Here is a 144,179-nt window from a genome sequence, read left to right as displayed (position 1 = left end):
CGTGTGGTTTGTTTTATTTTTAAAGATGGGAGGGGTATATGTGTGGCTGAAAAGCCAACTCCAAACGTGAAGTTCTTTCCTAACATCTATACATGAAGCTCGCATTTCCGTGCGTTTTCATGGCTGGCATTTTGAAGACCATCATGCTTGCGATTCTTTACAGAAGACCCGAGGTTGGCTTAAAGAGTTGGCTTGAAAAGCATAGCTTGTTTCCTTGTTTCAACAGAACAAAATAGCTCATCTAGTTTGCAATCTGCCGCCATCCAGAACTGGGTAGCATTGTGGTAAGTGGTACTTTAGTTCCTAGCTTTAGAGCCCCTGTAGGTTTTCTCTTTGGTTGCCCTGTTTTATCAGACCTTTCTTAAGTATAAGCCATGTTCCTACTCCCCTTTGTCTGGGTTTCTCCAGCCTGTGCTTACAGGTAAAGCTATATTATTAAGAATCAGCTGGTTCCTCTGGCTTTTGCTCTTCCTGTTCACATAGGATCTTAGGTTCCTCAGGTGAGGTATCCCTCAAGTATTAGGTGTTCCCAACGGGTATCTCATATGTGCTTATAAACCAGCCAGGCTCAGCTGGGCAGCACTGCATCAACAGACAATTATGTGTCTGCCACCATGAGACTCAGAAGCCCTTGAGATGGCATGGCCAACGTGGTGAAGAATGAGTGATGGTTTTAAAATATGGTTCCAATAAAGAAGATGTGGTACATATATACAATGGAATATTACTCAGTCATAAAAAGGAACGAAATTGGGTCATTTGTAGAGACATGGATGGACCTAGAGACTGTCATACAGAGTGAAGTAAGTCAGAAAGAGAAAAACAAATATCGCATATTAACGCATATATGTGGAATCTGAAAAATTGGTATAGATGATCTTATTTACAAAGCAGAAATAGAGACACAGAGGTAGAGAACAAATGTATGGATACCAAGGGGGAAAGGGGAGGGTGGGATGAATTGGGAGATTGGGATTGACATATATACGCTATTGATACTATGTATAAAATAGATAACTAATGAGAGCATACTGTATAGCACAGGGAACTCTTCTCAATGCTCTGTGGTGACCTAAATGAGAAGGAAATCCAAAAATGAGGGGATATATGCGTACGTATAGCTGGTTCACTTTGCTGTACAGTAGAAACTAACACAATATTGTAAAGCAGCTATACTCCAATTAAAAAAATAACATAACATAAAATAAAATAAAATATGGCTCCAAATTCTGTGATATTCCTTCAATCAAGGTCATTTCTGTGTCCCTTCCCTTAGAATCTGGGTGGGCCAACCGTCCTTTGACCAGGAGAGTATGGCAGACACGATACTACGTGGCTTCCGAGGTCAGGTCTTAAAAGCCATCACTGCCACCTGGCTCTCCTGGAACATTTCCTCTCCAGGTGGTCTCTCTTGGGACACTGTCTCTCAGAACCCAGCTGTGAGAAGAACAAGCCTCACGGAGAAGCCACGTGTAGGTGCTTGATCAGTAGTCCTGGCTAAGTCCACAGACTTGGAGTCATCCCAGCCCAACATGTGAGTGAAAAGCCTCCAGATAATCCCAATGCCCAACAGTTTGGATGCCCCCATCCCTGCCACTCTTCCCAGCTGAGGCCCCAGACATTATGGACCACAGACAAGCCTTTCCCACTGCCAACCTGTCCAATCTCCAGACCTTCCGAATCGTGGGATATGATAAAATGGTGATGTTTATCTCAGTTTGGGATGGTTCCCCAGCAGCAGATAACTGCAGTAGAATGCTTTACTTTCCTTTTGGATTTTGTGCCCTGCTGTGTCAGAGTGGTCCTGAGGAGGGCTATTTGTCCTCTGAGCTCACTCAGGCTCAGAATCACCCCTTACATCTTAGAGCTCATCTATAGGAAGGCTGAGAAGGCTCTCCACCTACAGAGGCCCCTTGGGCCTGTCCCACATATTGCTCAGACGTCTTTCTCCTAACGTTCTGGAGCACCTCTGTGTCAACAGGTCTCCAGTGGGCACAGTCCATCAGTTTTCCAAAGGAACCCAGACAAAAGTTAATCCTCAATCTATGGATAACCATAATGCCATTTGCAGCAACATGGATGGACCTAGAGACTGTCATACTGAGTAAAGTAAGTCAGACAGAGAAAGACAAATATCATATGATATCGCTTATATGTGGAATCCATTAAAAAAAATGATACAAATGAACTTATTTACAAAACCGAAACAGACTCACAGACTTAGAAAATGAACTTATGGTTACCAGGGGGGAAGGGGAGGGGGGAGGGATAGTTAGGGAGTTTGGGATTGACATGTACACACTCCTATATTTAAAATGGATAACCAACAAGGACCTACTGTACAGCACAGGGAACTCTGCTCAGTATTCTGTAACAACCTATTGGGACTAGAATTTGAAAAAGAATAGATACATGTATATGTATAACTGAATCACTTTGTCGTACACCTGAAACTAACACAACATTGTTAATCAACCGTACTCCAATATAAAATAAAAAGTTAAAAAAAAATTTTTAAATGGCTGATGTTTATGAGTTGGGGTGACATGTGTGGAGACATGGACAGAGAGTGAAACAGGATGCTTTTAAATATTTGAGTGTCTGAGATGTTACTGACACAGTAAGTGAGCAGAGACCTTAAGAAAGTGAGCGAAGAAGCCCTGTGGATTTCCAAGGGATGGCTTCCGGGCAGAGGAAAGGCAGTGACAGCAGCCCTGAGGCAGCAGCAGCTGGGGTGTGCAAGTGATGAGGTCAGAGAGGAGAGCAGTGATGAGGTCAGAGAGGAGAGCAGGGGCCAGACCATGGGGGGGCCTGGTGGGACTGAGATTTTATTGGCAGTGGGAGGAGATTTTATTTGGAGGGATTCAGCTGAAGAAGGACAGGCTCTGGCTCACCAACGTAGAAGATTCATCCTGGCTGCCTTGTGGAGAATAGATTGTAAACTGGGAGTCCAAGTGGGAGGCTATCACTTGGCAATATTGTCACCTACTATAACTGGAGAAGCAGAGCGTATCCTAATGAACTTTTAGTTCTACAGGAAAAGGGTGGAAAACAATATTTTCTGAAAACATGCTTCATGAAGAACTATGGATGAAGATGTTGGTCCATAAACTTTTGGGGAATCAGATAGAAAGACATCTACTAAATTTCTGAGAAAATCAAAAAAGAAACCACAGTATGGTAGAGCCTTGGTCAGCCCAGATGTTACCGAACCAAACTCCAAGCTAGGAGTCTGGGTCTTTTAAGCACTAGCTGCCTGGACTCCTTGCTTGGTGCCCTGCAATAAATGCAGCATTTTTCTTAACCACAACCCCGTGTCAGCAGATTGGCTTTACTGCCCTCAGGCAAGTGGACCCAAGTTTGGTTCAGTAACAGTTTGAGTTGAGTTCCTATCATTTATACCCAAAGGGTCCTGATTGATCTCCTAAACTACGTTGGGATCACATTTACAACAGTCCATTCATGATACTATAGTTTCACCTCCCTTTTGAACTTTTATATGCTTTTGTACACCATTATTCAGAGGATTCAAAATATCTTGTCAAGTCATCTGCAGTGATTTGTGTCTTAATTTCATATTTTCAATACGTTTAAATTATCATGCATTTCAGCGTCAACACCTTCATGTTAACTCAAGAATCTCTGTGTTCTCTGGTTTTATCTTTGTTGCAAATGTTTTCACATTTTATGAATTTGCTATGTAAACTAACGTTACACAAAATTTATTCCCAGTTTTTAGTGAACTATTACTCTTTTGATAGAAACAACAAAATGACTGAAATGTTCCCATTTCATACATCATAAAGCAATATTGTATCATGAATTAGTAATCGGCATTCCCAATATTATAGATACTTGTCTGCAAGAAATTGCAGATGCTTGTAAATTTCTTTCCGTTACTCCCACCCTCCTGAGTTCTGACCAGGAACAGAATTCTGTAGCGGTTTTTTGCCTTATTGCTATTTCAAAGCAGGCCTTTGTGGTTACGTACAATTTTCTACAAGAGTCACACCCAGCGTGGTCCAATGGGCTGTGTCAGCCACGTGTAAGGAGTGTGACATTAGTGGAAGTTTAACGTGGTTTTCTACCTTGAATAGTCACTGGCTGTCATTCATGCTCTGAGGACATTTTTAGGCTTCAAATAAGATCCATCAGAATATTCCTACCTGGGCAAGGGCTGGTGCCACTGCCATGATTACCTGCTGGCTGACTGGCCCCATAGAGCTCATGGCATTTTTCAGTACACGCCAGCCCAAGTGCCTCTACTTGGAAATTCTAAACACACTGGAAATACATTAGGAATAATAAGTAGAGCTAAGAAAAGAGATGCAGGAAATTAAAGCGGTAAAGGTGTTAACTCCATCCTTAGGTAAGACATCCCAGCTCTCCAGGGCTGAGCTGGTTTCCCTGCTCCCTCTGGCTCACATCTGCATGGGGTAGCTCATGGCACGAACATGTTCTCACATCAAAATGGGTTGAAAATGAGATTTTTTTGGAATGGATGTGCCTTCTGAGAGCAGTTTTCCCAAGCAGTAATTCTTAGTATGTAAGGGATACGATCGTTAGAAAGTCCCTAATGCCCGACTGGTTGGGATTCTCTCTGATTCAAGTTGTCAGTCATCAGCTGTATGTGGTGATGAATGGAGAAAACGATTATTTTTATCCACATCTTCCATAGTAGTTAAATACGTCCCACTTCATTTTTTACTCTGAGGATGAAACATTATGATTTATTCCTTTTGCTCTGTTGCTTCAGATTTGTTAAAGACATTCTGTTATTTGATGAAGTTATATCTGAGGGGAGGCAAATACCTTATTTCTTACCAGATTTGATGTTATTTGTACCAGCTGTTGGCAAGAATGTTTTCGCAAACAACAGGGTTTGGTGAGAATGTAACCATGTGATACCATGTACCATGCGGTACCTATACAAGCACTAACGGGTAATAGCTGATTATAAACTTATTTTTTTCAAATGCACTAATGACATTTCAGACCTACATTTTAGACTTTGTACTTTTTTATTAACAGAGGTAGGTTTGAAAAAAAAAAAAGATTGCTGGTCCCCAGTCCCTGTGTGAGCTGGCGTTGCCAAGGGCGTCACAGTCAGACAGCCACAAGGAGGAGCCCAAGCATCAAACTGAAAATTAACACACGCTATGAAGTGTGGCTCCTGCTGCTTTTGGCAACCTATTAAGAAAATATCGATTCTTTAATGGAGGTGAGGTGATTTGTGGGCCTTTTGCCCAAATTAATATCACTCTGGGGGTGTTTATATTGATTTGCTTGTATGTATCCAAATATTTGAATACCTATGATAACCTAGGCATCATCTATTCTTCACCCAGGATGCAGAGGGATCTTTAAAAAATGCAAAGGAGATCATGTCACCCCCCTGGCTTAAAGCCTTCCAATGGCTGCTCTTCACTTTGGGAATTAACTATGTGGTCTTTACCTTGGCCTCAAGGCCCTGCTTTGTCCGGTTCCTATGTCCTTTTCTGGATCCATCTCACACCTCTCTCCCCACAGGCCTGATGCTGTAGCCACATTCGCCGGCCGACAGGTCCTAGAATGGCTCCTTTTCCGCCTTAGGGAATTCCGGTTTCCTCTGTTATTCCCCATCTTGGCATGCATGCCTCCTTCTCATCCTTGGAACTGGGCTTCAGGGTCACCTAGAGCCTTGTTTCCTGACACTTACAGAGAGTAGGTTGGCCTGCCCGCCCTCCTCCCATTCGGTGTCTGTTCATTCCTTCTTAGCATTTATCACAAGCTGTAATTCTCGTGGTCATTGGTGTGTTCCCCATTTATTACCTGGCTTCTATTTTCGAATATATATTAGGGCAGGAATGTTGTCTATTTTAACACTGCAGTATCCACAGTGCCTAGAACAATTCTTGGCACACTGTAAGTGTGCAATAAATATTGTTTGAATGAATGAGGTTTTATGATTGGAACTTACAGAACGTGACTGGGCCAATGTGTCCCTAAAATAACAGCTGTGGATACGTTTTTAAAAAATTAGTCTTTTATCTCAATGACCTAGATTCATGGTTTCAAAGCCCACTCACTGGTTCCCCAACTGTACACATGCTGTTCCTACGGACCCCCAAGAAGGGGTAGCAAATGCCACACAGTGAAATCTAAAGCCCCCCACCCCCAGAATAAATCACTAGCAGCATTGCTGGACAAACAAAATTAAAATTAAGCAAAACATACAGACATCTTCCACTGCCATCAGTATTATTTGAACTGTGATGACACAAGCTTGTTTCTGACCAACAGCATCTTCGGCCCCGTTAATGGTACTTCCCTCTGGTGGTGTCACCAGCATCACGGTTCAGAGGTAGTGATAGAAATGGCTTTCATTGACCACATCTGTCAAATGCAGGAGGATATTTGGCTTGTTTGGAGCTGTTGTCCTTCCTTTGAGAAGGCCCTGGTGCCTTCCCTCCTCAAGGAGCCCGCCTTAGTGTCGGGGCAAGCAGGCTCCTTTAAGACAGATCTCGCGTTCGTGTGAATGCTCCCAGAAAATTCCTGGCTCTGCTAAAACTGTATCCTAAAACTCACTAAGCTTGAGTTTCTGCCAGGTGTATTATTTCACTAGGTATAATACATTTCACCTTATACTTGGGTTTTAAAAATAGCTTGTGATTCTTCTAGTAATGACCAGTCATTACTCAACCTCGCTCATTTTCTCCATCTTCCCAAGAAACTTTTTCTAGGTAGTACATTTATTTACCAAGAAAAGAAACACTTCCTTTCTGGAAATGTACTCAGGGAAGATTTCCCAAAGAAATATATTTGATCCTTTCACAGGAAGAAAGTTGACACATTATCTGTTAGAATGACCATTCCAAAAACCATGCTTACATATTTTAAAATTTGCAGAATAGCAAAAGAAGTTAATGCTGGCATATATTTTGTTTATTACTCTCTGGGGTCACTTTGTCAGGATATGGCATTAAAAATGCTCTTGTATTTCTTAGAGAGTTGGGAAAAATAACTGCAATTGAAATAGAGTCGTGATTCCTTCTCACAGGTCACCACTTAATAGGGAGCAGAGATACCCAAGCCTGCATGACTTGTTTGCAAGGAGAGAGGGGTCTTTCACTCAGGTGTCTTAATCTGTAATGTTGTGATACACAGGATTATGTTGATAAGATGTATACTGTTTCTGGGTGACCTGTGATGGTGACATAATGGGTGTCGTGACTTTAGCTGTTGGTGTCACTTTTAGTTCTAAGCATATATAGTACTATGTTCCAAGGTATCTGTGGTAGATTGATTACAAAAATGTCTTAATTCTCCAGGCATCCCTGAGCACGTATCCTTTGTAATGGAGCTTTGCAACAACTGCCATCAGGAGGTGGAGTCTACTTCCCCCTCTTTGAATCTGGGCTCATCTTATCAGCAGAAAGTAGCTAAAATGACAGTATGTCAGTTCTCACCCTAGACCTCCAGGCTACTTGTATATTTCTGCTCATGCTGGTATCCCTTTTCCTTCCACATGAACAAGCCTGGGAGAGCCTGCTGGAAAGTGACAGATCATTTGCAGCAGAGCTGAGTCATCCCAGCTGAGGACATCCTAGCCCAGCCAGCTCCTGGCTAACCTACCAAACCAATTGCAGCCAATGAGCAAGTCTGGCTAAGATCAGCCACACCTGGGCCAGACCAAAGAACTCTCTGGTCAACCTGTAGAATCATGAGCAATAATAAATCGTTACTGTTTAAAGTCACTTAATTTTTAAAAATTTTGATAACTTGGACATATTACATTTTTTAAATTTAAGTTGTCCAGCATGTTACTTGGATACATTTATATAGTCATATGATTGCCTTTGAAGCAATAGTTATCACATTACATCTTTATAGTACAACATAATTGTCTATATTCATTAGACTGTGCATTAGATCTCTATGGCTTATTTGCATGTTGTTACAAGTTTGTACCATGAAACACCATTGTCCCTCTTATTCCCCCACCCCACATTCCCTGGTAACCACCATTTTACTCTTTTTTTTTTTTCAGGTTTAACTTTTTTTTTTAATTTTTTTTTTATTTATTCATTTTGGGGTGTGTTGGGTCTTCGTTTCTGTGCGAGGGCTTTCTCTAGTTGTGGCAAGCGGGGGCCACTCTTCATCGCGGTGCGCGGGCCTCTCACTGTCGTGGCCTCTTGTTGCAGAGCACAGGCTCCAGACGCGCAGGCTCAGTAGTTGTGGCTCACGGGCCCATTTGCTCCGTGGCATGTGGGATCTTCCCAGACCAGGGCTCGAACCCGTGTCCCCTGCATTGGCAGGCAGATTCTCAACCACTGCGCCACCAGGGAAGCCCCCAGGTTTAACTTTTTAAAGTTCCACATATAAGTGATATCATAAGTATTTGTCTTCCTCTGTCTGACTTATATCTTGCTTAGTGTAATGTGCTCAAGGTCTATTCATGTTGTTACAAATGGCAGGATATCCTCCTTTCTCATGGCTGAATAATATTCCATTGTGTATATATATCACATTTTTTTATCCATTCATCCATTGATGGGGATTTGAGTTGTTTCCATATCTTGGCTATTGTGAATAATGCTGCAATAAACATGGGTGTGTACATATCTCATCAAAATCCTGTTTTCATTTCCTTTGGGTATATACCCAGAAGTAGAATTGCTGGGTCGCATGGTAGATCTATCTTTAATTTTTTGAGAGCACTCCATGTTGTTTTCCATAGTGGTTGGACTAATTTTTATTCCCCCCAACAATGTATAAGGGCTCCCTTTTCACCACACCCTCACCAGCACCTGTTGTCTCTTGTCTTTTTGATGACAAACATTCTGACAGGTGTGAGGTGATAGCTCATTGTGGTTTTGATTTGCATCTCCCTGATGATTAGTGATGTTAAGCATTTTTTCATGTGCCTGTTGGCCATTTTCATATCCTTTTTAGAGAAATGTCTATGTAATTCTTATGCCTATTTTTATTTTTATTTATTTATTTTTAACATCTTTATTGGAGTATAATTGCTTTACAATGGTGTGTTAGTTTCTGCTTTATAACAGAGTGAATCAGCTATACATACACATATATCCCCATGTCTTCCCTCTTGTGTCTCCCTCCGTCCCACCATCCCTATCCCACCCCTCTAGGTGGTCACAAAGCACGGAGCTGATCTCCCTGTGCTATGTGGCTGCTTCTCACTAGCTATCTATTTTACATTTGGTAGTGTATATATGTCCATGCCACTCTCTCACTTTGTCCCAGCTTACACTTCCCCTTCCCCATGTCCTCAAGTCCATTCTCTAGTAGGTCTGCATCTTTATTCCCGTCCTGCCCCTAGGTTCTTCATGACCTTTTTTTTTAGATTCCATTTATATGTGTTAGCATACGGTATTTGTTTTTCTCTTTCTGACTTACTTCACTCTGTATGACAAACTATAGGTCCATCCACCTCAATACAAATAACTCAATTTTGTTTCTTTTTATGGCTGAGTAATATTCCGTTGTATATATGTGCCACATCTTCTTTATCCATTCATCTGTCAATGGACATTTAGGTGGCTTCCATGTCCTGGCTATTGTAAATAGTGCTGCAATGAACATTGGGGTACATGACTCTCTTAGAATTACGGTTTTCTCAGGGTATATGCCCAGTAGTGGGATTCCTGGGTCGTATGGTAGTTCTATTTTTAGTTTTTTAAGGAACCTCCATACTGTTCTCCATAGTGGCTGTATCAATTTACATTCCCACCAACAGTGTATGAGGGTTCCCTTTTCTCCACACCCTCTCCAGCATTTATTGTTTCTAGATTTTTTGATGCTGGCCATTCTGACTGGTGTGAGATGATATCTCATTGTAGTTTTGATTTGTATTTCTCTAATGATTAATGATGTTGAGCATCCTTTCATGTGTTTGTTGACAATCTGTATATGTTCTTTGGAGAAATGTCTATTTAGGTCTTCTGCCCATTTTTGGATTGGGTTGTTTGTTTTTTTGATATTGAGCTTCATGAGTTGCTTGTAAATTTTAGAGATTAATACTTTGTCAGTTGCCACTTGCAAATATTTTCTCCCATTCTGAGGGTTGTCTTTTCATCTTGCTTATGGTTTCCTTTGCTGTGCAAAAGCTTTTAAGTTTCATTAGGTCCCATTTGTTTATTTTTGCTTTTATTTCCATTTCTCTAGGAGGTGAGTCAAAAAGGATCTTGCTGTGATTTATGTCATAGAGTGTTCTTCCTATGTTTTCCTCGAAGAGTTTTATAGCGTCCAGTCTTACATTTAGGTCTTTAATCCATTTTGAGTTTATTTTTGTGTATGGTGTTAGGGAGTGTTCTAATTTCATTCTTTTCCATGTAGCTGTCCAGTTTTCCCAGCACCACTTATTGAAGAGGCTGTCTTTTCTCCATTGTTTATTCTTGCCTCCTTTATCAAAGATAAGGTGACCATATGTGTGTGGGTTAATCTCTGGGATTTCTATCCTGTTCCATTGATCTATATTTCTGTTTTTGTGCCAGTACCATAGTGTCTTGTTTACTGTAGCTTTGTAGTATAGTCTGAAGTTGGGGAGCCTGATTCTTCCAGCTCCATTTTTCTATCTCAAGATTGCTTTGGCTATTCGGGGTCTTTTGTGTTTCCATATAAATTGTGAAGTATTTTGTTCTACTTCTGTGAAAAATGCTAGTGGTATTTTGATAGGGATTGCATTGAATCTGTAGATTGCTTTGGGTAGTAGATTCATTTTCACAAGGTTGATTCTTCCAACCAAGAACATGGTATATCTCTCCATCTATTTGTATTATCTTTAATTTCTTTCATCAGTGTCTTATAGTTTTCTGCATACAGGTCTTTTGTCTCCTTAGGTAGGTTTATTCCTAGGTATTTTATTCTTTTTGTTGCAATGGTAAATGGGAGTGTTTCCTTAATTTCACTTTCAGATTTTTCATCATTAGTGTATAGGAATGCAAGAGATTTCTGTGAATTAATTTTGTATCCTGCTACTTTACCAAATTCATTGACTAGCTCTAGTAGTTTTCTGGTAGCATCTTTAGGATTCTCTATGTATAGTACCATGTCATCTGCAAACAGTGACAGCTTTACTTCTTCTTTTCTGATTTGGATTCCTTTTATTTCTTTTTCTTCTCTGATTGCTGTGGCTAAAACTTCCAAAACAATGTTGAATACTAGTGGTGAGAGTGGGCAACCTTGTCTTGTTCCTGATCTTAGTGGAAATAGTTTCAGTTTTTCACCATTGAGGATGACGTTGGCTGTGGGTTTGTCATATATGGCCTTTATTATGTTGAGGTAAGTTCCCTCTGTGCCTACTTTCTGGAGGGTTTTTATCATAAATGGGTGTTGAATTTTATCAAAAGCTTTTTCTGCAACTATTGAGATGATCATATGGTTTTTATTCTTCAATTTGTTAATATGGTGTATCACATTGATTGATTTGCGTATATTGAAGAATCCTTGCATTCCTGGGGTAAACCCCACTTGATCGTGGTGTATGATCCTTTTAATGTGCTGTTGGATTCTGTTTGCTAGTATTTTGTTGAGCATTTTTGCATGTATGTTCATCAGTGATATTGGCCTGTAGTTTTCTTTCTTGGTGACATGTTTGTCTGGTTTTGGTATCAGGGTGATGGTGGCCTCTTTGAATGAGTTTGTGAGTGTTCTTCCCTCTGTTATATTTTGGAAGAGTTTGAGAAGGATAGGTGTTAGCTCTTCTCTAAATGTTTGATAGAATTCACCTGTGAAGCCCTCTGGTCCTGGGCTTTTGTTTGTTAGAAGATTTTTAAACACAGTTTCAATTACAGTGCTTCTGATTGGTCTGTTTATATTTTCTATTTCTTCCTGGTTCAGTCTCAGGAGGTCATGCTTTTCTAAGAATTTGTCCATTTCTTCCAGGTTGTCCATTTTATTGGCATAGGGTTGCTTGTAGTAATCTCTCATGATCCTATGTATTTCTGCAGTGTCAGTTGTTACTTCTCCTTTTTCATTTCTAATTCTATTGATTTGAATCTTCTCCTTTTTTTTCTTGATGAGTCTGGCTAATGGTTTATCAATTTTGTTTATATTTTCAAAGAACCAGCTTTTAGTTTTATTGATCTTTGTTATTGTTTCCTTCATTTCTTTTCATTTATTTCTGATCTGATCTTTATGATTTCTTTCCTTCTGCTAACTTTGGGGTTTTCTGTTCTTCTTTCTCTAATTGCTTTAGGTGTAAGCTTAGGTTGTTTATTTGAGATGTTTCTTGTTTCTTAAGGCAGGATTGTATTGCTATAACTTCCCTCTTAGAACTGCTTTGGCTACATCCCATAGGTTTTGGGTCGTCGTGTTTTCATTGTCATTGGTTTCTAGGTATTTTTTGATTTCCTCTTTGATTTCTTCAGTGATCTCTTGGTTATTAAGTAGTGTATTGTTTAACCTCCATGTGTTTGTATTTTTTACAGAATTTTTCCTGTAATTGATATCTAGTCTCATAACGTTGTAGTCGGAAAAGATACTTGATATGATTTCAATTTTCTTAAATTTACCAAGGCTTGATATGTGACCCAAGATATGATCTATCCTGGAGAATGTTCCATGAGCACTTGAGAAGAAAGTGTATTCTGTTTTTTTTGGATGGAATGTCCTATAAGTATCAAGTAAGTCCATCTTGTTTAATGTATCATTTAAAGCTTGTGTTTCCTTATTTATTTTCATTTTGGATGATCTGTCCATTGGTGAAAGTGGGGTGTTAAAGTCCCCTACAATGATTGTGTTACTGTCGATTTGATTTCCCCTTTTATGGCTGTTAGTATTTGCCTTATGTATTGAGGTGCTCCTATGTTGGGTGCATAAATATTTACAATTGTTATATCTTCTTCTTGGATTGATCCCTTGATCATTATGTAGTGTCCTTTTTGTCTCTTATAAAAGTCTTTGTTTTAAAGTCTATTTTGTCCGATATGAGAATTGCTACTCCAGCTTTCTTTTGATTTCCATTTGCATGGAATATCTTTTTCCATCCCCTCACTTTCATTCTGTGTGTGTCTCTAAGTCTGAAGTAGGTGTCTTGTAGACAGCATATATACAGGTCTTGTTTTTGCATCCATTTAGCCAGTCTATGTCTTTTGGTTGGAGCATTTAATCCATTTACATTTAAGGTAATTATTGATATGTACATTCCTATTACCATTTTCTTAATTGTTTTGGGTTTGTTATTGTAGGTCTTTTCCTTCTCTTGTGTTTCTTGCCTAGAGAAGTTCCTTTAGCATTTTTTGTAAAGCTGGTTTGGTGGTGCTGAATTCTCTTAGCTTTTGCTTGTCTGTAAAGGTTTTAATTTCTCCATGAAATCTGAATGAGATCCTTGCTGGGTAAAGTAATCTTGGTTGCAGGTTTTTCCCTTTCATCACTTTAAATATGTCCTGCCACTCCCTTCTGGCTTGCAGAGTTTCTGCTGACAGATCAGCTGTTAACCTTATGGGGATTCCCTTGTACGTTATTTGTTTTTTTTCCCTTGCTGCTTTTAATTTTTTTCTTTGTATTTAATTTTTCATAGTTTGATTAATATGTGTCTTGGCGTGCTTCTCCTAGGATTTACCCTGTATGGGACTCTCTGCACTTCCTGGCTTGATTATTTCCTTTCCATGTTAGGGAAGTTTTCAACTATAATCTCTTCAAATATTTTCTCAGTCCCTTTCTTTTTCTCTTCTTCTTCTGGGACCCCTATAATTCGAATGTTGGTGCATTTAATGTTGTCCCCGAGGTCTCTGAGACTTTCCTCAAGTCTTTTCATTCTTTTTTCTTTATTCTGCTCTGCAGTAGTTATTTCCACTATTTTATCTTCCAGGTCACTTATCCATTCTTCTGCCTCAGTTATTCTTCTATTGATTCCTTCTAGAGAATTTTTAATTTCATTTATTGTGTTGTTCATCATTGTTTGTTTGCTCTTTAGTTCTTCTAGGTCCTTGTTAAATGTTTCTTGTATTTTCTCTATTCTATATCCAAGATTTTGGATCATTTTTACTATCATTATTCTGAATTCTTTTTCAGGTAGACTGCCTATTTCCTCTTCATTTATTAGATATGGTGGGTTTTTACCTTGCTCCTTCATCTGCTGTATGTTTTTCTGTCTTCTCATTTTGCTTAACTTACTGTGTTTGGGGTCTCCTTTTTGCAGGCCGCAGGTTCATAGTTCCCGTTGTTTTTGGTGTCTGCCCCCAATGGTTAAGGTTGGTTCAGTGGGTTGTGTAGGCTTCCTGGTGAAGGGGGACTAGTGCTTGTGTTCTGGTGAATGAGGCTGGATCTTGTCTTTCTGGTTGGCAGGTCCGTGTCTGCTGGTGTGTTTTGGGGTGTCTGTGACCTTATTATGATTTTAGGCAGCCTCTCTGCTAATGGGTGGGGTTGTGTTCCTGTCTTGCTAGTTGTTTGGCATAGGGTGTCCAGCACTGTAGCTTGCTGGTTGTTGAATGGAGCTGGGTCTTGGTGTTGAGATGGAGGTCTCTGGGAGATTTTTGCCATTTGATATTACATAGAGCTTGGAGGTCTCTGGTGGACCAATGTCTTGAACTCGGCTCTCCCACTGCAGAGGCACAGGCCTGATGCCCAGCCAGAGCACCAAGACCCTGTCATCCACACGGCTCAGAATAAAAGGGAGAAAAAGAGAAAGGAAAAAATAAAATAAAATACAATAAAGTTATTAAAATAAAAAATAATTATTAAAAATTAAAAAAAATTTAAAAAGTAATAGAGAAAGAAAGAAGAGAGCAACCAAACCAAAAAACAAATCCACCAATGATAACAAGCGCTAAAAAGTATACTAAAACAAAAAACAAATAACAAAAAACTGACAGTCAGAACCCTAGGACAAATGGTAAAAGCAAAGCTATAGACAAAATCACACACAGAAGCAGACACATACACACTCACAAAAAGAGAAAAAGGAAAAATATATATATATTGTTGCCTCCAAATCCACTGTCTCAATTTGGGATGATTCGCTGTCTATTCAGGTATTCCAGAGATGCAGGTACATCAAGTTGATTGTGGAGATTTAATCCGCTGCTCCTGAGGCTGCAGGGAGAAGTTTCCCTTTCTCTTCTTTGTTCGCACAGCTCCCGGGGTTCAGCTTTGGATTTGGCCCTGCCTCTGCGTGTAGGTCGCCTGAGGGCATCTGTTCTTCGCTCACATAGAACGGGGTTAAAGGAGCAGCTGCTTCGGGGGCTCTGGCTCACTCAGGCTGGGGGGAGGGAGGGTACGGAATGCGGGGTGAGCCTTCAGTGGCAGAGGCCGGCGTGACATTGCCCCAGCCTGAGGCGTGCCATGTGTTCTCCCGGGAAAGTTGTCCCTGGATCACGGGACCTTGGCCGTGGCGGGCTGCACAGGCTCCCGGGAGGGGCGGTGTGGATAGTGACCTGTGGTGCACACGGGCTTCTTGGTGGCGGCAGCAGCAGCCTTAGCGTCTCATGCCCGTCTCTGGGGTCCACGCTGATAGCCGCGGCTCGCGACTGTATCTGGAGCTCGTTTAGGCGGTGCTTTGAATCCCCTCTCCTTGCACACCGTGAAACAATGGTCTCTTGCGTCTTAGGCAGCTCCAAACTCTTTCCCGGACTCCCTCCCGGCTAGCTGTGGCACAGTAGCCCCCTTCAGGCTGTGTTCACGCCGCCAACCCCAGTCCTCTCCCTGCGATCCGACCGAAGCCCGAGCCTCAGCTCCCAGCCCCCGCCCGCCCCGGCGGGTGAGCAGACAAGCCTCTCGGGCTGGTGAGTGCTGGTCGGCAGTGATCCTCTGTGCGGGAATCTCTCCGCTCTGCCCTCTGCACCCCTGTTGCTGTACTCTCCTCCATGGCTCTGAAGCTTCCCCTCCGCCACCCCCTGTCTCCACCAGTGAAGGGGCTTCCTAGTGTGTGGAAACCTTTCCTCCTTCACGGCTCCCTCCCAGTGGTGCAGGTCCCATCCGTATTCTTTCGTCTCTGTTGTTTCTTTTTTCTTTTACCCTACCCAGGTACATGGGGAGTTTCTTGCCTTTTGGGAAGTCTGAGGTCTTCTGCCAGCGTTCAGTAGGTGTTCTGTAGGAGTTGTTCCACATGCAGATGTATTTCTGATGTATTTGTGGGGAGGAAGGTGATCTCCACGTCTTACTCTTCCGCCATCTTGAAGCTCCTCTATGCCTATTTTTAAATCAAATTTTTTCTGTTAAGTTGTATGAATTCTTTATATATTTTTGGATATTAACACTTTATCTGATATATGGTTTGCAAAATTTTCCTCCCATTCGGTAGGCTGCTGTTTCATTTTGTTCATTGTTTCTTTTACTGTGCAGAAGCTTTTGAGTTTGATGTAGCCCCTTTGTTGATATTTGCTTTTGTTGTTTGTGCTTTTGTTGTCATGTCCTAAAAATCATTGCCAAGACCAATATCAATGAGCTTCTACCCTGTTTTCTTCCAGGAGTATTAGGTCTTATGATCCATTTTAAGTTAATTTTTGTGAGTGGTGTGAGATAGGGATCCAATACCATTTTTCTGCATATGTTTCTCCAGTTTTCCTAGTAGCATACGTTGAAGTTCCTAGTACCATATCTTCCCCTTATTGCATGTTCTTGGCCCCCCTTGTCAAATAGTAGTTGACTGTATATGCTGTGATTTAATTCTGGGCTTTCTATTCTGTTCCATTGGTCTATGTGTCTATTTTTATGGTAGAACCATGTTATTTTTATTACGATGGCTTTGTAGTGTAATTTAAAATCAGAAAGTGTGATATCTCCAGCTCTTTTCTTTTTTTTCTCCAGATTATAAAGCCACTTAATTTTGAGTTGGTTTGTTACCCAGCATTATTGTGACAATAGCTAATTTGTATGCTATTGGACACATGTTTCTGGGAGACAGTGACTGTATAGTTTTAGACATTGATAGTTTTGTGGCTCTGGGTTATATTAACTATGGGTTTAGATAATAGTGGTCTTGTGGTTCTAGGTGTTGGAGGTTCAATGATGATGCAACTTGAGAGTATTTATGGCAATGTAGCTAATATTTATGGCTTTTGATAATGATGGACTTGTGCTTTTGGTGGTTATGGCACTCATGCTAAGAGGTGGTTATCATGTTGACAGTACTTCATATGACAACCCATGTGATATACTAGGGAATTCAGATTTTCTGCCATGTTGCCACAATTTGATAACTAAATGACAGCTCTCAATGCCACAAAGTTTCCAAGGAAGCTAAATATACCTACTTCTTTGTTTCTTGCTAGACTGAGAAAGTTGAGATATTGTTGGATATCTTCTCACTGTTTATATGTGCATGTGTACACAAGCATTCGTGCACACACACACACACATACACACAGAAGACTATAAAGGATTCCAGGCTATTGCACTGTACATGTGGAGGTCAACCTTCGCCATGCCAATCTGGGTCCAACTGGCACAGATGCCAGAAGTGGAGACCTTCTTACACCAATTCTCATGATTTTTCAGAAAAAAACACCTTCTCTAGGCCTAACTTCAGCCTTTACAGGAAGGGCTGATAAATGTGTGTAAAAATACCAGATCATCTTTTTCCTTCAGCTGAGCATGTCCAGTGGTTAGAGACAGAGCCCTGCCTGTACTTCAGCAGGGGAGCCGTCCACGTACGGGGCTCCAACCCGGAGGACCCTGGTCCTATCGCTGGAATGATCCTATTCTCCTAGGAGGTCACCAGTAATGCTTGCCTTTGGTTTCCACATAACTTCTTTGCCAGTGTATCCATTTGAATTACGGGGTACCATAGTACTCTTTAAGAATCCCTCCACATTTTCTGAGGCTATTTCCCACCTTTGTGGATAAATGGTTAACAAAACTCTTTCCTTTTTTTCAAATGAGAATTTGACCCTTGGCTAACTCTCTAGCTCAGTTCGCCTGGTAACTTGACAATGACAGAATGTCAACTGTGTTTCTATGTAGGATTATTTGTGCTAAAAATGACCTTTGACTGGTACGTTGCATCTGGCCTGGAAGCGCAATAAAGGAACTATAAATACTTGATAGGGAAGCTACACTTTGGGCTTCCTTAAGAGCTGTGACTCTTAGATCTGGGCATGCATCTTGCAGGGACCCTGGAAGCTCTGGATCTTATGGGTTAGCATCTTTCCAGACAGGGTGGATCCTGTACCTGCCTGATGTGGGTCTCATCTCCTGGCACCTGAGCTGTTAGACTGCTTCAAGGACCACCATAGAAATAGAACACCTGAAGTTGTCCTTTTGGTAGGCTCTGGGTTTTGTCCTGTCACCTAATAAGTGGGTGCCAGGTGTGGCCCTTGACAGTCTTGTGAGTGAATATTTAATTGAACCTAAAACGATCTTTAATGGGTATTGCATACTTGGCTTAGGTCCATAGGTCCAGCTGCTGATACACTTGAGACACCGTCTGGCCTGAGAGGACTCTATGACACCTGCCCTCTGTGTGAGTTTGGGGGTGATTCATCACGCATGAGGTGTTTGCCAGGAGATTAAGTGGCAGGATGCCTGTTTCCTTGGGGGGTCCCAGACTATGGTACTAGCACATTGACAGAAGTGTTGTCTAGGTAACTTGCCTAAATGCAAGATCCCTACTCTGACTAAGACAGAGTATATGGAGAAGAGTTTTTTGGGAAGGAGGCTAAAGACCTTGGGGGGATGATTATGTTGTGGGTAGTACTGGCCAAAGACGGCTATTCCTGGTTAAAACCAAAGGGCACTCACAACATAGGATTCTCAGGAATCACACGGCCAGTCACAGGAAAGGCTGGAGAATGAACCCCCATCTCAGGCATGCCCCTAACCAGAGGAGGGCCTTCTTTAGGGGGGCCCTAGGCAAGTCCTGGCCACACTGCCATGCCTGCCCCTTGTCTAGAGAGAGAAGGCAGGTCTGCGTAGGATGAGTCAAGTGCTCAAGCAGTAGCCTCTGGAATCTTCCTCCATCTCAAGGCTCTATTCCACTCTGTGTTGGCTTCATCTTCAGTTGGCTTTTTCCTAGAAAGAGACAGAGGTTGCCACTGGCAGCTCCAGGCTTCCATTTTGCCACCTTAGCAACCATAGAGGGAAGAGCGTCTGTCTTTCCTTCCCTCCAGCAAGTATGCTGTGGCTGACACTGCCAGGGCTTGGAACCCACTACCTTCCTGATCACAGAGGCCGGGGTGATGGGAGCTCTCATGGGACTGCCTAGGAGCTGGCTGTTCGGGACATTTGAAACACAAAGCCTGTGATTGGATCAAAGTGGTTTCCCAAAGGAAAACTGGAGGGCTGGGATGCAAGGGAGTGGGGTAGGAATACTGGGAAGCCTAAACAAGAGTTGTTCCCAACAGTATCCCTGAGCATCTAGGAAGAATATGGAAAAGTGATGATTTGCATTCATTTAATATTGTCTTGATCACCTACAAGCCACTGAAAGGTACAAAGTCAAAGACAAGGGCAAAGACTGGGGCTTAGACACAGAAGTACCTTAACATATGATGGAGTGTGGGTGAGACAGCTGTGTGAAAAATGATACTCAGGGAGAAAAGTGATAAATGCCATGATGCAGACATCAATCCAGAGTTTATAGAAACTGGCAATGATCATGACAGCTCAGAAAATACTGGAGAAGAATTCTGGCATTCTCGACTTCCATCCAGTAGAAACTCCTCAAACTTCAGTGTGCTACGTTGTCACCTGGGGATGTGCTTAAACACAGGTTCGATGCAGCCGGTCTGGGGAGGGGTCCAAGATTGTGTGTTTCTAATGAGCTCCCAGGTGTCTCTGATGCTGTGGTCCAGGGACTGCACACTGACAGAGCAGGAGAGGGTTTGGTCACTGCACATCTGGTACTGATGCTATTCCTAAAGAAGAGGTGTTAGCAGCTGCCTCCAAGACATTTGGGGAGCATTAGGATAGCATCCCTAGTACAACAGGGGGCGTGAGAAGGCTTGTTGAGGAATCTCTTCTAAATGACTAGGCCTAGTGGGGCAGGTTGCATGACCCTGCAATGCTAATGTTGGCAGTTTTTCTTCGTGCTGTGGCAGCACTTATGAAAGTACATTATGCTGTGAAATGAATTATATACAGTGAGATAATCACAGGGGTCTCCTGCCAATGGACATCTCCCACTGGAAGGAATCTGGAGATGGAAGGTGTTAAAAAAAAAAAAGCCAAATGGCAGGATACTGTGTAACCAGAACTATTTTCAAAATGAGCCATAAAAGGATGTTTGGAGAAAGTTAATCTTTAAAAGTCTGTTCCCACACTGTTGTCTGGATTCCTTAGAAGACAAAGAATACCATTCCTTTTCCTTACACGCTTCTCTCCCAGGGTTGTTTTCAGAAAATATCGATTTGTCTCCTTGATTTGTTAAGCAGCAAATCCAACAACGTTTTAACTTGCTGACTTGAATTTCATAGCATGGTCTTAATCAGACCCAGCTTGCTTATACCAGGGAAACTAGTTGTATTCTAAATTAGATCCTTCTTTTCTGTTAGAAGAATAAATGGTGGTACTCCTCAAAATATTTAAGGACCAAACGTTTAAGCCCAGAACTGAAAAGATAAATAAAACAAGCAAAAAAAATTATGGAGGAATTGAACTCTGGGAATTCAGGACATACTGCAATTTAGGACCTAGCATTTTTTCTGCAAGTCATTAATTATTTTGACTTTGAAGTCATTGGTCAAAGGCAGAAATTAGATAGACCAATATGTGTAAAAAGGAATTGTTTAGTAGTATTTTGGATAGTTTCCTCTAGCATCTGTTTTTCTCTTTTCATCTCATTCAACTTAAATGACAAATACAATGCAGTTGGCACAAAGGACATTAGATTGTTCCAATAAACAGATGATCAGCTGTAACTCACCTGACCTGTCCTTGAATCTGTTTTTGGAGTGGGGTGGGGAGCACAAGGGGTTATTCCATAGTAGGGTCAATACCCGTATATGCCTGTTGGTTCCTGACACTGGAGTAGAGTGAGAAGGGAGAGAGTCTGAGAAAAGAATAGCAATTCTGTAACTCAAGGGCTCCAGTGCCAAGCCCTGAGCTTTGTTTATGATGGGTTGATATTAATGGGTTCCTCTCTTTTCCACTTGATTTTTCTCATCCAATAAAAATGCAAAGCTATCTCAGTGTTTATGTCTCACACATACAAACTACAAATACTTTGCAAATAAGGTTAAGAAAATGATATGGCATCTGGTCTTCATAACTAGACAAGATGTGCTTCTCCAGGCAGCCTCCCCTGACCACCTTATGTAATACCTCCATTGTGGCTCCCTCTCCGGCCCCTCCCCTCCCACTGCAGCCCTGATCTCATGACTCTCATAGCATTTCTCATCACATAATTCGTCATTTATTTATTTGTTTTGTCCATTGACTGCCTCCCTCCTCTAGAATATCAGATCTACAAGAGCTGGAATCTTTGTATTGTTCATGGATGTATCCTGCATCCCTGGAACAGTGCCTGCCTGGCCCTTGCTAGGTTTTCAATGAAGCCATGAATAAAATTATATATATATATATTCTTATTCTAAATGCTAATGTACATATATATATGTGTATATATGTATAAATATATGTGTATATATGTATATATATACATATATGTGTAAATATATGTATATATATATATGTATAAATAAGTAGATACATATATTAGCATTTAGAATAAGTTAACTCCCATTTTCTTAGACCAGGTTGAATTTAAAACAGGAATACAGCCATCTACTTATACCATGTCTCAAACACAATAAGGATACCATGGAATATTATCTCATACTTTTTTTCCAGTGGAAGAAAAACCTTTTTTTCCTGTCATGGAACAAAAGAGATCACTTGATACAGCACTGATGAGAGTTCATTGGGTAATAATAAAAATTTCATTTCCATGTAGATCAATTAACTTTTCCCAAAGTGTTCAGGTAAGCTAGGGTTTCTCCATCTTGGCACTATTGACATTTGGGGCTGGTTAATTCTTTGTTGTGGGGGGTTGCCCTGTGCTTTGTTAGATGTTTAGCAGTGACCCTGACCTTGACCTACTAGGGACCAGTTTCACTCCCCTTCCTACGGCTATGACAACCAAAAATGTCTCCAGACATTGCCCAATGTCCCCTGGACCTTGAGATGAGGGGATTATCTTGGATTATTCAAGTGAGACCAATCTAATCACACACTCCTTTACAAGAAGAGCATTTTAGGCTGTGGTCAGAGAGGAATGCCATCACAGAATTAGGGCCAGAGAGATGTGATATGACAAGGCCTCAGTCCTCTGTTGCTGGTTTTGAAGATGAAGGAAGGGGGCCACAAGCCAAGGGATGGGATGACCCCTAATGCTGAGAATGACCTTCAAATGATGGCTAGATGGGAACATTGGCCCTACATCTGCAGGGAACCTGAGTGATCAAGGAACAGATAGAGCTTCCCCTTGAGCCTAGGGAAAGGAATGCAGCCCTACTGACATCTTAATTTCAGCCTAGTAAGATCCATGTGGGACACGAGACCTGCAGAACTGTAAAATAATAAATTTGTGTTAAGTCGCTAAGTTTGTGGTCATTTGTTACAGCAATAATAGAAAACGGATACAATTTATCATGCTCAGACCTTTATATACTAACTCTTTCCATCTTCTTATTTTATGGATGTTATTGGCTGAATTGTATCCTTGCCAATTTATATGTTAAAATCCTATCCCCCCAGTTCCCAGAATGTGACTGTATTTGGAGATAGGGTTTTGATAGAGGTAATTAAGGTTAAATGAGGTCACTAGGATGGACCCTCATCCAATGACTGGTGTCCTTGGACACCACAGGGAGAAGACACACACAGGGAGAAGACCATGTGAAAATACCCAAAAAAGATGGCCATCTATAAGCCAAGGGGAAAGGCCTTTAGAAGAAACCGACAGCCAACACCTTGATCTTGGACTCCTAGCCCATAGAACTGGGAAAAAATATATTTCTGTTGTTTAAGCCACCTGGTCTGTGGTACTAGCAAACTAATATAATACATGAGGAAACAAAGTCAGAGAATACAGATAAATTTCCCTAAGACACACAGCTAACACAGAGGGATTAGAGTCTCCCAAATCCATGACATGTACACACTGCTATATTTAAAATAGGTAACCAACAAGGACATACTGTAAGAAAAAAATTAAAAATTAAAAAAATGACATAAAATAAAATTCCTGTAATACCAAAACCAAAACCAAAACACAACAAAACAAAAATGCATTATAAAGTAAAAAAAAAAAAAAAATCCATACACTAAGTGATTCTTTTAGGTGGTCAAGATCATGGATGATCCAGAGGATTCTAACTAGTGCCAATTTCTAGAGGAAAAGCCTGAATCATGCATTCAAATTCTGACTGACTTACTAGCATTTGTGTCTTGAGTATCATGTTGACCTCAGAAACTCAATTTGCTCATACGTAAAAGTGTTATTATTTTCTTCCCGAGATAACTTCAATAATTAAACTGGACAATGAATGGGAAAGGACTTTGTCAAGTGCAGGACGCTGCAAACGTGAGGTGGTATTTTTAAAGCGTTACCTCTACTGGAAAAAGTGAGTGGTGTTCTGACAGTACCCTTCAGACCTTCTTTTAGGTGTGTTTAGTGAATGTCCATTTTGGAACCTGAGAAGCAACATGTAAAGGATTCTTCAACTGAAAGGGGATCAAGAATGTGCAAGAATCAGTGTTTTCTTTCTATACTTGCTTCTAAAAGGCAATTCACGTTGGTTTTATTGTTTGAAATTCCCAGCGGAAGTCTTATCAAGTATGGTGTTCAGAAAACCAGTGGGAAGAACAACAGCTGTTTAAAAAAGAAGGTTAGCTTGTCGGGTTTATGATGGGATAAGAGTCAAAACCAAAGAGAAAAGGACTATTTACCTGTGGTAAAGTGAACAAGACAGCTTTCCCACAGGACGGCAACGGGTTCCACACGTCTGTGGGTCCATGTCATGTTCTTCCAGTGGGGAAAGCATTTGTTTTGGTTTGAAACTCCACAAGCTTCTCTTTCATAATATCTACTCTCACAAATGATAGTCCTTTTTGTATAAGAGGTAACAGAAGCTTCAAGTGCCCAGAAGGTTCTACCAGCCCCATGAAGCTTGCTTCCACTGTGCCCTTTAGGAAGGGACTGTACAGCCACTTCCACCCAACTTTCAGATTCCAGATGAGGACAAATTTAGTGCCAACATGGGCAGCTGACATGCTTTCTTGCAGATGTTACCAAAATAACATTACCTACTCATTCTGGCATCAGTAAGATATACCTATGCCATTCGTTTTCTAGAATGTTCTTTCCCCTTCTCCCTAAGGTACTTCTAGTCAAACTTCAAGTCCTAGCTCAAATTTCATCTCTTTTGTGAAACCTTTTTCTGCTTTTTATAGATACTGTAAACCCCTCACTCATCTGTGTATCACTAATACCTTATTCAGATCTCATATATACTATTTATTCTCTTATATAATAATGATTTGTTTACCATTTAGTATAATAATTATTTGTGAGGTTTTCAAATGAAAGATATATAGTGTTCCCAGCAGTGGTGAAACATAGCAGGTGTATGATATATTAGTGAATTTCAGGTCAGAGGAGGGGTTTTGAATAGCTTTTACAATTTGTTTATTTATTCATTTTTAATTTTTAAATTTTATTTTTCTTCCAGTTTTATTGAGATATAAGCGACATACAGCACTGTATAAGTTTAAGGTGTTCAGCATCATGATTTGATTTATATACATCATGAAATTATGATAATGATAAATTTAGCCAACATCCATCATCTCATAATCTATATAAGATCTAACAAGATCTGTGTGTATCTAAGAAAATTAAAGAAACAGAAAATATTTTTTTCCTTGTGATGAGAACTCTTAGGATTTACTCTCTTAACCATTTCATATATAACATAGAGCAGGGTTAGTTGTATTTATCATGTTGTACATTGCATCCCTACAACTTATTTATTTTATAACTGGAAGTTTGAAATTTTGACCACCTTCATCCAATTCCCCCTCCTTCCACCCCCCAACTCGGATAACCACAAATTTGATCTCTTTTCCTATGAGTTTGTTTGTTCGTTTTTTAAGTATAATTGACCTACGTTAGTTCCTGTTACACAACATAGTGATTCAAAATTTCTGTACATTTTGAAATGATCACCATGATAAATCTAGTTACCATCTGTCACCACACAAAGATATTACATAATTATTGATTATATTCCTCTACACTGTGCATTTCACACCCGTGACTCATTTATTTTGCAACGGAAGTTTGTACCTCTTAATCTCCCTCAGCTACTTCTCTCCTCTTAGCACCCTCTCCCCTCTGGCAACCACCTGTTTGTTCTCTGTATCTATGACTCTGTTTCTGTTTTGTTATGTGAAAACTGGGCAGCGCCATGCAAGACAATCAAATTGGACTACTTTCCTACACCATGCACAAAAATACATTCAAAATGAAGTAAAGATTTAAATGTAAGCCCTGAAATCATAAAACTTCTAGAAGAAAATATAGGCAGTCAGCTCTCCCCTGGAGAGAGGTTGGAAGCGTGGGAGAGATTCAGTACCAGGAAGAGTCTAGGCCACTAGCTTTGAAGACGGGGGTGGTGAGGGGAGAGGCATATGGCAAGGGTCTGAGGGTGGCCTGCTGGAGCTGAGAGCGGTGCCGACAGGTGCCTGCAACCACAAGGACCTGAATCCTTCCATCAGTCTGAATGGGCATGGAAGCAGTCTTTCCCAGAGCCTCCAGAAAGGCAAGTAGCGCGGCTGACACCCAGATTTTACCCTCAGAAACCCTGAGCAAAGAACCCAGCGCACGATGCCTGGATTTCTGACCCTCAGAACTGTGAGCTAATAGATGGGTTTGTTTTAGCCACTAAAATATAATTCATTATGCAGCAATAGAAAACAAATACACGTCATATGAGACTGAATTTTATCAGTGGCCTGAATGGGCTTGGAAGAGGCTTCTCAGTCTTAGCCGACACCTTGATTCAGCCTGGGAGACCCTGAGCAGAGAACCCAGTTACTCTGTGCCCAGACTTCTGGCCTACAGAAAATCGGAGATGAGAAACTGAAATGCTTTAAGTTACTAAGATTGGGTAACTGCTATGACTGCTGTAACTAATACCCCCCTCACCCTCGCCCCCAGCTCACGTTGGAGGTGGAAGGCTGAAAACACTGGGCCGTGTCAAAACAAAGGCAAGGTTAGCCGTTGGGTATAAAATAGATAACGGCAATATTTTATTGGCATAATTTTATTTTCTACATTCATAAGTATACTAAAAGTTAATAAGGGAAAATCACTATACTGTTCTGAAGAATATATGAAACTGAGGGTTATGAATAACAATTACTGCATCCAATTTGTTTCCCTGCTTTCTTTTGGTTGCACACATTAAGAAAATCCCAACTCACACGTATTTAGTAACAATGCAGGCAGTTTCATAATTCTGTATACTGTGGACATGTATAGGCTGGGATGAAATAAATGGACCACTACAGAGCTACCACCTCTGTCATCACTGACAGTTACAGGAAGTCTAATTAAACACAAAGAAATGATAGAATTTTTATGCCAGGATTGGTATAAAATCAAATGTTTTGGTGGTTGTACAATTAATGTGGTCTCTAGAATGTTTCAATTTGATATGATATTTAAGTGTACATTTAAGTGTACATGACATTAAGTGTACAAAGTGGATTTTATGACAGTATTTTAAACAGATGAATATGTGTGTGTGTATATATATATAACTGACATTTGAATCCATGCTTTGTAGAACAGTGACATACCTTTGTCATCCTCCAGGGTTCCAGAGATAATAATTTGCAAGCTCTTGCTCAGACCCTGTGCCTCCATGCTGATAGCAGCTGGTCCTTCAGTATAGCTAACCGCATCAAGGAAGGAGCCAAATGGCAGTGAATTAACAAACAGACAAATACTTTGTATTCAGCTGTTGTGAGGCAAAATACATGGTGGGAGAGGAAGAGCCTTAGGTCTTGGGCGACAGCAGCTCCTAGCTCTGTCGAGCTTATCTCCTGGGATTGATGTTCCCTCCCAATGGGGAGGCCAAACAGTGATATCTTGTACCTGGGATTCTACCCATTTATGGGCCATGCAGGGCTGGAACACACCTGCGATAGAATAGATGACCGTGAGCTTCTTGGGCTGTGGAGCTGGTCTGGCTTCATCACATAGGGCAGCAGGAGGCGACTTGCTACTCTAGACCCCAGTGACTGAAGTGTGGCTGAATTTTCTAGCTAATCCAGGAGACTAAATGTCAAGATGCCTATGACACTTTTAGCTCAGTGCCTGGTACCTATTTAAACCTCAAGCAAACGACTGGCCCAATATCCTTTATCTAAAACCCTTGGGGCTGGCTGTTTTTGGCCTTTTGAAAGGAAATTTAGTGCAAACATCTTATATTGTAATGTCCCTGGTGAAATCTGGAGCAGCACCCCATAATCAAACATCTTAATATTTCATTTTTGAGTTTCATACCAAGTATCAATATTTATACTAAATGGGCCAAATGAAGACTATAACAGCTCCCTGCATTAGGGGCATTTTATAATTTTAAAAGTGTTATAAAAGGGTTTCCAGGAAAACATTATAATTATAAACATATATGTATCTAACACCAGAATCCCAAAACACATGAAGCTAAAAACTAACATAATTGAAGAGAGAAATAGATAATTCAACAAAAATATTTGAAGACTTCAATTCCCCATTCAGAATAACTGATGGAACAATTAGAAAGAAAATCAACGATATTTAGAAGGTGTGAATATTAACTAAGGATTTCTAAACTTCTTGCCCAAGTTTGATTTGAACTAGCCTAGTTTCCTGATCTAGCCATACAATATTTGATTTCTATGCTTATTAACTTAAGTTTCATGATCCCTAGGCAGCACATATGTGGATTTCAGGGGTTCACAATCCTATAAAAAAATATGAAAAAATTTTTTTGTGAGTGAATGCATTGGGGAAAGTGTGTTCATAGCTTTCTTCAGTCAGTTAACATATATTCTTTGGGGGGTGTATTAAGCACCAGGCACTGGACAGAGTATTGGGGAAACAGCTAGGAATAGACAGATTCATATGGAGCTTGTATTCCACTGGAGGTGGATGGGGTGGGCCATTCAGACAATAAACATAAGTCGATGAGATTAGATACGAATGCATGCTCTGAAGACAATAGAATAGAATAATGTGATAGGCACTGGCTTTGAGGGCCACTAATTTAGCTGGGGGATTCAAAGAATTCTTAGGGGGTGACATTTGAAGGATGAAAACAGAAGAAGAAAAGTACTAATGTCTTGAGATAGGGGCAGATGTGTTTTATTCACGAGGCTGAACGAAGACCAGAGTGGCTGGAGCACAGAAACCCAATGGGATGGTAGAGAGAGGTGATTTTGGAGTAGGCAGGGGTCAGATCGTGGAGAGCCTTCCAGGCGGAGTTCCAGGCCCTGCTCTGTGACATGCCCGTGGTGAGAGCCATTTCAAGGTCCCAAGCATGGATTTATTCTCACTACGGTGTGCACAATGGGATCCCAGCTATGAACTAATTTCCATGGTCCAGATGGGAGATGTGGGTGGCTTGGGTGAAGAGAAGGAGAGGGGATTCCCTCAAGATCTTAACAATCACCAAGGCAAGGAGCGCTTTGAAATGGGAGTGTACCAGTCCAAAAATCATTAGAAAGCAAATTAAATAAGCTTAAGGCAAGTGGGACACGAGTTCATATCTTTCATTATGTCTTCCTTGGGTCTGCAAGCCTGTGACGTAGAAAAGGGCAGTGTTGATCGTATCAGCGAAAGAAGTTGCAGGCAGTAATCCAAGTAGGGTTTAAATCACCGCTGATGTCAACAAGTGAAAAAAGGTAAGTAACACTAGCTTCTCCAAGTTCTAGTGGCTTTTGATAGTAAAAGTTTCCCCTTCCAGTTCTCATGTATGGACTTTCATGCTTTGCCTCTATCATCTCAGAGTTCTGAGCATCCTCAGAGGGAGACGGTGGGGAAGGTCATGTGCCTGTGTTAAAGCTGGGCCTACGACTGTCTCATCTCAGGTCTGTTCCACATTTCACTAGTAAGAACCCAGCCGCATAAACACACCTCACTGCAAGGGACCGGGAGAACTAGGGTATGGTGAGTGCTAATTATCTCAGCTCCAGAGATCGGGCTCCTGCCACACCCCGTTGTCTTATGACTGGATTGTTCAAGATGAAGCTGGACTGTTTCCTCTGTTCTCTTAAGCAAATGAAATAATAGAATCTCTCTCTGTGACATCAATTTGCCTCAATGATGGGCAGTTTCTTTTTTTTGTTTGTTTTTGTTTTGTTGGTTGTTTGTTGAACTACAGTCTACCTGCATCAAAATAGTATTCTCCAGTTTTTAGAAGTAGAATCCTTATCTATTTTCTTTTTTAAAGACCATGCTTCCTTTCGGCCTCTTCACTAATTGGGTACCTGTTTGGGGTTTCCCTGTACCCAATCATACCTGTCAAACGCACAGTCATATTTTGTGTCCTGAGATCAGCTTTGTAAAACCAAAGTATTTTATAAGATAGAAGACTTAATTGCTGGATTGAGGGCCTATTATCAACAATCAAAACTTGTGCTGTCTATTTACAATAGCCAAGACATGGAAACAACCTAAAAGTCCATCAATAGATGAATAGATAAAGAAGATGTGGTACATATATTCAATGGAATACTACTCAGCCATAAAAAAGAATGAAATGATGCCATTTGCAGCAACACGGATGGATCTAGAGATTATCATAATAAGTGAAGTAAGTCAGACAGAGAAAGACAAATATCATATGATATCACTTATATGTGGAATCTAAAAAAAAATGATACAAATGAACTTATTTACAAAACAGAAACAGACTCACAGACATAGAAAACAAACTTATGGTTAACAAAGGGGAAAGTGGGGGAAGGATAAATTAGGAGTTTGGGATCAACAGATACACACTACTATATATAAAATAGATAACCAACAAGGATCAACTCTATGAACAGGGAACTATTCCCAATGTCTTGTAATAACGTATATTGGGAAAGAATTTGAAAAAGAATATATATATATATATATGTGTATATATAACTAAATCACTTTGCTGTACACCTGAAACTAACACAACATTGTAAATCAACTATATTTCAAAAAAAAAAAAAAAACAAACTTGTCCGCAAGTAGAGTGTGAGTGTTTAGGACCTACAAAGAGTCTATAGCCATAGGTTCTAGCCCATATATTTGTGTAACCTCTGACTGCTCTACTCTGTCTAGTCTCCCTATTGTTCTATATTTAATTATAAATATGATAGCTGGTATTGATTGAATGCTTTCTCTGTGCCAGGCCTTCTTCTAAGCACTTTACCCTAATTATTGCAAACTTCACAAGAAACCTACAAAGTAGGTATTATTATTCTTGTTATAGATGGCAAAATTGAGTCACGGAGAGGTTAAATAGTTTTAGAAAAAGTATGGATTTCAGGGCCATCAGATTATATACCTTTTTTTTTTTTTTTAAACATCTTTATTGAAGTATAATTGCTTTACAATGGTGTGTTAGCTTCTGCTTTATAACAAAGTGAATCAGTTATACATATACATATGTTCCCATATCTCTTCCCTCTTGCATCTCCCTCCCTCCCACCCTCCCTATCCCACCCCTCTAGGTGGTCACAAAGCACCGAGCTGATCTCCCTGTGCTATGCGGCTGCTTCCCACTACCTATCTATTTTACATTTGGTAGTGTATATATGTCCATGACACTCTCTCACCCTGTCACATCTCACCCCTCCCCCTCCCCATATCCTCAAGTCCATTCTCTAGTAGGTCTGTGTCTTTATTCCCATCTTGCCACTAGGTTCTTCATGACCTTTTTTTTTTTTTTCCTTAGATTCCATATATATGTGTTAGCATACTGTATTTCTTTTTCTCTTTCTGACTTACTTCACTCTGTATGACAGACTCTAACTCCATCCACCTCATTACAAACACCTCCATTTCATTTCTTTTTATGGCTGAGTAATATTCCATTGTATATATGTGCCACATCTTCTTTATCCATTCATCCGATGATGGACACCTAGGTTGCTTCCATGTCCTGGCTATTGTAAACAGAGCTGCAATGAATATTTTGGTACATGACTCTTTCTGAATTATGGTTTTCTCAGTGTATATGCCCAGTAGTGGGATTGCTGGGTCGTATGGTAGTTCTATTTGTAGTTTTTTAAGGAACCTCCATACTGTTCTCCATAGTGGCTGTATCAATTTACATTCCCACCAACAGTGCAAGAGTGTTCCCTTTTCTCCACACCCCCTCCAGCATTTGTTGTTTCTAGATTTTTTGATGATGGCCATTCTGACCGGTGTGAGATGATACCTCATTGTAGTTTTGATTTGCATTTCTCTAATGATTAATGATGTTGAGCATTCTTTCATGTGTCTGTTGGCAATCTGTATATGTTCTTTGGAGAAATGTCTATTTAGGTCTTCTGCCCATTTTTGGATTGGGTTGTTTGTTTTTTTGTTATTGAGCTGCATGAGCTGCTTGTAAATCTTGGAGATTAATCCTTTGTCCGTTGCTTCATTTGCAAATATTTTCTCCCATTCTGAGGGTTGTCTTTTGGTCTTGTTTATGGTTTCCTTTGCTGTGCAAAAGCTTTTAAGTTTCATTAGGTCCCATTTGTTTATTTGTGTTTTTATTTCCATTTCTCTAGGAGCTGGGTCAAAAAGGATCTTGGTGTGATTTATGTCATAGAGTGTTCTGCCTATGTTTTCCTCTAAGAGTTTGATAGTGTCTGGCCTTACACTTAGGTCTTTAATCCATTTTGAGTTTATTTTTGTGTATGGTGTCAGGGAGTGTTCTAATTTCATACTTTTACATGTACCTGTCCAATTTTCCCAGCACCACTTATTGAAGAGGCTGTCTTTTCTCCACTGTATATGCTTGCCTCCTTTATCAAAGATAAGGTGACCATACGTGCGTGGGCTTATCTCTGGGCTTTCTATCCTGTTCCATTGATCTATATTTCTGTTTTTGTGCCAGTACCAAACTGTCTTGATTACTGTAGCTTTGTAATATAGTCTGAAGTCAGGGAGCCTGATTCCTCCAGCTCCATTTTTCGTTCTCAAGATTGCTTTGGCTATTCGGGGTCTTTTGTGTTTCCATACAAATTGTGAAATTTTTTGCTCTAGTTCTGTGAAAAATGCCAGTGGTAGTTTGATAGGGATTGCATTGAATCTGTAGATTGCTTTGGGTAGCAGAGTCATTTTCACAATGTTGATTCTTCCAATCAAAGAACATGGTATATCTCTCCATCTAGTTGTATCATCTTTAATTTCTTTCATCAGTGTCCTACAATTTTCTGCATACAGGTCTTTTGTCTCCTTAGGTAGGTTTATTCCTAGATATTTTATTCTTTTTGTTGCAATGGTAAACGGGAGTGTTTTCTTAATTTCACTTTCAGATTTTTCATCATTAGTATACAGGAATGCAAGAGATTTCTGTGCATTAATTTTGTATCCTGCTACTTTACCAAATTCATTGACTAGCTCTAGTAGTTTTCTGGTAGCATCTTTTGGATTCTCTATGTATAGTATCATGTCATCTGCAAACAGTGACAGCTTTACTTCTTCTTTTCCGATTTGGATTCCTTTTATTTCTTTTTCTTCTCTGATTGCTGTGGCTAACACTTCCAAAACTATGTTGAATAATAGTGGTGAGAGTAGGCAACCTTGTCTTGTTCCTGATCTTAGTGGAAATGGTTTCAGTTTTTCACCATTGAGGACAATGTTGGCTGTGGGTTTGTCATATACGGCCTTTATTATGTTGAGGAAAGTTCCCTCTATGCCTACTTTCTGCAGGACTTTTATCATAAATGGGTGTTGAATTTTGTCGAAAGCTTTCTCTGCATCTATTGAGATGATCATATGGTTTTTCTCCTTCAATTTGTTAATATGATGTATCACGTTGATTGATTTGCGTATATTGAAGAATCCTTGCATTCCTGGAATAAACCCCACTTGATCATGGTGTATGATCCTTTTAATGTGCTGTTGGATTCTGTTTGCTAGTATTTTGTTGAGAATTTTTGCATCTATGTTCATCAGTGATATTGGCCTGTAGTTTTCTTTCTTTGTGACATCTTTCTCTGGTTTTGGTATCAGGGTGATGGTGGCCTCGTAGAATGAGTTGGGGAGTGTTCCTCCCTCTGCAATATTTTGGAAGAGTTTGAGAAGGATAGGTGTTAGCTCTTCTCTAAATGTTTGATAGAATTCGCCTGTGAAGCCATCTGGTCCTGGGCTTTTGTGTGTTGGAAGATTTTTAATCACAGTTTCAATTTCAGTGCTTGTGATTGGTCTGTTCATATTTTCTATTTCTTCCTGGTTCAGTCTCGGCAGGTTGTGCATTTCTAAGAATCTGTCCATTTCTTCCAGGTTGTCCATTTTATTGGCATAGAGTTGCTTGTAGTAATCTCTCATGATCGTTTGTATTTCTGCAGTGTCAGTGGTTACTTCTCCTTTTTCATTTCTAATTCTATTAATTTGAGTCTTCTCCCTTTTTCTCTTGATGAGTCTGGCTAATGGTTTATCAATTTTGTTTATCTTCTCAAAGAACCAGCTTTTAGTTTCATTGATTTTTGCTATTGTTTCCTTCATTTCTTTTTCATTTATTTCTGATCTGATCTTTATGATTTCTTTCCTTCTGCTAGCTTTGGGGGTTTTTTTGTTCTTCTTTCTCTAATTGCTTTAGGTGCAAGGTTAGGTTGTTTATTCGAGATGTTTCCTGTTTCTTGAGGTAGGCTTGTATTGCTATAAACTTCCCTCTTAGAACTGCTTTTGCTGCATCCCATAGGTTTTGGATTGTCGTGTCTCCATTGTCATTTGTTTCTAGGTATTTTTTGATTTCCCCTTTGATTTCTTCAGTGATCACTTCGTTATTAAGTAGTGTATTGTGTAGCCTCCATGTGTTTGTATTTTTTACAGATCTTTTCCTGTAATTGATATCTAGTCTCATAGCGTTGTGGTCAGAAAAGATACTTGATACGATTTCAATTTTTTTAAATTTACCAAGGCTTGATTTGTGACCCAAGATATGATCTATCCTGGAGAATGTTCCATGAGCACTTGAGAAGAATGTGTATTCTGTTGTTTTTGGGTGGAATGTCCTATAAATATCAATTAAGTCCATCTTGTTTAATGTATCATTTAAAGCTTGTGTTTCCTTATTTATTTTCATTTTGGATGATCTGTCCATTGGTGAAAGTGGGGTGTTAAAGTCCCCTACTATGATTGTGTTACTGTCGATTTCCCCTTTTATGGCTGTTAGTATTTGCCTTATGTATTGAGGTGCTCCTATGTTGGGTGCATAAATATTTACAATTGTTATACCTTCCTCTTGGATCGATCCCTTGATCATTATATAGTGTCCTTCTTTGTCTCTTGTAATAGTCTTTATTTTAAAGTCTATTTTGTCTGATATGAGAATTGCTACTCCAGCTTTCTTTTGATTTCCATTTGCATGGAATATCTTTTTCCATCCCCTCACTTTCAGTCTGTATGTGTCTCTAGGTCTGAAGTGGGTCTCTTGTAGACAGCATATATATGGGTCTTGTTTTTGTATCCATTCAGCCAGTCTGTGTCTTTTGGTGGGAGCATTTAATCCATTTACATTTAAGGAAATTATCGATATGTATGTTCCTATTCCCATTTTCTTAAATGTTTTGGGTTTGTTATTGTAGGTGTTTTCCTTCTCTTGTGTTTCTTGCCTAGAGAAGTTCCTTTAGCATTTGTTGTAAAGCTGGTTTGGTGGTGCTGAACTCTCTCAGCTTTTGCTTGTCTGTAAAGGTTTTAATTTCTCCATCAAATCTGAATGAGATCCTTGCTGGGTAGAGTAATCTTGGTTGTAGGTTTTTCTCCTTCATCACTTTAAGTATATCCTGCCACTCCCTTCTGGCTTGCAGAGTTTCTGCTGAAAGAGCAGCTGTTAACCTTATGGGGATGCCCTTGTGTGTTATTTGTTGTTTTTCCCTTGCTGCTTTTAATATGTTTTCTTTATATTTAATTTTTGATAGTTTGATTAATATGTGTCTTGGTGTGTTTCTCCTTGGATTTATCCTGTATGGGACTCTCTGTGCTTCCAGGACTTGATTAACTATTTCCTTTCCCATATTAGGGAAGTTTTCAACTATAATCTCTTCAAATATTTTCTCAGTCCCTTTCTTTTTCTCTTCTTCTTCTGGGACCCCTATAATTCGAATGTTGGTGCGTTTAATGTTGTCCCAGAGGTCTCTGAGACTGTCCTCAGTTCTTTTCATTCTTTTTTCTTTATTCTGCTCTGCAGTAGTTATTTCCACCATTTTATCTTCCAGGTCACTTATCCGTTCTTATGCCTCAGTTATTCTGCTATTGATCCCATCTAGAGTATTTTTAATTTCATTTATTGTGCTTTTCATCGTTGCTTGGTTCCTCTTTAGTTCTTCTACGTCCTTGTTAAATGTTTCTTGCATTTTGTCTATTCTATTTCCAAGATTTTGGATCATCCTTACTATCATTATTCTGAATTCTTTTTCAGGTAGACTACCTATTTCCTCTTCATTTGTTAGGTCTGGTGTGTTTTGACCCTGCTCCTTCATCTGCTGTGTGTTTTTCTGTCTTCTCATTTTGCTTATCTTACTGTGTTTGGGGTCTCCTTTTCACAGGCTGCAGGTTCGTAGTTCCCGTTGTTTTTGGTATCTGTCCCCAGTGGCTAAGGTTGGTTCAGTGGGTTGTGTAGGTTTCCTGGTGGAGGGAACTAGTGCCTGTGTTCTGGTGGATGAGGCTGGATGTTGTCTTTCTGGTGGGCTCGTCCACGTCTGGTGGTGTGTTTTGGGGTGTCTGTGGCCTTATTATGATTCTAGGCAGCCTCTCTGTTAATGGATGGGGCTGTGTTCCTGTCTTGCTAGTTGTTTGGCATAGGGTATCCAGCACTGTAGCTTGCTGGTCGTTGAGTGAAGCTGGGTCTTGATGGTGAGATGGAGATCTCTGAGAGATTTTCGCTGTTTGGTATTACGTGGAGCTGGGAGGTCTCTTGTGGACCAGTGTCCTGAAGTTGGCTCTCCCACCTCAGAGGCACAGCCCTGATGCCTGGCTGGAGCACCAAGAGCCTTTCATCCACACAGCTCAGAATAAAAGGGAGAAAAAATGGAAAGAAAGAAAGAAAGAGGATAAATTAAAATAAAATAAAGCAATTATAATAAAAAATAAGAAAAAAAATTATTAAGAATAAATTTATTAAGAAAAAAATTTTTTTTACTTTTTAAAAATAGATTTATTAATTTTTTATACTAGAAATAAGAAAAAAATTATTAAGAAAAAATTTATTAAGAAAAAAAATTTTTTAATTTTTTAAAATAAAAAATATGAAAAAACTTATTAAAAAAATTTTTTTAATTTTTTAAAAATAGAAAATAAGGAAAAAATTATTAAGAAAACATTTATTAGGGAAAAAAAATTTTTTTTTAAGTAAAAAAAAAAAAAAGACAAAAAAAAACAAAAAAAAACCGGACGGACCTAACCCTAGGACTAACGGTGAGAGCAAAGCTATACAGACAAAATCTCACCCAGAAGCATACACATATACACTCACAAAAAAAGGAAAAGGGGAAAAGTTAATATATCCTGCTCCCAAAGTCCACCTCCTAAATTTGGGATGATTCGTTGTCTATTCAGGTATTCAACAGATGCAGGCACATCAAGTTGTTTGTGGAGCTTTAATCCGCTGCTTCTGAGGCTGCTGGGAGAGATTTCCCTTTCTCTTCTTTGTTCGCACAGCTCCCGGGGTTCAGCTTTGGATTTGGACCCGCCTCTGCATGTAGGTCCCCTGAGGGCGTCTGTTCCCCGCCCAGACAGAACGGGGTTAAAGGAGCAGCTGCTTCGGGGGCTCTGGCTCAGTCAGGCCGGGGGGAGGGAGCGGTACGGAGGAGGCGGGGCGAGCCTGCGGCGGCAGAAGCCGGCGTGACGTTGCAGCAGCCTGAGGCGCGCCGTGCGCTCTCCCGGGGAAGTTGTCCCCGGATCACGGGAGCCTGGCCGTGGCGGGCTGCACAGGCTCCCGGGAGGGGCGGTGTGGAGAGTGACCTGTGCTCGCCCACAGGCTGTTTGGTGGCGGCAGCAGCAGCCTTAGCGTCTCATGCCCGTCTCTGGGGTCCGCGCTGATAGCCGCGGCTCGCGCCCGTCTCTGGAGTTCGTTTAAGCGGCGCTCTGAATCCCCTCTCCTTGCACGTCGCGAAACAAAGAGGCAAGAAAAAGTCTCCCGCCTCTTCAGCAGCTGCAGACTTTTTCTCGGGCTCCCTCCCAGCTAGTTGTGGTGCGCTAGACCCTTCAGGCTGTGTTCACGCTGCCAACCCCAGTCCTCTCCCTGGGATCCGACCGAAGCCCGCGCCTCAGCTCCCAGCCCCCACCTGCCCCGGCGGGTGAGCAGACAAGCCTCTCGGGCTGGTGAGTGCTGCTCGGCGCCGCTCCTCTGTGCGGGAATCTCCGCTTTGCCCTCCGCACCAATGTGGCTGCGCTCTCCTCCGTGGCTCTGAAGCTTCCCCCCTCTGCTACCCGCAGTCTCTGCCCACGAAGGGGCTTCCTAGTGTGTGGAAACCTTTCCTCCTTCACAGCTCCCTCCCACTGGTGCAGGTCCCGTCCCTATTCTTTTGTCTCTGTTATTTCTTTTTTCTTTTGCCCTACCCAAGTACGTGGGGATTTTCTTGCCTTTTGGGAAGTCTGACGTCTTCTGCCAGCGTTCAGTGGGTGTTCTGTAGGAGCAGTTCCACGTGTAGATGTATTTCTCATGTATCGTGCTCTCTCGGCTCTGCGGCCAGCTTGGTGCCCTCGTTTGAAAAAATTCAGATTATATACCTTTCAGGGTATTGGGTGAGGCTCTCTGGTATGATTTTCACTTATAAATTTTTGGAGAACTTTTTTGCTTATTTGTCTATGTTAATGACTCAGCAACGTATCTGGCTTGCCTTACCTTGTTTCCAAGTTAGTTTCGCAGGAAGAATATTGTTCATGCTTTCTGGCTACAGGGACATATATCTTTACAAGTACTCAAGATATTTCCTGTGATACTTCCTATGAGTTTCTCCAATGATGCTCATCATATCAATGATACCGTTTTCAAGGAAGTGATGGGTTGACTAAACATGATTCTTGGTTGTAGGCCCATTGTACTCTTTGCATAACATTTTAAAAAATAAATAAATTTATTTATTTATTTTTGGCTGCATTGGGTCTTCATTGCTGTGCGTGGGCTTTCTCTAGTCGCGGCGAGCGGGGGCTACTCTTCGTTGCGGTGTGCTGGCTTCTCGTTGCGGTGGCTTCTCTTGCTGCAGAGCATGGGCTCTAGGTGTGCGGGCTTCAGTAGTTGTGGCTCGTGGGCTCTAGAGTGCAGGCTCAGTAGTTGTTGTGCATGGGCTTAGTTGCTCCGCGGCATGTGGGATCTTCCCGGACCAGGGCTTGAACCCGTGTCCCTTGCATTGGCAGGTGAATTCTTATCCACTGCACCACCAGGGAAATCCTGCATGACATTTTTGAATCCTTATCTGAAGTCATTTCTTCACGAGAACATTTTGCTTGTGTTACCAAAATTATAAGCTGCTGAAGAGGCAGCTCAGGACTCACGTGGAACAGGATCATTTGTAAGTCTTCTGGGCAAAGTACTCGTTTTCAGCTTGTATTTATTGGCACTGTTCAGTTTAGGTGAGAATACTGTGGGAAGTAAGCTCTCTTAAAAAAATCATCTTTGAGTTTATTTAGTCAGTAACACAATCCAACCGTTGTCAAATCCATTTACTACTATTTACCCATGAGGTATCTTAAGGAGGGCTGATTCACTTCTCAGATTGTTCAAAAATGAAGTGCTAAAACAGAAATTGGTTCTTATGCAGTTTTTTTTTTAATTTCCTCTTAAATCTTGGCTGATGTTCTGTGCTTTTGTATACTGTGGGAAAATTTCTTCTAGTTGGTAATGAGCTATCAGGAAGCTCAACCCTCAGGCCTTATAAGACCCAAGAATTTACACAGTGTTAAACGGATTTTCAGTGTGAAGCCCTTTAGATGGCCATTCCTGTGGCAGCTTCCTCTTGTCTCTATCAATCACTTTGTTTTGTTTGACCCAACTTGTACATTTCTATGATGGAGTTGGCCCTTGGAGAGCATCCTGGGATGCTCTTCAGTTTCTAGAAGGTGGCTGTCTAATTTTCTCTTTTTCAAAATATGTGTGCCTTTTGGGCCAGCTCATCAACTGGACACATTTTGGGATTTCTCAAAACTCAGTCACATCTGGCTAAGACCCAGTCTTATTTTCTCTCCTGGGTACAACATTTATAACAAAGCATTCGACAGGATTGAGGAATTAGATGCTCCATTTACAGCCTATTAACAACAACCAAGATTTGGGCTGCAAGTGTGGGCTAAGGGTTTCGGGCCTGTAGTTTGCTTGGCCATGGATACTATTCAAAATATTTACGTAACTATTCAACATATTTATGTAAATTCTGGTTTGCATGCATTTTAAATCACTGTGGGTCTGGGGGAAGGATTAGGGGTTAAGATATGTCCAGTTTATAATACTTATAATGCTTTATAATACTCAGCACACTTTCTTATCATTCTAATTTTTATATAAGCCCCAAGTCCTGAAAGAAAAACTTTAAGAGATTCTAAACCTGTATTGACCAATATGGTAACTACATTTGAACCATAGCTTGTCCAAATTAGTGCAAAGATGCACTGTGAGTGTAAAATATACACCAGATTTTAAAGACTTAGTATGACAAGTAAAATCTAAAATATCTTCTTAATAATTTTTTATATTGGCTACATGTTAAAATAATAATATTTTGGATAGATTGGGTTGAATAAAATATATTGTTAAAATTAATCACTTGTTTCTTTTTCCTTTTTTAAATGTGACTCAGAAAATTTTAAACTACACATGTGGCTTACATTACTGACTTACATTATATTAGTATTGGACAACATTGTGCTAAACAATTAATAAAGACTGTTACAACCTTAATATATATTAATGTTTAGCACAGATCACAGTTGAGAAATATTGACATTTGCTGGTCTTGATATTTGCCATACTGAAGTTGTAATTAAAATGCCAATAAATCCTCATTGAGTCAGGACACTTATTTCTTACTTGAGGTCACCCATTCACCTTTCAACGCCTAAGCTTAAAAAAAAGTCTCCCTAAAATAGGCTTTGATGTGCATGTTCTGATGTCTGAAATAGTCTCATTGCTTTTGGTGGATTACAGTTGAGAAGCAGGAGGCACATGGTTTGTTTTGACAGTGAGGAATGCAAGAGGCTTTCTAGTTTAGATTTAACATTCCATCTGCTGTGTTTTATAAGTAGAAGAGCTCAGTGAAGAGGGACCTGCTGGAATGGGGTGGTGGTGGTTCTGTTTTATCCCATGTCTTCCTTTTTTTTAAACTTATGAGCTAAAGAAGAGACATAACAAACAACATCACTGTGCATTAACAACCTTGCCAAGTGTAACAGATGAACATAGTTCTACTGAGTATCACTCAGTCTTAGCCAGTCAGATTGCTCTCTGCTCTGCCTCAACTGCCAGGGAAAGGCATCTCTTTAGAGCTGTAGATTCCATTTATGATTCAAAGAGAACTGCTTCCTATGGATCGTTATAATAAATCAAAAGCAGGAAGCCTGTTCCCTTGGATCAAACTGAGTAAATTTCTGACTGCCAGGTCTCTGTGGAGTTCATAGGTGGAAGGGATTTATAAGTAGGGACTCAAAGGATTTATCTCTCTAGCTCATATGTAAGCAATTTGGGGTCAAGTCTTTAAGCTGGTGAATGTGCTTTCTACACATGTTCTTTCTCTTTTCCTGTGGGCTGGAAAGGCAATGACCGGATTTACCTTGAAACTGGATGAGTAGCCTCTATTAGCCTGGGTCCCTGAATGACCATGTGGAAGACAGACATGTGCTGCCTGGGCTGTTCTGTGAGAGAGAATTAAGCTTTCATGTGTTTCAGCTGTTGTGTTTTGGGGGTTATTTGTTACAGATGTTTGGCCAACCCTAGCTAATGTAAACCCTATTAGTTATCCTTTTTAATGAAGTGTGGTTGATTTACAATATTACATTAGTTGCAGGTGTACAATATAGTGATTCAATATTTTTATAGATTATACTCCATTTAAAGTTATTAATAAATATTGGCTATATCTCCCTGTGCTGCACAATATATCTTTGTTGCTTATCTATCTTGTACACAGTAGTTTGTACCTCTTAAACCCCTTCCCCAATCTTGCCCCTCCCCACTTCCCTCTCCTCACTGGTACCCACTAGATTGTTCTCTATATCTGTGAGTCTGTTTCTGTTTTGTTACATACATTCATTTGCTTTATTTTTTAGATTCTACATATAAGTGATAATATAGAGTATTTGTCTTTCCCTGTCTGAATTATTTCTCTAAGTATGATACCCTCCAAGACAATCCAAGTTGTTGCAAATTACTCAATTTCATTGTATTATATGGCTAAGTAGTATCCAATTGCATATATATATACCACATCTGCTTTATTCATTCATCTCTTGATGGACACTTAGGTTGCTTCCATGTCTTGACTATTTAAAATAATGCTGCTATGAACACTGGGGTGCTGTATCTTTTCAAATTAGTGTTTTTGGTTTTTTTAGATATATACCCTGGAGTGGAATTGCTGGGTCATATAGCAGCTCTATTTTTAGTTTTTTTTTTTTTTAGATTCCTCCATACTTATTTTCCATGGTGGCTACACCAATTTACATTCCCACCAACAGAGTACAAGGGTTCCCTTTTCTCCACATCCTCTCCAACATTTGTTATTTGTAGACTTTTTGATGATAGCCATTCTGATAGGTGTGAGGTGATATCTTTTTTTTTTAACATCTTTATTGGAGTATAATTGCTTTACAATGTTGTGTTAGTTTCTGCTGTATAACAAAGTGAATCAGCTATATGTATACATTTATCCCCATATCCCCTCCCTCTTGCGTCTCCCTCCCACCCTCCCTATCCCACCCCTCTAGGTGGACAAAAAGCACCGAGCTGATCTCCTTGTGCTGTGAGGCTGCTTCCCACTAGCTATCTATTTTACGTTTGGTAGTGTATATATGTCCATGCCACTCTCTCACTTTGTCCCAGCTTACTCTTCCCCCTCCCCATGTCCTCAAGTCCATTCTCTACATCTGTGTCTTAATTCCTGTCCTGCCCCTAGGTTCTCCAGGACCATTTTTTTTAAGATTCTATATATATGTGTTAGCATATGGTATTTGTTTTTCTCTTTCTGACTTACTTCACTCTGTATGACAGACTCTAGGTCCATCCACCTCACTACGAATAACTCAATTTTGTTTCTTTTTATGGCTGAGTAATATTCCATTGCATATATGTGCCACATCTTCTGCATCCATTCATCTGTCAATAGACACCTAGGTTGCTTCCATGTCCTGGCTATTGTAAATAGAGCAGCAATGAACATTGTGGTACATGACTCTTTTTGAATTATGGTTTTCTCAGGGTATATGCCCAGTAGTGGGAGTGCTGGGTCATATGGTAGTTCTATTTTTAGTTTTTTAAGGAACCTCCATACTGTTCTCCATAGTGGCTGTATCAATTTACATTCCTACCAACAGTGCAAGAGGGTTCCATTTTCTGCACACCCTCTCCAGCATTTATTGTTTGTAGATTTTTTGATGATGGCCATTCTGACTGGTGTGAGGTGATACCTCACTGTAGTTTTGATTTACATTTCTCTAATGATTAGTGATGTTGAGCATCCTTTCATGTGTTTGTTGACAATCTGTATATCTTCTTTGGAGAAATGTCTGTTTAGGTCTTCTGTCCATTTTTTGGATTGGGTTGCTTGTTTTTTTGATATTGAGCTACATGAGCTGCTTGTATATTTTGGAGATTAATCCTTTGTCAGTTGCTTCCTTTGCAAATATTTTCTCCCATTTTGAGGGTTGTCTGTTCGCACTGTTTATGGTTTCCTTTCCTGTGCAAAAGCTTTTAAGTTTCATTAGGTCCCATTTGTTTATTTTTGTTTTTATTTTCAATTCTCTAGGAGGTGGGTCAAAAAGGATCTTCCTGTGATTTATGTCATAGAGTGTTCTGCCTATATTTTCCTCTAAGAGTTTTATAGTGCCTGGCCTTACATTTAGGCCTTTAATCCATTTTGAGTTATTTTTGTGTATGGTGTTAGGGAGTGTTCTAATTTCATTCTTCTACATGTAGCTGTCCAAATTTTCCCAGCACCACTTATTGAAGAGGCTGTCTTTTCTCCATTGTATATTCTTGCCTCCTTTATCAAAGATAAGGTGACCGTATGTGCATGGGTTTATCTCTGGGCTTTCTATCCTGTTCCATTGATCTATATTTCTGTTTTTGTGCCAGTACCATAGTGTCTTGATTACTGTAGCTTAGTAGTATAGTCTGAAGTCCAGAGCCTGATTCCTCCAGCTCCATTTTTCTTTCTCAAGATTGCTTCGGCTATTCGGGGTCTTTTGTGTTTCCATATAAATTGTGAAATTTTTTGCTCTAGTTCTGTGAAAAATGCCAGTGGTAGTTTGATAGGGATTGCATTGAATCTGTAGATTGCTTTGGGCAGTATAGTCATTTTCACAATGTTGATTCTTCCAATCCAAGAACATGGTATATCTCTCCATCTGTTTTTATCATCCTTAATTTCTTTCATCAGTGTCTTATTGTTTTCTGCATACAGGTCTTTTGCCTCCTTATGTAGGTTTATTCCTGGATATTTTATTGTTTTTGTTGCAATGGTAAACGGGAGTGTTTCCTTAATTTCACTTTCAGATTTTTCATCATTAGTGTATAGGAATGCAAGAGATTTCTGTGCCTTAATTTTGTATCCTGCTACTTTACCAAATTCATTGATTAGCTCTAGTAGATTTCTGGTAGCATCTTTAGGATTCTCTATGTATAGTATGTCATCTGCAAACAGTGACAGTTTTACTTCTTCTTTTCTGATTTGGATTCCTTTTATTTCTTTTTCTTCTCTGATGGCTATGGCTAAAACTTCCAAAACTATGTTGAATAATAGTGGTAAGAGTGGACAACCTTGGCTTGTTCCTGATCTTAGTGGAAATGGTTTCAGTTGTTCACCACTGAGAACGATGCTGGCTGTGGGTTTGTCATATATGGCCTTTATTATGTTGAGGTAAGTTCCCTCTGTGCCTACTTTCTGGAGGGTTTTTGTCATAAATTGGTGTTGAATTTTGTCAAAAAATTTTTCTGCATCTATTGAGATGATCATATGGTTTTTATCCTTCAATTTGTTAATGTGGTGTATCACATTGATTGTTTTGCATATATTGAAGAATCCTTGCATTCCTGGGATAAACCCCACTTGATCATGGTGTATGATCCTTTTAATATGCCGTTGGAGTCTGTTTGCTAGTATTTTGTTGAGGATTTTTGCATCTATGTTCATCAGTGATATTGGCCTGTAGCTTTCTTTTTGTGCGATATCTTTGTCTGGTTTTGGTATCAGGGTGATGATGGTGGCCTCGTAGAATAAGTTTGGGAGTATTCCTTCCTCTGCAATTTTTTGGAAGAGTTTGAGAAGGATGGGTGTTAGCTCTTCTCCAAATGTTTGATAGAATTCGCCTGTGAAGCTATCTGGTCCTGGACTTCTGTTTGTTGGAAGATTTTTAATCACAGTTTCAATTTCATTACTTGTGATTGGTCTGTTCATAATTTCTATTTCTTCCTGGTTCAGTCTTGGAAGGTTATACCTTTCTAAGAATTTGTCCATTTCTTCCAGGTTGTCCATTTTATTGGCATAGAGTTGCTTGTAGTAGTCTCTTATGATGCTTTGTATTTCTGCAGTGTCAGCTGTTACCTCTTTTTCATTTCTAATCTGTTGATTTGAGTCTTTTCCCTTTTTTCTTGATAAGTCTGGCTAATGGTTTATTAATTTTGTTTATCTTCTCAAAGAATCAGCCTTTAGTTTTATTAATCTTTATTATTGTTTCCTTCATTTCTTTTTCATTTATTTCGGATCTGATCTTTATGATTTCTTTCCTTCTGCTAACTTTGGGTTTTTTTGTTCTTCTTTCTTTCTCTAATTGCTTCATGTATAAGGTTAGGTTGTCTATCTGATATTTTTCTTCTTCTTGAGGTAGGATTGTATTGGTATAAACTTCCCTCTTAGAACTGCTTTTGCTGCATCCTATAGATTTTGGGTCATCGTGTTTTCATTGTCATTTGTTTCTAGGTATTTTTTGATTTCTTCAGTGATCTCTTGGTTATTTAGTAGTGTATTGTTTAGCCTCCATGTGTTTGTATTTTTTACAGTTTTTTTCCTGTAATTAATATCTAGTCTCATAGCATTGTGGTTGGAAAAGATACTTGACGTGATTTCAATTTTCTTAAATTTACCAAGGCTTGATTTGTGATCCAAGATATGATTTATCCTGGAGAATGTTCCATGAGCACTTGAGAAGAAAGTGTATTCTATTGTTTTTGGATGGAATGTCCTATAAATATCAATTAAGTCCATCTTGTTTAATGTATCATTTAAAGCTTGTGTTTCTTTATTTATTTTCATTTTGGATGATCTGTCCATTGGTGAAAGTGGGGTGTTAAAGTTCCCTACTATTGTTGTGTTACTGTCGATTTCCCCTTTTATGGCTGTTAACATTCGCCTTATATGAGGTCCTCCTATGTTGGGTGCATAAATATTTATAATTGTTAAATCTTCTTCTTGGATCGATCCCTTGATCATTATGTAGTGTCTTTCTTTTTTTTTTTTTTTTCACACACACTGTATTTTATTTTTACAAGAGATAAATAGACTGACACCAAGCATTGTACATGGATGACCACAACAAAAGCAACATGATTGCAATTACCAAACATGAAACACACTCATACTATGTCATAATATTGACATTCAGTCCAGTAATCCTCCACTGTAACAGCTCCTTTACTTTGCAGTGAAAATTGATTTGTATATTCTTTGCCTCTGAGTTCTTGTGGGATTTTTTCTTTTTTTAAATTCAACCAGAAAGTCACAAAAATTATACTCATCCTCATCAGTTCACTCAGTCCCATGTAATTAATTTTTTTTTTTCATCTTGATCTTTTGTTAGCACTTTTATGAGCTCCTCAGTTTTTCATTAGAGTTCTGAAAATGCTTATTCATTCAGTTCAGCAGTACAGTCAGGTACCAGAAACCTGTACTTGTCAGAGTCTTTTCCATGAATTTCCTGAAGATGAAACCCTTTTATAGGAACATATTTACAAAAGCATCAGAGTACACCCAGAACTGTCTGTAAATGACAAAAGACTTAAAAATGACCACGGTTAAAGATTTGATGAAAGTTCATAATAATGCAGTTGACAAGAAAATTAGTTATTTCTGAGATATACATTTTAAAGTAATAACTAGGATTATGACTTATAACATTATACCAGAACATATAAGATTTTTAGAAATTTCATGTAATGTCTGAAACATTTATATTAACATATTTCCATACAAATAACCCAATGAAAGTTTAGTATTAGTTGTTTTGTTTGTTTGTTTATACTGCAGGTTCTTATTAGTCATCCATTTTATACACATCAGTGTATACATGTCAATCCCAATCGCCCAATTCAGCACACCACTATCCCCGCCCCACCGCAGTTTTCCCCCCTTGGTGTCCATATGTCTGTTCTCTACATCTGTGTCTCATCTTCTGCCCTGCAAACCGGCTCATCTGTACCATTTTTCTAGGTTCCACATACATGCGTTAATATACGATATTTGTTTTTCTCTTTCTGACTTACTTCACTCTGTATGACAGTCTCTAGATCCATCCACGTCTCAACAAATGACTCAATTTCGTTCCTTTTTATGGCTGAGTAATATTCCATTGTATATATGTACCACAACTTCTTTATCCATTCATCTGTTGACGGGCATTTAGGTTGCTTCCATGACCTGGCTATTGTAAATAGTGCTGCAATGAACATTCGGGTGCATGTGTCTTTTTGAATTACGGTTTTCTCTGGGTATATGCCCAGTAGTGGGATTGCTGGGTCATATGGTAATTCTATTTTTAGTTTTTTAAGGAACCTCCATATTGTTCTCCATAGTGGCTGTATCAATTTACATTCCCACCAACAGTGCAAGAGGGTTCCCTTTTCTCCACACCCTCTCCAGCATTTGTTGTTTGTAGATTTTCTGATGATGCCCATTCTAACTGGTGTGAGGTGATACCTCATTGTAGTTTTGATTTGCATTTCTCTAATAATTAGTGATGTTGAGCATCTTTTCATGTGCTTCGTGGCCGTCTGTATGTCTTCTTTGGAGAAATGTCTATTTAGGTCTTCTGCCCATTTTTGGATTGGGGTGTTTGTTTCTTTAATATTGAGCTGAATGAGCTGTTTATATATTTTGGAGATTAATCCTTTGTCCGTTGATTCGTTTGCAAATATTTTCTCCCATTCTGAGGGTTGTCTTTTCGTCTTGTTTATGGTTTCCTTTGCGGTGCAAAAGCTTTGAAGTTTCATTAGGTCCCATTTGTTTATTTTTGTTTTTATTTCCATTACTCTAGGAGGTGGATCAAAAAAGATCTTGCTGTGATTTATGTCAAAGAGTGTTCTTCCTATGTTTTCCTCTAAGAGTTTTATAGTGTCCAGTCTTACATTTAGGTCTGTAATCCATTTTGAGTTTATTTTTGTGTATGGTGTTAGGGAGTATTCTAATTTCATTCTTTTACATGTAGCTGTCCAGTTTTCCCAGCACCACTTATTGAAGAGACTGTCTTTTCTCCATCGTATATCTTTGCCTCCTTTGTCATAGATTAGTTGACCATAGGTGCGTGGGTTTATCTCTGGGCTTTCTATCTTGGTCCATTGATCTATGTTTCTGTTTTTGTGCCAGTACCATATTGTCTTGATTACTGTAGCTTTGTAGTATAGTCTGAAGTCAGGGAGTCTGATTCCTCCAGCTCCGTTTTTTTCCCTCAAGACTGCTTTGGCTATTCGGGGTCTTTTGTGTCTCCATACAAATTTTAAGATGATTTTTTCTAGCTCCGTAAAAAATGCCATTGGTAATTTGATAGGGATTGCATTGAATCTGTAGATTGCTTTGGGTAGTATAGTCATTTTCACAATGTTGATTCTTCCAATCCAAGAACATGGTATATCTCTCCATCTGTTGGTATCATCTTTAATTTCTTTCATCAGTGTCTTATAGTTTTCTGCATACAGGTCTTTTGTCTCCCTAGGTAGGTTTATTCCTAGGTATTTTATTCTTTTTCTTGCAATGGTAAATGGGAGTGTTTCCATAATTTCTCTTTCAGATTTTTCACCATTAGTGTATAGGAATGCAAGAGATTTCTGTGCATTAATTTTGTATCCTGCAACTTTACCATATTCATTAATTAGCTCTAGCAGTTTTCTGGTGGCAGTTTTAGGATTCTCTATGTATAGTATCATGTCATCTGCAAACAGTGACAGTTTTACTTCTTCTTTTCCAATTTGGATTCCTTTTATTTCTTTTTCTTCTCTGATTGCCGTGGCTAGGACTTCCAGAACTATGTTGAATAATAGTGGTGAGAGTGGACATCCTTGTCTCGTTCCTGATCTTAGAGGAAATGCTTTCAGTTTTTCACCGTTGAGAATGATGTTTGCTGTGGGTTTGTCATATATGGCCTTTATTATGTTGAGGTAGGTTCCCTCTATGCCCACTTTCTGGAGAGTTTTTATCATAAATGGGTGTTGAATTTTGTCAAAAGCTTTTTCTGCATCTATTGAGATGATCATATGGTTTTTATTCTTCAATTTGTTAATATGGTGTATCACATTGATTGATTTGCGTATATTGAAGAATCCTTGCATCCCTGGGATAAATCCCACTTGATCGTGGTGTATGATCCTTTTAATGTGTTGTTGGATTCTGTTTGCTAGTATTTTGTTGAGGATTTTTACATCTATATTCATCAGTGATATTGGTCTGTAATTTTCTTTTTTTGTAGTGTCTTTGTCTGGTTTTGGTATCAGGGTGATGGTGGCCTCATAGAATGAGTTTGGGAGTGTTCCTTCCTCTGCAATTTTTTGGAAGAGTTTGAGAAGGATAGGTGTTAGCTCTTCTCTAAATGTTTGATAGAATTCACCTGTGAAGCCATCTGGTCCTGGACTTTTGTTTGTTGGAAGATTTTTAATCACAGTTTCAATTTCATTACTTGTGATTGGTCTGTTCATATTTTCTGCTTCTTCCTGGTTCAGTCTTGGAAGGTTATACCTTTCTAAGAATTTGTCCATTTCTTCCAGGTTGTCCATTTTATTGGCATAAAGTTGCTTGTAGTAGTCTCTTAGGATGCTTTGTATTTCTGCGGTGTCTGTTGTAACTTCTCCTTTTTCATTTCTGATTTTATTGATTTGAGTCCTCTCCCTCTTTTTCTTGATGAGTCTGGCTAATGGCTTATCAATTTTGTTTATCTTCTCAAAGAACCAACTTTTAGTTTTATTGATCTTTGCTATTGTTTTCTTTGTTTCTATTTCATTTATTTCTGCTCTGATCTTTATGATTTCTTTCCTTCTGCTAACTTTGGGTTTTGTTTGTTCTTCTTTCTCTAGTTTCTTTAGGTGTAAGGTTAGATTGTTTACTTGAGATTTTTCTTGTTTCTTGAGGTAGGCTTGTATAGCTATAAACTTCCCTCTTAGAACTGCTTTTGCAGCATCCCATAGGTTTTGGGTTGTCGTGTTTTCATTGTCATTTGTCTCTAGGTATTTTTTGATTTCCTCTTTGATTTCTTCAGTGATCTCTTGGTTATTTAGTAACGTATTGTTTAGCCTCCATGTGTTTGTGTTTTTTACGCTTTTTCCCCTGTAATTCATTTCTAATCTCATAGCGTTGTGGTCAGAAAAGATGCTTGATATGATTTCAATTTTCTTGAATTTACTGAGGCTTGATTTGTGACCCAGGATGTGATCTATCCTGGAGAATGTTCCGTGCGCACTTGAGAAGAACGTGTAATCTGCTGTTTTTGGATGGAATGTCCTATAAATATCAATTAAATCTATCTGGTCTATTGTGTCATTTAAAGCTTCTGTTTCCTTATTTATTTTCATTTTGGATGATCTGTCCATTGGTGTAAGTGAGGTGTTAAAGTCCCCCACTATTATTGTGTTACTATCAATTTCCTCTTTTATAGCTGTTAGCAATTGCCTTATGTAATGAGGTGTTCCTATGTTGGGTGCATATATATTTATAATTGTTATATCTTCTTCTTGGATTGATCCCTTGATCATTATGTAGTGTCCTTCCTTGTCTCTTGTAACATTCTTTATTTTAAAGTCTATTTTATCTGATACGAGTATAGCTACTCCAGCTTTCTTTTGATTTCCATTTGCACGGAATATCTTTTTCCATCCCCTCACTTTCAGTCTGTATGTGTCCCTAGGTCTAAAGTGGGTCTCTTGTAGACAGCATATATATGGGTCTTGTTTTTGTATCCATTCAGCAAGCCTGTGTCTTTTGGCTGGAGCATTTAATCCATTCACGTTTAAGGTAATTATCGATATGTATGTTCCTATGACCATTTTCTTAATTGTTTTGGGTTTGTTTTTGTAGGTCCTTTTCTTCTCTTGTGTTTCCCACTTAGAGAAGTTCCTTTAGCATTTGTTGTAGAGCTGGTTTGGTGGTGCTGAATTCTCTTAGCTTTTGCTTGTCTGTAAAGCTTTTGATTTCTCCATCAAATCTAAATGAGATCCTTGCCGGGTAGAGTAATCTTGGTTGTAGGTTCTTCCCTTTCATCACTTTAAGTATATCATGCCACTCCCTTCTGGCTTGTAGAGTTTCTGCTGAGAAATCAGCTGTTAACCTTATGGGAGTTCCCTTGTATGTTATTTGTCGTTTTTCCCTTGCTGCTTTCAATAATTTTTCTTTGTCTTTAATTTTTGCCACTTTGATTACTATGTGTCTCGGCGTGCTTCTCCTTGGGTTTATCCTGTATGGGACTCTCTGCGCTTCCTGGACTTGGGTGGCTATTTCCTTTCCCACGTTAGGGAAGTTTTCGACCATAATCTCTTCAAATATTTTCTCTGGTCCTTTCTCTCTCTCTTCTCCTTCTGGGACCCCTATAATACGAATGTTGTTGCGTTTAATGTTGTCCCAGAGGTCTCTTAGGCTGTCTTCATTTCTTTTCATTCTTTTTTCTTTAGTCTGTTCCGCAGCAGTGAATTCCACCATTCTGTCTTCCAGGTCACTTATCCGTTCTTCTGCCTCAGTTATTCTACTATTGATTCCTTCTAGTGTAGTTTTCATTTCAGTTATTGTATTGTTCATCTCTGTTTGTTTGTTCTTTAATTCTTCTAGGTCTTTGTTAATCATTTCTTGCATCTTCTCAATCTTTGCCTCCATTCTTATTCCAAGGTCCTGGATCATCTTCACTATCATTATTCTGAATTCTTTTTCTGGAAGGTTGCTTATCTCCACTTCATTTAGTTGTTTTTCTGGGGTTTTTTCTTGTTCCTTCATCTGGTATATAGCCCTCTGCCTTTTCATCTTGTCTATCTTTCTGTAAATTTGGTTTCTGTTCCACAGGCTGCAGGACTGTAGTTTTTCTTGCTTCTGCTGTCTGCCCTCTGGTGGTTGAGGCTATCTAAGAGGCTTGATGGGAGGCTCTGGAGGTGGGTAGAGCTGACTGTTGCTGTGGCGGTCAGAGCTCTGTAAAACTTTAATCCACTTGACTATTGCTGGGTGGGGCTGGGTTCCCTCCCTGTTGGTTGTTTTGCCTGAGGCAACCCAACACTGGAGCCTACCCGGGCTCTTTGGTGGGGCTAATGGCAGACTCTGGGAGGGCTCACGCCAAGGAGTACTTCCCAGAACCTCCGCTGCCAGTGTCCTTGTCCCCACGGTGAAACAGAGCCAGCCCCCGCCTCTGCAGGAGACCCCCCAACACCAGCAGTTATGTCTGGTTCAGTCTCCCCCAGGGTCACTGCTCCTTCCCCTGGGTCCCAATGCACACACTATTTTGTGTACGCCCTCCACGAGTGGGTTCTCTGTTTCCCCCAGTCCTGTCGAAGTCCTGCAATCATTTCCCACTAGGCTTCAAAGTCTGATTCTCTATGAATTCCTCCTCCCGTTGCCGGACCCCCAGGTTGGGAAGCCTGACGTGGGGCTCAGAACGTTCACTCCAGTGGGTGGACTTCTGTGGTATAAGTGCTCGCCAGTCTGTGAGTCACCCACCCAGCAGTTATGGGATTTGATTTTACTCTGATTGCGCCCCTCCTACCGTCTCACTGTGGCTTCTCCTCTGTCCTTGGACGTGGGGTATCCTCCTTGGTGAAGTGCAGTGTCTTCCTGTCGATGATTGTCCAGCAGCCAGTTGTGATTCTGGTGTTCTCGCAAGAGGGAGTGAGAGCACGTCCTTCTACTCCGCCATCTTGGTTAATCCTCTGTAGTGTCTTTCTTTATCTATTGTAATAGTCTTTATTTTAAAGTCTATTTTGTCTGATATGAGAATTGCTACTCCAGCTTCCTTTTGAGTTCCATTTGCATGAAATATCTTTTTCTGTCCCCTCACTTTCAGTCTGTTTGTGTCCTTAGGTCTGAAGTAGGTCTCTTGTAGACAGCATATATACAGGGCTTGCTTTTGTATCCACCAGCCAGTCTATGTCTTTTGGTTGGAGCATTTAATCCATTTACATTTAAGGTAATTATCGATATATATGTTCCTATTACCATTTTCTTAATTGTTTTGGGTTCGTTACTGTAGGTCTTTTCCTTCTCTTTTGCTTCCTGCCTAGAGAAGTTCCTTTAGGTTTTTTTGTAGAGCTGGTTTTGTGGTGCTGAATTCTCTTAGCTTTTGCTTGTCTCTAAAGGTTTTAATTTCTCGGTCAAGTCTGAATGAGATCCTTGCTGGGTAGAGTAATCTTGGTTGTAGGTTTTTCCCTTTCATCTCTTTAAATATGTCCTGCCACTCCTTTCTGGCTTGCAGAGTTTCTGCTGAACGATCAGCTGTTAACCTTATGGGGATTCCCTTGTGCGTTATTTGTTGTTTTTCCCTTGCTGCTTTTAATATTTTTTCTTTGTATTTAATTTTTTGATAGTTTGATTTATATGTGTCTTGGCGTGTTTCTCCTTGGATTTATCCTGTATGGGACTCTCTGCACTTCTTGGACTTGATTGAGTATTTCCTTTCCCATATAAGGGAAGTTTTCAACTATAATCTCTTCAAATATTTTCTCAGTCCCTTTCTTTTTCTCTTCTTCTTCTGGGACCCCTATAATTCGAATGTTGGTGCATTTAATGTTGTCCCAGAGGTCTCTGAGACTGTCCTTAAGTCTTTTCATTCTTTTTTCTTTATTCTGCTCTGCAGTAGTTATTTCCACTATTTTATCTTCCAGGTCACTTATCAGTTCTTCTGCTTCAGTTATTCTCCTATTGATTCCTTCTAGAGAATTTTTAATTCATTTATTGTGTTGTTCATCATTGTTTGTTTGCTCTTTAGTTCTTCTAGGTCCTTGTTAAATGTTTCTTGTATTTTCTCCATTGTATTTCCAAGATTTTGGATCATCTTTACTATCATTACTCTGAATTCTTTTTCAGGTAGACTGCCTCTTTCCTCTTCATTTGTTTGGTCTGGTGGGTTTTTGCCTTGCTCCTTTTCTGCTGTGTATTTCTCTGTCTTCCCATTTTGCTTAACTTACTGTGTTTGGGGTCTCCCTTTTGCAGGCTGCAGGTTTGTAGCTCCCGTTGTTTTTGGTGTCTGCCCCCAGTGGCTAAGGTTGGTTCAGTTGATTGTGTAGGCTTCCTGGTGGAGGGGACTGGTGCCTGTGTTCTGGTGGGTGTGGCTGGATCTTTTCTTTCTGGTGGGCAGGACTACCTCTGGTGGTGTGTTTTGGGGTGTCTGTGACCTTATTATGATTTTAGGCAGCTTCTCTGCTAATGGGTGGGGCTGTTTTCCTGTCTTGCTAGTTGTTTGGCATGGGGTGTCCAGAACTTTAGCTTGCTCATTGTTGAGTGTATCTGGATCTTAGCATTGAGAAGGAGATCTCTAGGACAGCTCTTGCCGATTGATATTACGTGGGGCCGGGAGGTCTCTGGTGTTCCAATGTGCTGAACTTGGCTCTCCCACCCCAGAGGCTCAGGCCTGACACCCAGTCGGAGCAACAAGACCCTGTCAGCCCCACGGCTGAGAAGAAAAGGGAGAAAAAAAAGATAGAAAAGAAAAGAAAAGGAAGTTATTACAATAAAAAAAATATATTAAAATAAAAAAATTTTAAAAGTAATTAAGAAAAAAAGAGAGCAAAGAAACCAATAAACAAATCCACCAATGATAACAAGCGCTGAAAACTAAACAAAGATAAACATAAAAATCTGAAAATGGTCAGTCGCATACAGCAAACCCCAAGTCTACAGTTGTTCCCAAATTCCACCTCCTCAATTTTGGGATGATTCGTTGTCTATTCAGGTATTCCACAGATGCAGGTACATCAAGTTGACTTTGGGGATTTAATCCACTGCTCCTGAGGCTGCACGGAGAAATTTCCCTTTCTCTTCTTTGTTTGCACAGCCCCTGGGTTCAGCTTTGGTTTGGCCCTGCCTCTGCATGTAGGTTGCCCTCTGGTGTCTGTTCTTCGCCCAGACAGGAGGGGGTTAAAGCTGATTGGGGGGGGCTCTGGCTCACTCAGGCCGGGGGGAGGGAGGGGTACGGAATGCAGGGCGAGCCTGCAGTGGCAGAGGCTAGCGTGACATTGCAACAGCCTGAGGCATGCCGTGTGTTCTCCCGGGAAAGTTGTCCCTGGATCACTGGACCCTGGCAGTGGCGGGCTGCACAGGCTCCCGGAAGGGGAGGTGTGGATAGTGACCTGTGCTTGCAGACAGGCTTCTTGGCGGGTGCAGCAGCAGCCTTAGCGTTTCATGCCCGTCTCTGGGTTCCACACTGATAGCCGCGGCTTGCACTAGTCTCTGAACCTCGTTTAGGTGGTGTTCTGAATCCCCTCTCCTTGCACACCCCGAAGCCATAGTCTCTTGACTCTTAAGCAGTTTCAGACCTTTTTCCGGCCTCCCTCCCAGCTAGCTGTGGCGCACTGGTCCCCTTCAGGCTGTATTCACGCAGCCAACCCCAGCCCTCTCCCTGGGATCCGACCGAAGCCCGAGCCTCAGCTCCCAGCCCCCGCCCGCCCGGGCGGGTGAGCAGACAAGCCTCTCGGGCTGGTGAGTGCTGGTCGGCACTGATCCTCTGTGCGGGATTCTCTGCGCTTTGCCCTCTGCACCCCTGTTGCTGTGCTCTCCTCCCTGGCTCTGAAGCTTCCCCACCGCCCACCCCCTGCCCCCCGCCCGTCCCCATCAGTGAAGGGACTTCTTAGTGTGTGGAAACTTTTCCTCCTTCACAGTTCTCTCCCAGGGGGGGCAGGTCCCGTCCCTATTCTTTTGTCTGTTTTTTCTTTTTTCTTTTGCCCTACCCAGGTACGTGGGGGAGTTTCTTGCCTTTTGGGAAGTCTGATGTCTTCTGCCAGCATTCAGTAGGTGTTCTGTAGGAGCTGTTCCACATGTAGATGTATTTCTGATGTATTTGTGGGGAGGAAGGTGATCTCCATGTCTTAATCCTCCACCATCTTCATGAGGTGATGTCTAATTGTTGTTTTGGTTTGCATTTATCTAATAATAGAGATGATGAGCATCTTTTCACGTACCTGTTATCCATCTGTATATCTTCTTGGAAAAATGTCTATTCAGGTCTTCTGCCCATTTTTTTTTTTTGATTGGGTTGTTTTTTTTTTTGATGTTGAGTTGTATGAGCTGTTTATATATTTTGGATATTAATCTGTAGCTGGTCATATCATTTGCAAATATTTTCTCCTGTTCTGTAGGTTGTCTCTTTGCTTTTTCAATGGTTTCCTTTGCTGTGCAAACTTTTTAAGTTTAATTAGGTCCCATTTGTTTATTTTTGCATTTATTTCTTTTGCCTTAGGAGACAGATCGAAAGAAATATTGCTATGATTTATGTCAAAGAATGTTGTGCCTATGTTCTCTTCTAGGAGTTTTATGGTTTCAGATCTTACATTTATGTCTCTAAACCATTTGAGTTTATTTTTGAATATGGTGTGAGGAAATGTTCTAATCTCATTGTTTTACATGTAGCTGTCCAGTTTCCCAGCACCACCTATTGAAGAGACTGTCTTTTCTCCATTGTATATTCTTTGTCTTAGGTTAATTGACTGTAGCTGGGTAGGTTTATTTCTGGGGTCTCTATTCTGTTCCATTGATGTATGTGTCTGTTTTTTTGTGCCAGCCCATACTGTTTTGATTAAACCCTATTAGCTATTATACTGGAAATTACCTGATTTGAAAATAAGAAAAGGTCATAAATCACAAAGGAGATAACTTTCTTTTCTCTTAGCAGGCACTTTTATCTGCAGCAGTTATGATCTTATTTTTTCTTGCATTTAACTTAAGCTGGCTTAGGCATTAGTCCTGGAGGTGGAATATATTGGAACTGGGAAGGAGTCATGTCATCCAAATGCCTTATTTTGCAGATGAGGAAATACCCATATCTTGCCTGCCTGATGTGACATGGCTAGGAAGTTTCAGGAATTGGAGTTTCCTGTTTCTCGTTTCAATATCTTTCCAATACGTCTAAGAGGTGTAAATAACTCTTATGTAATGTGGCAACTCTGACTGATTGGTAGTGCCTGTCTGGCCTATTATTTTCAAGAGTAAGAAGCTGCTTTTTGGCCCGTGAGAGAGGAAAGAGAGTGGAGAAAATTATGCATTGCATTCACCAATTCTGCATTACCTAATGCAGCTTCATAGTGAGGTAAGCTTCGTGATGTCTCTCGGCAGTATTGAGAATGTGTTAGTTTTATTTATCTTTCAAGTTGTGGCAGTCTGAATGGAAAACCCTGATAGTATCATCACTAACAGCATTAGCATTCCAGTGGTGTGGAAAGAACATAGGCTGGGTGTCTGAAAATCTAGGTTTTAGCCTTAGTTTGTTACTCACGATCATGGGCAGGTCATTAAACACACCTAAACTTTAGTTTGCTCATTTGTAAGAGTGCTGTCAAACAAGATTCTATTCTATGTTCAAATTCTTATTATTCTACAAGAATATGTTTTGATAGCATTCAGTAAACATAGTTTGTTGCTTTCATAAACATATCTGTATCTATCATCTCTCTATATCCTGTCATTGATCTATCTACCCATCTATCTACCTATTTAACATAACCTTTAAGAGGCATGAATCAAATTCACTAAAAATATCCAAGCATTTATAATATTGGGATTAATAATTACAAGAAAACATATTTGTATGGAGCTTTTATTTATGTCTTCACATTTGATCTCCATAACAAATTTATGAGGTTGGCAGAGATCTTTTTTGTGACATGGCATGGCTTGAAAAAATGGCTCCATTTACAGATAATAAAATAATGGCTTGGGAAGCATGCATGACAAAACACTAAATCACAGAACAAGTAAGTGAAGAAATTGGAGCTTGATTTCAGACCGGATGCACATTTTCTGTAGATTACATTTCCTTCATAATCCTTTACAATTAAAACCAGTTATAGTTTGCTTAGAACATTTTTTTTTTATGGAGACGACTGTTGCATGTCTAGGATAATTCAGATTCCAGACATTTTGAGTTTTACTTAGTGAGTTTTTGTTGTTTTTGTTGAGGCATATAATAGATCTCCAGCATCCTCTCTGTTCTCTTTTTGCAGGAGAAGTCATATGCTCCGCCACTCCTCATCATAGGTTTCTCTTGGACCTGGTTCATTCTTGGCTCAAATTAACCCCTCCCATTGAGTCTTGGTGGGTCTTTGCCACCACTTTTCAGCCTAGCTTCAGTGTGACCCTTGGATAGAAAACAGCTCAGAATGTCCCATCAGTGAGACTGAGATGCCGCAAAGAAGGGCATAGGAGGGTGTAACATCTGTACTGAATCAAAGTAATTGGTTGCCAAATGTACTCCACATGCCTTCTCCTTTTCTTTCTGGATAATGTGCTCATCAGGCAGCATTTAACAGCTGTTAAGTGACCTGGATTGTGTGGTATCTTTCACTGTTGCAAAATTTTCCAATTGTTTAACAAGACAAACACATGAGTAAACTGTTAGGGCAAATGGTTTATTTAATGTTTTGTTAAATTACATATGTTTTGGGTATATGGCATTATAATTTAACATCTGTATAGACTACAGAGTGATCACCACCACAAGACTAGTTACCATCCATCACCATACGGTTGACTCCCTTCATCCACTTCAACCTTCACCCCTCATAACCACTAATCTGTTATCTTTATCTATGAGTTTTTTTATTTGTTCATTTGTTTTTTTAGATTCCACATATGAGAGAAATCATATGGTATTGTCTTTCTCCATTTGACTTATTTCACTAAACATAATACCTTCAAGGTCAATCCATATTGTCACAAATTGCAGGATTTCACCCATTTTTATAGCTGACTGATATTCCATTGTACATATATACCACATCTTCTTTATCTATTCATCCATTGATGGACACTTAGGTTGTTTCCATATCTTGACTATAGTGAATAATGCTGCAGTGGAAAAAAGCGTGTATATAGTGTATATTTTGGATTCGTGTTTTTCTGTTTTTTGGATGTTATACCCAGATGTGGGATAGCTGGGTCATATGGTAGTTCTATTTTAATTTTTTGTTTCCATAGTGGCTGCACCAATTTACATTTCTAACAGTACACAAGGGTTCCCTTTTCTCTACCTACTCTCCAACACTTGTTATTTCTTTTTTATTTTTTTCATCTGTTATTTCTTGGCTTTTTGATAATAGCCATTCTAACAGGTGTGAGGTAGTATCTTATGTGGTTTGGATTTGCATTTCTCTAATTATTAGTAATGCTGAACATACTTTCATGTGCCTGCTCACCATCTGTATGTCTTCTTTGGAAAATGTCTACTCAGATCCTCTGCCCATTTATTAATTGAGTTGTTTGTTTTTTAGTTGTTGAGTTATATGAGTTCTTTATATATTTTGGATATTAACCCCTTATTGGATATATGATTTGCAAATATCTTCTCCAGTTCAGTAGGTTCCTTTGATAATGGTTTCCTTTGCTGTGCAGAAGCTTTTTAGTTTGATGTAGCCCCATTTGTTTAGTTTTATTTTTGTTTCCTTTGCCTTTGGAGTCAGATTCTCAAAAACATTGCTAAGACTGATGTCAATGAAATTACTACCAATGTTTTTTTCTAGGAATTTTATGGTTTCAATACTTACATTCAACGTTTTAATCCATTTTGAGTTAATTTTTTGTGTATGGTGTGGCCTAGTTTCATTCTTTTACATGTGGTTGTCCAGTGTTCCCAAAACCATTTATTGAAGACTGTCCTTTCTCCATTGTATGTTTTTGTTCCTTTGTTGTAAATTAATCATACATATATGTGTATATACATGTGTCAATTTATGTGGTTTATTTCGAGGCTTGCAATTCTGTTCCATTGATCTGTGTATCTGTTTTTGTGCCAGTAACATACTGTTTTGATTACTATAGCTTTGTAGTATAGTTTGAAATTATGTAACTTGATACCTCCAGCTTTGTTCTTCTTTCTGAAGATTGTTTTGGTTATTCAGGGTCTTTTGTGTTTCCATACAAATATTAGAATTATTTGTTCTGGTTCTGTGAAATATGCCATTGGAATTTTGATAGGGATTGTATTGAATCTGTAGATTGCTTGGGGTAGTATGAACTCTTTCTGATAGTTTGCTAATAGTGTATAAAAATGCCACAGATTTCTGTATATTGATTTTGTATCCTGCAACTTTACTGAATTCATTTATTAGTTCTAATAGTTTTTTGGTGGAGTCTTTAGGTTTTTCTATATATAGTATCATGTCATCTGTAAATAGCGACAATTTTACTTCTTCCTTTCTGATTTGGATGCCTTTTATTTCTTTTGCTTGCCTAATTGCTGTAGCTAGGACTTCTAATACTATGTTGAATAAAAGTGGTGAGAGTGGGCATCTTTGTCTTGTTCCTGATCTTAGAGGAAAAGTTGAGTATGTTAGCTCTGGGTTTGTGGTATATGGCCTTTGTTGTGCTGAGGTACGTTCCCTCTATTCCCACTTTGTTGAGAATTTTTGTCATACACGGATGTTGGATTTTGTCAAATGCTTTTTTTGCAACAGTTGAGACGATCATACAATTTTTATCCTTCATTCTGTTAATGTTATGTATGTGTTATTGTATGTGATGTTAATGTGATGTGATGTGTATATATAAGGATATTGGCCTATAATGTTCTATTTTTGTGGGGTCCTTGTCTGGTTTTTATATCAGAGTAATGCTAGTTTTATAAAATGAGTTTGGAATGTTTCTCTCCTCTTCAATTTTTTGAAAGATTTTGAGAAGGGTAGCTATTAAATCTTTTTTGAATTTTTTTAGAATTTGCTAGTGAAGCCATCTGGCCTGGGCTTTTGTTCTTGGAATACTTTTGATTACAGTTGCAATCTCCTTACTAGTAATTCATCTATTCAGATTTTCTATTTCTTCATGATTTGCTTCTTAGATTATGTTTCTAAAGAATTTATCCATTTCTTCTAGGTTGTCCAATTTGTTGGCATATAATTGTTTGTAGTAGTCTCTTATGATCCTTTGTATTTCTTTGATATTAGTTGTAAATTCTCTTCTTTCATTTATGATTTTATTTATTTGAGTCTTCTCTTTTTTTCTTGGTTAGTCTAGCTAAAGGTTTGTTGATTTTTTTTTTTTTATCTTTTCAGAGAACCAGCTCTTAGTTTCATTGATTTTTACTGTTTTTTTTAATGTCTCTATTTTTAAAATTTCTGCTCTGATCTTTATTATTTCCTTCCTTCTACTAATTCTGAACTTTTTTGTTGTCTTCTTCTGGTTCCTTTAGGTGTAAAGTTAGATTGTTTATTTGGGATTTTTCTTATTTCTTGATGTAGGTCTGTATTGCTATGAACTTTCCTCTTAGAACTGCTTTTGCTTTATCCCATAGCTCCTGGTATAACATATTTCTGTTTTAATTTGTCTCTAGGTATTTTATTTTTCCTTTGATTTCTTTGATGAACCATTGGTTGTTCAGTAGCATATTTTAAATCTCCATGTTTGGTGGGGTTTTTTTCCAGTTTTCTTCTTGTAATTGATTTCTGGTTTCATCCATTGTTGTCAGAAAAGGTGCTTGATGTGATTTCAATCTTCTTGAATTCAATGATACTTTTTTGTAACCTAACGTGATCTATCCTGAAGAATGTGTCATGTGTACTTGAAAGGAATGTATAGTCTACTGCTTTTGGATTGAATGTTTTGTATATATCTATTAAGTTCATCTGGTCTGATGTGTCATTTAAGACCCATGTTTCCTCATTGATTTTCTGTCTGGATGATCTATCCATTGATGTAAGTCTGGTGTTAAAGTCCTCTGCTCTTATTGTACTGCTTTCAGTTTCTCCCTTCGAGTCTTTTAGTGCTTGCTTTATATATTTAGGTTCTTCTTTGTTGGATGCGTATACATTTATAAGTGTTATATCTTCTTTTACATTTTTTATTTTTTATTTTATGCATCCCTTAACTAATTATTATAATTTTAGTTAATTTGACTATTTTTGTCTTTTAACCTTCATGCTTGCTTTATAAGTGATCAATACACTACCTTTATTATGTATTTACCTTTTCCAGAGAGACATTTAGTTTTGTGTGTTTTCTTATTATATATTAGTGCCATTTATTTTCAGCTTTAAAAAAGTCCCTTAAGCTTTTCTTGTAGGGTCAATTTAGTGGTGATGAACTACTTTAGCTTTTGCTTCTCAGGGAAATTCTTAATCTCTCCTTCAATTCTGAATGATAACCTTGCTGGGTAGAGAATTCTTATTTGGAAATTTTTCTCTTTTCAGCACTTTGAATATGTCATGCCACTCCCTTCTGGTCCATAAGGTTTCTGCTGAAAATTTTTTTGATAGCCTTTTGGGTCAAGTGAGTCTGTGAATGTGTACTTTGAGAGTGGATTTTCTGTTCCCTGCAGTTCTATAGTTTTGTGTGTATTCCCAGTTGGTTTTTAAAGCAAAGTGTTTTGGAGGCTTGTCTCTCCTGTGCAGGATCTAGCAGTTGTGGTGCCTGATGTGAAAATTGAATTACTTGCTCCTCATGGAAAAGATTCATACCTTTGTGGTCCCTCCTAATTATGGAATGCTGCAGCTGGAGTGTGGTGAATTGTTCTACATGTGGTTGTATATTTGATGTGTTCACGGGAGGAGGTGAGTTCAGGATCTTCCTACACTGCCATCATGAACCCTCCTCCCCTCATGGAAAATGTAAACAATTACTCTGAGGATTCTATCATCTTCTGGCCTCTTTGATACCTCTCATGATGTTCTTTTGGATTAAATGGAAAAATATGGACCTAATGTCAGAAGAGTTAGGTGGATTCTTACCTGGCTGAAAAATGTTAACTAATTGGGCTAACCAGATTAGTTTGGGCCCTGTTCTGTCAAACATTTTAATGACAATTTGGATTAAAAACACATAGAATTTGCTTAACAAACTTTGGATGTCACAAAATATTGGAAGAACAGACAATATATTTGATGACAAGCTGTTCATCAAAAGCTATATTAATAGTCTATCATGATGGCCTGAAACTAACAGGATATAATTCCAGAATTTAGACCTGAAAAATAAAATCCTTTATGACTGTTTATAAAGAGGAAAACCAAGTTTAGTAGGGCTTTATATGCAGAAAATTTCAGTTGATTACAAGCTGAATAGGAGCCAACAATACAGTTGCAGCTGCTTGGCAGGCTAATGCAATCTGAGGGAAGTTTTAAGATAATATACTGTTTGGATTAATGGCAGTGATGGCTTCATTGTAATGGCCACTGGTCAGAACTCATCAGGATTATTGTGTTATTTTTGGTACCATATTTTAAGTGGATATTGTCAGATGAAAGAAACTGGATACTGAAGAAACCCAGAGTTCAAAGACTCAGGGATGTTCAACCTGAACAGGGGAAATGATGATGAGACATGGTAACTAGGGTGACCATATGTTTCAGTTCACCTGGGTCGTTCCCTGTTCATGCATGTTTCTCAGCATCCCATCTGGTTTGGCATCTGTCCCAAATATGTTATTTTTACATTTTGGAAAGCAATTTATTTTTGAAAATGCTTTCTGATTAGAAGTTTTTAATAGATCTCCTGCTCTATTAAAACCTAATATTCAATTAATAAATACAAATTTTAACAATTATAATATCTTTATTATATTTTTAAAAATTTTTATAATTTATTTAACCCCAAATGCCTAAAATATTATCATTTCAACATCTAAACAGTATGCAAATTAGAAATGAGATATTTTACATTCTTTTGTTCTTAAGCACTAAGTTTTCAGGTATCCAGGGTTTATTTAGCTGTATGGGGCTAGTGGCTACCATATGGACAGCACAGGTTTTATCCTCTTTCTCTCTCTTTAAGCTTTCCAGTATGATTATAAGTAACTACCCTGTCCTATATTCTTGAATCCTGCATTGCCAGATTTTCACCTGTCATTAAGAACAGGAGATTTGCATTCCCCCTCAGCACTGTTTAGGCAATATTGAACCCAAGAATCCTCCTTTCTCTAAGCATCTGCTGTCTACAATCTATTCACAAATACCAATTTCTTCACTGGAGTGTTTATTGTAAGCAACAACACCAACTCTGGAAACTTAAGGAGAAATTATTTTCCTGGATGAATAATGATTAGTTAAAAAACTTCAGTTCAAAAGCTGGAGAATCAGTCTCGGTTAGAAATCAGGGAATACAGTCTAGTTTATGCTAAGGATACCACTCTTGGCACCTTTGCAAGCCTCACAGTACTACTATGCTAATGTCTTCAAATGTACCTGCATCTTTGCAGATTCAAGGTCAAAGCTGAAGAATTTCACTGATTCAGTATCATGAGCTGGCTCTTTAGGGGGTCAGGGAGAGGTGATATCTGGATCCTTCAGTTTCTGTAGTAGAAGATAGAATTCTCTTATCACTTGAATCAGGGGAATTCTTCCCAAATAAGATGGGCAGTAGGGTGATGCCTGGTAGGATAATGGGCAGTAGGATAAAGGAGTCAACTGTCCCCTACAAAAACACTGGGGAAATAAATACAGTGGAATAAGTGCATTTTCTTATTTATGGCAAGTGAATTTATGGACGGTCATAAATGCCCTCAATAAAAATTAAGGGCTTATTTGAAGTGAGAGTTATTATTTTTTGATCACATTTATGTTGCTAAATATTTTAAATTAAAAAATATTTCTGATTTTAATAAATCAAATTTTAAAAATCTGGCTTCATAATATAGCCAGTGTTAAAAGTTTGGTAGGTTTTTTTTTTCTGTGCCAGGAGTAAAATTTTAGAGGCTCTCTGACTGAATTATTTTGAAGTGATAAATAAAAGCCTTCATAAACTCTTTATCACTGTAATTTTGATGTTGTCAGAGTTTTAAAGTCCTTAAGAAAAAAATAATTTAGTTCCAAAAACAGCTTTAAAAGAGCATAAAAATTTTTTGTTATGGTATCAAGGCAGTAGTATTCAGTATTTTTTTTGAAACTTTTCTTCCCTTTTATTGAGTTTTTTGTAAAATATATTAATTATTAAAAAAAGTAAAGACTATATCTAAGTAATTCCCCAAATGAACAGCCACCTTAGACTTTAATTATAGTATGTTCTCTTTCCCCCTTGCTCTCCACTTGCTAAATTGTACTACTAATAGTCATAATTCCTTCTATGTGTTCTAGACTTTACAGTTTGTAAGGGGTTGTATTTATATCTCCACCTTTGGCCCTCATAGCAAGTCCATGCAGCATTTTGGTTTTTTATTTTTTATCTTTTGAGGGGTTATGTTTCTTTTTTTTTTGCATTTTTTAACATCTTTATTGGAGTATAATTACTTTACAATGGTGTGTTAGTTTCTGCTTTATAACAGAGTGAATCAGCTATATGTATACATATATCCCCATAGCTCCTCCCTCTTGCATCTCCCTCCCATCCTCCCTATCCCACCCCTCTAGGTGGTCACAACGCACTGAGCTGATCTCTGTGTGCTATGTGGCTACTTCTCACTTGCTATCTATTTTACATTTGGTAGTGGATATATGTCCATGCCACTCTCTCACTTTGTCCCTTACCCTTACCCTTCCCCCTCCCCGTGTCCTCAAGTCCATTCTCTACGTCTGCGTCTTTATTCCTGTCCTGCCCCTAGGTTCTTCAGAACCTTTTTTTTTTTTTAGATTCCATATATATGTGTTAGCATACGGTATTTGTTTTTCTCTTTCTGACTTACTTCACTCGATATGACAGACATCCACATCACTACAAATAACTCAATTTCGTTTCTTTTTATGGCTGAGTAATGTTTCATTGTATATATGTGCCATATCTTCTTTATCCATTCATCTGTCGATGGACACTTAGGTTGCTTCCATGACCTGGCTATTGCAAATAGAGCTGCAATGAACATTGTGGTACATGATTCTTTTTGAATTATGGTTTTCTCAGGGTATATGCCCAGTAGTGGGATTGCTGGGTCGTATGGTAGTTCTATTTGTAGTTTTTTAAGGAACGTCCATACTGTTCTCCATAGTGGCTGTATCAATTTACATTCCCACCAATAGTGCAAGAGGGTTCCCTTTTCTCCACATCCTCTCCAGGATATATTGTTTGTAGACTTTTTTGTTGATGGCCATTCTGACCGGTGTGAGGTGATACCTAATTGTAGTTTTGGTTTGCATTTCTATAGTGATTAGTGATGTTGAGCATCCTTTCACGTGTTTGTTGGCAATCTGTATATCTTCTTTGGAGAATATATTTATTATTTTAGTACCACTTTTTACCTTCAAAATTTGTCCCTATTTTGGATAGTAAATTATACACCTAATAACCATCCTGCTATTTGGAGGATTCTCTTGTTGAGAGATTTACTTCTGTGTAAAGAACTACTTTTATGTAGTTCACAGGAGAGAACTTTGATCAATTGGTGGACATGATAGGGAGTCAAGTTTCAGCTGAATATAAACTTTATGAAGTGGTAGGATCTCACTTCTGGAAAAGCTCAAGTGAAGGTTGATGACCCTTTGTATGCCAGGGATTTAAAAATACTTTATTATGGAAAAGTTTCAAATATACACCAAAGTAGAGAAAACAATATAATGTCAGGAATGTTGTGAAGATGGAATCCAAATTCCCAAGTGACTGTATTAACCCAAGTGCCTGGCAGCTGTATGAAGTGTCATCTCCATTAGTGGATGCAGGAGTGGTGACAGGGCTGAGGGTAAATGCTTGGTAGGTCACATCACAATCCACATGATGCTAATAGCAGGGCTTCCATTGCCAAGTTTTACTGCTAGAATTGCAGGCCCCTGGGAATCAGGAGTCTGTTCCTTTCTTATCTTTTGTTTCCTTGATAAGAAGTTCTCATGCGGAAAGGAGAGTAACCATTTCCTTCTGGTCTTTCCAATTTTTCCCTAGTGGGTGGTCTTGATGGAGTTGTGGCCTATCATTGCCTCATCTTGACCCCAACTTAGATGAGCACCTGAGCCCCTAACCTACAGTGTCTAATTCATTAACAGGTGCTTAATTCACTTTGTTGACCGAATGAATGAACAACTGAAAGACTGCCATCTACCAGCCCTAGCACAATGGAAGCCTAGCATAGTTCTCTCTCCACTGGAAAATGGGGTTTGGAAGTAATTTTAAGTTGTTCTACCCATGGAGGATTGAAGAAGCTGGAATATAACAGAATTCTTGGCATTGAGGCCATTCTTGGGTGGTAGCTTCTGGAGTCTCAGTTACTAACCAAACTCTAATTAGGAACTAGATACAGTATATTCCCACAACCTTTTGTGTAAACCTAAGGAAGTCTCAGTTCTCTCTGCATGTAGATATTACAACCATCACCTTGCATGAAAAATTTACTCAGGGCAGACATGACAATATGCCAGAGAAGGAATTCTGTACCCTTATATTTGGAACTAGACAATGAGAAATCTTCTTAATCAATGGTTGAAACAGAATCTCTTGGGGATCAAGACTTGGGTACCACCTTTAAAGTTGTCAGGCTAGAGGCCTTTGTAAAGTGCTATTCCTTTCTCATGAAAGAACAGAGAATATCTCTCAAAGTTTATCCAATTACATGTCTTTAACATTTAGTTATTTCACCAATGAGAGCAACTGCTAACATTCATTATGGCATTTAACAAGCCACAAATTTCACCAGTAAAAACTTATTTCTGACATTCACTATTCTGATGGTCAAAGCATTCGGTTTTAATCAAGATATGGTAATTGTTAAGATGGATGGATCTGAGATTAATCAAGAAACTTTTGTAGTAGTCACCATTGGAGTGTGATGTTTCTAGCAGAAACAAAGGTAGGCAATATGAATTTACTCTTCCTGTGTTCAGAGCCATCCTATCTAAGGAGCACTTTCCCCCTGTTCCAATTGTATGCGTCTATGACTCATATGAGTAATCAGATATAGTTCTTTAAAAAAATATATCAACTAAAAAATAAAAGCTATGCAATGGTGCATTGAGACCATCATTTGATATTTTCTCCCTCACCAAGAAGTCCTCCAATCTTTAGAACACCACCTAGTGGTTTAATTTGAATTATAATTACTACTTGTGTTTCTTCATTTAGGATGAAATAACAATAAGAAAAACTATCAAAGTAAAGGTATTTTTCCATTTGCATTTCCTTGTTCCTATGTGACAAGAAGTAAATTAGATTGAGCTGAGCTAACCTGTTACTTACAAAGAAGTTTATTTTTTACCAAGTTCCTGGGATTTTTGAAAACTTGCCCCATTGACTAAAATTTTTCATAATCCAGCATTTTTTGGGATAGAAAATAAAGGAAAATTTTTATAATTAATTAGGAAATTCTTTCTCAGGTATTGGTGTGAAATATTTGTTAAATATTCTAGTCTCCAGATAATGTCCCAATTTCATAGATGCTTATAATGACAGCTATTGATTATATGAAAAATTTGAATAATTATTTAGTTGCCCAAGGATATAATTTCTTTGGGTGAAGAGATTTAAATATCTCTATCTTGAATAATTCTCCAGTCATCCCAACTCTGTTCTACCTATCTAATTTTTGGTTCTTGATGCATTTTGAAATTGCATAAACTTGGACAAGTCATAATCTTATTTCAGTATCATCTGTAAAATGGGATAAAATATCTGCCTTAGGAAGGCATCGTAAATAAGGTTAGGTGTAGAAACACTTGGCAAACTACAAAATATAAATAACTATTATTTTAAAAATCTGTAAAATTATCTGACTTTTTAATTGCTCTTATTGTAAATTTCCCCCTCACTTTAAAGAAATATACTTAATCATTCTAGAATTATACTGCATTTCAGTAATTTGCAAGGAGTTATTATTGTACTGTAAGGCTACATTGGGAGGATTAAAACTTTAGAATTTAGTTATCCAAGTTTTAATAGCTTGCTGTTATTCATAATAGTTTATATTCACTTTTATTTTGAGTCATTATTTTGAGTGACATTAGGGGATAAATTAATATAACTGATTTCTCAGCAATAGAGACTATACTGACCCTTACTGAAAAGGTGGACTTTGTAGGGGAAACTTTAAAATGAAAATGGGAAAACCATTCTCTTGACTGTGCTAGTACAACTGATAAATCTTAAAATCTCAGACAAAGCCACAAACACTGCACAATGAAATTGCCTATCACTTATTATTGGAGCTATTTTTACTTGCCTCACCTTTCCACTTGATTGTCAGTTTTGCAAATTGATTTGTCTTATCTCCCGATTTTTCTCTAAGCCATCCAAAAATCTATATTCATACAAAAATTCTAAGTTCCTAGAATTTTTCTAATTCCAGAAGAGACAGAATTTTGTGATCATCTGCAACAATTCTAGAGAATGTTGTTGATTTTGTGAAAATCAAAAGCTTTTATTTACTGAAAAGTGATGATTTCTGTTTCTTAAGGATGTGAGAAGATGCTTAAATTATGCTCACATCAGCTTTTGCTTATTCTTTGGCATGTGCTCTATACCTAGCTGGGCTCTAATATCCAAACTAAGTGCTGCAAATTTTAAAATAATTGCTAAATCAGTAAATTTATTATGCTAAAATCTGTTTGTCTTGTACTCTGCTTAAAAGGGAAGTCTAACAATAGCTTCTGTAATTTTACAACTTCTATCAGACTGATAGCGTGCTATTGCTTCCTTTTGGCGTACGTATATACCCACCAGTGTTTAACAAGCATTTAAAATAATATTCTACAATTAAAAATCAGCTGAACGGAAATGTAATTTGAATGTGAGCCCAGCTAGCAGCTTGTACTCAAGGTAAATAAAATTGTAAGGAAATCTGGTTTTGTGAACAGTTTATGAATTCAGTTAATAAAGGATACATTCATGAACTCAAAGGTGCTTCCAAAATCACTTTCACAAACGAAAAGTAGAGACCACAAATCAATAGGACGTTTACAGACATAGCAGAACTTCAAGTGCATGTCATCTTCCTTAAAGTATTTGCTGTGAGAGTAACTACCATAATTGTGACATTGGTGTCACTCCTCAGCATAGTCTGTGACTGATCTCTGAGGGCACCGTCTTCTATGTCTCCCATCAGCAACCTCTCCATCCCCTCATTTTAAAAATCATCTCCAGTGGTGGCGAAGCTTTATCCTTTGCAGACAGATTTATCTTTTGGCAAGAGCCTGGTACTAAGCAAGACCAACCTCACCAGCTCATAAGCCCCATGAGGGCCTGTATCTCATTTTCCGGTGACTTCTCTCTTACATTTTGGTATCCTTGGAGTGGAGCCTGGGAAACCATGGGCCGTCCACACGAGCTTGCAAAACTGTCACAGTGTGCAAAGTCGTGAATTTGATTGACTCCATGATGTGACCTGTGTGACTGCACAGTGACATGATTTGGAAGGAGAAAGACGGGTCAGATGCTAGCTTCTTTCCTTGCCAGCCCCGTGACCTGGGACCAACTTGGCATTTTAAGTTTTGTAATCTCCGGGAGCCTCAGTTTTTCCCATCTGGAACGTCTCATGCTGCTGTTGTGAAGGATTTTGTTAGACGAAATGTGTAAGAAGATTTGTAAGTTCATGGAATCTTGTAAGAGCTCAGCGATTGGCAGTTGCTGTTACTTGCTCTGAGGACAGTCACAAAAAGGAATTATAAAATGTTCTGGGCCAAAGCTGTATTGCAGGTATCCCTGCCCTAAAGAAGAATACAAAGGGGCGACTCATTCTTTTTTTTTGAGATAAAATTGACATATATGTCAAAGCATATATTAGTTTCAGGTGTACAGTGTAATGATTCCGTATATGTATGTATTGAGAAATGATCACCACAATAAGTTTAATTAACATCCATCACCACACATAGTTATAATTCTTTTTCTTTTGATAAGAACTTTTAAGATCTACTCTCTTAACAACTTTCAAATATACAACACAGTATTGTTAACCATAGTCACCATGCTGTACATGATGTTCCCAGGACTTACTTATTTTTAACTGGTAGTCTGTACCTTTTGACCACCGTTACCTATTTCACCCGCCCCTTCCCCCTGCTTCTGGCAAACCACCAATCTGTTCTCTGCAACTCTGAGTTCATTTTTGGGGTTTTTTTGGGTTGTTGTTTATGTTTTTGTTTTTAGATTTCACATATATGTGAGATCATACAGTATTTCTCTCCGTCTGACATTTCACTTACATAAAGCCCTCAAGGTCCTTCCGTGTTGTCACAAATGGCAGGATTTCCTTCTTTTTATGACTGGATAATATTCTGTTGTATATCTGTGTGGCTTATATTAATATATATCATATTTTCTTTATCCATTTACCCATAGGGAAATTCATTTTTATGTGTAGCTTTTGAAATAAGTTTCACTAAGTTAGAGTCATCCATTGTATAGCCTTCTAGGTGTCTCTTCTGATTCATTTGATTATATTTTGGAATCATCTTGTTAAAAAATCAGCTTCGTTCTCTTCTAGCAACATTGTGTGTCCTATATGATTTATTTTCAGTCTTACGTAAGCAAGATGTGTGTATCCCCTGCTGAAAGAAGGAGGTTTAGAAAGATTTGAGAACTTCTCTTTACCCTAAACTATACTAAGTTCCGTAGTTTATTGTGACTAATTGAAATTTGTTGGCTAGACATTGATTTTCTTTTATCATCTTATTGTTCCTTAAAAGCCCTATTGTGTGCAAAATATGACCAATGTATTTTTAGTAATGGTGCAATGCCCTTGGTGGGGTGGCGACTGCTCTGCCAGTCTTCCTTGATTCCTGGTCATCTGTCATGTAGTTGAAACGCTGGGTGCAGTTCTGCAATTGCTAATAGGTAAATATTCTCATTGTTGTTCCGAGTTTAGTCCTCTACGCTTCATAAACTCCTTACTGATGAAATGTTGTCATGCCGCAGAATTACGTACAAAAGAAGAAAAGCAACTAGGCATGGTAGATGGAGGAGAGGAGAGGAGAGCCTGGGTTTGACTAACTTTGGTTAGTAAAAACCTATAAACTAACAACTAGCTAGTTAGTTGTTTTAGGGAATTAATATGTGGTTAACTCTATTTTGAAAAAGAGTTCTAGATGTGAAGCCAAAATTCAGGAGCTGTCTAGAGAGGCAAATAGAAAGGGGGAAACATGGTCATAGATCTTAGAGGCAGGGTGATGCAGTACACTTGCCACCAAGACTCACCTGATAAATAACATTCATATGCAAGACACACTCCCTTAGGCTTATCAAAGCCCTAAACTTTCTTCTTCCCCCGGAGCCATTTCCTTCTACTAGAGAAAGCATTTCTGAGCACAAAGGAGCATGAGATAGATTTTTTATGCAAACAACCCCTCCTTATAAATAAAAGTCCATCATTTGCAAGCTTCACATGTTTCCAGTAACAGATGACTTGTGAGGGTCCCACAGTGGATGGCTGTGTCATAGTTGACAGCTGCTGCTGTGATATTAGACCTGTGTACTTAGAATAGCGAGACTAAGGATTCACTCTTCTCCTTGTTTTGCTGTGTGATGCAGGAAAAGATCACTCAAGCTCTCTGGGTTATACTTTGTACCTTTAAATTTAGAAAAAGTTGTCATCTTAGGCTATTTTGCAGAATCATTGATAAAATGACAAAATAATGTACGTGAAAGCACTTGGTAAACTCTAAAAGCAAAGACATCAAAACTAGTAGTTAGTCCCAAGGGACAAATAAATCCATGTGGGACCCTGAATTATCCTGTTTGTCCAAATTTGCCAGGTATTTGCTGACTCCTCAGAATGCTTTATGCTATAAACTATTGCCTTAGATACATTCCTAAGTATAATAAAAAGAAGTTTCTGCAGTATGACAGTAGGACATACTTCACTTTCTTTCTCATTACTTTTTTTTTAAAAGCTGGAATGTGACACTTTTAATAATAACAATTACAATAATAAACAGCAATTGATTACATTCTAAGTGTGTCAAGACATTGCTCTGAATACTTTATGTGTTTTTTATTTCTCACAGCAGTTCTATAAGATAAATACTGTGATTAATTTCCCATTTATATTTGAGAAAACTAAGACACAACTCGATTAAGTGAAATATGCAAGATCACACAGCACATAATTGGTGGAGCTTGAATTTGGCTGAACCCAGGCAGTCTGACTCCAGGATCCATGCTCTTAAACCCTACATTCCATTCCTCTTAGCTGTCTTGTTTAATCCCAAATCTATGCTCTTAGCCTCTTATGCATTGCCTCCCTGGGAGTCTTCCAAGGAGAGACCTCACAAAGAGGCACCATTTCCTGGCTGCAGAGTAAGCCTAATGCTAATCAGTTACAATAAGATCATCTTCATAACACAAATTTGTACACAAATGTATATAAACAGTGCAGCTGTAAATATTTAGGAGTAAATACACTAAATATCTGTATGTTCTAAGAAACAAACTTGATAGATAAACCAGTGGTTAATTTTATGGAAGTATTAAAGAATAAAAAACAATTATAGATCTCGTTACTTTCTAAATATGTCTTTCTATTTATCATTCTTGTTGCAATAGGACAATTAGCTCAAAGGGAGAGATACAAACACACATTTCATTTGCTTTGAGAATCAAAATTGCTAAGGTTAGGGAAAAGCGCTGTGATACATGTTTCAGACTTGTATCAGGAATTCAGACAGGAATAATATACAGGAAACACAAATAAAGGAGCATAAACAGAATTACACCTTAAGAATTAAGGTGTGTTCAACAAACAAAACCAAACTCTAGTGCTTAATGAAAAGGACATTAGATGTATTGGTATTCAGAGTTAGTTGTGGATACTGGACTTCACTGGCCCAAATCTCTCCTTTGGGACTGAAGGATTTATTCCCTCCTCTCTGGAGGTTGTCCACTGAGAGGTCTCCTCAGCACTCTTGGAGAATTGTCTCCCTTGAGGAGCTCCACCTTGCCCAAGGGTGTCTGCCTCCGGGGGCAGCCCACTTCCAGTGATCCATCAATTCAGGGGTATAAAGGTCTGGGTCCCCCCTGGCGTGAACAGGGCGATCCCAGCCGCAGAGCTCCCCATGGAATGAGGGATTAGTCATGACTGCACTGCAGCCCAACTGTTCCCCTGCCCAGCCCTCCTCCTGCCCTGCCCTCCCAGCAAACACCCTGCACAAAAATCTTGAACCCAGCCTGCACCAGAGGCTCTGACCTCAGAGTTTTCTGATGTTTCTTTAGGCAATTGCAATTAACTTTTGATTAAAACTGTTAAACAGTTGTCTTGGAAGGGAAACTTGGTGTCCTATCGATTCAGTACCACATTTTCAGAGGGTCATGCTCAGGTCAAACCAAGAGGTTGGTTTGAATTAACTAGAATTTTATAGGCTTGTCAACCTTCTGGTCAACTTGATTCATTAAAAGATGTTTGTATTGTCTGATTATGGGGAGAAAACAGAAAAATTGTCAAATGATCGCCCCAACACAAAAATTGTCAAATGATTCAATTCTAAAAATTGAATCCATAAAAGCAGCATAGAACATCATTACCATTTCTTTGCAGTTCTTTCACTCAGCAAGTAATTATTGAGGGTCTATTATGCTATGGGAGAGTTGGCCAAAAGGTTCGTTTGGGCTTTTCCCTAAGATGTTACAGAAAAACCCCAATGAACTTTTTGGTCAACCCAGTATAAGATATGGGTTGCTGTTCTTCTCACTGTGTAAGGGAGAAAATACATGTGCCTATTATATGATTAATGAAACAAAATAATACAAAATAAAAAGATACAGGAATTTAGAAAAAGAAAAATCTTTGAGTTGTGGTGACTGGGAAAGGTTTCAAGGATGATGTGATATTTGAGTAGAACCCAGAAGAACAAGCAGAGATGGTTGACAACAGATGTGCCATGCAGGGAAAAGAACAGGAACAAGATACAGATGTGAAGAAATATAAGTAATACTGTAGCATATCATATAGATGTCCCACACCATAGGACAGATAGTTTGGGATCAGATGGTGAAGATCTTGAATGGCAGGATGAGAACCTGGAATTTTCTTTGGGAACCAGTGAGTAGCTATTAAAGGCTTCTGAGAGTGACAGAATCAGGTGGTGGTCCAGGCAGATGGAGTGGGCATGAGAGAACAGAGCCTTGGAGATGAGAGGGTAAGCCACGCAAACTTCCTGGTTCATGAAGCCTGATTTTACTATTGCTTTTCATCTACCCATAAGCCCAGCCATCCAGGAACTCTCAGAAAGAGAAACTTGGTTAAAGGGCTAACAGTAAGGACATCTTCTTTCTTTCTAGCTTAACTGAAAAAATGTAGAATTTCAGCCTCTTTCAATTTTATTTTGGGTAGTGTCTTTAAATCATATTCTCAGCTGAAACAACTAGCTAATAATAAAAAGAATTTTTAATGAAAACATAGTTGAAGCTCAGAATTGAATCTTCCCATTGTTTTGTGCCCAAGTATAGCTGTCCCAGTATTTAGGTGTTGAGGGAGAATATCTTAAACAAATATATACACAGAATGACCTCGATCCATAGGCGAGTGAGTGCAAGAAAGCGTCACACTCCCACCTCTGGGAACTTCTTAGTGTGTTTCTTTTTAAGATGACAGTGATTTTGGTGCTACATAAATTTACAAGTGATTCTCTGAAAGTGGATTTCTCACAAAAGGCTGACTCCACAGCTGTGTCTGGCACCTTCTTTCTATCTGTCTGTGCTCATTCTTTTTCACTTTGCAAAGGCTTTATTTATTTAGAGCATTTCCCGGATCTTGTGTAAGCTGGCCTAGGAAAGTCGTAAAAGTGTTAATTAATATATTTTTGATGTTGAATGTCTCCTTGTTCAACTTTTTCCTCTTTTTTAAAAAACTCTGTAATATTCTATGAGATACCGAGGTAACAATGATTGTCTTTCAAAAGTCCTAGAAATTGCAACACGACTGCCATTTTTTGTGTATATAAATATCAGTGTTTAACCTACTTTAGATTTATTTTGTTATGATTAAAATTCAATAGCAACAGTCAAGAAAACAAAATAAACATTTAAAAATAAATGAACTCACAAAGAAGCAAAAGTAATCCAGGCTATAAATGCCTGATCAGTTTCAAGGAAGATAAGATCCTTGCTAGGAAATGGAACTAGAACAAAAACTTGAAGGAGAGGTAGGATTCTGATAAGCTTGGACAAGTGGCATACATTTCTGATAGGAATGGAAGGAAGTCTGAGCAATGCAAGGAAGAATGAGAAAAGGTTTCACAAAGAGATAAATGTTAAAGGCCACTTTACGAAAAGTTAAAAACATAGCTGTTTTACAAATTTTAAATGAACACATGTCAAAGATATTATTCATCTCGTTAAATAATGAGGAAACCAGTATAATGGTGTGGCTGGTTCCAAGGGCATTTGAGGAGCTAGATATCCTTAGAAATCTAATAAAGGAAAGTTACGATATGACTTCAGGGTTAGAGACCAAACTAGATAATGTTCTATAAGTCAGTAAACTGTAACGTTGGGTTATCTTTTCTACTAGACAAAAATCTGCATGTCAACTTGTGATTCATTGCATCTAGGTCTTTATTTAATGATAAACAGTGAGCTGAACAAAGTATATGCCTTTAAATAATCCTTGGGTGGACCTTTTGAGCAATGTCCCCAAATGACATTGAAAGGACGTGGTACTCACCCTTTTGCTTTATTTCCAAGTTTGGATGAATTTTTGTTAACAGAAGGAAGGTTAGTGCACTTGGATGATTTTGTTTGCTTCGAGTGGAGTGGATGGAGGGAACGACAAAAAGAAAGCAGAGGAGAGTTTGGAGGTCTCTGAACAGCAGGCTAATGAATTGGGACCTGTAGGAAATGGTGGGGAGGAATTCACTAAAGGTTTGGATATGGACTTGAGTAAGGGCTATTAAAAAATATTAGGCTAAGTGATATAGGAATTATGATACCTTCTGGGACATTCTTTCAATAATTGAGGATTCAGGTTAAATGTCAAGGGCAGGAAGGAGTATATGTGAGGGGCCAAGGGCAGTGCCTATAGAAAATATACTTGAAAGGAGATATTAACCAGAGTGAGTCATTGCTCAGTTATAGAAATAAAGCATTAATCTATTGATCCTGAGCTGGAGACTGACAGCTTTGAAAATGACATGCATGATAGGAGAAGGAACTGATTTGAAGTGAGAGATGATGAGCTCAGAGAATATTTGGGATCACAGAAAACTGCATAAATCATTCAGTCTATTTGCTCCATACCCACCTGGGACTCAAAGAGGTTCCACCCTTGCTCAAATAGACAGTGGGTGAATGAGACAGAATCCAGGACTTCTATCTCCTAATCTAGTTCTCTTTTCTGTTTACCTTGGTGACTGTGGAAGATTGAGTTATTTGTACTACTTTTTCACCCCCCTGTAGTATAGTTTTATATATCCATATTCTTGCCATCACTTCTTGATGGGTAGAGCATACTTCCCTGATCCTTGGCTTTGGGCTTGGCTGCGTAACTTGCTTTGATCAAAGGACTGCCTTGCATGGTTGGGCTTGCCTTCTTGAACTTCTTCCATTGCTATGAAAAGGACCAGGTAGCCCTACAGCTTAGGCTACAGAATGAGACAGGTAGTCATGCCACCAGGACATTCACCCTGAAATATGTAGTGACGAGTTGGCTATTTGGAGCTGTGGTTTTACTGAAATGTGTGATTATTGTCACCAGAATAAATGTGATCATCACAAGAGACAGTGTATGCCTTATAAGAAATTCCATAATGAAATTTATATGTAGGTTCTACCTTTCTTTAAATTACTGTGTGATCATTGCACTGAATGAAAATACTAGATTCAGAATGAGGCAGCTCATGGATGAATGAAACAAGGTTTATTTACCTAAAGGATAGAGAAGGAAGTTCATGTAGTCAGGATACTCAGCAGGGAGATCAGCTATATTCTCTAAAAGTTATAAGCTTCCGGACACCAAGAGCCTTACGGGAAGAGCACAGTTGTGAATGTTAATGCTTGAATGAGAGTCACATCAGAACTTCTGGGAGCTTAAGCGTCTGCCTCTAAGTGACCTAGAGTGGGAGCAATTCTGCGCGTAAGCTGCTCTGGATCTGCACCACATCGCGGAAGGAGGAGCATCTTAACTATCTTGGTGATTAAAAACAATGTACAATTGCAGATTTGGTGCAGTGCATTTAGGAAATACCAGTTATTCTTCTATTTCTGCTAATTATCTCACATAGACTCTCAAAAACTGGGTGAATTTTCTTTCAGGAGATGCTAGGTTCTGGTCTTGGGTAGTTACCGATACCGCTATTTCCATATTCATTTTCCGGCACATGTGCACACTTGCATGAATGTATCTTCACATGCTCTTCTGTGCTCTATAGTTTATGTTTGTCAATAAACATGGTAGAAGGAACTGATGAAGGGCCAATTGTCTTTTTTTTTTTAAATTTATTTATTATTTTATTTTTTTGGCTGTGTTGGGTCTTCGTTTCCGTGCGAGGGCTTTCTCTAGTTGCAGCAAGCGGGGGCCACTCTTCATCGCGGTGCGTGGGCTTCTCACTATTGAGGCCTCTCTTGTTGCGGAGCACAGGCTCCAGACGCGCAGGCTCAGTAATTGTGGCTCACGGGCCCAGTTGCTCCGCGGCATGTGGGATCTTCCCAGACCAGGGCTCGAACCCGTGTCCCCTGCATTGGCAGGCGGATTCTCAACCACTGCGCCACCAGGGAAGCCCGTCAATTGTCTTCTTGATGGGACAGCTCAGTGGGACTCAGAGCACTGAAAGTAGAACTGTAATCGGGTTCCCACGGGAAAGTACGTGCAAGTCTGTATGCTTTCATATTTGCATTCAACTTACAGAGAGTTATTCCTTGCTTGCTTTTAAGACGTGCCACAGGTGTTATTTTATTTTATCTCAGGATACAGTCATCATAATCTGAAATTAACACCCAATTGTTGGAGCTCCTTGGGGACTACGATTCATCATTTTATTAAAATATCTGACTGCCATCCAGTGCTCAGAAACTTTCCAGATCTCTTATCTTGTAGGCACAACAGCAGGTCTTTGAAATTCTCATGGATGGAAAGGATGGGTAAGTGAGAGAATCACACCTGCAATGTTGTCCTTACAGATAGTTATAGTGCTAGAGGGCTATTTTATTTTTTATTGAAGTACAGTTGATTTACAATGTAGTACAACAAAGTGATTCAGTTATATATATATATATATATATATATATACACACATGTACACACACATATATTTAATGCTCCAGTAATTGCATTAGGGAAATATATACACCTGTGAGCTATCAGAGAGCATCCTACATTAGTCGTCCTCTATCTCTGTGAGGAGACAGGGTGAGGTCCACACTCTTATTTTTTCCAGGAGTTATTCGCATATATCCAATAGCCTCAAGTTCCTCTCCATGTACCCCACCCCCCTCCTTCCACCCACAGTTTGAGTCACAGTATTTTCTGGATCAAAATTGGGTCACTTGATCTAATAAAAGATTCAACACGTTGTGGGAATTGGAGGGATTATTTAAAACAGAAACAGCAAGAAAATTTGGAGTATATTATTGTTAAATACCCCTGGACACAACCAATTTACAAGAATAGCTCTGGGTTTTATTATAATTACTTGGGCTCTCTATTGAAACTACATCCTGATTGTGGCCATGAAAATGCAAAAGCACTGTTCTTTAAGTTATATGTTCTAATTCAGACTTCTCAATAATTCAGATTGATTTGTTCATTAATGTCAAGTAATAGTGCTTTTTCTTTATTTTTTCTTATTTTGCATAACAAACTCCTCTAGAATCAAACTTCATGTGCTCCAGAGTACTTCCCGTTATTTTCTAGGCTAATCAAAGAATATTAATTGTGTCTTCCTTAACATCCAAAGCCTAACTCTGTACCACATACCTCTTAAGTCATACTCTTTACATTTTTCAGCAGCAACTTTCCTATATTCAATATGATAAGAAGAGACAGGAAATTTAATCTGAATGACCTTGGAACTCATTGTCTATCAAGGAGAATGATTTTTGGATGTGCCATAAGTGTTACTTGATTTCAGCTCAGACTGGGAGAACCGGGTTCCTTTAGGGACTGTTTGCTCACAAAGCTCATGTACCAACTGGCCACCTGGTGATCCTCAGATTCAATAGATTCTGTAATACCAGTACTATCGAGAATATCCATTGGAGGACACTAGAACACAACAAATAGATGAGAATGTAGGAATACATAAGTAACTTAAAGTAAATCCTCTGGACAAAATCAGACAATTTACTCTCCGAAATTAAATCGAATGGCCCTTTAACTACAAAAATATGACTAATTATCAATATTTTTATTGAAAAACAAATTCTGTCACTGGTGCTCCTCGTCTTTCAAAGTTGTAATTTTAGAAATGGCCAATGAATGGCTTCTCCAGGAGGTAAATAGATAAATTATTTTAATAACGTGAACATTTATGTAAGAATCTGCTTCAGAAGTTCTGCTTAATAGCCTAAACTTAATTAAATCTTCCTTGACAGACAAATGGAGTCTCCTTTGCAGTTTGATGAGCTGGGTTTGCTCACAAGCCCTCTGAACAGAGAGAACTTGGTAAGGCTCACAGAAAAAAAAAAAACCAAACAAACCAGGGGTTCTCTTTGCTGCCAAAGGGAGTTATCCCAAGCAAATTGTTTAGGTAAAAGCCCTGCTGAGAGAAAAATCTTTGACATCCATGGTGAGGGTTTGTAAATTTCGTCGTACTATGTCTTCAAGTGTTTGAAAAGTCTGTTAACAATTTTTAATCTCAAATGACAACTATCTGCAAGATGTGAATATCATTTACACATTTGGGCCTTTAATTTTAAAATAAATTTATTTATTTTATTTTTATTTATTTTTGGCTGCGTTGGGTCTTCGTTGCTGCGCTTAGGCTTTCTCTAGTTGTGGCGAGGGGGGGCTAAACTTCGTTGTGGTGCGTGGGCTTCTCACTGCGGTGGCTTCTCTTGTTGCGGAGCACAGACTCCAGGCACGCAGGCTTCAGTAGTTGTGGCACTTGGGCTCAGTAGTTGTGGCATGCGGGCTCTAGAGCGCAGGCTCAGTAGTTGTGGCGCACGGGCTTAGTTGCTCCGCCGCATGTGGGATCTTCCTGGACCAGGGCTCGAACCCGTGTCCCCTGCATTGGCAGGCGGATTCTTAACCACTGCACCACCAGGGAAGCCCAGGGCCTTTAATTTTAATTTAGAATAAAACGAGGCTTGTCCCCATTCCTGAGATTCTGAGATTCCCCAGACTCCACCTATAAACAGTACATAGCTTGGGTTGTAAATAATGATGCCAACGGTATGACAATTTGTTAAACATATTCGTGCTTGAAAACTATCAGCACAATTACGTATTTTTGTCAGATGAATAAGCACTCATACATCAGCTTATCTTGGTAATAATAGCAACAGAAGGGATTTCCACTTTATACACAGTGGGACACTCCGGGTTTGATTTGCAAAGAAGAAGATGAAAAATTCTGGGAGTAACTTTGTTCTGGAAATAGGTCTCCCTTGACCCAGAATACTTAGCTGGGAGTGACAGGGCAGCCAGCTTTTCCCATGTAGGGTCTTATTAATTTCAATTCACCTCTCCTTTTGCAACACAGGTTGTCAGGCGGTGAAAGCCATTATTTATGGTAGTGAGCTAACAAGGGTGTTAAATCAGGCATATTAAGGCTTGTACGCAGCAAGTAATATGGAAATGTCATTGAAACCACTTAGAATCCGTGCAGTGATTTACATCCTCCAAGCAGGGGTTCCAGCCTCCGTGGGAGACACTTGTATTCCAAATCACTTAGTTGTTTTGGGCCGGGGCTCTGTTTCTTCATTTCTTTTAAGAGGGACTTAAGCTGCTTACATGTTTTTGGGAGTCGGGGTGTAAACGACTAAAATGATTTGAAGTGTTCTGAAAATACAAACTTGTTTCAGAAGCATGGAATAATTACAATTATGGTGCTCCTAATAATCCAGTATATTTCACTGCATAACATTTACTTAATTCTATCTTTTTCACTAAAAGAGCGACACGGACAGTGGTCGGGGGAGGGCTGCGTGGCTGAGTCGCCCGTGGGGCACTCATTTTGATAGTGCCCTTTCCTCTCTTCGTCCATGGCACCTTCCAACTGAGCGGTCTGAGAAGAGCCTAGTCACGGTGTGAGCAGGATTTGGGGAAGCCGTGCAGCACCCCGAGGCGAGCGATTGCGGGGAGCCCGTGGCCACCTCTGCACAAGAAGAGCAGGGCGGGGAGCTCTACGGAGAGGGCTGTCCAGGGAGCCTCAGGTTGGGGAGTCAAGTGTCCACTGCAAACTGGGGGTGGGAGCCCGGGGCAGAAATACCTGACGTCACGGCCGCCCCTTTTCCAGTCTCCTGCCGCTGCCCCCACTTGGCTACAAGCATCTGGACGCCAGCGACAGCAACGAAGCCCTCTGACACGGTGTGCGCAGTTCAGCCCAGAGCCCAGAGCCCCAGCAGGGGGAAGGCGTGGCGCGGTCCACGGGGTCAGACAGAACACACCTCACCTCTCGCGTGAACTCCCACCCGCTGGAAGCCAAATCTCGCGAGGGGCGCATGCTGCCGACGGGATCCTGGCTGCTGAGACCCGTGGCTCCGGTGGGCCAGGTGGTCCTTCCCGCTGGCTGCGCCAGACGCGTGACCCGCCGTATTAAGGTTCCTGACATTCTCCCTACTTGCATTTGCTGAAGAAGAGCGAATTAAAAAAACCCCGAAGATGGCAGTTAATCTACTCAATCTTGCCGTTTCTTCTAGTCAAGCAGCCTTACCTTTGTGGTTCTCTCACAAATCTTGACACTGATGAGGATTCCGAAGTCTTCAGACGGTAACGTTGCTGTTTTAAAAAAGAAAAACATTTTTAAAAATTACGAGGTGGTAGACGTTATGCAGAAAAATCGTGAGTCTCGGTTTCCCTTTCATGCTAGAAAAGGGGAAAGTTCAAAACCAAGCACATATACAAGTAAATGTATTTTCCGAAGTTTGGGGGGGAGGATATCTGTAATTTATTTTGGTTCATCCCCCTTTACACTTTATATTACGATAATGTATCTTCCCACTTTCTTGGTTTGTTTGCTGTTTCTTCTTTGTTTGTGAACCACTCGTATTTTTCAGTGATACGGTTATGATAATAATAGTATCATATACTATTTTAGAATAGTAAATTCTAAGACTGAATTAAACGATGAACATGTATTCTTTGAATCTTACTATAATGCTAAAAATAGACCAAATTATTATTAATGTCATTTAGATGTTGGGTAAATTAAAGCTTAGGGACAAACACTAATCTCCAAGGTGGGTTTTTTTTTTTTGTAATTGTGGTAAAAAACACATAACATAGATCTAACCTCGATTTGGTTAACTATAAAACAGTGTTCTAAAGCTGATCTCTGGAACTTTTTCATCTCCCCGTGACTGAAACTTTATTCCCATTGATCAGCAGCTCCCCATTTCCCCTCCCCCAGTCACTGGCAACCACCCTTCTACTTTCTGTTTTAACTCTTCCTAACTCGTTTTCCGTCATTTGTAGTCTGCTTTTAAAATCTGTCTTAAGGTTCTTGGGCTCTAAAAACCATCCTAAAGAATTTTGAATACTGTCTTAGCATTTAATTGTAAACCATTCTCTGCACGAATCATATTACTGTAATCATCAGTTTTTAAAAAGTGGAATAGGTCAAGCATTCAGAAAATATGACAAACACCTATATATCCATCACCTATAGCTTTATCAAATCTTAATGTTTCTCCATCTTTGGCTCAGATTTCTTTTTTTTTTTCGTCTTTGAACAAAATTAAAGATCCTAGATACGGTTCTCTTTGCTAGTCTAATTCTCCTTCCTTCTCTAGAAGTCAAATACTGTTCTGAATTCAGTGTTTCTGAGTCACATGCGTTTCAGAGTTTTAACCGGTACCAGCTTTACGGCTTTAGGTCCTGTGTTTAGAAGGGTCCTGTGCTTGGTTTGATGCTCTTATTTTTGAACAAGGCAAGTCACCCCTGTTTTGTAGGTTTTAAAGTTTCTTTTGATGGGATGCAACACACTGATACTGATAGATGAAAGGCAGAACTCTTTCTTAGAGCAGCAAATGGGAGAAGAATGCCACCCAGGGCTACACAAAGGGTTGCCCCCATAGGGTAACCGCAAACTGCAGCTGTTAAATGTAACAGCTTATATAAGGCAGGCTGGCGATGGGGTGAACTCGGTTTCCTGGGGACCCTGTGGATTGGCCAATTTGAATAATTTCGCAGGCTACAGGGAGAAGTGGCTCTCCTCAGTGGTCTGGTACTTGGCTGTGGAGTGCAGGGTCCCTGATAAGGGAGGTGGTTGGGTGCGTGTACAGAGGCCCCGGAGAGTGAGAGTCTGACAAGGGAAGTGGTTGGAGTCGGGGTATAGCAAACTGCTGCTGAAGGGAAATTGAGGTTTTCCGCCAGGATTTCAAAACTAGGTCAAGACAGCCCTTGTGAAATATTATATTATAGCCCAGCATTGTCATTTTGCACTGAACCCTGCAAGTTCTGTAGCCAGTCCTGATTTTAACTATATATTTATCCATAAACATTGTATAGTACTGTTTTGTGTGCGTGTAGATTTTCATGAGCAGTTAGGTTGTTTCAATGTTTTTTTGCTTCAATTTGTTTCAATTTTTAAAAAAAATAAATTATGCTGCAGTAAAATTCTCGAAGACAACTTCTTGGATACATGTGCTTCTTTAGGGAGTATAACTATGAAGGCAGTTGCTTGGCACAGAGTATGTACCTGTTTGATATTTATAATCTGATGTTCCCATAATCCTCACACTTTAAATCTTAGTTCTACAGTTAAGTTCGTTTCATGTACACTGTCAGTCACTTTGCCGCGGTTTCCCCAGTCATCTGTCAGTTGGCTAGAATTTGTTGTCTAGATGTTTCCTCAAGAAGGGCTCATGAGAAAGACATTCCCTGAGTTACATGTGCAACACTGTTTTTCAGTAGCCTTTATTCAGAAAGACAGCTTGGCTGGCTATGAAATCCTTTGCTCACACTTTTCTCCTTGAGGGTCTTCTAGAAATTGCTCTGCTGTCTTTGGCTTTGAATGATGTGGAAAAGGCTGATCTGAGCCTAGTTCTTTCCCTTATAAGTGTCTTGGTCAATTTGCCTGACAAATGAAATGATTTCTTTTAATCTTTAAATTCCAGTAATTTTGCTAGGACTTGTCTTAGTCCTGACTGTTCTAGGTAAGTTTTCTCAGGCACATGGTATGCCATTTCAACAAGTAAATTCAACTCTTCTTTTTTACCAGAAATTTTCTTGACATAATTTCAAAAATTTGTTCTGATTTACTGTTCTTTTAGGACAACAATTGTAGTCATCCCTCAGTATCCACTGGGGGATTGGTTCCAGGTTTCCCACAGATACCAAAATCCACAGATGCTTGTCTGTTATATAAAATCGTGTAGTATTTGCATATAACCTACACATCCTCCCGTATACTTGAAATCACCTCCAGATTACTTATAATACCTAATACAATGTAAATGCTATTTAGATAGTTGCCAGGGTGTGGCAAACTCAAGATTTGCTTTTTGAAACTTTCTTGATTTTTTGTCCACTAATATTTTCAATCCACAGTTGGTTGAATCTGTGGATACGGTATCCGAGGATATGGAAGGCTGATTGTATATTATGGTGGAAACATTTGCCTGTTTTTTTCGTGCATCTCCCAATTTCTCCTTCTTCCTTTTAAACTCTTATCTGTCTTATTTCAATTGTTTTTCTAATATCTATAATTGATATTAATTACTGATTTCTGCCCACAATATTTATTCTCTCTTGCTTTCATTTAAATTTGATTCTCACTTATATAATACCTTTTTTCTTTTAACTTTTTCCTTGAGCTCTCACAACACTCAATTCATTTCATTCCCTTTTCTCACCACTTCTTGCTTTCTCACAATCTGTTCTCTGAGTTTCTGCATTTCTGCTTTATGGGCTTACTTTTTAGAGATAAATAACTTCAAAATATTTGTGGTAAAATGCTTGGTCACTATTTTCCTCTATTCTGTGGCAACCTTTCCCTGGTGGATGTTTTTGTCTGGTAAGTTTTGCTACTCTTTCCCATCATTTTTCTTGTAGTATTATCACATTGAGGTTGTACCAGTTTTTTACTACTTTTTTGAGAAAGATTGAGTTGTACTTTCCTGGCCTAGCTATTTATAGGCATTCCCTTTCGGGAGACCATTTTGCCTGTTTTTTTTTTTCTAATTTATTTAATTAATTTATATTTTGGCTGCTTTGGGTCTTTGTTGCTGCGCGTGGGCTTTCTCTAGTTGTGGAGAGCGGGGGCTACACTTCATTGCCGTGCGCAGGCTTCTCATTGCAGTGGCCTCTCATTGCAGAGCACGGGCTCTAGGTGCTCGGGCTTCAGTAGATGTGGCACGTGGGCTCAGTAGTTGTGGCTCACGGGCTCTAGAGAGCAGGTTCAATAGCTGTGGCGCATGGGCTGAGTTGCTCCGCGACATGTGGGATCTTCCTGGACCAGGGATCGAACCCATGTCCCCTGCATTGGCAGGCAGATTCTTAACCATTGCGCCAGCAGGGAAGCCCTCCTGGTGTGTTTTGAGATATTTGGGCTTCTATTTCACTACTCTTTTTGAGTCTTCTTTGTATTTATCTGCCTTCTCCATCTCCTACCTGTCTTCCCTACATCCTTGGCAATTCAGAAGATACAGGTTTCACTTCGGGGTAAAACCCCTCCTTCAGGAAGGATGTGTGTGTGTGTGTGTGTGTGTGTGTGTGTGTGTGTGTGTGTGATTTTCTGAGATCTCCTGCCATGAAGCTGACTCTATTTACTGCTCCTGTGCATGGCAATTGCTATACTTCTTGACACACCTCTAGGATTTTTTTTTTAAACATTTTTTGCCTACATTGTTTCCAGTCACTATTTCAAAGACAATAGAAGGATACATTAGTATTTCCTTCATAATAGATTATCAGTGTTTCTTTTTTATTTAATTTTATTGTTTTTAAATTCATTTTTTATTTTATTAATTTTTCATTGGAAGTTTCTTTCAACTTCCAACTTATTATTAGTAAAATGTGCATTTTGAGTGTTGTCAATTTTGGCAAAACTTTTATTACGTTTCTTTCAAATATGAGAGATAAGATGTGGAAGAGATTTCCAGGACTGGCTTCTGGCTCCTTATATTTCAATACTTGCTTTTTCTCCGTAACCGTCATCCATCTGGTGCTGGGCACTGTAGGAAGCATTGACATCGTGATGCAGCTTTTGGTCCTGCAACGTTATGTCATGATGCTAAGTGAGTTAGCACAGTGGGCATTAGAATTCCCTGAAACCATTCTTCCACTGGCGGATTAACTTTACTACCTCAGAATTGACTGTGAATAACACAAATAGATTCCACCAAATCCAAACCAAATATATCCCCAACTCAACTCTTCCATGGCTGGCAGGGTTGACTGAGGCTACTCCCACACCACCAAGGGAAATACCATGGAGGGAAGTCAAAGTGGAAATATATAGTTAGCCTATCTTACTTTTGTAAGTTTTCCAAATGTACGTCCATCTGATCACACTGTGAGGGCTTTGAAGGTGAAGCACTGAAGTTCTCTGTTTGCCCTTGGGGATGAGGGAAGGGAGGGTGTTTTTTCTGGTGTGGTTGCTAACACCAGGAGAAAATTTTGAGGCATAAGCTGATGGGTCCTCCTGGGACAGTGTCAGAGGGGGAGCGATAAAGCTTTTAGGCACATGAGTAATTCCCAGCCCTAGTTTTTTGTTTTTTTTGTTTGTTTTTTTTAAGTTAAGTATAGTTGATTTATAATATTGTGCTATTTTCTGGGGTACAGCAAAGGGATTCAGGTGTATATGTGTATGTGTGTGTATATATATATATATATATATATATATATATATATATATATATTCTTTTCCAGATTCTTTTCCATTATAGGTTATTATAAAATATTGAATATAGTTCCCTACCTATACAGTAGGTCCTTATTGTTTATATATTTTTTATATAGAAGTGTGTATATGTTAATCCCATAGTCCTAGTTTTTCCCTCCTCTCATCCTTTCCCCTTTGATAACCATAAGTTTGTTTTCTATGTCTGTGAGTCTGTTTCTGTTTTGTAAATAAGTTTCATTTGTATCATTTTTTTTTTTAGATTCCACGTATAAGCAATATCATATAATATTTGTCTTTCTCCATCTGGCTTATTTCACTTAGTATGATAATCTCTAGGTCCATTCATGTTGCTGCAAATGGCATTATTTAAGTCTTCTTTATGGCTGAGTAGTATTCCATTGTGTGTGTGTATATATATGTATGTATACACACACACACACACACACACACACACACCACATCTTCTATATCCATTCATCTGGACATTTAGGTTGCTTCCATGTCTTGGCTATTGTAAATAGTGCTGCTATGAATATAGGGGTGCATGTATTCTTTCAAATGTAATTCCTTTTAAAATGTAATAAAGTGATATAAAATATTAGGACAGGTTTCTTTCCTTCCCAATACCTATATATCATCTGATGAAAAACATATAAGCTATCTTATTATTACAAGGACACTTGACTTACATACACTAATTTGGGGAGGTGATAAGCAACATGTGGAATGTCAGTGCCCTTGGACAGAGCTAATACCATCCAGGATAGAACTTGTATCAAATAAACATCCAGCATGTATTTTTATAATAATATGATTTGATTTAAGAATATTCACGTCATTGGCACATACTTTCCAGGTAATACCAGGAAACAACTATTATTTTTATTGAAGTATAGTTGATTTACAATGTTGTGTTAGTTTCTGGTGTACAGCAAAGTGATTTGGTTTTATATGTGTATATATATATATACGCATATATATATATATATATATATATATACGCGTATATATATATATATACACACACACATACACACACACACATACACATTTATATTCTTTTTCAGATTCTTTTCCATTATGGTTTATTACAGGATATTGAATATAGTTCCCTGTGCTATACAGTTGGTCCTTGTTGATTATCTATTTTGTATGTAGTAGTGTGTATCTGTTAATCCCAAACTCCTAATTTATCCTTCCCCCTTTTTCCCCTTTGGTAACCATAAGTTTGTTTTCTGTGTCTGTGAGTCTGTTTCTGTTTAGGAAACAACTATTTTTAAATTCCCACAGCACTGAATATTTTGGCACAAATTTATTAACAAAGCCCAAAGTAGCGACATAAAAAGGTATCAAATATATCTTGGCCTTCAAGGTCAATCATCAAGGGTTTATTTGATTACTGCAAGTCCAGCGTTGGGTTAGGGGACATGAGAAGAGAGAGGTACCTCTGCTCTGAAGGAGTTTATGGTCCAGTCTAGTGTTTCTTAGGCAGAGTTACTACCCATTGGGGGTTGTGAAGTTAATTTGGTAGATCACCACCAGAATGAAAATAACAGAATAGAGAATATCAGAGTGCATTTTTGGTAATAACAACCAATATCATTTTATATTACTTGTGATTATGAAATACTTTGCTCACTGAGTTTGCTGTCAAAAACATTCGAAAAACATTGACTTCTAGGTGGAAAAAATATTACAAGTGTACCAGGAACAATCAGCCTCTCAGAATCATGTCTTAGTTTCCTAGGGCTGCTGTAACAAAGTACCACAAACTGAGTGGCTTAAACAACAGACATTTATTGTCTCACAGTTCTGGAGGCCAGAAGTCCAAGATCAAGGTGTTGGCGAGGTTGATTCCTTCTGAGGGCCATGAGGGAGAATCTGCTCTATGCCTCTCGCCTAGCTTCTGGGGCTTTGCTGGCAGTCTGTGGTGTTGCCTGGCTTGTAGATATATCACCTTAATCGCTGCTTTCATTTCACATGACATCCTCCCCGTGTACATGTTTATCTCTGTGTCCAAGTTTTCTCTTTTTATGTCATGACTTTTTGTAAGTGATGTTGGGTTAAGGCCCACCCTAATGATCTCATTTTAACGTGATTTCTTCTGAAAAGACCCTATCTCCAAATAAGGTCACGTTCTGAGGTATTTAGGGTTAGGGCTTCAGTGTCTCTTTTTCGGGGGAACACAATTCAACCCACAATAATCAAAATGGCTACCATTTAAAATACGTACGTGCTAGTCCTGGTACTAAGGTCTTATTAGTCTTTACAACCACCGTTATCTTTACAACCACCATGAGAAGTAAATTTCTTATGTCAGTTTTACAGAGTAATTGAGAATCAGAGAGATTCACTGTTACAATTTAGGTCTGTTTTACTTCAAAGCTGGTGTTCTTTCCATTCTGCTTGTTGATTCCTGGGAGGCTAAAGCTGGCAGGGGTCTTGGAGGCCATCTGGTACAATCCCCTCTTTTAATGTGTAGCAGGCCAAAAGATAAAAATATTTCTATTTGTAAAAATCTGGTATGTTTTCTACATTCCAGAGAAGCAATGAAATTCATCTGTGGAGAATGACCACCTTTTTACTTTGGGAAACTCTGGAAAGATCCACAAATATTTTTTCTTCCCCCACCATCCCCCCAAAGTGGGGAAAGTTGGGAGCCCTTGGGGTGTATGTAGAGGGATAAAATAAAGCACAGAGATGCCAAGTCTCTTGTCCATGTTTCCCCAGCTTATGTTCCCCAGATGACATTTATGAAATAAACTCCCAGAGCAATATTCATGAGAAAGAAGGAGGGGGGAGGGGGAGGGGAGGAGAGGGAGATGGGAGGGGAGAAGAGATGGAGAAAGGGAATGAATCCAGGCTGCCTATTTGCAAGCTTCAGCCAAAGGACAATTTAGCCCAAAGAGCTAAGTATATATTTTGTCTCTTTTCAAAAGACAAATATGAAATACATTTTTATTATTCAACTTTATTACTATGCAAATCTCTTTTCTCCTTGAATAGTATAAAGAGCAGAGAATTGGTGTTCTTTGCATAAAATATAAGTGGAATCTGAGAAATTTTGCTGGTGTAGGATAAGGAAAGTTATTTTGGTCATGAAGGCCTATTTCCCATTGCCAATAAAAAAGGGCAATGAATGAAGGACTGTAACGTGATAGCAAACCAGTGTGATTGTAGGAAGGGGCTGGGTTCTATAGCTAGACCTATCTTTGCATTTATTAGCAGTTTGAATTTGGGAAAATTACTTCTTTGAATTTTTGTTTCATTGACTTAGACATTTGAGATTATCATAATACAGTCTACTGCAGAGAGATACAGATTAGATTAAATACAATAAAACACATAAAAGTGGCTACCATGGGGCCCAGAGTATGGAAGCCTTAACACATGTGTTCCTTTATCAAGTAGGTCTGGATTTAGACTTGATTGTCCAATTTTCGGTGACTACCACTCATTCAACAAATGTTTGCTGACCTCCTATTTTTGGCAAGGCACTACTTTTGGCACTAGGCATTCAGTGGGGACAGAGACAGGCAAGGTCTCTATTCTCTCATAAGGTACATTCTGGGAGGAAAGACAGATGATAAGCCACTGGAAAAATAAGCAGTGGAAACCATCAAATAGTGATGAGGGATTTGCAGCAAGTTAAAATAAGGAGATATGATACAAGTTCTAGATGTCTTCATTATTTTGGATGATCAGGGAAGGCACCTTTGAGGAGGAGACACTGAAGCAGAGATTTGAGCGGCAAGAAGGAGCTTCTGAGGTGCAGACCAGGAGTACAGGCCATCGAGGCAGAGGAAGGCGTTAACAACAGGCATGAGGGTGGGGATGATCTGAGGTAACTAGAGTGAAGAGTAGAGAGCTGGTAGTTGAGGAACAGAAGGAAAGCCAGCAGGGCTGGAGCATCCTAGTAGAGAGTGATGTGGGAGCTGGATTCAGGAGGCAGTGCTGAACATGGAAAGTAGCACAAGGATTCCAAATATGTCTGGAGACTAACTGGGTGTTGGGAAACGGAGAACCAAGGATAACTCCTTGATTTTCAGTTGAGCAACCACAAGGAGGCTGGTGTCATTTACTGAGATGGGGAACCCCAGGGGAGGAGCAAGTTTTGGGGCAAGGTCAAGCATTGTGCAATAGTTAAGATACTTACTTGCCATTCAAGGAGACTTTTACTAGGAGACCCATATTTTATGGAGAGGATATGGACGTAGATGTGGGAGTTATCGGCATGACAATGGTCTTTAAAGTCCACGGTACTGCCCAGGAGAACCTCTTCTCTTCTCCAAGCTGCAGCCAGGTAGTCTCCTTTGATATCTGCTCTCTCTCTACTCCCCACCCCATTGTTACTTCGGGACTCTCAGGCAGTGATGACTTTAACTTATGGAAAGGGCATATTCTGGGTGGTTCAGATCTTGCCTTTTTTCCTAACAGAATCTCCATTTCTGTTTTTTTTTTTGCCTTGGATTCATATGAAACTTTCATTAAAATATTCAATAATCATTTTCTAGGTGAATGCAAGTATAAAAAACATGTTAATTATCTTTCACAACAGAATAATAAAAAGAAAATTTATCCCTTCATCAAAAATTATGGTCAGTGCTCATTTATCAATATTGACCTCACCATAGAGCTAAATTTAATTATCTGGTCACATATTTACCTTTGATTTGCACACACCACTCTAAGCGATGCCAAGAGCCATGCTACACGTCACTTTAAGACAAATTAGAGCCATAAAATCTAACCTGCTGTTACAGTTTTTGTGTTTATGATTTAGGCTCCATTTCACATGTTTTATGTCTAGTTTTATAGCAAAGCGCTCATCATCAGCACCTCTGGGCACAAGTACAAAGCACCACTTACAAAAACAACAGATTGGCAAAAATAAGCCTCCAACGCTAACCCCCATCGCCCTGTTTCTGGCACAAGTGCCAGTCAAAAGATGAATCTCCTTCTGTGAGCCCTAAGGGCTTACATCCTTGGACTCTTAATGAACCAAATCAGAAGGGAAATGTTTGCTTCAGGGACCTGGGAAGCCTGAACTTCTTTGTGTTCAAAGTTAGGGTCCCTTGGGAAGTAGTCTAATCTTTATAATCAATTTAACTTGTATAAAAAGAAAGTAAGAGTCAACTTGCTACTGTGGGGTAAATTTAAGAGTAACTAAGAGTTAAATAATACTTACATCATACCAGATGTAACCTGTTCTGTTCTAAGCACTTTATACATGTACTCATTCATTGAATCCTCATCACATTACTGTGAAGTAGGTGCTATTATTACCCTTATTTTATAGGTGAGGAAACTGAGGCGCAGAGAATTGAGTGACTTGCAAGATCTAACAGGAAGTGAGTTGTTGCCGGTCGGGTGCCCCAGGAAGTGGTCTCTGGCATGGAGATTTGCACGCAGGCAGTGTGTCTGGGAGTGCTCCTGGGATCAACACCCAGGGGCAGAGAAGGAAGCAGGGTTGGGCAGAAGGAGAAGTTGGGGTGCAATGCAGTCCCAACAAAGGCTTCATTCAACCCCATGGGGAGCTCTGGGGCAAGGATGGCCCTGCACAGTTTTCCAGAATTGGGATGAGGGGCATGGGCCTTTATATTATGCAAATTGTCCCTGGAAAAGGGCTGTGACTTTGGGTGAGGCAGCTCTCTTCCGTAGAAGACAGTTCCTAGGCAGCTGCAGTTGGCACCACTCCCTAGAGCTGGGGGATTAAATTCTTTAGTTCTGAGGGGGCATCTGGGTGGCATGTCACAGAATCCACTAGGTGGAACTGGGATTCAAAGCTAGGATGTCTGGCCTCAGAATTCAGGTTCTTAACCACTACAGATCTTCTTTGACTTATGATGGGGTTATGATGTCCCAATAAACTCATCGTAAGTTGAAAATATCATAAGTCAAATGCATTTAATACCCTAATCTGTATCACAGCTCAGCCTAGCCCACCTGAAACCCGCTCAGAGCACTTAGGTTAGCCTACCGTCAGGCAAAATCAGCTAACACAAAGCCTATTTTGTAACAAAGTGTTGAGTATCTCCTGCAATTTATTGAATACTGTACTGAAAGTGAAAATCAGGAAGGTTGTAAGTTGTTCACCCTCATGATCACGTGGCTGACTGGGAGCTGTGCCTGCGGTCACTGCCCAGCATCATGAGAGAATATCGTGCTGCGTATCACTAGCCCGGGAAGAAGATCAAAATTCAAAGTATGGTTTCTACTGAATGCAAATTGCTAATCTTAAGTCGAACCACTGTAAGTCAGGGACTGTCTGTCTACTGAATTGTATACAGTACACATACTGCGTTCACAGTTTGTAAATAAGAACAGGTAGTACTAATATGCCTGGTCAGATGGTTAGAAATACTTCTAGAAAGAGATTAAAAATAAGATCAGACCAAATGATTTTTATATAGCGTATTTTTCATTTAGATAACTAAGCAAACTCAATTATTAAGTATTAGTTTATGTTCTTTAGGATGTATGCAACAGAAATTGACTCAGGTTGGCTTAAACAGTAACAACAGCTACAGCAACAACAAAGGAAGGAGAAAGGGGGTTCTCCTGGGGTCAAAGAAGACCTGAACAGCAAAGCCCTGGGAAGAGCAGGGATGCAGCCGGACTCAGGCAGCTGGAACCAGAGACTGGAGTGCGGTTGTATCCCTGTCTCTGCTTCTTACTCCACACAGGTTCATCTCTCATAATGCGAAACGCAAAATATCAGAACAACTAGAGAGGCTATTCTCAAGTTTTTTATTGTCCCAAGTTCTGGAGGAGACCCATTGGCTTAGCTTGCCTTGGCCGCTTCTTCTGGAGCCAATTGTTGCAGTGAACTTATAGTAAGGTGGTGGCTCTGGATTTTACTATGCTGATGGGGGAGAGAGACAGTTCTTAGGAGAGGGGTGTTGAGTAGATAACCCCAGTGTCATCGGGATGTCCAGCATAGTGTGTATGAAACTCTACTTTTACCTTTTAAAGTTTATTTTATTGAAGTATAGTTGATTTACAATGTTGTGTTTAATTTCTGCTGTATAGCAAAGTGACTCAGTTATACATATATATATATTCTTTTTTATAGTCTGTTCCATTATGGTTCACCACAGGATATTGAATATAGTTCCCTGTGCTATACAGTAGGACCTTGGTGTTTATCGATTCTCTATGTAAAAGCTTACATCTGCTAACCCCAACCTCCCACTCCATCCCTTCCCAAACCCCCTCCCCCTTGGCAACCACCAGTCTGTTCTCTATGTCTGTGAGTCTGTTTCTGTTTTGTTAGACACGTTCATTTGTGTCATATTTTAGATTCCCCATATAAGTGATATCGTATGGTATTTGTCTTTCTCTTTCTCACTTCACATAGTATGATCACCTCTAGGTCCATCCATGTCACTGCAAATGGCATTATTTCATTCTTTTTATGGCTGAGTAATATTCCACTGTATATATGTACCACATCTTCTTTATGCATTCCTCTGTCGATGGACATTTAGGTTGAAACACTAGTTTTAAATAACCCCAAGGAAGCAGAGGGACCTGTACTGTTCCAACTCCCCAGCAGAGATGCGGAATAAGGCAAAGATCAAGCCTTGCTCTCTATGTGCTCTGCACTGGTCTATGATTTGCTGAATGGCTCCCCAACGCCTGGCTGTCTCTACGTATTAGAGGACGTTATACAGAAGAGTGTTTGCCTCATTCTCTGTCTTCTGTGACAGAAAAGACGAAGTAAATGTGTACTGCAGCCTTTGGGGTTTAATGCAGTCAGAAGCTGGCACTACAGATAAGAGTTGTTTAAAGTTTCAGGAGGAGTGATGAAGAGTCTTTGGCATCTCCATACCATGGACTGATATTCTTATTTATTTTTAGGGTGGAAGGGTAACAGCTTCTTCTTCAGGGCAGTTGGCCACTTAACTGATAAATGGCGTGTTAAGGAAAATAGAACGTCTTTTGAGTTCTTAGTATGTGCCAGAAGTGTTACATACATACGAAATAATCTCTGCATCTGACCAGTTTGATGCAGCTCAGGATGAAACTCATGGAGCATCACCCCAGGGCTCAGCACCAGGTGCTAATCTGCAGTCGTCTTGCCCAGCCTCTGCACCCCTTGGTGGTCTTTGGCCCAAGTTCATGGTTACGTGTGTGTTTAGGAGCTATCCTGATGTGTTCACACTGAAGTTCTCTCAATCTGGTTTAGTGTTTTGGTTTTCCTGGCTGCTGAAGTAACTCCTCCAGGTGAAATGTAAGCGTTCATATGACTGATGTGTTTAAGTTCTTTAAAACGTTTTCCATTTTCCCTCTGTTGCATCTTGTTCCATAAACTCCGTGCCAGGGGCTGAGGCACGGCTGGTGGAATGGCCCGGCCTTAAGCATAAACCAGAGTTAATGTCTTGAGCTGTGAGTGGTTTTTTGGTTTATTTATGTATTTCGTCTCTGGTTGCAGCCCCTCCCAACACAGAGTGCCCTTCAGCCTTCCCTGAAAATCACGCCCCGCAGGCACACTTCTGATTTGCCCACCAAGCCCCTCTCTCTCCCAGTAAGTCACCCTGCTTTTGCGGGCATGTGTGGGCCAATCTGATTCGCTGGAGAACTTTCCCTTTTCCTACTTAGCATTATCCCGGTGTTTACAGCAGAGGAAACTGAAGTTTGAAAGAAGTCAGCAAATTGCCCACTATTACACAGCTCATAAGTGACAGAGCAAAGATTTGATCACACATATGTGAATCCAAAGACTTATTTTTCACTATGAAAGTAATATATCATCAAAAGGTTTGGGAAATACCTACAATGTTCCTTAAAACCTACACTCCTTTTCAAAAATTTATTTTATTGAAGTATAGTTGATTTACAATGTGTTCATTTCTACTATACAGCAAAGTGATTCAGATATATATATATATACATATATTCTTCTTCATATTCTTTTCCATTATGGTTTATCACAGGATATTGAATATAGTTCCCTGTGCTATACAGTAGGACCTTGTTGTTTATCCATCCTATATATATAATAGTTTGCATCTGCTAATCTCAAACTCCCAATCCATCCCTCTCCCATCTCCCTCCGCCTTGGCAGCCACAAGTCTGTTCTGTATGTCTGTGAGTCTGTTTCTGTTTCATAGATAAATTCATTTGTGTCATATTTTAGTTTTCACATGTAAGTGATATCATATGATATTTGTCTTTCTCTGTCTGACTTCACTTAGTATGATGATCTCTGGGTCCATCCATGTAGCTGCAAATAGCATTATTTCATTCTTTTTTATGGTTGAGTAGTATCCCATTGTATATATGTACCACAACCTCTTTATCCATTTATCTGTTGATGGCCATTTAGGTTGCTTCCATGTCTCGGCTATTGTAAATAGAGCTGCTGTGAACACTGGGGTGCATGTATCTTTTTGAATTATAGTTTTGTCTGGATATATGCCCAGGAGTAGAATTGCTGGGTCATATGGTAGCTCTAGTTTTAGTGTTCTGAGGAACGTCCATAGTGTTCTCTATAGCGGCCGCACCAATTTACATTCCCACCAACAGTGTAGGAGAAACCTACGTTCTTGAAATATCTGCATACTCTAAAAAATGAAAAAAATCACTTATTTGTTCTGTCATCAGCAAGGAGGATAGTAACCATCTTGATTTATTTTCTTTTTATAGATTTTTGTTTGTTTCACAGAGTTGCATCCTGGCATTTCCTGTTTTTCTGGATGAGGGAGAGATTAGCTGTGGATTGCTACAGCTTTGTCTGGTTAGACTGGCATGTTGATGCTTTCTGAAGTTCCTTACAATCTTCCTCATCTCCGGAGTTTGAATTCTGGAATTCTTGTGGAAGGATTCATAAGGCAATTGAAGAGAACAGACACCCTAGAAGACACTTTGATCACATTTCCTAGGCATTTATTGCAAATGTGTATCTCAGTGGTTCTTAAAGTTTTGTGTGTCGTAATTGCCTGGGAGGCTTTAAAAACATGTATGCTCCAGCATTATCTAGACCCTACTGAACCAAAGGCCCCAGGGATCATACTAGGCCATCTGTATTTTACAAAAGCTTTCTCAGTGATTCTGAAAAGTTTATGTCGTTCTTTAGGACCCTTGGTGTATTTTTGTGAACAACTGTTTTTCCCCGAGAGGTTACTTGGTAAGCCACTGGCAATTTGAGTTTGTTAATTGTGATTTTTGGACTGCTGTTGGCAGGGTCTGGATGGGAAGTTATCGGAAGTACAGATACTGCCTCTCTCATCTCCCCTCTGTTCCCTGTTCTCTGTGGCACTTTCACATTCTAAAAAGATGTCAGATGTTTCCTTTGACAGAAGTCCCCTTCTGTGGAAGGGTCTGTTTTGTAGAACGTGGGCATTGAGAGAAGTGTCAAAAGAGAAAACAGAAATAGCTGCTGCATTTCTAGAAACCAATAATTATTTCTCTGGTTCTCCAGCGTGTGTGCAGAAATGAACAGCTCCATCCTGGTGACGTGGCAGAATCAGAGCAGCAAAAGAAAACAAGCTGGATTACAGCACATCGCCGAACGTTAGGCTATGTGGGCGTGCGTGCATTTACATGTTTTTAAAGCTTCCCAAGGGGGAAGGGAAGCATAAAAAAGCCGCACTGAGAACCACAGAGGCAGACATTTGTGCGTCTGCTGGAGAGTAAGAGGGATCGAGACAACGCAGAGCCTCAACACTTGTGTTAGAATTTGGGCCTATTTTAAGAGCGCTGGGGAGACAAAATGAAAAGAAAGATCATTTTGTCTGCTCCGTAGAACATATGCTGGAGAATGACCTGAATTGAAGGAGGAGGACCGTTAGGGGGCTCATGCAGTGGCTCGGGCTAGGTCAGAGGCAGTTGAGATGGAGATTAATAGGACAGGGCAGAGAAATGTTTGATACATGAAATCTATAAGACTTATTGATTCATTGAATGTTGGCGTTGAAGAAGGAAAGAGAGAGTGTTTGATTTGGACGACTAGGATGTCATTGTCTAATTTAGGGAACCGGGGAGGGAGAGTGGGTTTGAGGTGGGGGAAAAAGGCCATCACTTTGGGACATGCTAAGTTCGTGAAATCTGTGGGATGGGTAGGCAGAGGTTCAAGTAGGCTCTTGAAGACAGGGGCCTGATGCTCTGGAGAAGGGTCTAGGGTAAAGATAGAGATTTGGGGATTCTCAGTCCTGGGAACAGTTGGATCTGCCTGGTGGAGAGTGTGTGGATGGAGAAGAAAGAGGATCTGTGATGGAGCCCTGGCCATCAACCTTGAAGGTGAAGGTCAAAGAGGAGAGCATCCTAAGGCAAAGTCATCAGAGATAGTAAGAAAATCAGGGGACTGCTGTGTGGAGTGAAGGGAAGGGAACCTCCAAGGCGGAGTAGGGCGGTGGTGTCACTGGGATAAGAGTTCCTGTGATGGGAGGGAGATCAGCTCGGTGCTTTGTGACCACCTAGAGGGGTGGGATAGGGAGGGTGGGAGGGAGACGCAAGAGGGAGGGGGTATGGGGATATATGTATATGTATAGCTGATTCACTTTGTTATACAGCGGAAACTAACACACCATTGTAAAGCAATTATACTCCAATAAAGATGTTAAAAAAAAAAATCATTAGGGATGAACTGAAAAAAAAAAAAGAGCAAACATTTCTGAAAACAGATACCTTTGGGAAACCACCCATTTTGCAATTTCTACTACAAATTTTCACAACTTTGCTGTAAAATACAATAACTTCTGTATTATCAAATATATTCAAATATTTCAAAGTTTTTTTTTTAAAAAAGAAGAGTTCTTGTGATGGGAGGGAGTCGGGGAGACAGAACTCAGGTTGGGTTGTGAGGTGACGAGTGATGGGAAGAAGAGGAGGAGGACCGGGAGGAGGAGGGGAGAAAACTGATGAAGGAGACTTGGATGGGCCTCTCTGGATCTCAGTTTCTTCCTCTCACTGAAGGATGAAAGAAATGAGTGTCTAAGATTTCTAGTAACTCCCATACTCTTTGATCAGATGTTTTTAAGCCACACTTAAGCAGGGTGTGAAATTACAGGGCAGCATGCGTAGTTGATAGAAGAAAAAAATGTCTCATCCCCAACCCAAGATTCATAATCTTGCGGAAACTTGCTACTGAAAATTTTGTGGTAAAGCAGAAGGTCTTGCGATTTTACATGCTGAATTTTCTATGTTGTTTCCCCACATGCACCATATCAAGCTTCAGTGTAATTCTCTTATATTTCTTTCATGAAATCACAACAATTTCGTTAGTGGAAAAATCGAATCAGGTATGCCTTGAGTCTTCTTTGACTTTCGTGGAAGTGAATCCAGACTGGAGCTATGAAATCACTTTTAATACAGTCCTGGTAGAAAACTTGTGGTTTGTAGCATTAAACCGCTTGAGCTAACTTCTTAGAGGTAATTTTATCCAGGTTTCAGTCTGGAGTTGCTTAACTAGGGAACCAGTGGTTTCCAAAATGACATTTTTCCTTCTAACCTCAAATGATAAACTACTCTTTCTTCCTTTGGAGAGTCAGAAGTCATCACATTTAACAATTGTTTTGGTAATATCCTATTCTAACATCACTTTTTTGTTTGCTTTGGTACGTATGATATTGGGACAGACTTCTCCAGGCCTTTCTGTGTGGTCTCTGTCTTCTAGTTTCCTAGTTAATCTGAGAACTGACTGTCATAAAACTGGGATGAATATGAAGTGTTTGGGGTGAGCAATGAAATGTTAAAGTATCATTTTCTTTTGTTACTGGCCTTGTCCGATGAGAGTGGAGTGAGCCACTATATACATATCAGCCATTCCCTGGTGGTTAAATAAACCTGAATTACACAGTTAGTAAAAACGTTACCGTGCAAACTATTGGGTTAGAAGACTTAGACATGACATCTAGCCGTTATTTTAATTAAGGGCATTTCCAGAACTTATTCAGATTAAAATCTGATATGCCTGCTTTCAGAAAACCCCAAACTCCAACATTTTTTTCACTGAAAAGATATAAGAAAAGAGTAATAAGAGATGAGATGTGTGATCGCCATTTATAACAGAGGCTCCCTTGGGTCCTTTCTTGAACTTGAAAGGAAGGAGCAGGGCTATAGGAAGAGTCACTTGGCAGGTGAACACACGGGGTATTTAACCCGGCTCTTGGGACACAGGGCTGACAGCTTCAGCGGTAGGCATTACTCTGCGTCTCCGTTCATTAGCAGCCTCCACGATGTTTTAATAAACCTGACCATTTGATTTACCTAGATAGAACTATTTTCTGGTTCATCGTTTGCAAAAGCAGGGCCACACCAAACTGGGAAGATTTCAAACTCACCAAATCTCCCAGGGAAGACAACTTTCCAGTTTGGGAGAAGACTTTCAACTTGGACCCATTGTATTCGGGGTTTGGATACGTAGACCAAACTGAAATAGGAACTGAATTTGGTGACGTCTGGAAGCAGGCTCTGAATTATGATTTTCTTGGAAAAACAAAATAAAACAAAGGTGACGTTGATTTGTGCCCCCCAAAAACACGTCAGAATTTGCCCGGAGTTTTGCATTTTGTAACAGAATACACTGTCCCTCTGCAGGTAACTTCTGTGAGAAAAAAATCCCCGGGGACACCCTAGTCCCTACCTTGGAATCCTCTGGGTCTGAGTGAGAGTCAGCCAGGTTGATAGGTCAGGTTGGGGAGGAGGTCACGGCATGACTCACAGACATAGGAGGTTGGGGAAGGGTTGTACCGGGAGGATGGGCATGTGGTACCTTGGGTTCTACTACTAGGGCTGTGGTCGTGGTTAACAGGAGCTGAGGCTCTGGAGTAAATCGAGAGTGATTCCACATGAGCTTTGCCTCCTCTCATGCTTCCAGAGTTCCTTGGAATGGAGGGATAGAGACAAAATCCTTTGGGTTGAAGACCTGCTTTCCCACCCTCCATCCTCCCATCTTCCTGCCCTGGCCCCTCCCATCCCTTGCGCCCTCCCTACCTCTCAGCCCCTCTTTGGCAGACATTAAGCTCAGACGTCTTTTCCTCTGGAAAGCTTTCCCCGAAGGCTCCTACCCTTATTTCCTTCCCCTCCTCAGTCTGGTCCCATCACCTGTGTTAGGTAACTTTAGTTTTCAAATGCTTGTCGCACTATATGGTAACCTTTGGTGTAGGTGGCTGTCCCCACTACAGTTTGACCCCTGGGGAAAAGTGTAATGGGGTCCATGTAGCCCCAGCACCCACCACAGTGCCTGGGCGTCCAGTGGAGGGTCATTCTTGGGAGGAACTGAATGAATGAAGGGGGATATGGGCAAGCTGCATTTTATCCACAGTCAATATTAGTGTGGGTTATCACTTTTCTACTTCAAAAGAGGCAATGGAACTATGGAGATCAGTATGGAGGTTCCTTAAAAAACTACAAATAGAACTACCATACGACCCAGCAATCCCACTACTGGGCATATACCCAGAGAAAACCATAATTCAAAAAGAGTCATGTACCACAATGTTCTTTGCAGCTCTATTTACAATAGCCAGGACATGGAAGCAACCTAAGTGTCCATTGACAGATGAATGGATAAAGAAGATGTGGCACATACATACAATGGAATATTACTCAGCCATAAAAAGGAACGAAACTGAGTTACTTGTGGTGAGGTGGATGGACCTAGAGACTGTCATACAGAGTGAAGTAAGTCAGAAAGAGAAAAACAGATACCGTATGCTAACACATATATATGGAATCTAAAAAAAAAAAAAAAAAAGTCATGAAGAACCTAGGGGCCAGACGGGAATAAAGAGGCAGACCTACTAGAGAATGGACTTGAGGATACGGGGAGGGGGAAGGGTAAGCTGTGACAAAGTGAGAGAGTGGCATGGACATATATACACTACCAAACGTAAAATAGATAGCTAGTGGGAAGCAGCCGCGTAGCACGGGGAGATCAGCTCGGTGCTTTGTGACCACCTAGAGGGGTGGGATAGGGAGGGTAGGAGGGAGGGAGATGCAAGAGGGAAGAGATATGGGGACATATGTATATGTATAACTGTTTCACTTTGTTATAAAGCAGAAACTAACACACCATTGTAAAGCAATTATACTCCAATAAACATGTTGAAAAAAAAAAAAAAAGAGGCAATGGAGGTGGCCTCTGATTGTCACTCTAAAAATACAGTTTGTTGATTTATGTCAGCTCCTGTCCATCTCACTTTATGGTGGCTTCAAAAACACCGTGGTCCTTGGTCAAAGCATTTTTGTGGTTCCTAATAAACACCTTGGTTTTCAGATGCCTCTATAAACATCCCATTACTCTGGGGGACATAGCTGCTTAAACTTTTACTAATGCACATTCATGACCTGTGTGGATTAGTATAGAGGCAGGGCTGTAGATTAAGACTGATCAAAGAACCACAAGGTTGAGGGTGAGTTTGACCAGCATTGGGTGGCAGGGGTGGGTGGTCCTAGAGCCGGAGTGACATCACCTACAGTGAAAATGGATGCATTGACATAGGAAGTGCAACTTTCTTCTCTTACAACTTTCCCTGGTACTGACCCTGACAAATTCATCCAAAGGGTGAAAGGCAAAGGGTCCTAAGGGGGAGATTTAAAGGCTATGCCTGGTAGGCAGTTTGCTGAGTGGGTCTGCCAGAGTGAACGCTGCTTTCTGTTATTTGCACTGGGTTGACAATCACTACATGGCTTTGTGAAGATCTCTTCAAGTGGATGCAGTGAATTTAGTTGGAGGAAATGTGTTTCATTTTGTCCTAGAGAGGAATTTAGGTTTTTTCTGCCTGCACATGCCATGTGCATGCCCTAGTTACTCCAGTAAATATTATATGGCTGTGGCCAAGAAGCAACACATCTTAAAAACTAGTGAATCCTTAAAAAATGTTATAGCCCATTGATAGTGTATTCAAAACTCATGTGTGTCACTGCTAAAGATGAAAAATTCCTAGTTCACAAATAAGTTGCTATGTAACAATGAACTGTAAATAAATGCCAATGAGGATTCCTTTAAAAATTAACCTTTCTAAGATTGGCTGTGTAAAACTGAACCTCAACTGGAAAGTTTGCAGTGCTTGAGATCTGTGGCCACTTGGAGGAGCTGCTGATGGCTTTTTCACCTTTAATAGGCAGGTTCCTAGACATTGTACCTGGTCTAGAGATTAACAATACAGAGTTATGTCGGTCGTGGCTAAAACTACCTGACATGGAACATACAAGCTACTGTCAGGGAGGAAGAGATATTCTTTGACCCCTCTACATTCTTCTGCTGGTCTAGGAGTTAAATTGACATGAGACAGATTAACAGGAGAAAAATCACACAAACGTTTAATAACATGGAAAACTGAGTAACTCGCCAGAATGGCTGAAGCCCTCAGGTTATACACCATCTTCAGCTAAAAACAAAAGAGGATGTTGCGGGTAGGGGTTTGGGACTTCAAAGGGGAGGAAGGCAATTCACATGGAGATGGAAAAGCAAAGTTTGGTAAATAAATATTTGGTGGACCGGCAGGGACAATGGGACACAGAGAAGAATTTTAACCAACAGTCTTTGCCAGGTTCCTCCCTGAACACACACCTGCTTGACACCGTAGTTACCTATGGAGATGCTCCCTTCCTGGAGCAGGTCCCGTATCTACATTCTTCAGGCAGTTAGGGAGAAGATCAAAGGTTCTTCCGGAGTCTTTTGGGCCTTGGTTGTTTTCAGCTTGAAATAGTTCTCATGCCAAAGAGACATTTTAGGGTGGCAAATTTTGTTCCCCTAAAATAGTATAGAGGATTTTACTTACAAAAAGATATGGCAGATTTATTTGTGAAATCCTAAGATATTACTTATTATTATTATTTTTAAAGTCTGCCTATTCTAGGCAGATATTTGTAATCATTTTATTCCTAATTCCAGTCATTTACTTTTTTTCTTCTTTCCCTGACTCATTTCCTTCTCCCTTTCTTCTCTCATTACATGTGTATCTGACTTCTGTACTGGGAATTTAGTGTAAGTAAATATTTAAGGTCAGGAACATAATCTAATAAGACAAGTTATTTGTAAAAGATCAGCATTGTAAGCAGAACAAAACTAAGTTTATGTTTAGCTGTCGGCCAAGAAATTGGAGGGTAATGGACAAGAATTTGTTTGGGTAGACAGTTTATTTTACATGAAATAAATGGCAGATTTAAAAGTACAATGCAGTTTGTTTTTATAAATTCTGTGTACACATTTGTTTTCAGGTATGCTGTCGTGGGAGAAAGTAACGTCTTTGGCATCAGCCAGGTCTAGTTCCTGGCTCTGCTACTTACTGGCTGTGTGGCCTTGGTTATATTAATTAACCTGTCTGAGCATCCAATTCCCATCTCCAGCCTGTTTGCATTGCGGGTGTTTGTGGGGATTCAGTGAGCTAACGTATACAAGGAACTTTGGCGTACCAGGAATGTGTATAAGGAAGTTTGTGTGCCATTGGTAATACGAGTGAGATTTCTTCATGCTCCGATGCTTATTCTAGGCAGATGGACTTTCATAAAAAAGTGTTGTAGAAATTTAGGCCCAAAATGAATTCGGGAAGCAGTATAAGGCTGCAGTCAAGAGCAGTAGCTTTGGAGCAAGACCAACTTGGGCTTGAGTCTGTTGACTTGAAAAAAATGCACAACGTAAAAGCTGTGAGTCGAGTTCATTCAGTGTCTTACTGAGGACTATAGCCCGGGAGACAGACTCTCGGAGAGCTCTGAGAAAATATTTTGAAGAGGTAAGGGGGATGACAGTGGGATTCTGTGATTTATGTGATTTTGGCGAAGGGGGTACATGCAGCCAAGCACACATCACAGTGGAAGGCTGCTGCTAGCCACAAGGAACAGATATTTCAATGATTTTCATATTTTCTAAGTATGGGAAAATGCAAGTATCCAGGTTCATAAAAAAATTTCTCCTGAAAATAACTACCTGCAGCCCTGTTCTGCCAGTTTTTCCCAGAGGACAGAGGGCCTCCTTCCTGATCTCCACCCTGAGCTCCTTTCAGGATGTGCTGAAGGTCAGTGACTGCAGTGGCTCATGACTCAATCCTTGTAGGGCCAGGTGATGAGTGGCCTTCTTTAGGTGACAAGTCCCAGCATTGTCACTTGCTAGCAGGGTGTCCTTGTGTACGTGACACTCTCTCTGAACCTCAGATGTCTCGTGACACGTGGAGTTAGGGTTTTAACCTCAGGGTGGAATTGTGGAGGTGGAGGGGGGAGGTTTCAAGCTAGTTCCAGTCTGTCCTACCTTGTTTGTTTTTGTGCTGAGTTCAGGGCTGCCGTGGGCATAGTTTTTTTTTTGTTTTTTTTGTGTTTTTTTACTTTATTTTTTTATACAGCAGGTTCTTATTAGTTATCTATTTTATACATATTAGTGTATATGTCAATCCCAATCTCCCAGTTCATCCCACCACCACCACATGGGCATCGTTTTTGTCGGATGATCAACAAAGGGCCCGCAGGCCATTGTCGAAGGACAGTACACACTGAGCTGTGCTCGGCAGAGACAAGAACATTTACAGGGGTCACTTACAGGGCAGTGCACTGCCTGCTACCAGGCTGAGCTGGTACTTCATCAGTGTAGAAAGAGAAGTGTCTTTGCAGGCAGCAGCTAGCACTCCTTTAAAGTAGATTCCTCTTTTCCCCCCAAGGCCCCTCCTGGCCACACCCCCTTCCTCCTTGGTAGTTGCCCCTCCAACTCAAGCCACCCTCAGCTACTCTCCCGTGCATCTTTTTTCCTCCTCTCATTCCAACTCTTCTTTATGGCACCATCTATAGGCCCTGCTGGCTTTAGCTCTTACCACTTCGATTCTCAAATGGGTCTTCTCTCAGGAAGCCTGGCTCTTAAAAAGAAAATGCTTTGGTTTTAAGACTGCTATCTCTGTTATGGATTTTTAAATTGATTTAGAAACTAAAGACCTGAGTATTCTTCCTTCTTTCCTTTTGGACTCCTGCTATGAATCCTAATCTTCCTTAGGACAAGTGAGGCCTCTGAGGGCATGGAGGAACTGGGATAGGAGATCCCGGGGGCAACAAGGAAATCTTCACATTTTATTTCACAACATCTATTCTAATTTAGAACACATTTCACTTTGATGCGATTAGCTCAGGAGAGAAGGATTGAAAAATAACCTGCTTAGGGGCTTCCCTGGTGGCGTGGTGGTTAAGAATCCACCTGCCAATGCAGGGGACACAGGTTCGAGCCCTGGCCAGGGAAGATCCCACATGCCGTGGAGCAACTAAGCCCGTGCACCACAACTACTGAGCCTGCCCTCTAGAGCCCACAAGCCACGACTACTGAGCCCATGTGCCACAACTACTGAAGCCCATGTGCCTAGAACCCATGCTCTGCAACAAGAGAAGCCACCGCAATGAGAAGCCCACGCACCGCAACAAAGAGTAGCCCCTGCTCTCCGCAACTAGAGGAAGCCCACGCACAGCAATGAAGACCCAACGCAGCCAAAAATAAATAAATAAAATAAATAAATTTATAAGAAAAAATACGGCTTTAAAAAAAAAAAAGAAAAATAACCTGCTTAGTTTTTGTGCTAAGTATCTGAATAAGAAGTACTGATTCCTAACTTCCTATCTCCCTTGTGAAGACAAACATGTTTTATTATCTTGAACTAGTTCTTCTATTACCTGTTGTTGTGGCCACAGAATGAATAAAGTTCACACAGAATTGAGATAGAATCATAGGATTAAGATAAGCAGGTTTTTTTTTTCTTTTTTTTTTCTTGACAAGATAGCTAAAAACCATGCTCTCCAGTTCAGGTGATGTGACTTTGCTTCTAACATAGTCCATTAATAAGCTTCTAGGGAAGAGCAGTGATCAGATGGCAAACACAGAAAGTATTTGAGATTTTCCTTCTGCTATGATTAGTACTGAACAGTGCAGTATAATAGGGGTCCCCAACCCCCGGGCCATGGACCGGTAGTGGTCCACAGCTTGTTAGGAACCGCACAGCAGGTGAGCAACGAGTGAGCAAGCGAAGCTTGGTCTGCCGCTCCCCACCGCTCCCCATCGCTCGCATTACCACCTGAACCATCCCACCCCACCCCCCCAGCCCCCTGTCCGTGGAAAAATTGTCTTTTACGAAACCAGTCCCTGGTGCCAAAAAGGTTGGGGACTGCTGCAGTATAGTCTTTCCATGATTTTCATTGAAAGGAGATATTATAAATGAACTGAAGTAAAACATACCACTGTTGGCACACTGCAGCCCACAGGCCAAATCTGGCCTGTTTTTAAGCCTCAGAACTAAGAATGTTTTTCAATTTTAAAGGGCTGTAAACAAAGCAAAACAAAACATAGAATATGTGACACATGGCCTGAAAAGCCTAAAATGTTTATCAACTGGCCTTTTGCTGAAAGAGCTTGCTGACCCATGGTGCAGAGAACACAAAACAGCAAAATCATCTGGCATCCTACCAAGCCTTATAAATGAGTTGTTTAAACAATGGCACACATTTTAGGTCACAAATCAAGTTGCTAAATCTGTTTTCTCATTTACAAATCAAAGATCGTAATATCTCCCAATGAAATTATAGGCATTGTAGTATTTGCTGTACAGAAGATACTGAAATGAAAGATGGTCTTTATCTCCAACTTTATTCTGCAGCTTTGCAGAGTGCCTGGCACCTAGTAAGTATTCACGAAAAGAAAATCTCTAAATGATGTTCCTGGGATGGGAACAGAAGTTATCAGTAAGAAAGTAAGTTTTAATTTACCACCACTATGTGAGAAAGCCTTGAAATATGAAGGCTTTTAACTATTTTCATAGCAAACCAATGGGGAGGCATGTGTTTGAAGCTTAGACCTCAACAGCTTCCTTTCAAAGTTGACAGAAAAAGATCTATAGCTCAGAAGGCCTATTGTTGGTCTTCAATGGAATGAACCTCTTAGAAATGTATTGGGAGAGCGGTACCTTTTTATTTTTTAAAATTTTATTTTAATTTTTATTTTATATTGGATTATAGTTGATTTACAACGTTGTGTTAGTTTCATGTGTACAGCAAAGTGATTCAGTTATACATATACATATATCCATTCTTTTTCAGATTCTTTTCCCATTTAGGTTATTGCAGAGTATTGAGTAGAGTTCCCTGTGCTATACAGTAGGTCTTGGTGGTTATCTATTTTATATAGAATAGTGTGTGTGTGTTCATCCCAAACTGCTAACGTATCCCTCCCCACCCCCACGTTTCCCCTTTGGTAACCATAAGTTTGTTTTTGGTATCTGTAAGTCTGTTTGTTTTGTAAATAAGTTCATTTGTATCATTGGTAAATAAATACACATTATTGTGAAAAAAAATTGGATTCCACATATGAGTGATATCATATGATATTTGTCTTTGTCTGACTTACTTCACTTAGTATGGTAATCTCTAGGTCCGTCCATGTTGCTGCAAATGAATTATTTCATTCCTTTTTTATGGCTGAGTAATATTCCATTGTATATATGTACCACATCTTCTTTATCCATTCCTCTGTCAATGGACATTTAGGTTGCTTCCATGTCTTGGCTATTGTAAATAGTGCTGCTATGAACATTGGGATGTCTGTATCTTTTCCAAGTATGATTTTCTCCAGATATATACCCAGAAGTGGGATTGTTGGATCATATGGTAGTTCTATTTTTAGTTTTTTTAAGGAACCTCCATACTGTTCTCCATAGTGGTTGTACCAATTTACATTCCCACCAACAGTGTAGGAGGGTTCCCTTTTGGGAGAGTGGTATTTTTAACCACTTATTTTAAAACTTTTACATTAAACTTGTATTATTAAACTTTATTTTTTGGAAATTTTTGGACATATACAAAACTACAGAGAATACTGTAGTGATTCTAGCTTCAACAAATATCAACCTATGCCCAATCTTGTTTCATCTATAACCCTTTCCATTCTTTACCACTACCATCACATACATCATTTCACAGCAAATCCTAGAGACTATATTATGTGATCTGTACTTTTTTCGACATGTATGGCTAATTGTTTCTTTAAGGTACCCTTTTCATAAAAACGTAATCATTATACCATTATCACACTGAGGAAATTTACAATAAGTCTTTAGTATCAATAAATGTTGAATGTGTTCAAACTTCTCTGATTTCATTTTGTTTTGTCTTACATACATGCTCTACACAAAGCTTCTAGTTGATATGTACCTTACATCTCCTTAAATATCTAAATTTACTCCTCTTTTAATTTTAATCCCTTGAAATTTATGTGCTGCTAGATCAGTCTGCTAATGTTTTAGCGAGATACATTTGTGTCATGAGAAATACTGGTCTGTAGTTTTCTTTTTCAGTAATATTTTCCCTGGTATTTGTATCAGGATAATACTGTCCTCATAAACTGAGTTGGCAAGTGTTTCCTGCTATTCTATTTTCTGGAAGGGTTTGTGTAGAATCCATATTATTTGTTCCTCATGTGTTTGGTAGAATTCCCTGGTGAGGGAATGAATTGGGAGATTGGGATTGACATAGGTACGCTAATATGTATAAAATAGATAGCTAATAAGAACCTGCTGTATAAAAAAAAATAAAGAAAATAAAAGAAAATATAATTGTAAAAGAATGCCATTATATAGCAAAAATATAATAAATCTAGGTATAAATCTAAAAAAAAAAAAAGAAAAGAATTCCCTGGTGAAGTCATTTGGGACTGGAGTTTTCTTTGTGGAAGGTTTTAAACCACAAATTCAATTTCTTTAATAGATACAGGATTACTACATTATATTATCTATTTCATTTTGAGGGAGCTTTCATAGCTGGTTTCTTTTGAGGAATCTATTTTATTTAACTTGTTGAATTAATTGGCATAAAATATTCCCTTATTATCCTTTTAATGCCTCTAGGATCTATTGTGAGATCTTCTCTTTCATTCCCCAAACTGGTAATCTGCGTCTTTCTCCCCCATCCCCTCTTGGTCAGTCTTCCTAGAGCTTTATCACTCTTATTGATCTTTTCAAAGAACTAGTTTTTGGTTTCATTGATTTTCTTTATTGCTTTTCTGTTTTCAATTTTATTGACTTATGCTTATTATTATTTTTCTTTTTTCTGCATACTTTGGGTTCAGTTTGCTCTTTTTTCTAGTAAGGTGGAAAGTTATATCATTGATTTGGGACCATTTTTCTTTTCTAATAGAATTCAATGCTATAAATTTATTTTTAAGCATTGTTTTAGCTGCATCTCATGCATTTTAATATGTTATGCTTTAATTTTCATTCAGTTTAAAACATGTTCCCATTCTCTTGTGACTTTGTCTTTGATCCATGAGTTATTTAGAAGTGTGTTGTTAATTTCTAAATATTTGATGATGCCCTGATGTTTTTGTTATTAATTTCTAGGTGAATTTCTTATAGTCAGGGAATGTATTTTGCATGATTTCAATTCTTTAAAATTTTTAAATTGACTTTATGACCTAGAATGTGGTCTATCTTGGTGAATGTTTCACGTATACTTGGAAAAAAATGTGTATTCTGCTTTTGTTGGTTGAAGTGTTCTAGAAATGTCAATTAAGTTATTGATGCTGTTGTCCATATCTTCTATATTCATACTGATTTTCCTGTGTACTAATTCTATCAACTACTGAGAGAGGGGTGTTGGATTTTCTATTATAATTGTGGATTTGTCTGTTTCTCCTTTCAGATCTACCAGTTCCTGCTTCACTTTTTGGAGCTCTGTTGTTAGGTGCACATGTATTTAGGATTGTTATGTCTTCTTGGTTAATTGACCCCTTTATCATTATGAAATGACCCTATTTACCACTGATAAGCTTCCTTGCTCTGACATGTATTTTGTCTGATATTAACACACCCACTCTAGTTTTTTTTTGTCCACTCTAGTTTTCTTTTGATTAGTGTTTGCACAGTATGTCATTTTCTATCATTTTACCTTTAATTGATAATCTTTGGATTCCCTGTCGACAGCTTATAGTTGGATCTTGCTTTTGTATCCAATCTGAAAAATCTCTGCCATTATTTGGGTATTTACACCATTACATTTTATGTAATTACTAATATGGTTGGATTTAAATCCACCAACTTATTAGTTGTTTTCTGTTCAATCTATTTTTTCGTTTCCTTTCCTCACTCTTTTGGCCTGCTTTTGGGTTAATCGAAAAAATTTTATTATTCTATTTTATCTCCATTTGGCTAATTAATTGTACCTCATTTTCTAAAGTTTTTAGTGATTTGTCATAGTCTACCTTTGAACAATATTATTGCGAATTCACACACAACTTAAGAAACTGACAGAAGTATACTTTCATTTCTCCCTCCCATCTGTTGTGACACTTTATGACTTATTTGTTGAAGAAATAGACCTTTTGTCCTCTAGAGTTTTCCACATTCTGGATTTTGCTTACTGCATGCCTATGAGGTTACCATTTCCTCTGACTTCTGTATTTTTTAAATTAATTGGTTGTTAGAACTAGGGGCTTGGTCATATTCAGCTATGATTTTTGTTAATATACCTCCAACAGGAGGCCTGTAAAGTTCAATTATTTCTATTTTCTTATGTTAACAGCCATGAATTATTATTGCCTATTCATTATTTCATTAAGAGTGTTTAAAATGGTGATATTCTAATTCTATCATTTCTTATTCATTAACTAAGATTATTTCTGCAAAGATGAACTTTCCCTCATTAACTATCTGATTACCCTGCAGTACAATTTATACAGGAAGATGGCCTATATGTTTGATTCTTTTCCGTTATTAACCAGTTTTCAATGAGTTAGTGCCTTAGCTTTCTCCGAAGACAAGTAATACATTTTTATTTATTTATTATCTATCTATCTACCTATCTATTTATTTATTTTATTGAAGTATAATCAATGTACAACATTATATAAGTTGCAGGTGTACAATATAGTGATTCATGATTTTTAAAAGTTATACTCCATTTATAGTTATTTTAAAATATTGGCTATAGTCCCTATGTTGTACAGTATATCCTTACAGCTTATTTTATACATAATGGTTTGCACCTCTTTTTAAATTATTTGAATATCATTATAAATTCAGGGATTTAAAAAACTGTCTTGTAAGTTTGATGCATGCTCAAACTGCATGCTCTAGCTGTTCCATTTGGCTTCCAGATTTTTCAGATATGACCCCAGTAATCTTTAAGATTTCTCACCTTATAAGTTTTCAGCCTCATCTGGTATATTTACTTTTACTGACTTGGAATCAGCCATTTCTCCAAGAAACTTTGGTTCTTTTGGTGAATATGGGATTAGAGAAACAATCTAGTTTCCCAGAATTAAAAAAAATACTTTATTTTAATTCAAAACATATATATTATTTTACTAAGCATTTGATACAGAACTTGGGCCTCCCTTTTTTAATGGCTACATTACATTGCTGAACTTTCTAGACTACCTTTATTGCATAAACCACATTCACAATGCATTATCTATGAGTTTGAATTTAATTTTCTTTAAGATGGAATTCAAAACCTTAAGAGACTAAAAGAATGTTCTGAGGGCAGTTTCCATACAGATCTTCACAGTTTCCCTCAATTTTTTACAGATTTGGCAACACTTTTTAAAAATTGAAGTATAGTTTATTTACAATTTTGTGTTAGTTTCCAGTGTACAGCTATACAGTAGGACCTTGTTGTTTATCTGTTTTATTTATAGTAGTTTGTATTTGCTAATCCCAAACTCCTAATTTACCCCTCCCCCTTTTGCTTTTTGGTTTCCCAGAAATTTTTAATGTAAAAACACCAAAAATCATCATTAGCAATATGATTATTAAAAGCAGTTTGATGTTAGCTGTGGATTTTTCATTTATGCCGTTTATGAGGTTGAGGAAGTTCTATTCTTAGTTTATTGAGTGTTTTTACTCATAAAACAGTGTTTGATCTTGACAGGTGCTTTTTCTGCATCTATTGAAATATCATAGGTTTTGTGCTTTATTTTATTAGTATTGTGTATTGCTTTGATTAATTTTTGCACGTTAAACTGACCTTGCACTCCAGAATATAAATCCCTCTTGGTCATGGTGTATATGTTACTAGATTCAGTTTGCTAGTATTTTGTTGAGCTTTTTGCATTTATATTCATAAGAGATATTGGTCTGTTGGTTCTTTTTTTGTGATGTCTTTGTCTGCATTTTGGTATCAGAGTAATTCTGACTTCATAGAATGAGTTGGAATGTGTTTCCTCCTCTTGCATATTTTGGAAGAGTTTATGAATTATCAGTGTTAATTCTCCTTTAAAAGGTTGGTAGAATTTAGTGGCAAAATTATCTGGGCCTGGGCTCCTTTATCTGGGAAGTGTTTTGATTATTAAGCCAATTTCTTTGCTTGTTATGGTTCTATTTAGATATTTTGTATCTTCTTGAGTTCATTTTGGTAGTTTGTGTCTTTCTAGAAATTTGTTCACTTCATCTAAGTTGTCTAACTTGTTTGCATACAACTGTTCATAGTATTCTTTTATAATCCTTCCATTTCTGTATTGTGGATAGTGATATCCCCTTATTCATTTTTGATTTCAGTAATTTGTATCTTCTCTTTTTTATTCTTGGTTAGTCTAGCTAACAGTTTGTCAAGGTACTGGCTGATGTGCCTGGTGAGTGCCCTCCTCCTGGCCTGCAGTGTCCTCACATGGCAGAGAGAGAGTATTTCTCTCTGGTATTTCTTCCTGGTCTTATAAGGGCACCAGCCCTATCAGATTAGGACTTCACTCTTATGACCTCATTTATCGCCTCCTCACAGGCCCTATCCCCAAACATAGTTAGTTGGGTGTTAGGGCTTCAACATATAAATTTGACGGGGGGGGGGGTGACATTCAGATCATAACAAGTATATACATACATTTCATTTCTACCTGTTTCTTAGATAAAAGTTAGCATACCATACACACTATTTTTCCCATCTTTCTTTTTACATTTAGCAATATATTTCATCAATTACTCTGAAGTAATATTTAGAAACATTCTTCATTTCTTTACACAGCTGGAGTCATCCTTTTAAATCTGAGCAGCAATAATTATGTTAACAGCAAACCCACTGCTTATTATTACTGGATTTCTGACATTTGAAAAACAATGACTTCTTATTGGCTGTGTTAGGATAGTTTCCTTAGAAGCACACCCTGATAGGATAGTGAGTAATTCATGAAGTGAATTAGTAGTTTCACAAAGGAAACTACTAACGATGTTGAAAAGCAAGGTAAGCAGGGGAGAGAGCCAAGGGAAGATGTGTCTTTTCGAGGACGGCCTCAGCTGATCCCACAGAACTCTGGAGAGTAAGTTATGACTCAGAGTTGCCCCACGTGAGATGAGGGAGCTGGGCTTTAATCATCCTGTTCCCTTCAGTCTTTGGTAAATTCCTGCTCCTTCCTCTTCACCCCCCAAGGGACATGTAAATTCCCAGGTACTTCCAGTCCTGGACTGTGGCCAAAGCATGCGCCAGTAGCTTGAGGACAGTGTCCTGAAAAGTTGCTGCAGGCATTGGCTGCAGGGAGTGACATGTCAGGTTGGGAGGGGATGTTACACAAAGAGACAATGCGAGGATATATCATCTCGGACGGTATCTCAGTATCTGGAAGGAGCACTGACATTGTCCACTCTAAGGGCAAAATTAAGGCCATAGGTCATTTTAATCAGCAAATGTGGCTTACGTAACAATAGAGTCATCCCTCACCTTACATGCCAGGACAAGTGATTTGAATCCAAGTGGTGGTCCAGAAGGCTGTTTGTGAGGTAAAAACCTAGGAAACAGAAAATTGCAGGCATTCATAAAAAGAAGGGCTTTCTGCTCAACAAACACATTAGCTTTTCCCCCAAATATATGACTAGATATTTGAAGACATTTAAAAACAAGATTTAGAAGACAACCTCTAACTTGGATTTACTGAGAATGAGGAAAAATGTTTCCACTTCATCTTGCCTCTCATTTTATTTGTAATACGGTTAGAGTCTACTACATGATTGTTGGGGACTCAGAAAGGTTGGATTGCATTCTCCAGTGACTGAACTCACCCTGTAATTGGACTTAGATTAGGAAAAGGGGGCTCAGTGCAAAACATAGATTTCCAGGTCTCAAATGATACCATGTAAAAACCAGACAGAAGTAATAAAAATCTATCTCAATTTTTTTGGGGTGGGTAGGGGTCAGTAGATTAATCTTTAGGAACTTCTACTGGATTTGTTTCTCATTCGAGAGTATCAGCTGAATTACCAAAAATTGGGCTGAAATAGAAAGAGGACATGGAAAAACACAAATAGTGCTTATAACCAGAGGATTATTGAGTATCTTAGGGCTAAATATTAGAGCCAAAGTAGATACAGCCACTGGCAATCATATCTGTTTTCCTTAAGGGAATCACTTAATGAAATAATGAGTAAAATATTATGATTAAAATTAAGAGGGCTATTGGGATGGCTTCCAATGGCATGTCCAACACAAAGATTTGTATTGTTGCTTTGAGGGGCTTCAGGAAGAGCCAAGAAGTCTCCAGTCTTAGATTTGTTTAGGGAGGGGATTATTGAGGGAGCTCAATTGCCTTTATTTGAGATTGAATAGAGAACTAATTATGAGGCATGAAGATCCATGATAGGTATCAGAATTAGTTAAGCAACGAACATTTTGGACACATTTTAAAATGAGATAAACCCTTAGAGTTCTATTCTGTCTTCTCTAGTTAGTCCACTGTTCATTCATTTATTGTTCATGTATTCAGTATTTTCTAAGCATCTTCCATAGGCTGGGGAGATAACGATAAACGAGACAGTCTAGTCACCCACCCATTCCTTTCCTTGTCTCCCAGGAGCTCAGTTTGAAGGACTTCTGTTGTTCACTTTTGCTACCTTGAGTTGGTCTCAGAAGGTGTTTGTGCATATGCCCTGCATTGTTTACTTTGAACATTCATTCTTCTGTTTATTAATTCCACAAAAATATATTAAACAGAGGTCATGCATTTGTACACAGTGGTTATAAGATAGAAATCACAGCTGCTCTTATGGAGCTCCTACCCTAGAAGGGGGCATCGGTAAGAAAGCAAGTCATCCCGATTCTGTGATGTAAGCGCTCTGAGAGGGGCTCAGAGCCATAAGTGTCCATTGGGAGTGTGCTCCCTCTGGTCTGTGCCTCTGAGGGCAGATGACTTCTCAGCTCTAAAGGGAGGATTCTACCTTTACGTTTAGGTACAAGACAATTGTAAAATAAGAAGGGTGGACTCTGAACCTTGGTGTACACCATAACTATATCACTACATCCTTCTGCTTTTCTTCTGTTTACATCTCTTTCCTAGTGGTGACGGTCCAAAAACCATGTGTGTTTCAGGGCTCAATGAAAATATTGAATCGGATCCATTTTTTAAACACTCATGTAAAAATGGACAAATATAAGGTTACATGAGAAAGACAGGAGGGAACAGGGTCAGGTTCAAACACGTAACTAAGACACTGAAGGAGACAGAGATTTGTCATAAGGGGAAAGTAAGCAATTACTAGTATCATGACCTACAAGATCCTGCTGTTACAAGTGTTAACTATCACTATAACTATTATTATTATTAACATGGGCCACAAGTCCCTTCCTATACCTCCAGCCTGATTTGACCTACCAAGGTGTCAAGCCCTTGTGCAATGAAAGAGCAACACAGCAGAGATTTTATGCAGATCATTTGTGGTCGATTAGGTCATTGCTCAGTAAATATTCACTCTGTTATCTCTAACTCCATGAATTCAACCAAACACTGAATCAAAATTATTTGGGGGAAAAAACCCCAGAAAATTCCCAAAAGCAAAACTTGAATTTGCTGCATGCTCGAAACTATTTCCATAGCATTTACATTGTATTAGGTATTATCAGTAATCTGGAGATGATTTAAAATATATAGGAGGATGTGTGTAGGTTATATGCAAATACTATGCCATTTTATATAAGGGACTTGCGCATCTGGAAATTTGGCTACTGAGGGATGACTGTATTTCTATGTCCCTTGACTATGCATATGACCATATGACTTGCTTCAGCCAATGGGATGTTGGCAGAGGCTGGTGCATTTGGGCTATGCCTCTGAGTGTCTGCTGTCACCATGAGAAGGACAAGTTCTGGGCAGCCCACTAGCCCCAGAAGATTAAGAGCCACCTGGATCAGACCTGAATAGAACCTGTGAGCTGGAGCCCAGCTCAGGCAAAGCTAACTGAACTCAGCAAAGGATTTCCAGTTGGCTGAGAAAAAGACTGAGAGGACAAATGTGATTAAAATAATATCCCTTTCAAAGGCTATGTTGATTGTGAGAATAAAATTCATCACCATGGGAACAGCTTAGCTGTGGTATAGTTTATGAATGGAGTTTGTTCAACTCCATTTTATGACCAGAACTGGAATTCAGAGTGTCACTGTGGAACTTTTATTTTAAAAAGGAAAGGATTGTGTGGAGGTGACTGTTAGGGCACATAACATAGTGACTTGGTAGATTCATTGCATTCCACATGGTACTCAACGTTCCATGGCCACGTCCATCTGTTTGAAGATCATCTCATGAGAGGAGTGGAACTAAAGAAAGTATCTTCTGACAATGTTTGGATTTGGTCTAGTGTTGCATCCAGAGGCAGTTCTGAATTGTGGGAAATATTTATGCTCACACAAAAATAAAATTAGTAGGTCATAGATGTAGATAATCTATGTGTGTTTAAATATAGCAAAACCTGTAGACAGGGTAGGATCAGAATAGTAATATTGACTTTGTCCTTTACTGGTTTAATTCACTTTTCTTAAGATTGTGTTTGAACACATGAGAAGGCTAGGGTTTTGTTCTTTCCTAGTAGCTATGTAGGTTATTAGTGGTTGTAGGAAATGATATTGCCTCTGTGTCCAAGATGGCACGTGCCCAGTGTCCTTCCAAGTTTCAAGGTGAGCTGAAGATACTTGTAACATGTGAGCACCTGTGCTCATATCTATATTGGTGAAAAATGGATTTGATCTGTATACTTTTTGAGCACTTTGAACAATCCATTATGATTCAAGAAGAAATTTTTTCACAAATTATTTATTCAACAATTATTTATAGATAGCCTACCCTGTGCCAAATACTGGGAGATACAATAATAAGACAGCTATTGTTTTCAATATCTGATGGTTTAAATGGAAAATAATGTTAGAAGACAGAGGACAGACAGTATAATAGGTCCCGTGTTAAGGGTCTTTACTGCCCCCCCTGGCAGCACCCAGGCCCATCCAGCCTCGATGGAGGTGGGCAGGGAAACTTCTCAAAGGAACAGTTTCTAAAGATGAGTGAGTAGGAGTTATGTCTGGTGGAGGAGGTGTAGTGATCTGGGGAGAGCTTTTTCTGGCAGAAAGGCTTAGAAAAGGCCTTGGGGTGATAACCTGAGGTCTAAGAGACGTCAGCTGACTGGGTCCTCTCACCAGAGTAGCCAACCCAAAGCCATGGCAAAAGCACTGTCACAAAATGAGAAAGTGTCCCTCACGTACAAAACTGTGTTTGTGGTTCCCCTGAAACGTTATGACCATTTCTGGTCAACTGAAGTTAAAAGGTTAGAAAGACAAGACAGAATGGGCCAGTTTTGAGGACAGGTGCCCGAGACACCCAAGCGGAGAGTCAGTGGATTGCTTTTGTGTGAGGGAAAAACAAAGCAATTAGGATTTCCAGGCGGGAAAAATGAAAGCTGAGAAGACTTACGTGATCAAAAATATTAAATAAATAAGGAGGAAGTCAAAAACCCTGCTGGTTCTGCTTGAACTTCTCCGTCACCACGTGGCAAGTCACTTCATCTGTGGAGGCTTCGGTTCTGCATCTGCACAAAAAAGGGACCAGAGTACGGAGTGTATTAATATGTAGCCACGTTCAGCCTGGGTGCCTTCACCACCAACAGCTAGCTCCTCTTGGTCAAAGGGCCGCCACCCCCAGGCTTCCAGAATCTGCTTTGTCTGAATATATGGAGAGTGAGAAGTACCTGGGAATCTAGTCATCCCAAAGGCAGCCTTTAACCAAGGTCTGTGAGGTGGTGGGTGAAAATAGTCCAGCTCTCTCGCCGCCACGGGGAGCAGCTCTGAGTGTGACCACACGGTCTCAGAGCACCCTTTGGGCTTGAGCCAAAGTTACCCTCTGTGGACCTTTGTTTGATATTGGGCCCTTTTCCTCTTCCCCTTTTCAGTGCCACTTCCCACTGCCCCACCAGCCTGGTCCAGTTTAGATAGTAGCTTTGGTGTCTTTTAGTATCTTTAATATATTGCTTGTTTACATACAGTAAATACATATTTGTGGCAGACTAGAAGAAAATATATTTTACATTTAATATTGTTTCTAATCACAAGTACTACATATAAACATTCCTGCTGATGAGTTCATTAAGTGTTCAGTAATTCAGTAACTGGTGTTTTAAATGTCTGCCTTCTGTAGAGCTCCTTGGTGTACTGTTATGCAGGTGTTTAAGGGTTTTAGTGATATTTGGGGAAATGTGTTGGGATCTTGCATGGGCTGGGAACACATCCGTACTTTCCCATTTAAAATAAAGGGATAGGACTTCCCTGGTGAAGCAGTGGTTAAGAATCTGCCTGCCAATGCAGGGGACATGGGTTCGAGCCCTGGTCCAGGAAGATCCCACATGCTGCGGAGCAGCTAAGCCCGTGCGCCACAACTACTGAGCCTGCGCTCTAGAGCCCGCGAGCCACAACTACTGAGCCCAAGTGCCACAACTACTGAAGCCCACATGCCTAGAGCCCGTGCTCCACAACAAGAGAAGCCACCGCAATGAGAAGCCCGCGCACCGCAACGAAGAGTAGCCCCTGCTTGCCGCAACTAGAGAGAAAGCCCGTGTGCAGCAATGAAGACCTGATGCAGCCAATAAATAAATAAACAAATAAATAAGTTAATTAAATAAAATTACTTTAAAATATCAGTAATAAAAAAAAATTTTTTAAACCTATAAAAAAAATAAAATAATGGGATAGAGTCCCCCACTATCTGAAAATCCACTGCCTAATATATTTCCAGGAATGGATTAGATTGAATAAATATTGAATTGAATAAATAAATGTTGCAAAAATATCCCTGGGTTGTGATGAGCCTGAACTAGTTAACCCATGGTAATCTGAAATTCTGTGTGGGTATTATAGCACCAAATAAAATCACATTATTCAGTGTGTCTGGTTTTTCTTTGAAATATACTACATCACAAAACAACTTGTTATGGTTGGAGGGAGAATGTGGGATAGAACTTCTTGAGATATTACTGAGGTTGTGGATTTTTAAAAAGTTTTGCCCTCCTTGTGAAGCTCCCTTCAAGGTTATGGCAGTAGTGGGAGTTGGGTGAATTGATTATTGCAGGGGCAAAGAACTTCTAGGTTCTTTGGCTGGTCTAATAATTAAATAGACATAGATTAACAGGAGAAAAACAAATTTCACACATATGGGAGTCCAATAAAAATATGAGACTCAAAAGACAGTCAGGCAGTTGAGGCTTATATGCCATCCTCAGCTAAGGAGAAGGATGGGGTCTGGGACTGGGGAGAAAGACAGTTCACAGGAAGATGAGAAGAGAATGTTTGCCAGGCCATGCAGATAAGTCTTTTTGATATAAAAAGTTATCTCTGGTAATAGTTCTCTTCCTGGTACGGACCCCCTATCTAAATTCTTTTAGGCAGTTAAGGGAGTGGTGAAAAGCTTTTCCTGTGTCTGCTGGGTCTTAATTGATTTCAACTCAAAACAATCCACATGCAAAGTGGCACATTTTGGGGTGGCTTGTTTTGCACAATATAAGCAAAGAAATGTGTACAAGTCACGGTGAGCCTACAGGGCATTTCCTTACCAGCCATCTCAAGTTACACCTGTCAACTTAAAGAAAAACACACACATAAGAGTTGTGAGTTTCAGTTTTATTCAGGGTGTTACTGAGGACTATAGCCCAGGAGACAGCTCAGAGGAACTGCTCTGAAGAGGTAGGGGAAGAGACAGTATATATATGAATTTTGTCTGGGAGATACATGTAGTCAAGCATGCATCTTGGTAAAAGATTACTGCTAGTCACAAAGAACAGATACTCTCAAGTCAATGACTTTAGTGCTTTTCTTTTTTCTAATTTTAGTTTTAAAAATTTTTATTGGAGTATAGTTGATTCACAATGTTGTGTTAATTTCAGGTCTACAGCAAAGCAAATCAGTTATACATATACATATATCTTCTCTTTTTTAGATTCTATTCCCACATGGGTCATTACAGAGTACTGAGTAGAGTTCCCTGTGCTATACAGTAGGTCCTTACTAGTTATCTATTTTATATGTAGAAGTGTATATATGTCAGTCCCAATCTCCCAGTTTATCCCTCCCCCATTTTCCCCCCTGGTAACCATAAGTTTGTTTTCTACATCTGTGACTCTATTTCTGTTTTGTAAATAAGTTCATTTTTACCCTTTTTTAAGATTCCACGTATATGCGGTATCATACGCTGTCTTTCTCTGTCTGACTTAACTTCACTCAGTATGACAATCTCTGCATGGGAAGATGCAAGAATCTGGGGTCATGGAAATTCTTCCTGAGGTGTGCATCTTGCCTATCTAAGGGCTAGTTTATCCAAAGCACAGTAATCCTCATCCTGTTTTTTCATCCTGAATCCCCCTCAGGGAGCACAGTCAGTGGGTTGCGACTTAACCCTTTGATAGCTGGATGATGAATGATAATCTTTGTTCTGTTTTTGTTCACACACCTAAGTCAGAGCTGGGGTCTCCCCACGTGCCCACCTCTTCGCACAGGGTGTCTGAATTCCCTACCTGCTGTCTGGAGGGCTTACAAGAATCTAGTACCCTTGGTTGCCAGGAGGACCCCAGGTGTTAGAAGGGGAGTGTTTGTGCTGGACGCCAGGCTGGCTTTGGAAGACCCTCCACCCCAATCTCAGGTCCTCTGTAGCAGAAGCTCCCCACTTTCTCCCCACTTCAGGGATGCCTTATTCTTTCTACACCCCTTCCCTCATCTTCTCCTTCCTTCTTAGTAGCCTCAGGCTTTCATCTCACTGAGCAGAAAACCTGGCTGTAAAGCCAGGCCTTTGTTTTGCTCTTGGATAGGTAGTTTCTACTGGATTTTTGTTTCAGCCTCAGTGTGAGCTCAGGGAGAGACTATGGGCCACGGGTACTGGTTTTCAATTCGGGTTGCACATTAGAATCACCTAAAATTTTTTCTGACACCTGGATCCCCTCACCAGGCCGCTTAAATTAGAAAGTCAGTGTGTGGGACCCAGAAATCAGTTTTAGAAGAAGATCCCAAGATGTTATTTCTGTGCTGCCCAAGTTGAGAATCACTGCCCTGGGGACCTGAGAGAGAGAGAGAGAGAGAGAAGAAAGGGAGGGAACAAGAAAGAAACCATCGCGATGAATATACTCTGAGGTCTGGCCTTGTTACAAATGTCTCTATAGTTTTTCCCACAGGAGGGAATGATCCTATTCCTGCTTTTGTGAGAAGGATACTGAAATCCAAACAAGAGTTGCTTCTATGGGGATTGTTAGGATCAGATTTTAAATAGATTCTGAAATATGTATTTACCATGAAGCCTAGGTTTTGGTGAGGGGCAACTCTAAGACCTTGCTTCCTTTGAAGTCAAAATTAATGAGACTGTAGCACTTAGAGATGTGAGTTTTGTATTAGAGATGCTTGGGACATAAAGCCTGAAGTATTTTGAGGGATCTTCGTATTTCTCTTGACTAGAACAAAGAAGCTTGGGAAGATTTCTCCCTGCAGTGGCCAGGTACTTGTTGGGCACCTGGAGGCTCTGACCTTGCATTGTTCTCTGCACTTCCCACCACAACCAAGAATAAGATGCTGAATGGCAGGATCTCAAAGTTCTACAGTCCTCCACAAGGTATGGATAGTGTCTGAGGGCCTAGCTTGGTCTGGATTAGCTGTCCTTCCCGAGGGAGCTACTGCTTCAACCCCATGAGATGGCTCTACCACTTCTCCATCTCTTAGCCACTCTGCTGGATCCCATCCTCTGCCAGGGGTTTGTCTCCAGATCTGTTGATATTTTGGTACACTCTCCTATTTCTAGATCCATTTTTTTGACATACCACTTTTCTGTGGAGCTTTGGAATTCATATTAATTTGCCACATCAGCAGTTTTCAGAATGAAGAATTCTTCCTCCTGATGTAGCTCTACCTGATTGCAGTTCCAAGATCTCTAGGCCAGATTCAGAGTGCTGAGCCCCAAGGGGGTAAATGGCAAGTCTTTCATTTCCTCACTCATTCATTCAATTAGTCAGCCAGTCAGTTATCAGGCATTTATTTAGCAATGACTTTGTTTAGTACCGGGGACAGGCTCCGTCTTCAAGGAGCTCATAGACTCAGAAAAGGTAAAGATGCTTGGCCCAGTCCATGTGCGTGTTCACTTTCCCTGATACCATTTTGGACATTCCTTTCCCAAGAGGGTATTCACTGTGGAGTCAATTGCAAGATATCCCAGTTGTCTACTGATTTTGAAATTGTAAGCATTTGCCTAACAAAATAGATGTCGCAGAGACCTTAGTGCTTTTGTGGCTCCAGAACTTACATCCTCGAGTCAGATGATTTTGCCGTAGTATTTAGAATTAAGGCATTAACTGAAGTCATCAATGGGAAGCAACTCATATTTTAAACAACATGTGAATGAATGGCTCTAGCTTGGGAAGAGGCTATTTCCTTGAATGGATTAAAAAATGTAGCAGGTAAAAGAAAGTATGTGTTGCATAGCGTTTATTTTATTAGTTTAGGTTGGTATATAGTTATCGGTTATAGACTTCTTTTGTTTTGGACTATTAAGATAATTTTAAAAAATTAACATGCTCTCTAGAATCAGATTTTGAATTGCAGAGCGGAAGGGGCCATTTTCTCATTGTATCCCACAGTTAGAGCAGATCTCTTCCTTGAAGCTTTGAAGGAGTAGGAATATAGCCCTAGAAACATAAAAACATATGTTTTAGGTCTAGCTTTTAGAAAATGTAGGTTACCAGGGTACCATGAAAAAGACCAGCTGAACCAGAAACTGAGAAATATACCAATGCGACACTCTTTGTTGGGCCATAGGGCCAGAGCCAGACCATATCTTTCCTGGGATTCAGGGGGCTCTTACTGTAAGTTCATGTTAACTTTAGGCAAGAGAAAAGGACACAGGAAAGGCTGAACTTAGTGAAGGCCTGTGTCCCTTCTTTCTTTTCCTTCTTTCCTTCTTTCCTTCCTTTCTTTCTTTTCTTTCTTTTCCTAAAGAAGGTTGAGAGTCAACTGGGTGGATTCTGAGGTTCTGAAAGACTTTGGTGGAAAGGAATGACCTGCCATTGGCTGGGTGAGGTTGGTCTGGAGTGAGACAGGAAACTGGTCTTCGAGCCCTCGGACGGGGCTTCGCCTGTCAAATAGGGGAGGGGAAACTGAGACTTTTGGTGTCAGCAAGATGTGGATAAGGCTCTAGTGCACCTATGTTAACATCAGTTAGTTTTTTGTTTCAGGAAACCTTTGCCTGGGAAAGATAAGATGGTACTCCAGTGAATAACCTGACTGTTTGCTTTGGGAAATTCCCATTGATTAATTTATTAGAGCCAGTGGTCTGCTCACCGAGGCAAACAGCCTGCTTATCAAACAACAATTTACTTATCAAGATGTGCTTCCAGAGTCTCAGCTCTGTATCCACTGATGCTAAACTATCAGGTCACAGACTACCCAATCCCAGCTAGTTCCCTAGCTCAAAAGACAGGTCTTAACGGACTTGAGCCCAGACCCTAAAGCCCTATAAATACCGTACCTCTGATTTCCCCTTTTAAGACTTGCTAAGCCTCAATGAAAATGGTGTTCTCCCTTCCTGCAGTGAGCTTGAATTGACTTAGCTTTGCTTTGTTGACAGATTGTCTGTTGTCTTTTTGGGGAGTTCATCAGGGGCCCTTGCCTGTCCTTTGCCTGTGCAGCAGGACAGGAGGACCAGGGTCCCCCAAGATAAGTCTGGAGCAGCAGCAGGTGACAGATGGCGGCTGTGTCACGCACTTGTTGCTATGGGGCAGGTCATGGGCAGTAGAGGTCAAATGACAAAGGCCCCAGAAGTGGAGAATCAGAGTGAGGGGGCGTGTTCCTGGTTGCACAGGTGGCAAGTGGCATTCTGGGCCATCCTCAGAAATAGCTGAAGGTCACTTGGGAGAGTGGCGTGAGCGATAGCCAATTCCTGGTGACTAGGAAAGGACTTTGGTGTAATAGTTTGGTAAACAAAAGAAAATGTGACCTTATTTTATAGTAGTAGGCTGATGAGGCCAGAGACATATTGGTTATGTAAAATCACTGGGTTATGATTGGAGCATTTTCTTTCCTAAGTTATGATTTACATTTCTTTCACTTAATGGGTTCTGTATATATTTTGGAAATGCAAAATGAAAACCTTTCAGCATGAGGTCATTCAGATGGCACTAGAATCAACATACACATACAATATTTGAAAAAAAGAAGATCTGTAAATTGCATTTAGGCATTTTTATTTGCTTAATAGAAAATTAAATCCAATATGCACGAATTGACTGTACCCTACTTGCAATAAGCAGATTTTTTAAACACAGAGGCAGTAATAAGCAATATGGCAATAAAAAGTCCCGAAGTATCTCTTTCTGCATACTTATCAGTAAGTATTAAAGGCCAGAATCAAAACAAAACTTGAAATATTCACAGTGAAACTATGTTTTAAATGAAGAGAGTCACTATTTTCACATCAGCATTAAAGTAATTGGATCATTTGCTGCCAAAGTTCATGCCCTGTTGTCTTTGAAGGTTTAAGCTCAAGTTCATGGAAGGCTAGAGATTTAGTGGAAGCCTTCAAGTCACCTTGTTTCCAAGACATGACCTTTTGTTATTGATCTTGGACATAGGTTGGATAAAGGACAAATTTTCATGATTTAGTAACAAGTGTTTAATTCAAAATGATAGATGGTTTTCTCATCCCTGTTTTCTCTCTGGGTTAGCCTGGGCTTGAGCAAGTTGATAGATAAATGAATCAAATGCTCTGGGTTTCCAGTCATTTGTTGTAATAGATGAGTTAGGCAAAAACCACAGTCAAAGGTAAGATGACTTCTCTCACATCAGGATGCTATAAATTACTAAGTACTCGGATCTAAAGTTTTCCTCCCAGCTGACACTTCCCTTTTCGTATTTAGCCTTCCCGGACCCCCGCCTTTCCTCCCTCCTCACTTTAAGAACACAATCCTTTCTTGCTTATACCATAACAGCAGCGACAGCAAAAGAATACAGGCTTCATTACATTTTTTTTCTTTCCACAGACCCTTTTTGATTGATCTTATTTCTTTTGCTAAACTGTTTTTAACACAAATGTCCTGCCCAGAGGAGGAAAAGAGAAATATACTTCAAAACTTCTTTCTGATCCTCCTCTTTCATCTCAGCAATTTTAAAGCAGGCTGTAAAAGTTCTCAGCAGGCCGGGTGTTGGAAACACTTCTCTTGATTTTCCCTCCTCTGTTTCTCAGCTGTTCGCAACCTTCCTGTTGGTTTTCTTCTTGACTACTGGTGCATTTCTTTCTTGGCCATAGAAGACCAGATATAACTAAATCCTTTTTTTCTTACTTTAAAAAAATTAATTTTTTTAAATTTAACTATTCTTGATTTACAATATTGTATTAGTTTCAGGTGTACAGCTTCAGACTCTTTTCCATTATACTTATTACAAGATATTGAATATAGTTCCCTGTGCTATACAGTAGGTCCTTGATTATCAATTTTATATATAGTAGTGTATATATGTTAATCCCAAGCTCCTAATTTATCCCTCTCATCCTTTTCCCCTTTGGTAACCATAAGTTTGTTTGCTGTGTCTGTGACTCTGTTTCTGTTTTGTAAACAATTTGATTTGTATTATTTTTTTTTAGATTCCACAAATAAGTGAGGTCATATAATATTTGTTTTTCTCTGTCTGGCTTACTTCACCTAGTATAATAATCTTTAGATCTATCTATGTTGCTGCAAATAGCATTATTTCACTCTTTCTTATAGCTGACTAATATTCCATGTGTGTATACGTGTGTGTGTGTGTGTGTGTGTGTGTGTGTGTGTGTGTATATATATATCTCACATCTTCTTTATCGATTCATCTGTTGATGGACATTTAGGTTTTTTCCATGTCTTAGCTATTGCGAGTAGTGCTGCTATGAACATTGGGGTGCGTGTATCTTTTCGAATTAGAGTTTTCATATTTTCTGGATATATGCCCAGGAGTGGCTTAGTTTCCAAAATACCATATAAAACAGCTCATACAACTCAATGTCAAAAAAAACAAACAACTCAATCAAAAAATGGGCAGAAGAGCTAAATATATATTTCTCCAAAGAAGACATACAGATGGCCAACAGGCACATGAAAAGATGCTCAACATCACTAATTATTTGAGGAATGCAAATCACAACTACAGACTGCAATGAGGTATCACCTCACACTGGTCAGAATGGCCATCATCAGAAAGTCTACAAATAATAAATGCTGTTTGCTGCAGGACTGTTTGCACTGGAGAAAAATGCCAGGCAACCAAAATAAATGGCTGGCAGCAAGACAGCGGTCATGTACACTGTACAGTCATTTTACTTTGAAGTAACTTCAATTTACAGAAAAGTTGCAAAAATAGTACAAAGAATTCCTATATACCCTTTACCCAGAATCCCCAAATGTCAATATTTTATTACAATTACTTTATCCTCCCTTTCACTCTCTCTCTACACACATGCACACACACACACATGCACACACACGCATGCACAAGCAAATCAGTCATTCACAGCAAGATTTAAAAACACTTTTTCTTATACAAATCAAAACTACAATGAGGTACCACCTCACACAGGTCAGAATGGCCATCCTTAAAAAGTCTACAAATACAAATAACAAATGCTGGAGAGGGTGTGGAGAAAAGGGAACCTCCTACACTGTTGATAGGAATGTAAATTGGTGCAGCCTCTATGGAAAACAGTCTGGAGGTTCCTTAAAAAACTAAAAATAGAGCTACTGTATGATCCAGCAATCCCACTAACTAAATTCTTTTTTTCAATACCACAGGAAGACTCTTTATTGGAAGGAATTCTAGGAGGTGGGGACATCCCAGGGAGAAAGAATTTACCATTGCAAACTTAGTAAGGGTCTTGCTTTCTTCTTAATCAGCAGCCCCACTGGGGCAAAATGAGTAGTCTACTGTCATACTCACCAGAGGACATTAGCCCTCAGATACCACCAGGATGTTATATTCTGGTAGCAATTATCCTGCAATGGATATTGGTATTGATTGATTGATAATGATATGGATACTGATACTGAAGAATCTGGGGGTTAGAAGGTGTTCATTTGGGAATGAAAACAGAAAGAATACTCTTGAAGCATAGTGAATGGTGATTCTGGCAGAAGTTGGGACGTACCTACAGAGTATTAGGAAAAAACCAAAAGGAAGCAAATACAAGCACTTGTTAAAATCAGAGGGGAGTGAGTTGTCCACTGAGCAAGTGGGTATTGCAAGAAAGATTGAGATCTGTGGGATAGTAAGCTTGTGTGTTGACATTGATGGAATAAGATCTGTTTAGCATGGGTTCTTCCAAAAAGTAGAACATGAGACAAGGACTTATGGGGGTTGTTTATTTGGGGAAATGATCCCAAGGGATTGAAGTGTGGGGCTTGGAAGAGCAAAATAGAGAAAAAGGAAAGCCAGACCAAGGGTGTGTGATTAAACTGGTTATTGCTGGGGACATCCCAAACTCAAGTCTATTGAGTTTCACTAGGTCTGGGGTAGGGCCACAGAATCTGCACTTCTGGCAAGTTCTAAAGTGATGCTGAGGCTGTTAATCCAGGGGCCACACTTTGAGAACCACTTCCCTAGGGGTGTCAACTCTCCTGCATTTTTCCAAGTGTATCTTGGCAGCCTTTGGCAGGCTTCCAACCCAGGTAAGTCCTGGGTAAGGTCAACTGTGGATGACCTACCCACAGTTGGTTGTTGCAGGAATGACCTAAGCAAAATGGTGAGACATGAGAATATGAGTCAGGGCATAAAGGATATCTGGCTCTTTTTAAATACTTTTTTTTTTTTTTTTTTTTTACTAATAATAATTTGTGGTATGCTACATTAGAGAGGAAAATGGAGCTTGTCCCAGCATCCACAGATGACAGGGAAATTTGCAGAAGTGACTTACTTTTTAAACCAGAGAGGCTGCTTCTTCCTTGGCATGTTCTACTGTGTTCTAAATGGTGCTGTGTGAGGGTGTGTATACCGCGTCTGCAGCTGCAGGGGTGTGTGTAACCTGTTAGGTAACCAGAGGGGCAGCCATGGTGGTCAGTGGGCCATTCCAGGCTCACACTGGGGACTCTGAGAAAATCCCTAAGGTGAGTGAGTATAGAGCCAGGCAATATCCCAGGCCCTGCTACAGGTGAAATCTAACCTGGTATCTTAAAGTTAGTCTTTAACAGTCTCAAAATTCAGAGAGTGAGTTCTATTCTCCATTCTATTTGCTGTGATTTCCAAACTTACTGTGCAGAAAACATCACCTGGAGACTTGTCAAAGGAGCAAATTCTCAGCCTGCCCCTGTTCCTTGCAATTTTCATTCAGTAGGTTTGAGTTGGTGCATGAGAATCTGCATTTCTAAAAGGGTTCCTAGGGAGATGTTGGTGCAGATGCTCTAAGAATTGCCTTTTGAAAAACACTGTCTTAGAATTCCTGGCACCTGCCTGAGGAATCCTGTGGGACCCCTGAATGGAACTGAAGGCTCTGAATTACATTGTAATGTAACAGTATACTTTCTGGTATTTGCATCAGAATCTGGGAGGGACCTTGATTTATTTTTACATAAAAGAACTCAGAAAACCAAAACAAAAGTGAACTCGCTATATTTAATACAGAAAGAGCTTTTATAATTCAATAAGGAAAAGATGAACACCTTACTAGAAAAATGGGCAAAGGTTATGAGCAAGTAATTTATATGAGCAAAATACTTCATAAAATGAGAAATTTAAAGAGCCAAATAAACATGAAACTTTTTAAGCTTCTCTAGAAATAATGAAATGAAACAGCATTGAAGCACCTAGTCTATTTTCAAATTTACAAAGGTAAATATTTGACTCCCCATTCAGTGCAAAGAGGGTGGGAAAAAAGGCATTGTTATGAGTGTAAATTAGTGCAGTCTTTCTTGAGAACAGTTTGACACTGTGTATCCAAAACAAATAAAAGGTTCACATCATTCAACCTAGCAATTTTTCTTTTAAGAGCGTGTTACAAGGAAATAATTGGAGATTCATAAATAGATTTATTTACATAAATAATGTTGCAATGTTATGCATAATGGTGAAAAATTGGAAATACTCTAGAGGTCCACCAACGTGAGGAACTGGTTAAATAAATAATAGCCTATTCATAGGTAGTTTACTTTGGGAAAAGCTCTTGATCCATTAAGTGAAAAAAAGCAGTTTACAGTATAGTTGTGTAGTATTATCCTAATTATGCAAATATAGCAAATATTGATAGTGTTTGTCTCTGGGTAGTAGGGATTATGGATGATTTAAATTTTCTTTATTAGGCTTCTATGTATATTGTACTTTTTCTAAAGTCACTTTCTAATTATTAAAAATGGATTTTAAATATATGGAAAATGATATTTTTTCAGTTACACAGTTTTCAGTAACTTATTTCCATTTGAATTTCTTTTCTTCTCTCTGTGAATGCTCTCCCTTGGTGACCTCAGCCAGTCTCAACTTTAACCCCATCTCTACTGATGATGGTCCCAGATCACACCTGCATATGGACCTCTGCTCTGTCTCCAGACCTATGTGTCTGACCGTCTGCTTGACTTTCCACCTGAACTTTTAACAGGCATCTCACAACTCACGTGCTCTACCTGAGTGAGAAGTTCCTCCTTCCTGGTCCTCCCACATCAGTAGATGGCCCTGTCATTCTTCCAGGAGCTCAGGCCTGGAATTTTCGAGAAGGCTATGATGCCTCTCTTTCTTTCACTTACCACACAGGACCTGCCAGCAAATTATATTGGCTTTCACTTTAAAATAGACCCAGAATCTGACCATTTTCACCAACTGCCCTGTGATCACCCCTAACAACATGCCGTCTTCTCTCAGCTAGATCACCTCCCCAGCCACCTTATTGATCCCTCTGCTTCCATCTTTGTCCCTTATTAGTCTGCTCTCAACATGGCCCCCCAAATGATCCTGTTAAAACATAAGACAGGTAATGTCATTCCTCTGCTCACATCCCTGCCCAGTTTTGCTCGGAATAAGAGCCAAGGCCCTTAGGATAGCCTACAAATCCCCTTAGGAATTGGCCACTGCACCCACCTCCTTTGGCCTCACCTCCCATTGCTCTCCCTGTTGTTTTACTGGTCCTTGACCAGTAAAGGCCAGGCCTGTGCCCCAGGGCCTTTGCATTGGCTGTCCCCTCTGCCTGGAAAGCGCTCACTCAGGATATCTGTCCAGCAGACCTCACTGAACCTCTCTTGGCTACTGGATTGGAGTGGGAAGTTCTCTCATTCACGCTTTCTGTTCTTCTTGCATGACTTACTTTTCTTTAAGCACTTACTTATATTTTAGTGATTTATTTCTATCTTCCCTCCCTTGCCCCCTGAATGTAAACTCCAGGAGGGCATACATTTTTATCTATTTTATTTTCTCTTACATCCCAGGACGTAGCAGAGTCCCTGACTAATTTCTTCTTACCTGACACCTAGGTCAGAAAAGAAAATAATTAAATAAAAACACCAACTCCCTCCTCCCATTCCCCCTAAAATTCGTCTCCTCTTTTTTAGGTAAAATATCATTTATACCAGGAAAACTATTAAAAACACACACAAATGACATACTGTATATTTATCACTTGTAGCTGGTAAAGTTTGTAGTGAGATACTGTGATTTCTGACGCATATATATCCAGAGCAGAGAAGCAGACACTCACTCGTGATTTCCAGTAAGAACACAGACTTTGAAAATGAGGAGTTCTGATCCCTTTGACTTACTGGGTTTTAAGCAGAGGGTGTCAAGGATAACTGTATGGAATAGTTAATATTTAGAACGATAAAATCTGATTGATTAGAAATAATAAAAAAGTCATTAACTAGATTTGGATTATTTCTTTTGATATATCTAGGAACTCAAATGTCAGGGGTGACATTTGAATAATCCCAAATGATTGGGCCACCGACTCTGAGATGGGTGTATCTGCAAAGCAGATGGGTCACTGATTCTGAGATGGGTGTATCTGGCCTCTGCATTTCTTGCTTCATTACAGAAAGCTCTCTGTCATATCGTAAGAAAAGAATGTGTATACCTTGATCTTCCTTCCCACTGTGGTCTATCCAGAGCTCCTTGAAACGAACACCCTTGACTGCAGATCTGTGACCCCTGACCCTAAAAACAAGTTAGGCTGACTATGTGACTGACAGACACATTTGAGCATAAAATATAGCTATTCTCATAATGTGTTTCATCAGTGGGGACTCATTCAAATATTCTTTCCTATAATTGTTTACCCTGGCTTAATTTTTGTCTGTTGTGAAAGTGTGAAGACATTTAAGTATTTTGAGTTCTCAGTCTGAACAAAAACCCCACAACTACCGATTGCTCCATTTACTAAATGAACGTGATGGTTAATTTTATGTGTCAACTTGGCTAGGCCATGGGATGCCCAGGTAGTGGCTTAAACATTATTCTGGGTGTTTCCGTGAGGGTGTTTTTGGATGAGACTAACATTTGAGTTGGTAGGTTGAGTAAAGCAGGTAGGTAGCCCTCCCTAATGTGGGTGAGCCTCATCCAATCAGTTGAAGATATGAATAGAACTAAAAGGCAGACCCTCCTCCGAGTAAGAGAGAATTCTTCCTGCCTGATGGCCTTTGAGCTGGGGTTTTGGTTTTATCCCACTTGTAGTTTTGAACTGAATCATCAGCTCTTTCTGGACCTGGAGCCTGACATCCTTTGACTGGAACTACACTATCAGCTCTCCTGAGTCTCCAACTTGCCAGCTCACCCCACAGACCTTGGGGCTTGCCAGGCTCTGTAACATAATCATGTGAGCCAATTCCTTCTCTATCTCCATCTCCATCTCCATCTCCATCTCCATCTCCACCTCCACCTCCATCTTTACTTCTATATCTGTCTATACACATATCCTATTGTTCCTGTTTCTCTGGAGAACCCTGAATAATACAATGGACAATCAGAATTTCTGGTATGGTTTAGGGTAGATAAAAATATTTCCTTTTGGGTAAAATACCAGTGATGATAATAATACTTGGCTTATTTTATCATTAAATATTAATATACTACTATTAATTATTTTAAGTAATTTTTATATATAATATATTAATTATATACTGTATATAATATTATATGTAATACATAGTATAATTCTATATCATATATATAATGATAGATATTAATAGACATTATTAGTGCCTTACCCATACCTCTTCAGCACCACCGGGAGGTTTTCTCTGGCTGTAGGAAGAAAAAGTTCTTGGCCTAACTGGGCAGGCAAGAGTGCCAGGGTATTAACACCCTCAGGTGTTATTCTCAACCTGGGGCAAAAGGAGTTGATGGGTAAGTACCTCAGCTTCCCCCCTGCCCCCATACTGTGGAACAACCATGAGGCATTGCCCCCCAGATGTTCCCAGCAGGACTGAGCCCTAGTTGCCGGAAGGGGTAACCTTCTCATTGAAACTTGATTTTCTCCCTCTCTCTCTGCATCTTACTTCCTGGCTTCCCTCCTGGTTCTTCCTGGGGTAGCCTCAAGACTAAACCATGTGCATTCAAATTCTTGTCTCAGGCCTGCTTCTGAGGGAACCCAGCTTAAGGTGGAGGATAATGTCAACTTTGAATGATGATGAGAGGGGCTTTCAGAAGAGTAACTCTTAAACTACAGGCCCAAGGTCCACCTTACTTTAATAAACAACAACAAATCTTCACTGAATGCCTGCTATGTGCTTCAAATATGAAGTTTGTAATGCATAATTTTTTAATAAGTTGACCATTGATTTGTCATGGAGCAAAAAGCATCAGATGAAGGTCACAGAATACTTTTGTTTTATACATTGCCTTTTTTAAAAACAATTTGTATTGGGGTATAGTTGATTTACAATGTTGTGTTAGTTTCAGGTGTACAGCAAAGTGAATCAGTTATACATATATGTATATCCATTCTTTTTTAGATTCTTTTCCCATATAGTCCGTTACAGAGTATTGAGTAGAGTTCCCTGTGCTATGCAATAGGTCCTTATTAGTTATCTATTTTATATATAGTAGCGTGTATGTGTCAATGCCAATCTTCCAATTTATCCCTCCCCCGACCCTTACCCGCCGGTAACCATAAGTTTATTTTCTACATCTGTAGCTCTATTTCTGTTTTGTAGATAAGTTCATCTGTAACCTTTTTTTAAGATTCCACATATAAACGATATATGATATTTTATGTATTGTCTTCTATTTCCTGTCTCTACTAAATGATGACTTAAGTGACTAATACAAATGTCTCAGTGGAAAATGACTCTACCTGGAACCCTCATCCAGGAACCACTAGGTTCTAAGTGTTTATAAAGGTAGACTAGTTTTGAAAACCACCACGGTGTATGAAGAATGGACTGGATTCACTCATTTAATGGCTCTAAAACCTCATTCGTGAGTTGAAGATTCCTTTTAATTAAGGAAATTGCTTTTTGAACTTCTGCTTCTTCTCTCGTAAATGTGAAATGAAAGAGCAAGTTGTAACCACATTTTTTTTTTGGCTGCGTTGGGTCTTTGTTGCTGCACTTGGGCTTTCTCTGGTTGCGGCGAGGGGGCTACTCTTCGTTGTGGTGCACGGGCTTCTCGTTGCAGTGGCTTCTCTTGTTGCAGAGCACGGGCTCTAGGCACACGGGCTCAGTAGTTGTGGCTCGCGGGCTCTAGAGCACAGGCTCAGTAGTTGTGGTGCACAGGCTTAGTTGCTCCATGGCATGTGGGATCTTCCCGCACCAGGGATCGAACCTGTGTCCCCGTGTCCCCCGTGTCCACATAGGCAGGTGGATTCTTAACCACTGCGCTACCAGGGAAGTCCCATAACCACATATTTTAATATGTTTGTAAATTATGTGTCATTGGGAAACCATTTTAAGATACAAATGACTTCATTTTTGTTCAAAAGAGGCCTAAATAGGTATGATAATGATAATAGTACTGATAGTAGTTAAAATTTATTGAGGGTTTATTCTGTGCCAGGCACTGGGTCAGCTGTTTTCTGTGTATTATTATTAATCCTTACCATGGTTTGCAAAAAAAAGGTTTTTTTACCTCTATTTTACATGTGACGAAACTGAGCACAGAGACATGGAGTGATTTTGCAGTCTTATAGCTTGTGTCAGAGCAGAAATTAGAACCCAAGTCATTCTGATTTCAAAGCCTCTGTTTATTTCACAGCATGGTGAAGAGATTGTCAGGTCCTGAACTGCCAATTCCCTATATGTTCCTTGTGTTTCCGCTGGTATCTGCTCTATGCTTCTCTACTGAAGGAAATTTATCTTTGAATCTACACCATGCTGTTTGTATTTTTCACATACCATTTATGAGAATCTACTGTTATTGTAAATCCTTACAACTACAGCCTGTGCTCTCCGGAAAATAAAAATCAGTATGCTAATTGCCTTGTGTTTAACTGACAAATAGGTAGTTTAAAAAAATCGGTGTGGGCCATTTGCCACGTGCACTTAAGTCTGTGTTAGTGCCTCGTTGCCTCGAGAATGCCTGATTCTGCTTCCTGCAGGTAGCTGCTTATTACAACTTCAGAAGGAGATGCTCTTAAGCAATTTTATCACGTCAGTTCTCTCTTCAAAATTCCTTGTGGTTCCTCATTGCTTTTTGAAGAAAATATTATATAAACAGGGTGTTCAGAGACTGCTAGCTGTCCGCCAGAAACCTGTTTCCTTTTCTTCCTGGACACACAGCTGGACTACATTCCCAGCCTTCTTTGGAAGTAGGAGTGGTCATGTGACTGAGTTCTAGCCAATGGGAGGAGAGCAGAAGTGATGGATGTCGTTTGGGGGCAAGGCTTTTAAGAAGGGGCTGAAGCCCCTCCACAAATTTTTTCTCTTTTTGACTGTTGCATACAGAAGACAGTGAGGCTCTAAGCCAGGAGTTGCCAAGTTTTTTCTGGAAAGGGCCAGATAGTAAATATTTAGGCTTTGTGGGATGGTCTCTGTCAATATAAATCTTTTTTAAGTTTTTTACAACTCTTTAAAAATGTAAAAGTCATTCTTAGCTCTCCGAAATACAAACCATATTGTACCCCTTCCCCTTAAGGGATGGTGGAGCCACAGGGTGGAAGGAACCTGGGTCCATGACTCACCATGGGGAGTAGAGGTACCCACCAAGCTAGGTTTCTGCTGGACACTGTTACATGAATGGAAAATAAGTATTTACTATGTTTGAGCCATTATGCATACTGGGACTTATAATCACAGCTTATTCTACCATAACCAACCTTTTGGGATTGGGCCCAGCCTCTATCTACACACACATTTCCCCGCTTTTTTTTCTAATGCTTCCTACATGTTGGTCAAACTGAAATACCATCTATTTCTTCAGCTCATAGTCTAATTTCTTATTTTTATGGATTTATTTATGTACTTTCCTTTTGGGTATAAAGTTGCTCCATCCTATCCCTGTTTCTTGAAGTCCTTCTCTTCCTTGAAGACCTATGTCACACGCTACATCCTCTAAGAAGTCTTCTCTTAAACTGGCAGAAATGTTACTTTACTGTTTTGGGTTTTCATATTTTGTTTTAGTTGTCTAACAGGTATTGTGGCTTTCTGCCTAACTTGATGGTTGTTTGTGTATATGCCTTTATCTTCCCTACCATGGTGTCAGCTTCAAGAGGTCATCTTGGAGGAACCTGCCATGTGAAATATGGCAAGTACAGGAGCCCCTCACTCAGGGGGTAGGGTGCATAATCAAGTCTTCAGGCAAAAATTGTGCACAGTCAAAATATCCTAGATTAATCCTTTAACCAGGCAATAAAGTACACTGCTGAGTTTAGGGGCCAAGTGCACAAACAATGTTTTATTTAAAAGATTAGATGGTACTCATGGCAAAAAGATACTCCAGTGTGTAGGAAAATGGGACAAGTTGCTCCCTCTGAGATCATATGCTCACTGAGTGGGATGGCAGGGGAGAGCTGGCTCTCTTTCTATAGGCGTTCCTGTTTCTTGCTGAATGTATAGTTTTGAATTCACCAAATTTAAATATCCACAGGGCCATGACTTCAGTAAATTTGTGCCTTACTTAAATGGCTGAGCCATGTATTTTCTTCTTGTAATAACCATTCTGGGAAAGAGGCATTTCTTTTGGCAACTTCACTTCAGGAGGGGGAAGAAAGAGGCTGCTGGGTTTGCCCTTGAACTTCTGAGCTAGAGAAGTGTGCTGCAGGATAACTCCTGGATAAACTGCAAGGGAGAACCTCTCCTGGGCTGTGTGCCTGTCCCCGCTGGGGAAAACACTGCTAAACAAAAAGGGAAAGAAAAAGCCATGTTCAAACCAAGTGTTTTTGTGTCTCTCTTAAGGTACAGTGGAGATAATATTGAAACACGGAATGCTTTGTACGAGCTCCTTTTGAAACAGACTGTTTCTTTTAAGGTCATTTAATACTGTTCACACAGATTCCTATAGCAATTGCCAAAGGCATGGTGAGAGCTGAAAGGGACCTACCTTGGGGATCATCAGTTTCAAGCCCCTTAATTTATTTCTTCTCTGTGCATGTTGTCGATGGGAAAGTTTGAGCTTCCCTAAACTGATGGAATCATTAGCCCCAGAGACTGGGCATATAGGAAGAGCAAAAGATGCCTGAGGGTGGCTGGCTCCTAGTCCTCAGACCAACCCTCTCAAGCCAGGTGCAATGGTTTCTCCATTTTAAAGTTTCTAATACCCTACATCAACACTGTCCAATAGAACTTTCTGAGATGGTGGAAATGGTCTGTATCTGTGCTGTCCATTATGGTAGCCAATAGCCTCATGTGCTATTTTTTTCTTTTTTGGTCTTAAGTATCCATCTTTTTATTTTATTTTATTTTTATTTTTTATTTATTGAAGTATAGTGATTTACAACGTTGTGTTAGTTTCAGGTGTACAACAAAGTGATTTGGGTATATATATTCTTTTTCAGTTTCTTTTCCCTTATAGGTGATTACAAAATATTGAGTAGAGTTCCCTGTGCTCTACAGTAGGACCTTGTTGGTTATCTATTTTGTATATGGTGGTGTGTATATGTTCATCCCAAAATGTGCTGTTGAGCACTTGATATGTGGCTAGTGCACATTGAGATGTCCTGGGATTTCACTGACTTAGCATAAAAAATGTCAAGTATCTCATTAATAATTATTTTTATGTTGGTTACATGTTGAAATAATGTTTTGGATATGTTGGATTAAACCTAGAGTATCATTAAGACTAATTTCATTTGTTTCTTCTTATTTTTTTATGTGACTACTAGGACATTTAAAATAACCTATGTGACTTGTGCGTGACTCTATTGCTCAGCATTTTTCTGGAGGACGGTACCAGAATGGAATTGTTACGCTTTGCCTTCTCCTTGTCTAAGTCCCTCAGAACCAAATGTCAACAGTAGAACAAAACAGAAGCCCTTTGAACCTCAAGATAGCAATAATACTCTGGGAAAGGTGGGCTGATATTTGTCCTCATGCAGGGGCTTCAACAAACGTGATGCTCCATCACTGCCCTTTAGTACCCGGTCATGACTGAGATTTTAAGGAGGTTCAAAACAATCACAGGGCCATTCAACAGGCTGTGTCCATAGCTGGGGCTATGTATTTCTTTCACTTTCCACTTTGAATCTTTTTTACTGCCTCTGAGCTATGAATGTGCTAGCTCTCCAACTGACATTTGTGCTTAATTTAATTCAGGAAATATTAATGGAACTATTTTTTAAATTTCCTTAAAGTACATAATTTATTATGTTGGTGAATCATTTAGATGTGCTGACAGCTATGGGGCGTACAGACATCTAAATATTGCTCTTCTGTGATAGGAGCATCTCTTAGGTATGGATTCTTTGAGGTTGTTGATTTTTTTGGCTCCTGAAAATCTTAGGTATTTAACCTGGGATATTTGCCCAATGAAGTTAAAAAAAATACAATTCAGATAAGGACGTTAACTGAAAATTCACGCAGATGTTTTAAAAAGTGGAAAACATACATTTGGGGATAATCTGAGTTAAACAAGAAGTATGATGAAAGGTCTTTTTTGGATCAAGTAATCCTGAAGATTTTCTCTCCTTTCCACTTGCCATTGCGGGTTTGAGTGGAAGGTCATTCTGATCCCCGAGGAACGGAATACTTCTCCCTTTTTGTTTTCACTGTTCTCCAAGGTCTTTAGGTAGGTTCTTTTCTTTTGAAAAATCTTTTTTTCTGCCAACTTTGCTGCCAGAAGTGGTCCCCCAGGACTACAAGAGATCATCTGAATGTTGCAAATAAAAAAATCCAAATTCTCAGGTCATGTCTGCGGATATAAAAAGTGCCTCAGGGAAGAGCACAATTGGCCACTTTACCCATTCTTCCCAGTGAGGATGGCAGGACCAGCCCTGTCTGGAGGGCTGATGGTGTGCAGAGGATGAGCTGAGAACGCTTATTAGTAGCTGGTTTTTGGAAAGCATCTTATTCAAACCTCTCGTGGCCATTTTTTTCTTTTCTCTTCCCGGTTTGAGAAAGATGGCGGAGCTAATAGTACTGGGGTCGAATCAAGGGTAAATGCACGTGACGTCATAAAATTAAGGTCTGGCACATAGTAAATGATAATAAATGCTAGTGTTGGTTTTCCTTTCTCTCTCTACTTGTTGGGGGTAGAAAGTGTTTAGCCCACTTCTTGTGACCTTGAGATCTGTCTTATCTACCCCACCACTCATCTTTCACCACAGAATGTGGTTTTTATTATTTTTAAGCTGTTTTTGCCTCACCATGTTACTGTACTCTTGTAAGCTTCAAGAAACGCTGTTGGGGTGACAGAAGTCTAGCACAGTCCCAGTAAATTACAATGAAACAAGGATACTCAAATAGCAAAATGTCAATTTTTCTTGCTAGAAAAGTATACCTATTGAGAAGTTACCTTGACCCTATGAATGTAGTATAATTACATAGGAGCGAGAGATTCTTTTGGCCAAGACCTACTGAGAGTGATATATTTGATAGTCCCACTCATGTTTCCAGATCTGTAATGCACAAAAGAGTCAGAATGAGTGAAAACACAACAGTAGGAAAGATTCCGTCTTTTAGTTGTATCCTTTAAACCAGACGTTCTCAAACTGGAATCATCCAAAAAGCTTAAGAAGATACAGATTTTTGTCAGCTACCTGAGGATTCTAAAATGGGTTAGTATGGAGTCTGGGAATACACACACGCACGCGCACACACACGCACACACACACACACACACCGTGTGATTCTGATAAACTAAGGGCCTTTCATAAAATCATGACAGGTGCCATTAAAAATATAAAGCACTCTTACTATATTTCCAGATGCGAGAGCCGTGCCTTTCCTTTCTACTGCCAGTGTTTTGATTATTTATAGAATTGTTGTTGCTCATTCAAAGAACTGGATTCTCCTTTTAAAAAAATGGTAGACATATATGAATTGTTTCATTTTTTTAAATGAGTGTGGAGGAGGGTTCTTTTACCCCCAGGGTTTCTTCCTGTTTATGTTAAATTCCTCATGTTAATCATCTTTAATCCTGCCCTCCTAACTGCTGGTAATGGTGTCTCTGAGCTTTTTCTTTGGGTGAATGTGAGTCTCATTTCAGCCATGACTGTGTGATGTGCACATTTCATCAAGAGAAACAGGCCACAGTTAATTAGGTGCTTCTTTCTACCTGCTGTGAAGTCCAGAGACCAGGTTTCTTGCTTTTTTGAAGTGTTCCTGCTCTCCAGTTTTGGGGGAAGAGGCGATAAATAGAGGCTAAGTATCGCTCACTTACGTGGGTTTCTCTGAAGTGCCTTTTCACGAAAGGGCGGTTATTCTATGACTGCATATCACCGTGCAGCAGCCTCAAATTTTAAATCCGTTTTATGGGAAGCGTTTTCCACTTTCTCCTATTTCTCAATCAAGAATGATTATTTGTCAAGCACAGGTGTGAAGCTGCCCAGGTTCCAAATCATTTTAGAAAGAACAACATGAAATGACATTTTTCAAGTGTTAGAACTGCTGTCTGAAGGAGAAGGGCAACTCCATTTGGGAGAGATAGTAGGGAAGAGCAAATAGAATATTCTCCTGGAGGAAAAAACCAACTCTTGTCACTGAGGAACTCTCCAAATCCAACTGTGGCTTCAAGCAAGACGAACAGAACAAGACGCTGTGCAGTGGCTCTTTGGAAATTTGGTTCAGAAATAAGAACATCTTTTCTGCTTAAAAAGATAAAATGACTACGTTAAAGGAATCTACATTTAATTGCAGAATTTTGTCATCTCAAAATGAATTTGGAGGTTTTCCTGATCCTGGAATGTTTAAAAGAAAAACATTGAAGCTAAGGAACACACTTTAGCAAATAGATAATTTCAAAACTTTAGAAAAGCACCTTCAATTTTTTTCCACTGATAAGTTAATACCCTGATACCTCAGACTTACTTGAAGGGGAATACAGTTTGAAAGCTTAACAAAATTACCTTGACTTCGAAAGTTGATTTTCTAAGGTGAAAACGAAATCCCTTGGGTCTCGGTTTGCTCCCAGAGTCAGCGGGTATGAAGCAGTTGGTGACTACACATCTTAGCTTGATAATGCACTTAGAGGAGAATCAATAAACCTGACTTGGAGAAATACAGCTCTTTTCCCTCTGCCTCTCTTCACCAAATAAATAAGTAAAATAAAAATTTGCCTTTTGGCAACTGAGATACAAATAATTCTTTTCGGTATTTCATTAATTTATTTTAAAATGTAGGTTGCTGACATAAGGGAATAGTATAATTCTCCTTTAGGTTTTTTTTTCGTATCTGTAGGGAAAATATGAGACTTTCCTTTGAGTATGTAAGTGCAATTTTAAAAAATGAGATTGAACATGGATATTTCTTTCTTTGTCCACTTTTTCTCCTGAAAACCTGGAGCCCCCCCCCACCCCCACCCCCCCGGTTAAAGTTTAGGTCTTTCCTTACTCACTGTGGTCTCACTGATCTTATTTGATGATTAGAATGATGATGATCATAATCAAAAATCGTAGCAGCTAGATTTTCTTAAGCACTTATCGTGGGCCTACACTATGCTAGATGGTTTTCATGGATTATCTCTTTAAGCCTGATAGTAACTCTACTATTAGGCACTGTCATTGCCCACATTTACAGGGGATGAATTCCAGGCTCAAGGAAATGAAATAAGCTGACTGAGGTTGTGCAGGACAAGGGGGACTTGAATTCACGAAGTTGGACTCTGGAGGTCGTGGTCTTACCTAGTGCATACCCCAGAGTTTTGAATTAGTGCAGTATGTAATCTTTTATGGCATTTTGCTCCATTGCATTTGAGCACAGTACCTAGGATGAGGCTGAGTGGGCTTTTTCCAGCTCCAGGACCAGCATTAATGAGCGGATAATGGCAAGAGGCAATGAGTACAAAGCCAGCCTTAGCAATGCTGGCTTCTGCTTACTTTGCAGTTATGATGCTTGTTGGAAAATTATAGGCAAAAGTGCTTGGAAATAACTGTTCTCTGATGCAGGCAAAATTCCCCTCCCATCTTGTTTACAGCATTAATTAGCTTAGGAGTCCCTTTGTGGCTGTAGAACAGGAGATAAAATTCAGCTCAGTTTCATCCCAAGGAGTGAGTTGGTTAAATCTCAATTATAATATTGCCTGACTTTTAAGAGTATTTGAGGAGAAACTTTGAAGAGCAAATCACTGCGGTTATTTAGGGACCGCAATTTCCAATTCGTAATTTCCTATTTGTGCTCTGTTTTCACACCATCATCACCATGATGAACAACTCCATCGTCATAACCATCAGCAACATCATCCTTACGTAATGTTCCACTGCAAGGTTGACTTCGTAAGTGCAGGAATAGTCTCATGCTTGACATAGAGTAGATACTCAATAAATGTTTATTAAATAAAGGAGGTTGTTGAGCACTCTTTCTTATGTGACGAGCAGTGTGCCAAGCGCTGTGCCTTCAAGGTCACATTTAACCATCATCACCAACCTATGACTAGGCCTATTATTAACCCCATTTTACAAATGAGGAAACTGAGGCACAGAGAAATTAAGAAGCTTGCTCCAGTTCACCCAGCTAGGGAGTAGGGGAATTGGGACTTGGTCCCAGGCCTGTTGGACTCCAGACCCCATGATGCTGTATTACTCACATCATCACTCTACAGATCATTTTCTCTCATCTTACAGCTCTTCTAGAAAGTATCACTTACACTCGGTTGATCTGGGTATCGTGAAGAAAAATGAGGGCCCAGCAATACTAATTTGAAGAACCAGACAAAAGCAGGGCTACCTCTGTGCTTTAAAAGCCTTTTACATTTCTACTCTGAGAGTGACCAGCCTTGATAAATACAAGCAGTAGCTTGAAATCTTTCTCTTGGGCATGATTCCAATGCTGTGTCTGAGAAATTTTCCTGCTAAAGGAAATCAGTAATGGTGAACTCCTTTGGGAGAGTTTTCCACGTGCAGAGCATTTTCAAAATAGGAAGTCTCAGAGATGTAGACAGTAAACCGTGTCACCTGAAAAATGCAGATTGGAGAAGATGCTGTATGGCTTGAGGACACTAGAAACTAATCCCACTGGAATTTCATTGTAACCCTTTCAC

This window comes from Eubalaena glacialis, chromosome 6 (genome assembly GCF_028564815.1).
Source record: "Eubalaena glacialis isolate mEubGla1 chromosome 6, mEubGla1.1.hap2.+ XY, whole genome shotgun sequence".
In the NCBI taxonomy this organism is placed as follows: Eukaryota; Metazoa; Chordata; class Mammalia; order Artiodactyla; family Balaenidae; genus Eubalaena; species Eubalaena glacialis.
Note: the sequence above shows the minus strand (reverse complement) of the source record.